A 121,896-nucleotide genomic window follows, 5' to 3' on the forward strand; every position below is an offset into this window, starting at 1 on the left:
CATTGCTGTGATGAAGCGGCGCTGAAGAAAAGGAGAGGTCGGTGATCAGTTTCCTAACAATGCTAAAAGAATGTAATTTTGCTAATCACAGGCAGGTTATTTATGGCCAAACAAATGAATTAAAAGCTGATTGAAGTCCCCAGTTGAAGGAGAGGCAGGCTCCTTTTTTTTTATTGATGATGAAACACTTTTGGGATCCAGTCATCTTTCTACGTGGGACTCATTGGAAGTACTTAATGATACCCAAGCCCTCTCAAAGGCTACAGAAGCAGCAGGACATCAAAGAGTGGTTGACAGACAGACAGACTCTGAGTTGCATGTTAAAAGCCCATTCCTCTTTAAAATGAAAATAAAGAGCACGCGCACAACCGACGGGCGTATCACCACCCCACGGAAAGATCTCATCATCCTTCCCCATCTCTCAGTGGTGAAATACTACTTCCACCTGAAGACATACACACTGCTACATCCATCTTTCTTCAAATCTTTTTTATTTAATTCTTTTTTTTTCTCTCCTCCATACTCTTCAAACGGCTCGTGCTCAGGCATAGCCAGGCATGTTTTTGCATCATTAGAGCTAGTGGGTGTATTTGAAGACAGACTAATGACAGCTCGGCTTTCCGGCTCAAACGAGAGCCATTGCTCATTTACCCGAATAGATACATAGATAAGGGGGGGGGGGGTTGTAATGATGTAGCCTTATCAAACATTCTCCAACACAAGCCCAATGACACAACATCAGACTTGAGCCATTTAGATTACAGTCACGGATTTGGTATGTGACAACTGCTAGACATGTTAATGCGTATTTTTCCGAACAGTAAATCAATTGGGCATCACCATTTACATGCTGCCGTCTCGCAGGAGGAATGGTGGTAATGATCAAGAGGAGCAATGGAGTAAAATGAAGAGTGTTGTGTGCCGTGATGTGACAAACTTACTGGCAGTTGTGATTCGCAATGGACGGCTTTAGAGAGACGATCTGTAACGTCTCTCCTTTTTATTTCTCCTCACTCTGCCTCGCTTTCTTCCTCCAAATTCCGATACGGTTCGCACACCGACGCAAACGCACTAACACACTCCCTTGAGCGCATCGATATGGACCTCTGCCAGGAATCAACACTTTCCTCTTTCTCTTCTCTGCTTCTCCCAATTCTCACCACTTTAACGTATCTACAGCTGCTTGCTGCCCTCGGGTCGCATCCTATTTGTTTTAGCCAATAAAAGTAGCTGTTAACTGTTTTGGAAGTAGACGCCACAGTGTCTGCACTGACCGGGCACCATTAAGGAATATTAACAACCAAATGCAGTGGACCCCTTTCTCTTGGCTGGCTCCAGTGGAAATCACAACTTGTTGACACTTCATAAGGTCCCCCAAAACCCTGCATCTGCAGCAGCCCAAGGCGATACAGATTAGACCGTAATATGTATTGATCCCTGCTCCCCCCCCCTTTCATCTTCACACATACCGGATGTGTGAGGGTGTGTGTGTACACTTTGTGAGCTGCTGCCTCCACATTCGCCAAACGCACAGCTTGTTTGCGCGCCCTACCCAACCTCCTTTTCTAGTTTACCCCCCCACCATTTTTATTCTGGGTCTTTCTGTGAGATTAATTCCTCTCTTCCCATCTTTGGGCTGTCAACTCAGGGTATGGAGTCATTTTTTAAAGGCCACTGTTCTCGAGGACGAGAGACTGATTGAGTTGTGGCCTTTTTCTGAGTGGGTAAAGAACAGGATTAATGCATAACTCTCGAAACCAACACGTTGGAACAAAGACAAAAAAAAAGTGTGAGAAAATGTCCTCTGGTAGCAGATTGAATAATGAAAGTTTATGAACCAGAGCATTATGTACTATATCATTGATTCTTTATGAAAGAAAAGGGTGATGTCATCGTATGAAAAGAACCATTTTTGACAAGTAGTGGAGGTGTAAAAGAACCTTCCAAAATGAACGAGTGATCAATACAATGTTTTTTCTTTTGAAGAATAAGTGCTAAATAGCATAAAACACCAAATAAAAGTTGTACAAATATATAAAACCTCCACGGATCAAAAATGCAGAACAGAAATCATAATTATCTTGCTTGCAGTTTGAGGTGTTTTGTTACCAGTTTTACAGACGACACGCTTTTTGAGCCAGAGCGGAGTTTTTGCTGCGAAACTGCAAGTGGCCAAAATTGTGAGCGAGGCTGAACGCCGTATGCAGTTCTTATTATCCACACACAAAACACGGTAGAAACCCACATGAGTAAAAGTGTGAGTAACAGAAGCAGTATTGTGTTGCTCTTGCACAGCTGCAATTGTTAGCATGGCCGGCTAAATAGCTAACTACATTAGCTTTGTGGGGTTACCAGTTATGTAAAAAAAAAAAAAACACGTTCATAACTTATGTATCCAATGGGTTTTACTGTATTTCCTCACTATGTGGAAGATTGAAGCACCAGAAAAGTCCACCCGGGTGTCGTGTTTTCATTATTGCCGATCTGAGCTGGAGCCGACAATAACGTAAATACTGCTGAGTCATAGAGCGCTGCAGGAGTGAGCCCTAATACTCAGAAATTAGTCCAAATCTTTGCTTTTTTTTTTTTGCATTTTTCCAGTTCTTTTGTCTCAGATTCATAGAAATAAGGTTCGTGGTTAAACTAGCTTAAAATAAAAAAAATTCATCAAATACCCCCAATGACTACTACGCCTTCCCAGCCTCATTGTGTGTACTCACACTCATGCAACTGTGGTGTAACTTTTTTCATGAAAGTGGTCTTCGCTTGTGAAGATGATCTTGCTGAACAAAACGTGTAAGTATTACTAACTTGTGTTTCTGCAATAATACAAAATCCAATGGTAAAAAAAAACATGTGCTTTTTGTCGAGGAGCGAGTGTGATGCTAATTTCCGGTTTGGCCTACAAACTAACATTCCATTTAATCCCTGCAGCCCTCCATTTGTCTCGGGAATTAATGCAGATTCTAACCACAAAAGCCTGTTGTTAGTGAGTGTTATTTATTTTTTGGCGAGCGGGAAAAGGGCTTAAAAGTGCTTCCTCTATATTAGATAATATGTACGTTTAACAGTCACAAATCATGACGTCACCGACCCAACAAAACGCCGGCTGCTGAGCAGCTGCTGCTCTGCTGTCTGAAGGAAAGTAAATCTGCATTCACCAAGGAATTCCTGAGAACCAATGTTCTCAGGAAAGGGAGTGAATCAGAGGTTGGGCCTGCACTTTCTCATGAACTCCTCCCAACACTCTCCCTCCGCTCCCCTCCTCCATCCTTCCCGTGGCCACTAAGAGCTGAATAGCTGATTAAGCACACATTGATTAGCGCAGGCTCATTAGCATCCTGTTTGCGTTGACCCCCCCACTCTCTCTCTCTCACACACACACACACACCCTCTTTGACTGAGCCCCCCTTGCTGCCCTGACTCAAATGGATTAACAAGCACAATATTTCTGCCAGGGACAGGAAATCACTGAACACTTGTCAGGAAGCCTGCGATCAATGGAATTCACATCATTGACCCCTTCTCGCCACATGCGCCCCCTAACCCACCCTCGGCCCCCGTGTCAGCGACCTTTCACACCCCAACTCTTTCTCAATTGTGAGCCTGCGCCGGTGCTCACCAATTTTAAATGTACATTTATACGCAGGCAGTCTTCATGTGGGGCGCCAACATAACACACACGCACACACACACACACACACACACACACACGGCAAAACATCTATTTGTCTGTGAAGTTGTACTCCTAGTTGTTAGCATATCGTTTGTTTTTCCTTCCGTCTTCTCATCTTATTCCCTGCAGAGTTTAAGCCATCATTGCCAGCTCCAGCTAAAGCACCATGGGGTGTCTCCAAGGTTAACTTAATACGATACAAGCAATAAATTGTACCATGCATTTGTACCTTTTGTGTGTCCATGGTAGCATTTTAAGTACATTTGCGTATTTCTTTTGGTTACATAAAAACTAAATCTTGAAAAACTGAAAAGCGACTTATTCCCAAAGGCACGTCTATTCAGTTCACTGAATGATGCCGGATGAAAATATCTCCGCTGGAACAGAATCAATATATACTAAAATATGTGTGTTCGGGTAGCCGTCCAATTATGACACAGTTTTGTTAAAATAAAGGACAGAGAAAATAAATGTGTTGCTGATTTCTCCATCGGCCATCTGTTGCTGGAAGATTCACACAGAGAGAGAAAGAGGAAGGGAGGGCTGCTTTGACTATTGGGCTTAATGCATTTCGCACCTGTTTCGGATTGTACAAATCTCAATTGGATTCTGAGCAAATAGCCACATTTCACTTGGGTTTTGGGAGAATTTATCTCTTACAAAAGAAAACTAGATAATGTGCTGGAAGTCCACGAGCATTTTTGCAACAGAAAGAGAACATTAGAGACTCATCTAGCGCTTAACAAATCAGACAAAAGGATACATCAAGCATCAAGATCCCATTTCCAAGTTATAAAAGGTGGTGCATTTCTTATCGGCTGAAGAGGCTACACTGTGTAAGCTCGGTGAGCTTTCTGGAGCGGGACAAATAACCCAGCAGGCCCGGAGCCCACAGCTCAGTAAGCATTCCAACAATGCCATATTACTGCATTAATATTTAAGTTCTAATGTTTCCCTAACTGGCATTCAGACAGCTGGCTAAGGGCCTCTCACTAAAAGCATGTCAGGCCGGGCCGGCGCTCAGTGGAATTTCATACATGCCCTGTTTACACCGGGCATTAACATGCGTCCTGGGTGATCCGATCACCAGTGGACAGCTCTGAGCACGTCAGTTCACACTCGGCATTAAGAATGCGTCTCGAGCGACCACTTGTGAGCCGATCTCACTTCCCCACTCTGAATGTAAACAAACACTGTTGTTGTTTTTAAACTGGCAGGAGGCAGCAATGCACTTCCTGTCCCTGCTCTGCGGGAAAAGAAGAAGAAGAAGAGATACAGATTAGGTTCATCCATTGCCGTGTTCAAGGCAAACCAATACGCCCAAGATGTTTGACACACTTTTAATATATCACTATGGGCTTTTGGACATTTTCAGACATGATGGACAAAGCCGTGTCCATGATGTGCAGAATGTAACAAGAAGGAATAGTATAATCTCCCTCTGACATAAATAAATAAACAATGAAATCAGGATGAACATAAAATATGTCATTAAATACCCCACTTGTGAATTTTGAAGCTTTTACGTGATTAAAAAAAGTGGCTAAATTAGATTAAACATCATCACGTCATCTACTTCACAGCCTCATTGTGTATACTCATTTGACTGTGGTGTAATGTGTTTAATAAAAGTGATGTTCACTTGTAAAGATGAAATTGCTGAACAAAACATGTACATATTATTAACTTATGTTCACCACAGAGCACTGCAATAATCAAAAATCCAATGGTAAAACAAAATCTTTTTGGAAGATCCAAAGGAAGGCAATTAAAAAAAAAAGTACTCATCACTTCTCACATCTACTAGCGCATTTCTCCTCCCAGAGGACAGATGAAAACATTTGAAAGCCCAGTGCATCATTTGATGATCACAAGCATTCCACGTGGCAAAAAGAAAGAAGAAGAAAGAAAAGCATCTTGTACTCTGCAAGCCTCCATCTGACCTTGACTCATCAACAGCCTTTTGACCGTGACTCTGATGTCACCTTCAAGTCATTATCGCTCTGGGTGCTGCACGTGTGTTAACACGTTTATAAGCCAGACTGATTGTGAAAACATTTATGATTCGAGAAAAAAATAAATCTCCGGGGACATGGGTTAGTCACAGGAACGCATCATCCTGCGGCATACATTACAGACCTTATGGCAACATGTTTTTCTGCTGTTTACAACGTCGCCATTTATTTTATTCCCCCCCCCTTCTGGTTTCTGCTTCCCAGTCTGTGGATCTACCTGCTCTCCACCCTCACCCCCCCCCCCCCTCCCCACAGGTGACAGCAGAGCAATTAAATCCCAGGTGCCAGGATTTGCTTCTTAGCAAAGGTTGTGGCCGTCGACAAGTGTGTGTGGGAGTATTCTAATATTATGTAGGATGACACAAACGGTCAAGCGGGAGACCTTAACAGATTTGGTGTGACAGGAAATGGAAGTGGAGGCTGCTTGGATCCAGTCAAACGGTGATGGGGAAGGAGGAACGTTGGGGGAAGAGCTGGCGGTGTACTGTAACTGAACTCAAAACTGCTTATTAGCAGGGTGGGGTGGGGAGGGGGATAGCGTCTGACGTATGTGTGTGTATGCGAACGCATGTGTATGTTCGCCTGCGTATATCTGTGTGTGTGTACAGGAACGCTTGCCATAGCTGCGATGGAAGGAACAGATGGGCGGGGGAAGTGGACTCCTGTGCCTGAGGACTACTGTGGCGCTTAGGATCAGAGTGCCGCCTACGTTCCACCCTGGGCCCCAGTTACCCACTACAGCACATGGAGCCCGTCCAGCACCAGCCCATCATAGACCAGCCCCCCACGCCATCTGTCTCCTAGGACAGACAACCCCCCTCCTTCCTCCTCCTCCTCCACCTCCTCCTCCTCCTCCTTCTCAGAGCTGTGTCCTCGCCAGGCCCGCTCCTCCGCCACGCCACCCCCATCCTGAAACCAAGAAAACAGGCCCGACAGTTACACGGACGTTACGTGTTGCTTTTTGGAGCTCCGGGAAGACAGAAGGAATTTGGAGAGATGACTCAAAGGAGGAGATGGAGAGCCAAGTGCATTTAAGCCCATGCATCAAGGAGATGGAGAGATGATTTATTTATGACAAACCTGCTTCCACATAATTATCCGTGGACAATTTGGTCACGCAGCATCTTTCGGAGAGTTGGCCCAGGAGATGGGAAGAGAAATAATTTAAACAAGTTAAAGTAATCTTGGATAAACCACTTTTCATGATCAATAACCAAAAGGTTGTTACAAAATCCGATTACATAAGATGGATGATTTCATTTCAGATGCGTGTGCAGCACACCTCACTGTTACATTGCTTCATGGTGTCACCTTATAAGCACCATCTGTTAATATGAAGGAATTCATTTAGTGTCACAGATGTCATCTGATGCAAGCAAAAGGCAAGATGACGTCAGTTTTATGATGAATTTGCATTTAAATGTGTTCATCTTTTATCAACACTGGGCAAATCAAGCCAGTGTATGTCATGTTAACCTGGAATATTTGAAATGGAAAAAAACATTTCAATGTGAATATAATGTTGAAGCAAAGCGATTTCTTCAGAGACTGGAGCTTTGAAACAAACAGAACTGACATGGTGGTCAAAGGGCTTGCAAATTGTCAAATAGAGGAGTTGCAACCACTCAAGCACCAAATCTATTTCTATCTATTTAGACTTTATTCTACCTCTTGTTTTATTGTCCTTGTTGGTGTCCTTTGTGCTTTCGGTAACAGAACTTTCAGACAACGAGCCTCATGCAAGAACCATGCGTACGAACGGGTTCATTCTTAAGTGGCTCGTACGAGAGATTTAGGAGACCTCGTCACATTAAGCAATTTTCTGGTGTTATGAATTTTCTCTATAGATACAAACACGATCTACAAATGGTAAATCGTACATCGCTTCTCTAGTCTTCCGACCACTCAAATGATGTTGATATTATCCTGTTTGACCATGCAAATTGGAAATATAGGCTAACATAACGGACGTTTTTCATATTGAACCATTTCTCCTTTATTTCAGTGACAATACAACCCTGAGGTAGAAAAGCACTCATTCCTTGAGAAGGTCCCTGAATTCTGTTTTTGCCGTTGTGCATTTTTGAAAGCAGGATTTCAATATAGGACATATGGGGAAGGATGCGGCACCTTATATGGTATTATTGAGGTATTATTTGTGCTAATTTACAATTCACATGAGCGCACCCTTATTTACGCAGATTCATGTTTATTCTGGGTATTTTACAGTTATCTGGCGTTTGGAGTGCTTGTTGAATTTTGTATTTCTCGTACGAGCTTGCCGTACAAAGAAAATAAGAGAAAGTTACAAACATGTTCTTGCATTCGGTCAAGTGTGACCTAATTTGACTTGACACAAGCAAACTAAAGAAAATAGGATATATATATTTAAAAAAAGAAGACATTGTGTTTATAAGCATAGATTGTATATAATAGTCTCATGGACTTCCACAAAATCTGACATATTTTTGCAACCGGAGGAGTCGCCCCCTGCTGGTTAGTAGAGTGAATGCAAGTTTTAAGACACTTCCTGAAGTTGCCGCAGTTTGAAGCAAAAACAACTGTTTGATCATTTATACTAATACTAAGTTGCAGATGACAAATGTATGAACAAAAGCAGAAAAGGGTGTTCAGCATGTAGTTTGGCTGCATTTCAAATAAAACCTTTGGCCTGTCTTAATCAACCGTCAGCTCTGTCAGCAGCCCTCGGCCCTCAAACCGAGGGGGAGTGTCTGCAGGCTCGTAATGCCCTGCCTCTCTGGTGTCTACGGAGATAATGAGACAATACAGCACCGAAGCCATGACACCACGCTGGGTGGGGAGGTTGGTCGGGGTGCAGTAAGAAGCGATAATGAGGGACGAGCTCTTGCAGGCATGGGGGTAGTGGCGGTGGGTGGATGGTGTTTGGAGGCAAGCGCAGCAGGAGGTTCAGCAAGAGCCGGGAGGGAGGTGGAGGAAGAGGAGACGCAGAGAAAGAAGGGAACAAAGACCTGCAACAAAATGCAGCGGACAAGTCAAAGAGAAAACACAGCTCACAACTGATTAATGGAGACACTGAACAGCTGGTGCAATTTATACTGTACGTGTGTATGTGTGTGAGTGTGTGTGTGTGTGTGTGTGTGTGCTTATTTGTGGCTGAAACTTACTCGTATACCAGAGGATTGACAGAGAAACCTCAAACTCGGTACCTCACTAACGACTCTATATAGTCTCTTCCGCTCATTTATTTGCAGGGAGTGAACCCGGCTCATTAAGAGGGAGGAAAAACAATGACATAAACACTCTTCAGGCTCTTCAACCTTCCTCCTGTAATGACATGACTATTATGATGGTAAGGGGGTGTTAATTTAGCCCAAGACAAACAAAGCTTCTCTAACTACCCCCTCTGTGTTTTATTAATATAGCTGTGAACACTCTCCCTTAGGAGACACCGGCTGAGCTCTGCGCTTCCCCACCCGCCTGTATCTCCCACACACTGCCTTCATTTGTGCTTTAACTTTTTCTACGAGACTCGTTGCTTTTTTATCTTTTACTTCAGTCATTGTTTCTCATTCATTCCGTCATTTTTCTTTCTTACTCTCCGATTAGTCTTTCAGGTGAGGGGCGATGTTTGTCCTCCTCATCACATATAGGCAGCCAGATGTGCACCTTTTTAATATCATGAGTTTCAATCGTTCAACTAAAGCAGTATTGGTGCAACGATAAACACACACGCACACACACACACAGGGCAGCAGAGTTACATTAAATCCTCGGCCCCTGGGAGAGCTGTGTATTGATTGGGCCTCGGTGCGGTTTGTCACAGGTGATCACAGTGATTGGGACACTGCTCAAGCGTGTTATCCCGCTCTGCCCTGGAGGAGAGCACTGTGAGGGCTTAAACAGCGCAAACTGACTGGCAGTAATGGAGAGGACCACTCTTATTATAGGAGTCCATTGTCTGCACAGTCAAGCGGAGCGAGAAAATGACTGACGCGCAGAGCAATAGCATATCAACTGACTGGATTTGAGGCTTGTGGACGGTGAGTAGTTGTGTCAGTTGGGGACATGTAACAGGTGAAAGCTGTGCCTTTCCGTGCACGACCTTGGCTTGAAGTCAAAGGGGAAAACATGTGCTCTCAGCATTTCGTCTGCACAATAGTAGAGCGTTGCTTTCCTTCAACACTCGCCAACATCCCGACCTTGTCCCGGCCTTTCTGACATTCTTACCCTCTCGTCCTGAGACCTGTGGGTGTGAATCCTGCTGGACTGACTAACAGCCATGACGCTGTGTGTTCCTGTTTCTCCACCACCTCCGCCAATTCAAGCACATTCTCTTAAAAGAAATGCATCCCACGTCCAGTCTCACCTCGTTCGACCGCTGTCATTGTCCACGTCGTCACCCCTCAAGACCCTGTTCCACTCCCTCAGCAGGACCATGCCGTGCTGGTGGCTTTGCATGCTCCCACATCCTTGACTATCATAATAAACCAGATTGTTTTATCGTCCTGTGGCAATGTAGCACCATGTTTAAAAAATGATTCCTGTTGGTGTGTTCAAGGACACTCCGAACATGGAAGACTTCAGAGTGAGCTGTTGAACTGTACTATAATGTATACAATTAAAAAAATATGCATTATTCTTCTCACTGCGTTTATTGTGGGTTGTTTTGTGTTTTTCTGCTGCAGGCAAGTATCCAGGGCCATATCTTTGAGGACACTTAGTTCATGTCCTACATATTTATATTGTGAATTTCTAGGGGGGGGGGGTCCTACATTTTACAATTTTGCGATATCTATATTACAACATATTTGCAATATGTTTTATAGCCTGATTCCAGTAGATTTAGACACAATATATACTGTATACATCGGGAGAACTTGGCCTCAGTTTATCGATAATGAATATACAGACAGTTTAAATAGTTAGATAAAAGTCATTGATGAATGCTATAAATAGTTATCAAAAGGTAATTGATCAACTTTTTAATTATGTCACTTAAAGTATGAATAACATTTCTAAAAAAGGTCATGGACAAATGGTTGAAATAGTTAAAGTAACTGATACATGATGAAATAGTTAAAGGTCATGGATATGTACATGCGTTACATACAGGAGCTCTGGATTAACAGCTAAAAATAACTCAAGATGCTCATCAGTTGCTAGAATGGGATGAGACTGCAGATTCTTTGCCCAGTGGTCACAATTAATGCTGAATCCTCAATATTGCCAGGCGGCCTCCAGAGATCTATTAGAATTACCATAAGCAAATTGGTCAACAACTAGACACATCCCATATGTGGGGTAAGCAGAGCGTGACCCTACCAAGTCTCCCTGCTGACTGACACTGTTCACTCTCGACCTTTGGCACAGTCAGCTGATCGAACACCACCTCAAAGCCGGAGTAAGCATTGTATAGGAGCGAGAGAGAGGGGGTAAAAACACAGCCGTCTGCATTACATCAAACATTCATAACCTGACCTGGCATAAGAGCGGAAACTCTTAAAACCTCCTGAAACTGTACTAGAGGGTAGGCATTAATGTAAGGCAGGGGTGGAAAAGCGTAGCAGCTTTAAAATATTAACCTCTTTATAACAGTTTGATGGCTTAATCGCCAATCAATACCATTGTGCAGCGGCAGTGGCTGGGTGGGAACAGGATGGCGGTGATGAAAAATGCATGAGGCTGGGGCTGAGGCGGGGGGCCAGAAAATTAAACCCTGCCCGCCACATTTGCTGAGTTGCAGCGGTGGAGCTGGGATAAGTTCGAGGAGGGAGGTTTGTGTGTGTGTGCATGTAGGGGTGTGGTTTCCCCATGGTGTGTTTTGCACCTGAGTGAAACAAATAAAAGCACTCTGGCGGTGGAAAACGTGACACACACACACACACACACGCACGCACACACACACACGCAAGTGTTCTGCAGACCACTATTGAATTCCTGCGAAATTTTAAAGGAAAGACATTTTTGACTTGACTTATCCCATAAAAATTTAAGAATACTCACTTGTCACAGGAGAAAGCGGATGATGAAACTAGGATGGGAGATGCTGTGACTCTTCTGCTCCGTTGATGAGCTGAAACTCGGTCACTGTACTGCAGGGCTCTTGCTGGCAAACACATGTTAATGTAGCTATGACCCTAAAATGCAGCCTACTTTGAGTGCTACCCTTAGCTTGTTAGGACCAGAAGGCCTCGTCTTCCCCTGAGTCATGAATGATTAAAACCCCCTTCTGTACAAATTAAACCGACAAAATCATATTTACACCCATAAAAGCAGCTTGTACCTCATGTGTGATGTCTTGTATTTAATTTACAGCACGCAGAGGAACATCAGTGAAGAAGAGAATGTAGATTTATTAATAAAAAAAAGCAGGCTAGTTTAATAATTCTAATGCACTCTGAATGACTGTCCCACACAGGCTGGTTCAAACTCATTAAATGACTCCCACTTCTTTTATGGTGTGGTTCATTCTCATGTTATGGGGGTATACCTTTAATGGAGTCATTATCTTTATTAAACCAAAATGAACTCACTTTTAAAAGTGGCTGTAGTTGTCACGACCCAATGTGAAGGGGGCTAAAACTTCAGCAGCAGGAGCAGAGGAAACGACACCAGTCCAGGTGAGGCAAAAGCAAAAAGTTCTTTACTGGTCCAAGTCACAAAACTGGTGCTGACACTTGAACACTAGCATGAAGACGATGCAAACACAGGTTACAAAGAAGACCATCTCCAAACTGTCAAGGGAAAGACAGAGACTCAGGGGATGGCAGTCAACGAGGCACAGGTGGAAACAATGAGGGCGGAGCTTTGCAATCACAGGAGGGAGGAGTCTGAAACGAGAACAGGTGAAGGGAATAAACAATCAGGAAACACTGGGACGACACACCTGTCTGAACATATAGTGGTCACATCTTCTCATTGCTATCCGACAGACACTGCAACCCATGAGATTGTCGTTAACCATCTTGCTCCACCGAGGTGCAGTGCAGAGGCAGTTCCTGCGAGGTTGAGCAGCTACAACCGCATTCCTCTTGCCTCTCTGCTGGGTGCCGTGCCCCGCCACGAGGCTGCGAACTCACCTGTCAGAGTGAATTTAGCGGCGGGTGAGCTCAGCCGGTGGCTACCTGCAGACTTACAGCCTTGTTTTACGCCCCAGTGGGCTGTCTCCTGCTGAACATGATGCTGGAAAAATGGACAATGACCCCCCCTCCCCCCCCTCTCTCTCATCCAGCACCAAGCCAATGCAGGAGAATGGGGTCAGGGGTATATAGGGAGAGGTGGAGATGAAAGAGTAGAGGAAGGGAGGGAGTGAGGGCCGCATGTAACACTTAGGGTTCCCTGGAAGTGTTTTTATAATCTGGCAGAGCAGCGGGTGGCACGTTGTAATCTGACAGTGATGTAATTGTCCCTGCTGGTAATGTGACACCGAGCATGCAAAATCTCTCAAAATGAATTCACCGTCAACACTAGGAGCCTATTCAGGGGAGGGGAGGGCGGAGTCGAGCCGAGCTGCTGAAGCTTCTGTGGCCTTGAACGGTCCATCAGCCAACCCTCTCTTTCACATTCTGCCTGAAGTAAAGTGGGCCCCTGCCCTCGACAGAAAGAATAGCTCCATCATTGATCTGAATGCCTCCTTGCAAACAGGCATAACCAAAAATAGCGTCGGCATTGATCTTGAACGGAAGACTGATCAATCTTTATTAGTTCTGAGTGCAAAGGGCTTCAAACAGGAACGCAGCAACACCAGCAGATTTTCAAGAGGCTTCCAGAAAGTCTGCTCAAACACTCCCACCACATTCGTACTGTACACACTCACAGCTCAGAGGGCCTGAGTAACCTCTTCACACACATACACATCGAGCCTGCGTCAGACAGGCAGACAGAAGCGTGCAGGGAAGTGTTTCAGTCAGCAGGAAGCGGCTGTGTTGAACAGCGGCACCTGGCTTAAAGGATAACACTTCCCCTGATCCCCTGTATCTACAGGGCCAGGCCAGCTGAATACACCATCTCATAACCACGGAGCGGGCTACCTACGGCAAGAGCAGCCGGCATCATTTCTCTGAAAGTGGATGGCACAAAAAAAAAAATACATCAATACTTTCCATGAGCTGTCCTCACTCACTGAGGGACTGGGGACCCATCTGCATCTGATTACAAGCTGTAAATCTGGTGGACCCTTTTTTTTTTCTTACAGTCTGCACATATAGCTCAGCATGTTTATTGATCTTAGCGGACATTGTGATATCTTGTACAAACACCCATAAAAAAAATGCCAGCTCTACTTTTAGCTGCTGAAGTGAAAAGGCTTCTATGAGGACTCAGAAGAGATTGTTTCTCCTCTCCGTGTTCGCCCCATACGACCCAAGGGCCAGCAGGAGAAGATACTAATTAAAAAAAAAGGAGCCTAATATATTTGTCAAGTGACTGCTGAGATGCAAAGCACAGAAACATTCCCAAACTCATGTCTCCCTCATTATACGTATAGGGAAACAATTATCTAAAAAAGCCCAAAACAAAACAAAGCAGTCTGGGAGAATGCATGACCCCCCAGGGCAAAGAGAAGAGCTGGGGAGGGACAGAGAGGCGGAGAGAGACACGGAAGGGGAGGAGGGTGCTGCATTTAGCCGGCTTCCTGTCTAATGTATGGGAAGTTTTGGCAGTAGAAATAAGTGAGAGGTAGAGAAGGAGGGAAGAGGGGAGAAAGCGAGAGGGGGAGTTTAGGGGGTAAACAGAAATGTCTTTGATCCTACTAGACAGATGTTGAAGAGTCTTTTCTGCGTAAAGGCCCACCTGAGCTGGCAGGTAGCCATTTCCAGATGGCTCTTTGTTCCAAAGCCAGCACTAATGAGCAGGTAGAGACACGGAAAAGGGGCGAAAGATTTTAGGGGTGGCATGATGGGGTGTTTTTCAGCTGGCTCGGATACACAAGTGCTACTGATGTACTCATTACGTCTAATTTACAAGTGTCCGGACCGGACAGTGGGACCCAAACACCTGTGACTTGGAGATCTCTTCCAAAGCCGCTAGCTGGGATGCGCGGTGCGCAGTGTCTTGGTGTTTTTGCATATTCATTACACGATCCCGTGCATCAATAGATCAATGGCGATGCATGCTTTCATATGCATACAAACCACGGCGGTGTACGATACATCAATCACCCTGCAGAATAATCAAATAGCACAATCCTCCCTTGAGTCAGTGAATGCTGCGGATGCGAGGCAAGGCGATGACACTGCAGGTGTTATCTACTTACATCCACTTTGATGTGCATACGTGCGTTTGCGTGTGTGTAGGGGAGTCGAGTTGAAGATATGTGAAGAAGTGCGGGTTGAAATAAAGGTATGGCTGTGTGTAGCATCACCACATATATGAATTCACATACACGCAGTTGATTTATTTCCAATGTTTTCTTGGAAGCTGTGAACATACATTGACGCAAATCTCAACGACTGAAGTGAAAAAGAAGATTTTGTATCAAAGCGAATGGCAAACATTCAGTTTTTATTTCAAACTTAGTCTGACCGCCATTTATTAAGCATCACGCTGCACCTGATGAGATCAACATCTGTTTTTCAAGAGAGATGAAGTATGAAAAAGAGTGAGGAAAAGAAGTAAAAAAAACTGTACATTCACACTTTTCACTCTTTAAATCGTCTGTGACTTTATAGTTCAGCACAAACAGATGGAGCTGCCCACATGAAGGCCCTTTTACCGAGCTTGTGTGTACCCTTGGTAAAGACGCAAGCAGGAAGCCCAGAGAGCGCATGCTGTAGTTTGACATCGGTAGTTTAAGTTAATATGAAGGCAGCTATAATGGAAGCTGTTCAAGGATTTCAGTGCAGGTCTTAAAATCAAAAACCCAGGAAGACGAACATGAAGCTATGGAAAGGATAAGATGTTGGTAGCTTGTTGCATTTCAGAGATATTGGCCAACAAGTCTTCGTCATTATGGTTTGGTTAGGTCTTGGCAAGAAAATGAAGGTATCTTGGTTTAAAGAAACCGATGTGTTTAATTCAAACAATTAGCTGACCCTTCCACCTCGACCTCCAGGTTTGAATGCACTAACAACATCATCCACCTTTGTCCCAAAGCCATAATTTACACAATATTTTCCTGTGAGGACAGTCACCCATTTCCTTATGTCAAATCAGACCAGTCTCGGGTCATGTGTCTTCACCCTCACTCGAAGAAAACATAAGCGAACTTCCCATCGTCCCCGAAACAATGTACCCAACGATAGACTGTAAGTTTCCACTGCACCAAAGTACCTCCAAACTGCAAGCATGGATCCACTTCTTGAAAACTTCTTAAAAGTATGCCAATATGCAAAGCTGCAGCTGTGAACTATCCTGATAGATATTCTGACAACCCTTGAGAGTTTCCTCTTCCTCCCTTCACCTGCAGTCTGTGGTGGGTATCAAAATGTTCCTCCCTGCTGCTCACTAACAGCTCTGCATGGTCAGTGAAACCTCCCGACACCGCTGAATATTTCTTATTTTAACTCAATCCCCCCCCCCCCCCTCCCTCAAACTGACGGTACGTTTTCATAAATCACTTCGTTTTTTGAAGTTTGATCTTAAAATACAAGTCGACTGCTTTGTCTGTCAAGCCATAACTATGGTGGAAGTGAATTAGCTGAGTCACACTGTATTGAACCACCGTTGCTTCCGCTTCAACATCTGCCTCGAGTGAAACAGACTCATTGGCTGCTTGAAACGTTTTGCGATGTTGCTAGTGTGTGCCCAATGGGTCTCGACAGAGAGACAGACAAAGAGTCAGACGGAGAGACTCCTAATCAATAGCTCCTTAATGGTCATCTTTATAGCTGGACAATTGTCCCATCAGCCTGGCGCTCCCCGGTCTCCTCTCCCGCCCTCGGGGGGGCGTGGCGATAGTCAGCCTGCCGCTCTGAAGGACGTCCGGAGAGTTTCAAAGGCGATAACAAATCAAACTGTTCCCTGAATCTAATATCAAACAGGCCTGGTGTCAGCATTTATTAGAGAAATCAGATCCCCCCCCCCCCATCCTCCCAACCCATTCGTCGTCCCTCCCTCCCCCCCCCCACCCCTCACTCTCCCACTTGCAGTATTCCAACACACAGCGGCCCTTTGAAGTCGAAAGAATGCAGGATCGCAAATTACCCAGGAGACGCAGCTGATAGTCTTTGAAGCCCTCCTTTGATAGTGTTGTTTTTTTTGTGTGCTCCCCCTGCATCTCTCTCCCTCTCACTTGCTTTTCCCTTCTTTCTACACACAATGTAGCTTGCAAACATTAATCTGCACAATGGTGGGATTACACACACATACTATACAACACTTATATCCAGTGACAAGCAAGACCTGCTAGAAATGAACAGCAGGGGTTTAAAGGAGAAAAAAAGGGAAAGGATCCTTGGAACTATACTTTGGATTTATGTATTTCATATCGCAATAAAAGAGGTGGACCACTCCCCGTAGTCTTTAGACAAGGCTCTGGTTTTGATCCACCAGCCAGCATGAGGATCTTAGCCCTGCTGTAACTCAAACTCTGGGCCTGGAGCATAGCTAGCTTCCTCTTTCCCCAAAGACTGACAGATGGAAAGTCCATGAGCATGATGTAATGTTCCCTTAGCCATAGTCTTCGCCATCCTTGTGCGCAAATATAAGCTGTCACAGAGCATTTCTGTTTACTCTGGTCTCTTCTCAGTACATCTTAGGGGTAAAGGCACTCAGAAGTTATTTCTCTCTCTCGATATCAGACAGTCTGACAGCTAATGCAAGGACGTATCTGCTTAGGAAAACTGACAACAAACGCCCACTTGTTAAATGGATGTTATTTGGTTCAGGGCTGACAGAGTGAAAGCATGATTTTTTTTTTATTTGCAACAAACGAGAAGAAGAAAAAAAACATTTTGTATAAACTGAAAAACTGAAGGGAGAATTTTGTTCAGCATGTAGCAGGTAGAATCAACTGTCTATTCTCTGATACAGGCCCAGAGGAGGCCCGAGGACATTGGTGTGAGGTTTAACGTGTGCCGAAAATACACTGACCACTTTACCCTCTAATGTCAACTTTGAAGTATGGTCCTGTTGAGTCTTTGTTCCCGTTATTCACAAGGCAGCTTCCTTGTCCACAATTATCCACATCTGTACAATGTGTCGTTGTCTGCACGGTGACAAGTATGCTCCGGGAGGTCGATATGAACGACACTAGTTCAATCAATACACAGGCAAGTATGTGAACAATTTCCTCCACAACGTAGCCGGTTGCCTACGTGAACGCGTGGTTGAAAAGCAACTCTTTGGCCTAAGACAACAATTACGGAGGAAAAACACATCAACAGCTGTTTTAGCCTTTACATGAAGGCACCGGCAGACAGCGTCCACAAAAGCATTTCACAAAGCCGGCGGGATATATTTATAGTGCAAATGAAACTGCCCACAGGTTGCTGGTTTCATGTGCAAAACAGGCCATTATTTTTTCTTATGTTATTGGCAGACTCCCTGCAGTGAGAAACAGCAGGATTAGATGCTGTCTATCAGTGCTATGTTGTAATCCAGTCGATACCTCCAAGGACTTTGACCATCTATATGTTCTAATCTCTGGATTTTTCAGTGGGCACTGCACATGACTCACTAACACGCAACATTGACTCATTATGTAAATGTGCACCGGGCTGAGGACACTTGACGTTCGTTCTTTTCTTTTTTGGTAAAATGTCAAATTCCTTTGAAGTTTTCTTCCTCTTCATGTCACAAGATCTAAAAGTTTTGTAACAGTTCTCAGCACGTATTAAAAACCTCCACTTTTTTAAACCGCCAGGGAATTCAACGCATCGTCTCTACAATCCAAGTACAGATCATTTCCTAAGAGATGATGCAACCATTTTGAATCCGAGGGTAATGACAGTCCATTGTAGTTAGGATGTAAAAACTCTTTCATAAATCTTAAATGGCCTCTGCTTCATTAAAGGCATGTTACTCAAGAGCTCCTCTGCGTGCTTTTGTGTTTGACAGGTCGGACAAACTCTGCGTTGCTTTTGAATGATGCCTTCCTGTGAGCGTGACATGCACTTGAAGGGCGTTATGCTACGCGGCGGCGGCGGTGGCGGCAGCGGCGGCGATGACGGCAACACACAAACAGGCGAGGAGTGCACCCACTCAAAGTGTGTCACACCGGTTTGAAAGCACGTATGCACCCTCCCTGATGTCGAGTGCGAGCTGCAGCGCTCTGTTGGTTTGGGAGCCTCACGTCCACTTAGATAATTAGCAGTGATCAAGGGTCGTCCTGCCTGTCGTAGTTGCCTCATGTTACTGCCTGTTCAAAAGGACTCAAACTCACTGGCCTGAGCTGAAAGGAAAGCTACACACAGGCGCATATTCACATCCAATAAGTTCAAGTGTAAATGTGAGTATAGGTTTTTGAGGTGGGGGCTGGAGTCTGACTTGTTAAATATGAACATTTGAAGATCAAGCGCCTTCCACCCACATCCACCGGAGGCTTTGAAAAGGGACCCAAATCATAAAACGCACCATCTATGCATACAGTATATCAGTCATTATAGCACTACTCACTTTAACCCTGTTGGAGATTATGAGATTTCTATATTTAGATTTTTTTTCTCAGTCTATTTGTCAGTTCTGGCATTGATTGGTTTGGTAAAAAGAAAAAAATCCCCACTGTACACATATTCAATACTTGCATGTCACACGCACACACACATTACTTAACACATTCAGACACAAATACTCAATGCAAAGAATCCAAACCACATCTTAAAAAACCGCACCAACACCAGCTGGTTATTATGGAAGTCTTCTCTCTGCCACAGGGGAAGTGCAACCCGTCAACACCATTGTGGCTTTTAGCACTTCTCCACTAATTCTCCAAGGAGAAGAAAGAAAAAAAAAAAAGTGAGGAAAGAAATATGTTCAAGAGGGCAATCCATGTTCTCCGTCAGTGTTTCCCAACCTTTTTTTGTATCTGCACCATCAGATGAGCTCAAGTATGCCTTCATCAACACCACGGAACATCTTTTAATGTGTTCTTCTGAATGGATAACAAACAGGAAGTTATTTGAAACTAATCAACACATTCAGTGGACATGGTTACAATATTTTTTCTTTCATGCAGGGGGGCTTGGAGTGGCAGTAACTGGATCCTTCATCCATCCATCTCTTTTAGCGACCTGTTTTGTCCGCTCTATAAACTTGCTAACTATAGTTTTCTGGGATTCTCGGTCACAGCACATGTGTTATGGTGTTAGAACTGTCTCACGTTGGTGGGAGGACGTCTTTTGGGGTCATTTTATCACAACGGGTAGTTTTAGGACAAATAGCAAATACCCAAAAGGACAAATGCCTCTCGCAGCTGCAGGAATGATGACTGTAGTCAATCGGGAGCAGACCAAACTTTAATAACCAGAGATGAATAAGACCAACTGTGAGTTGTAATGGCTTTGGAAGGCAATAGTGGTGTAACGTCAGAAAAGGCCTACACAATAAATTTGTCAAAGTAAAATTTATTCAAATTGAAAAAAGATTTACTCAAAAAAATCCCAATCTAAATAGAGTAAAATATACTCTTGCCTCAGAGTTAATAATTCAGAGTATGTTTTACTCTATTCAGCATTTATATTTAACTCTACGTGATGATAATTGACTAGAATTCTATAGAACTTGATTCAATTCTAGAATTCTATAGAACATTGGATTCAATTCTAGAATTCTATATAGAATTTCACTCAATTCGATATAGAATTCTATATAGAATTGGATTCAAATCCCTTTCTCTTACTCTCTTCGGTCCCATAAACTGTCAGCTCCTACCAGCGTAGCGAGAGGTTTCATGGCGGAGGAAACATCATTTAAGGATCCTTAGTGGGCGTGGTCACGCTGTTTTACTCCAATAGATTTCATTCTGAGTATTTGCTCCCACTCTACTGGCTACGACTAGTAATTACGCTCCAAAATGATGAAATATTACTACTTTAGAGGGAAATAATAGTAACTCCGAAAGAATTACTCCCCCGTTTTTCTTGTGTACATGTTGTTCTGGATGGCATTAAAACACTTTTTTTATTCAAAACTTCAATCAATTACAACCTACTAGCTTACTTCTAGCTCTTTTTTTTCGAAGCAAAACCGTACATTTTGTAATTAATACATTAAATCATTGGAACCTTTTTTAAAAGACCAGAAATAGAAATCACCAAACATGTACAATTTTTGAATAATCCATCAATATCTCAAAATGCCTAACAAAGACATTGATTATTATAAGAGTGGGATTTGATCAATTCAAAAGGTTGAATGACATTTATTGTATTGATTTGTTTTGTACTCAATCCAAAGCAATACTGGGGCCAGATCAGAACATGTCTGCATGTGTCACTCTGAATGGCAATCACAAACTATCACAAACCTGCTGACACGTGCAAAAGTTACGCTGGTTGGGAATCAGTGCTTCCTACCAGACTGGTTTGTTATATCCTCTTAAAACTACTTCCCCAGATTGTCTATTTAAGGGTAATATTTGGAGTTCGGGAGCAAATAGTTAAATGAATCACCAACTGTTGATGATTCATTAACTGTGTCATAATTCCAGCAAATGTAGCTTCTCAATTGTAAAGAGTTGCTGCTTCACTTTAAATTAACGCGATTGTTAAATGATCATCTTTGGACATTTTCAATTCTTTAATTTCAGGTAAAATGCTACTTTGGGCTTTAAGAAGTTGTAATTTGGTGGCATTTCATACACCATACAATTGATTCTTTCGGCGAGAAAATAACAGCAAGATTAATGGCTAAAGAAAATAGTTGTAGCCCTACAACTGGTATTCACCCAGGACCTCCACAGACGAGATATGTAAATGTCAAATAAAACAAGATAATGGAGGAATATGTAGATTGGTAGCAGTAATATAATCATTCACACAGACCTACACAACATGTATGAATGTCTTACACTGTTCTAAGGGAAACAAAAGTGATCTCCCCGGCTGGGCTGGAAATGCTCTCTCCCCTCCACAAAGCAAGTTAAAACAATGCCATAAGTGCCACTGTGCATGTCTCCCAAGGCTGCAGCGGAGCAGTAATGCATATTGTAAGCTCACAGAAAACAGCACACACACACACACACACACACACACACACACACACACACATGCACATTATCGGTGCGAGACTGCTAATGAGAGCCGTTGTATGTGCCGTTAACCCTGTCAGCTTCCTCCCATTGAGCCCAGTATGAAATCACTGCAGCCAGTTCTCTGCCACTGGGGGGATGTGTAAGAGATGTGTGTGCATGTGAGTGTGTAATTAGGGTTGAAGAAGAGGGATGGAGGGGTTAAACTGAACACTATGGAGAACCGTGGCATCTGGGAGAACAGATGAGGAGGAAAGGCATGGTCTCTTTGCACAGTGAAGCGCAGACGCTCAACTCTCTTTCTTTACGCCTTTCTTTCACATTTCATCATTCTTTCAGTGTTGCGGGGCCGTGGAGGGAGGAGGGCCGAGAGGAATCTAATCTTAAGATGGAGGGGGTGGAATTAATATACATTAGAAATGCGGAATAGAGGAGGAAAACAAAGAAAGTTAATTGTCTGACGACCTTGTTTGTCTTTATTTCACTTAAGCGTTTAAAGTGTTTAAAGACACACTCGGGGTGGTTCCTCTGCTCTAAAACGCACAATATGCCAACCTCTGTTGTGTGTCTGACAAGCTTTTACCCTATTCTACACTGTGAATCATTCATCATGCCACAGTTTGAGCTGTGCAGGCCAACAATACGATACTTCATCTGCAGTATGATGTCACTGAATAACGATCTGTCTCTGTTTGTTTGATGCGTTGCTGCTAATTGTATCTGCTATCAAGACTGGTTCCTAAATTGTATTCGGAGCAGTGAAAGACCTGTTTTACTTTTGTGGTTTGCACACTCAGCTTGAACTGCACGCGCCTCCCCAAAAATATTTTCAACTCATGTTTTCTCGTATTAATGTTTCTCTGTAGTTTGCCGGCTCCGCTGGAAAAGAGAGGCCTCCTTTGGTGTGTTTCTGAACTTTTGAATAAATATTCAGTCAGAAAAAAAAGATTGAAGTGAAAAGAACCAAGCTGTTAGCAGGACAGTGAGGCATTATGCAGGACCGTTGTTGTTGTCTACGCTACAGTATTTCACACAAGCACTAAAGCTTGTTATCTGAAGAAACTAGAACACACTGAACACCAAAGAGAGAGAGAGAGAGAAAAAAGAGAGGAGGTACCAAGAAGTTATTTTAGTTCAGAGTGGAAAAAAAGGCATTATCTTGTAGTATTGCAATCTAAAATCATATCCATATTAAGGCTCCATTTAGAAACATTCAGGAAAAACAACTTAAGATTTGATTTCTATGTAAACTACAAGCCCGATTATCATATGAGCAGATTATAGGAATGTATTCTGCATCTAAATTGAGGATTCATACAACAATTTTGGAAAGGCTAAATATTGGTTTCAAACTTTTTCATAAGCAAATAGTTCCAGCCTGACCAGGATTAATACTTACATTTACACATTAATGCCTGCTTGTTTGTAATGGGAAGCAACACTCAGCCTGTGAAAGGCTTCATGTCTTGTGTGGCTCTGGTTTGGTTCATGTCCTCAACGTGTGATTACAGAGTTGGTCATGTGAGCGTTGACCAGCGTTGACCCGCTGAATACAAACGGTAAAATGTACATTTGTGTTTTGTTACAGAACTCTTCAAATTCATGTTCATGAATTCATGAAATACGACTGAGGTATTTGTGTGTGTATCAAAATCTGATACACAACCCTAGACACTTCATGATCACATACTCTCTGGAACTTTTAATCCATTGTCTTTTTTTTTTTTACATGAACTTTCACAGAAATACAACAATACATAATAAGACAAACGGTTGGTCACCCATGCATTCATCCAAGTGTTGTACTGATTAAATTATGTGCCAGTTCCGACAACAATGCAAAAACATATCAAGCCGTAGATTTAGCGGACAAGTCATTCTCTCCATTTCTGCTAACTATGGCCTTTGGTTTCCAAATATGAGAACAATATTTTTTTTTCCTGATTAATAAACAACTAGAAACTTTGTTTCAAGTTGTGGTGCAAAGTACACCTTCATCCTCTGACTTCTGACCTTGCTTTTAGTTTGTTGGCCACCAAACTGAGACAAAGTGTGTGACATCAATTTAAAGAGCCGAGTCACTTAGTATTGGTGACTGACTGCTCATGCAGCTCACTGCGGGGTACGCATGCTAAAATATAAAAGTCTTCCACCAAAGAGAAATATCGCTTTAGGTTGAGACGGCCTATTGAAACTCTGAGCAGCTCAGTTCGACAAGTTGAAGAAAGATATCTTATCCAGTACAAGCATCTCACAAGGCTGCTGGACTGTGCATCCTGTTCAGAGCGGAGCAGGGGAATTGCCAACCAGAGACGATATCAAGCCCGCTGAAGATGATGCAGAAACAGTCATTCATATTTCATAAGCGGAGCCCTTTGCATATCACTCCACTCCCCCCCCAAACCCCCCAAAACCTCTCCCTCCCTCCTACCTTTAACATTTGCTTATTAAATTTGCAGCTGTCAAAGTGTACCTCAAAGCCTTAGCGCGTACACACAAGCACATGCAATTATTCTCAAAATCCTCAGTGTGCAGTAACACGCACATGCACACGCACACGCACACGCACACACACACGGTTTCTATTCCCAAAGCTGAGACAGGTACCCTGACTTTAAACTCATTACTTGAGACAAGGTTTTTAATGGAGGCTAGAGCCATGCAGGCACACCAAGGCACAGAAATGAATGAGATGGAGAGAGAGAGAGAGAAAAGGGGAGAGGTGAAAGTAAACTTGTATTTTTAAGTCACACAGTCCCCTCACCCTACCTGACCCTGGCGAGGAAGTGAAGAAACAAAACACGTGGCAAAATACGGGGTCCGAGATTTACACTTCAGACCCCTTGAAGTCCCCAATAGCAACATTTTAAAAGGGTAGATCATTATTTGTCATTGGCAAATTTCACAAAAATGTCTTATTAACGCCAATCAGTTTTCATTAATCAAACTGAAAAACATTATTCACAGATTTGATGTTGATGTGTAGTTTTGCGAGTTGCCTTATTGTTCACAGTATTAGCCGTAGAGTCTTCTCTATTGAGCCTGAAGACAACATGCTACTGGAGGAATTCAGGTAGTTCACACACACACGGACGAACTTGACCTCTATAACTCACACTCATTCTCCCCAGTTTAGACTTCCTCTCTGCAGGCCGTGGAAAATCCAAAGTTTGGCCGACCGTCCGGTGCCTCCGTAACGCAGCAGACATTTGCCACCGGGGAGTCATTGAGCGGCAACAACGCCTGGGGTGTCATAATGACAATATTGCACCAGCACAGCGCTAAATGACAGCGAGCTCACAGACACAGTGGAAGAAGTGGCGGCGATGCTCTGATCGATGAGCTGATCAATGAGCTGATCAATGTGACCCTGCCCGGTAATAAAACAAAAAAAAAGGCGGTGATTAACAGTAACCAATCGATTGCCATTGACCCCTGCATGTACCAGCAGGGCTCTTTAACATCCTTCTGTCTCTGAACACGTCACTATATTGAGTAAAACCCTCCCAAGTATAAAAAAGAAAAGTTGCTTGTCGAGTGTGTTTTCTCACATTATTCACATGCGGTCTGCCTTATTTCTGTCAGTCTGATTAAAGGGGACACAAAAAGATGTAAAGAACTCTAAAGATGTAAAGATATGAGTTAATTTGTACATAACGGAGCCATAAAGAAATAGAAACAGAATTTGAGATTCCACTGTTTCTTCTTTCACACCCTCACACTCCCATATAGGCATGCGAGCACACACCCACACACACACACACCCCACACACACACACACAGTTCGAACGTTCTCACACTCGTGGGTGTGACACAGCTACATGAAACACACTAGCCCCATATTTTCACATGCGGTTCGGCAGAATCAAGGTGTCGACGGTGAAATAGTCGCTGCTTCGTCTTCAAGGAGACGCCGAGCTCTTTTGCCGCAGATGAGAGGCAGACTCGGGTATCTCTGAACCGTTTCCTGCAATCACAGTCATCAGCGGCTCGTCTGATTTTGGGGCCGAGGACCAAAATTCACTCCGACAGCTGTTGTTAACGGGCAAAGTGATGCATGAGCGTGCTCAGACGCGAGTAATTTGTGAAAAAAAAAATAAAAAGCTGACTTTCATTGCAACTAATGAGGAATGAAAACACTTAATGGAGCTGGTCTTCTTGGTGCACTACTTACTTTGCACCAGAAGAGGGAGCTGCTAGTGGGGGCCAAGCAGCATGCAAACTCTTTAAAATAGGTCAGAGAAGTCTCTCTCTCTCCCACTCACACCTGGTTGTTTGCAGCGCTCGCTTCCTCCTCACTTCCTTTAAACCCAGAAACATATTAACACCCTGAGCTTTCTCTTCTCCCTCCTTACCCTCCACCACACCACCACTTTACCAAGCACTTTGGACGTGCTGCTCCACCCCTCCCTGCTTGCTGCTCCCTTCCTTCTCTCGCTCACACTCCATTTCCCTTCCTCCACCTCCTCCTCCTCCTCCTCTCGCCTCCCCCGCCAGCCCCTCCCGCCTTTTATTGCACGGCTCAGCACAACTCCCAAACTTCAGCCGTCACAGAACTCTGACAAATATTCTACACCACGAAGCACTCTAACACGCTGCTTACTTTGCTACTACGCTAACCTTGAGCTTGTGAAGGATGCACAAGGCAGGATGGATGCGTGTGTGTCTCCTTCTGTGTGTGTGCGAGTGTGTGTTACATCAAATGCAGATCAATATCACTGCAAGGTCACTTTAAAATTCAATTAATTTAAAAGTGAAACAACCCACGAGCCTTCGCCACCCCCAGGTGGCAAAACCCAACATGACCCAATCCCAGGGCACACAAGTGAAGCAATGGAGGAGAGATATTGATACATTCAGAGCGGTATTATTAAGCACAAAGCCTCGTTTGGAGATGGCTTTGTCTGGCATGAATGTCTCACCAACTCCATGTTTTATTAACGGTTGCTAAGCAAGCCAGCAAAGGCATATTGTGTCTTGCGCCACCATCTGTGTGTATTCTTCTTTGCATGTGTTTGTGTGCAGCCAAATTGTGTGTTTAAAGCGCGTGAGGGCCTATTCTGTCATGCGTTGGGCTCATTGAGGTCAGGTGGGTGCGTGTAACCGGACCGGTTCAGATCATGGTGATTAAGTCGGGGCGTGAAGTTCTGCTGTGCTGAATAACCAGCAATGAGCCACTTCATGCATCCACACAAGGGCTGCATTGAAATATGTATGTTGAGCCACCACTCAGTCTTAATATTTAAACCAGCCTGGAGGTGAGGCCCACTATAACACAGCTTGACAGACCGTGTGTACAAAACACTGGCTGCCTCCCATATAAACTCGCTCAGCGCACACACACAGAAAAACACATACACAAGAAAATAAACACAAGCTGGTTTAGACAGAGCCACAGATACATCCATAAAATGTGCGTCCCATATGGAAGGAACGCTTTTATTAGCCGAGTCTAAGCTACATGGGCTGCTGGGAGGTCTGCGGGAGCAGGGCCACATAGGGTGGGATCGAGGCGCTTGTTCGTAGAGAAGGCGTGGATGTGGAGTGGCGGAGAGAGAGAGAGCATGTGACCCACAGAGGCCCAGGTGATCCGAGCGTTAATTACCGTCTGCTAATTACGAGAGAGACGCATCATTAAGCAGAGTGAGCCACCGGAGGGCTTGAGGACTCCCTGTCTCTCCTCTACTCCTCTCCTCTCCTCTTCTTTCTCCCTGACCCCGATCTTCTGTCCCAATTAGCACTGCCCTGCCCCCCCACACACACACACACACACACACACACACACACACACACACACACACACACTCCCCTCCTACCTCCCATGTGTGTTTCCATCAACACTGAACACTGCAGCCGCTGTCTAAACGCAGGCAGCACTGGGCGGGACGCACCACAGGCTGTAGGCACCACACACACACACACACACACACACACACACACACACACACACACACACACACACACACACACACACACACACACACACAGCTATTAGAGTAGACAGAGCTAAAGAGACAGTGTGTAGACACCTCTGTCTTCTTGCACAATGACTAATGTGGCGTCACAAGCTGTCATCTACGCCTCGGTGAGTCTTCCTTTCCATTCTCCCTCCCTTATTGTCTCAAATTTCTATCTGTAATATGATCAGTCTGCCTTATCCTCTCCCTCCCTCTACTATTCAAGTTTTTTGTTTTGGTTACACAGCACTTGAGTGATAGCAAAGTGTGTGTGCTTGTGCTTCAAACAACTCCGAAGTGCAGGCACTTTCAAAGAACCAGCCTCAGATTGTTTGAGTATGAGATGCAGTAAATGACAGGTTTGGCTGTTACGCAATCCTCCCTCAGCCCCCCGGTCCCTCTCCTGTCCTCTGCCTCTCATCTTGCTTGAGATACATGTTCCCTCATTGAGCCCCTGGGGTTTGAGGTATAGGACAGGTTCATCTGCCGAAGGGGGTCAGCGCTGAACCTTCTGCCAGCCGGACCATCTGGAACCCCGCGACCACTATAGGTCTGGGGAAGGCGGAGAGGGAACGTAGGCAGAGAGGAAAGGATGCAGATGAGAGAGAGAGAGAGAGAGAGAGAGGAGGGAGGGGGATAATGAAGATGAGGCAGAGAGGAAAGTGAGAGAGAAAGACGGTAATAGATGAGAAATGATGGAGATGAAGGGAATAAGGGAGGAACAACTTTCTGCAAGTAGACCTTGTTGTGACATGACGGAGATGGTCTTTGACTAGGCGCCACAAACTATTGAGTGCGAGTGTGATTCTATGTAGCTCACCATTTAGTGCTCCATTATTTAGTGCTAATCTCCCTATCTCCAAGAACAATTGAGAGGAGACGTATAGCATACAACCTGAAGTGTTGGAGTGTGCGTATAAAACATTTAACAACAACCTCAATATAACACAACACAGAAACTCTCTTGGATAATTTATCAATATTGTAAAGTTATTTTAAGGCAGCCAGTGCAATGTTTTGCCTTTGTTCCTGACAACGGTTTTGACATGTTGAAGGAAACTAAATGCTACCAAACCCATAAAGCTCGGAAGCCATTAAAGTGCAGCACGAAGATGGACATTCACAGGTCTACTAAAGTCAGAGTGCTTTGTTCTTGCAGTCAAAATGTAAAATTAGAAACATTTATATCCATTGATGGATTGAAGGGCATCATAAAGACTGTGGTGGAAGAGGCATGTGGTCGTTTAGCAGCTGTTCCCCTGCTTTATTGTGAATATTTTGAGATTATTTTGTATTTTATTGTGTGTTGATTTTGTATGGCTTCTACCTCAGCCAGGTCTCGCTTGTAAAAATAGATTTTTTTTATCTCAATGGGACTTCCAAGCCAAATAAAGGTACATACAAATAAATAAATAAATAAATAAGAGCAGAACAGACAACTATAGCAATTTAAATTGACTCAATGTTAACTGCAATAGTATCCAATAAATATCAGCCGCATTCATGAGGCAGGTGACAGAAAGACATGTTTCAGCTTATTGTTTGGGTTTTACAGCCCAAAACCTGACCGTTCACTCTCATTACTTTCACCAGTGTTGTGTTCAGACGCAGCTATAAAGCTCTGAAAAGACAAACACAGTTAGCAACTGGCTGGTGAACATATTGGATCATTTACCAGCTAAAGTGTCCGACATGTCCCTCAGGAGTGGCTGGAGACCAACATGGAGCTAAAAGGAGAGTAAATGTTGGACTTACAGTCATCAAGTGGCTACAAATGAAAGCTCATGCTGCTCCCTGACGGCTGCATGTGTAAATGAAAATAACATGTCAATGTGGAGTTTACAGCTCATTTCCCTTGACCTTAAATTGCCACAAAATAAAACGAGTTAATGCAGATTTTAATGTGCAGCTTGCTTAAAAAAAGAAAGAAATCTACGTAAAAATAATTTGGTTCCAGTAACTTTGACTTGAAGTGATAACTTTTTTTTATTGGCTCCACCAAGTGCCTCCAAAAGATAAACACACACAGAGAATGTAGCAACTAGCTATGTAGCACTTAGTGGTAAGTTGTCACACTAACTGCAGTTTCAGACATCCAAAACATCTTTAAATAGCTAAACTCTAATGGAATCAATCTGGGGGTGTCGTCATATATGGCGGTTATTGATCGTAACCGGGATTTAAAAAAAATAAATATTGCTATAATGTTAATTATACACATGCTTATTAGTTTCCCTTGACAATGACTTTCTATTGTTGGCAGATGTTTGGCCTTTTTTCTGTTCATCAGCTCATCTGGTTTCACTATCCATTAGTGTTATTGTTCTTTTTGGACGCTTTTGAACAGTTATGGTTGCAGACTCCCTCCCCCTATTACATATTGTGAGTGTATTTTGTTTGCCAAAAACCAGGAAAACACACAATAACCAACATTTAAGATGAATTTCACTGATAGCATTATCATTATGTTTAACATGTTCTATAGATATCGCAATACTATCGTTATTATCATGAAAATCGGACATCATGACAGCCCAAAATTCAACATTACTCATTCATTTTTCTAACATACTAGTTTTGACAGGTTGTTTATTGCAGCTCAGTAATACTCTTTTTTGTTTTCTCCTCTGCGTAAAAAAACAACAAACATCAAATCACCATGAGAATTGAAAAGCTTCCCAGAGAGACATTACAGCACTGTGTGTGTGTGTGTGTGTGTGTGTGTGTGTGTGTGTGTGTGTGTGTGTGTGTGTGTGTGTGTGTGTGTGTGTGTGTGTGTGTGTGTGTGTGTGTGTGTGTGCGCAAGCTGCCAAAAATAAGATGAAGAACACACTGGTCAACACCATGAAAAGCTAAAATGACTTGCTGCCACACAAAGATATTGCTGCAGAAACTATGCAGTGTAGATTAATCATTGAAGAATTACTCATGGAACTTGTGTGGTGTCCATTTGTCACACTGAGGGGAGAAAGACAGAAACTGAGCAAAGTACAAAGACAGAAATAGAAGTGACTGGTGTCCCGATCACAGCTGTGACTTCTGTCAAATCTGAGCCAGAGATCTGTTGACTGTCACACACACACAAAACTCTCGCTGATACAGAATCTGTTGGAGACGAGGAGAAGTAAATTCATTTCATGAAGTCCTGTAATATGATGCGTTGCAACCTACTTAATTGTGTGCGCACACATTGTTTCATGGCTGAAACAGTCATGCAAAAAATATGTCTGAGTGACACCTGTTCATATTCGGAGAGTTTTCACACCCAAAAATCTTAAAACCGTCTCCAGTGTGTATAAATGCAAGAACCCGCCCACACATAATAATCTGGACGAGAGAAAAACTCATTTGGAAAACGATGCCCTACTCACTTCTTGTTCGATGATATTTTTTGTTCTTACAAAAAAAAAACTAAAACTGAAACCTAATGTAACCTAATGTTTCTACACGTAAACAGCGTTTTCAGATTGCTTGGTGCTGTTGGGTCTCAGATTGTGTGGCACAAGCTGTTTAGAGAAATCTGATGCCTTCTTTTTAAGCTTTAAAGCAATACTTTTAGGAAATATGCTTGTTTGCTTTTTTTTAAGATGAGAAGAATATCTCTGTCTTGTCTGTGAGGCAAATATGAAGCTTAGCTTAGCACAACGACTGGACAGGGAGAAACTGCTGAACTTTTTGTTGTGAATCTTCAATACATATCCAAGAAAAGTTACTCCTCGTTCTCATTGGAGGATGAAAATAGTTGGGAACCGTTTAGCTTTGGAATGCGGACTAATAATGTGAAAACAGAATAATTACATTATTAAAGTTGATTAAAACCTCAAACTTGATTCAGATGTCTGTGAGCATAACAAGCTGTTCCTTAAATGTTTATCCGATGACGCACACCAAAAAATATTCCAATGTTGCGCAAACTGTTCAGATGTGCACACAGGGAAGCAGATTTTTTCAAGGTCGGTCCCCTCGTAGTCCATTAGTCAACTAATTGTTAATTTTGGTCTTAGTTTCTTTCGTTGATTAATAATTTCTTTTGGTGCTTTTTCAAGCTGAATTTCTTATTTTCAAGAAACGCATCAGCACATCTCTGGAAAACTAGATTTAAACCGGTGCTTTGTGGGATTCTTTGTGGAGAAACTAAGTTTCAGAGATGTGTCGATTTAAATCAGCAAATCAATTAGTTGACACCATTGTATGAGTGAGAGTGGTCTCCGAATGCATTTGGTGGAGGACAGCCCATAGATTTTAGGTGGTGAGATACTGTATATACTTTATTGATTCCTGTGGATGAGGCCAAACTTTCAATGACAGGAGACTTTTATTAGAGAACCAAAAAAACATTGTTATATTTTGAAAATGCATGAGCATCAAATCACAATGCCATCTGCAAAAAAACATGTTTTGTCTCTGTTCTAAGTAGCAGGCGGGATGCTGCAGATGTATCCTCCTATGAAACCCTTTTACCGCAAGACGTACGGGACCGTGTTGACAGACGCTATGCTAATAGTCGTTCTGTGTAAATCGCATGCTGGTGCATAAATTAGACCGCGGCTCGCGGCGACCAGGCTGAATCTGGAGCTACGCAGGAGTGGGGCGAAGAGTTGGTCTCGTTCATACTGCAGAGGCTCCCGTCAGTACAGGTCAGTCAAGGATGGCTCGATAGCCGGCTTAATATTGCAACAGAGAACATGAATAAAACAAACCTGATACCGACAGCACCACTCCCTCCATCCATTACTTACAACGGCAGGATAGCAGAGCGGTCCTCTGGCTCGGGAAAGCGGACACCCTTGCAGTCGAGGCACTCGTTAGTCCCTGGACGTTAGGATGCATGTCGTGCAAACACAGTGACTTAATGTAGATCTAACTTAAATGGAGCTGTCAATCAGTGGCAGTCCTTGACCTCGGTCGGCTGACGAGGTATCTCCCGAGGCCCCGGCTGCCGCGGCCGTCCCGGGCTGGTTGGACAGTTGGCTGTCAAGAGTTACGCTCATTAACAATGCGGCTCCATTACAATCACAGAACAGCTGGAACATCAGGACAACGGCATTGACAGATCACTGCGAAGAGGAGTACATTTATAAGCAGCCGCAATTACATCCAGATCAACTGTCAAAACAGTCAGCGGCGACGAGGAGGAGGCTCGAGTTCTCGCAAATCTTGATCAGTGATTTTGCAGTTATCATATACTCTGTGTGAGTGTTTTTGTGTGTGTGTGTGTCGTGTGTGTGGGTAGGCGGGTGGGAGCGCACGAACGAGGCCTCATGGTATTTAAATGTTGACAGCATGCCTGGCACTCGTGTCCTCCGTCACTCTGCCTTCATCTTTTATTTCACTCCTCCGAAACACGCTTCATATGAAAATCAACGTGCATCAGGCCTACTCATGCTAAATGACACAACCGGCATTATACTTTGTGTAATTTAATTCTTGGAGAAATGCTCTCATTTGTGTAATTGCAGTGATCATCAGTACTCTATGATCATACTTTAGTGGGATGTGAATAAGTGGCTAAATAACTGATGTGTAAGACGTGCATCGGGAGCTGCTTTAAAAAAAAATAGACATCCAGTTTAAGCTCCATTACGACTAAAATCACTAACCAGAATGCTATTATTAAAGCATTATGTCACCGTCTATCCCCTCTCCCCTGAATCACTTCCTTTCAATATGCGACTCACCGATGTCCTTGTTCGTGTGTGTGAGTGAGGCGTCAGCATTTTATCAGGAATCGTTGCGCTGATGGCCTGTCACCCCGCCTTAAGGACGCGGCGTGGAGAGGCGAGGCGAGGCTCACCTTTGCCACGGCTGACATTTTAATTTGTCACCGTTGGCCGTCCTGTTTTCGTCAATCGTACATCAATGCATCAGAACAAACGCCACGGGACACGAGGGGATTTCTGCATTCAATATTATTGATACGCACTTCTGATTAAGGCTTTACCGCTGCAGAGGTATAGCCACCGCCGTATGGTGTGTCAGGAGAGCAGGAGAGAGAGCGGGAAGAGCGAGATTACAACCGATCACGCTAGAGGAGATAATAGGAAAGGTCAAATCTTCAAACGGATAAATCTCCATTAAAGTACAGGCATGTGAGGTCATTACGAGGTCAGCAAGAGAATTACAACGGTTTCCCAAAGCAATGCTTCACTGTAGTGGAACGTTTATATATTTCAGCTCTGCTTCTATGAATTCATGGGCGCATATCTTCACTGCAGAGACTCACCTGCAACCATTTAACACACCAAAAAGGCAGAGATCAAATATTTTCCTCAGACAATAGTTCTGTGTCTTCTGAGGATGAAGTTTCCAGAATTACTTTTGCTGTAAGACTAAAACATATGCCCACATAGAAGGAGCGGGTTTTGATCATTGGTCAAGAACTCTATTTCAAGTATATATTTAAGATGAGTGTTCATGCTAGCGGCTATGTGAGGCAGCTAACACCAGCACTCTTCCATTCTTACAATGAAAACGTCAACATGCAGATGTTTAGCAGGTATAAGGTCATATTCTGCTAATTAGCAGGTCAAAAGAAGATTTAGTAGTAGACGGAGAAGGCGAGATGAAAGAAAACGTTTCTTTTGCGACACGATAGACGTGGCGTTCGAAGTAGAGGGATTGATAAAAAAAAGTGATACCAAGGTTCCTGATATGTGTGGAAGAAGGAACAGTGGTACCATTGAATATGACGGGCCGCTAACCAATGGACTCTATAATTGCATCCACCCAGTTTTAGCAATGCAACCAGGGAGATTGTCTCTCACTGAGCAAAGTGTTGAGAGACTGAATTGCGAGCCTAAGCTGAGACTGATGAGGATGACATTTATTTGCAGATATTTGGTCATGAACCACAGTATTGGACCTAATGATATACAGTACGACAAATGCTAGAGGAAACACAAGACGTTCACCATGTCATGGTCATACACCGTCTGAATGTTTGAACCAAATTTCATGGCAATTCATCCAATAATTGCTCAAATATCTGGACCAAACTAAACATTTTAATCACCTAATGCTGAAACAATGACTTAGGTATTCTATTAGTCAATGTTCATGATTGGTTAAATGTCATTTATATAGCAAACATTTGCTGTTAACTGGTTCATATCCCTGTAAACATGAAAATAATGCAAAATGTGGTATCACACATTTACAGGACAAAGTGTTGTTTAAAAAAAGTCCTCAATCACTTCTCTAACTCTCTTAACATGCACCACTCTACTCCACACTGACACACACACATTTATGCACCTGCTCCCTGGCTGGGACGGTCATTAAGCCCTCACCGCGGCGTCCGTCAGTGCGGCCGAGACACCTCTCCCAGACGTCAATACAGGTTTGGCACACCTTGGCCCACGGTGCCCTCTGAGACCCCACCAGTGTCCTGCACGTGTCAGCAGAAACAGAAGCCACTGTGTCAGGCTGCTGCTCCCTGCATCCCTCCCTCCCTCCCTCCCTCCCAAGCCCTCCATCCATCCCTCCCTCGCTCCGTCCAGTCCCAGGGGCAGCAGGTCAATCCTAATTGTATGCTAATCAGGGCATTGCGCGCGTCTCTCTAACTGCTGACAATCGATGGGTGACATCAAGGTATTGTAGCCAATGCAAAAGAGAGCCTCCGGAGTAAACAAAGAGCACAGGATGTGGATGCAGAAGAAGTGCCTGTCAGTCTGCCTTTCGATGAACGGCCTTCACGCTGTACACCATATTCACGTCGTCTTTGCTTCGTTTTACATTTGCAGGAAGACGTTATAAAAGATTGCTCAGCGAAAGTGTTTTATTACAACCTGAACTTGACCTATATCATCAACAACAGAAACACCGGATAGCTTTTAAGAGCCACTTAAATAAATAAATAGACTCTTACTCATCGAGAACACAATGACTGTGGCATGATGCGGCATTTGTGAATGAATGATGCTCCAGACTCAAGGTCTCCATCCACTGCCACTGTTGTGTCTCTTCATTTGCATCTTACTTTCCTTCTGTGCACGCTACACCCCCGAAAAAGCTTCTGTCCTTTCATCTTTACCTCCCTTTCCCTTCTCATGCCTCCACCCGGGGTAATCTTTTACTCCACCATCTTTTCTATTCCTCACACATCTCTGATCCCACACAATTATCTCCCAAATCCCTCCCCAACAAACCTGTCTTCTCTCCTCTTCCCTTCCGTCTCTATTTTCTCGTCATTTATCCACCCTCCTCAACCCCGACAAGTCCCATGGTTCTCTCCCTCCTCCGCCTCCCTTTGCTGCACCTCTTTCCCCTCATCCCGTCCCAGAGGCCTCCTGATATCGGGGTCAGCGTAATCCCGCCATACGTAATCTCCAGTTTAATCCTCTCAATCTCCCACGATTAAACACAAAAAGATGTCCGAACAAGAGCTGGAAAACATTTCGACCCATTGCGCAACAGGCTCCTGCGGTTGCTTTGGGAGGAGAGTGTAAGGGGTGAGGAAGAGGGGAGGAAGGTAACAAAACAGAACGAGCTTTCATCTCGGGGGGTGTTAATTCCAAAAGATGTACATCAGTGCAGATGGTCTAACCTGCGTGTAAACACCTTATCGCTGCTCGTTTCCCCATAATTGGAGACTATTTTTGAGTATTATTGGGGTAAAAGAAGGTCAACCGAGGTAATGGTTTTGAATGAGAAGCAGCGCGTCTGTATTCCAGCGGAGGAGAACAGGGTGCCTTAAGGTTAACAATGCAGAGATCTTCACCATCACTCACAAGTCTTTCATCTCTCTATCCCTTTAACCCTCCTCCCATCTTAAGGAGGCAGCGCAAAAATCAGTTCATCATGACACACTCTGTTTAACGCTTGTATCCATCTTTGTATAAAAGACCTCTGTGTTGTAAAAACAACAATCGTGGGTGCACAAAGAGAAGGGAAATCTGGTCCTAACTCAAATGTCGCCCTTGAAGAATAAAAGCGGGAAACTTTTTGTTGCAAGTTGCGACATTAGAGCTCCCCAATGTGAGGGCCTTCTGCCATCCCCCAGGTACAAACAAGGTCATAAACTTCAGCTGCTTGAATACACACAATAATATGCACACACACTGTCGCACACATGCAGCTATCATGTTGTGTGTGCTGTGGAGATGGCAGTGGGCCAGACCACATGTGTTTTGAAGCTGGGTGGATCTGGACCCCGATGGGGAGCCGGCGCCATGTGACGTGGTCCCCTTAGGAACACCTGGATTCCCTGCTGACGGGGGCACAGCAGAACCGACCCGACAGCGCCTCTCTGGATCGATTCCCGCAAGGACAAAGCAGCTGCTTTGAAAGAGAGAGAGCAAGAGATGAAAATGGCCCAGGTGATTGGCCCACTGGTGACATCTCGCCACACTACTGGAGAGAGAGGTGACCTTTCTGGCTCTGGAAGTCTGACTCCATCCAACATAATGGAGGTGAATGGCTTAAAAAATGAGACAAGTGTGGTGCTTTCTGTTTTTCTTGTCTCCTAATAAGTCTGCGAACATAAAACACATATGCGTGACACCACTGCCATGTTTCTTTCTTATGATGAACATGAGCACTGTAGTTTATTTTGACTCAATCCCACATGCACTATACTGCTGCTTTAAAAACTCTCTAGAGCACCAAATGTGTATTTATCTCCAATGTTAAGAATGTCCCCGACAAATACATTATCTATTTTAGAATATATATATATATATATATTTTAAACTACATTTGTCCAGCTGATTTAGGATATTTCTTAGTTTAAACAATTAAAAAAACTATACATTTGTGGTCACCTGTGATAACCATTGTGATTTTAGCAAATTTTGAATTTGTATTACCAGTGGTGAGGCGTGCCAAGTATGTCATCATAACTATACTTCAACATCTTAGTTATAGATGTACATTTACTAATTATTAAAGTACAACTCAGACTGAGAGGAAAGTTATGCAAGTATATTGTCATGAATCAAAAGTATTGGACAAACTTAAATTTAGACCTGATGGTCAGGGGCTCTCCGAAGTTATTAGAAATCATCCTGAGGGGGACATGAAAATGGGTAACATGTTTCATAGCAATCAATTCAATGTATATATATATATATATATATATATATATGGACAATCCATAGAGCCATTCAGCCCCCTCTGTTCTTTCCTGCTAATGTTGAAGCATACATACATACATGTACACAGTTTGAACTGAAGGCTGATGGATATAGAAATATCCAATAATGCTTTTAGATTGGGCTTTTCTTTTGGTTACCATCCCTGTCAACATAAACAGAATAAACTGCACAACATACTTCTGAGTAATGATATGTTCCAAGGCTGGATTACGCATTATCACAAATGAGATTCAGAATGAGGCTTTTCATGTAAGTCCCAATTTCACTCTGGCTCTCTACCGAGGGCATACAAATGCATTGTCGGTGTCTTTTCAAGGTATCTTTTTTTGACAATAAGGGAACATGGAATATAAGATATTACCAGCTTTGTACTTTCCAGAAACAGTGTCCCTGTTCTTCTAGATACAACCCTCACAACTGAGTGTGAACTGTTTCTCTCAGGGTCTAGTCTCAGTGTAGATGTCCTCCAGGTTCTAGAAGATATATCTGTTTGGATTCAGAGTAATGTATTTCTCAACAGCTACAATGTTAACCAACCCTTTAAAACATGCACACGTGCGCATTATAAAAACATAGCTGTTAGATAAGGTGTAAAAATCTAATTTCTCTCACCCTCTCTGTCACCACACAGACACAAATACCCAACACCACTTTTTTTCACAAACAAATAAACATTGCTCAATTTGATGGTCACTATTTGTCACAGGTCTTCTTTATTGGGGGACGCTTGAGCCCCGGGGGTTGATGACAAACCGGAAGACTTCCGCTTCTCTTCTTTCACACGCTTATGAGAATCCGATACGACTGGAGCAGCACTGGCCCTCTTCCCTGCCTCTGCTCAGCACTCCATCCATGTGATCAGAGATACAGAGTGATGGTGAGGCAGAGAGAGAGAGAGAGAGAGAGAGAGAGAGAGAGAGAGCAACATCAAGACTAAGATAAAGAGATGGAAAAGGGTTAGTGGGTGCAGCAGAGAGCGGAAAAGGAGAAGCGTGGGGAGCCCGGGGGGCAGCATGCAGGAGCGAGGAGGGAGTCTTTTTTTGGGGGGGGGAGGGGGGAAACATGATTTAAAGTGAAAAAGATAGAAGTGTTTGAGATGAGAAGATGAGTTTAAAAGAGTGAAGGAGAGAGTGGAGGAAAGTCAGGAGGAAAAAGAAAACAGCTGGCTTAGAGGAATGCGGCGAAGAAGCAGAAAAACCCCCCTCATGTGAAGACGAACCTGCATAATTCATGTTCTGCTCCTTTTAGAAACAGCAGCTTCATCAGGACAGGGGCCGCTTGACTGTAGCAATGCAGTGTGTGCGTGTGTGTGTGTGTGAGTGAGAGAGTGTGTGTTTGAGAGAGAGAGATAAAGTGTGTGTTGCAATATATTCTGCTTGTAGTGGCATGTTTGTTAGTTGTGTGTTTTCTCTATGGTTGTACTTTTCACCGTCCTGGTGTACAATGTGTCAAAGGACACAGATGTTCACGTGCATTTGTGTGTGTGTGTGTGTGTCTGTGTGTGTGTGTTTTTAACTGGAAGTGGAGCTGGGCGCCTTCACCTTGCTCTGCTCTTCACCCTCACTCTCCCTGACTGCACTCTACAAGGCCATTAGAGCTCCCTGAGGCCCGCGGAGGCTGCTCGTCTCTGTGTCTGCTTTCATGTGTCAGTGAGTGTGCTCAAAGTGTGTGTGTGTGTGTGTGTGTGTCTGTGCGTGTGTGTGTGCGTGTGTCAACCCCACAGAGTGCATGTTAAAGTTGAATTGTTGTATGTTTTTCCAAGCCACTATGAATGGATGCATGTGGGTGTGCAGGCCATGTACAGTCCTACTTTCATGCTTCTGCTTTCATTATCAGACGGCGGACAAAGACTTTTTTCTTTTCTTCCTGTGAGAGTGTGAGAAACGTTGATGCCCAGGTGTGTGTGAGCATACAGTATAAACCCCTGCTCCTCCAGCTGCAGCCTGTGCATATAGTGCGTGCCGCTGAAAACACGCCTCGGTTGGGTAGCGAGCAGAACCCAGCAGGCAGCGCTGGTCTGATCAAAAGATTCTCGGGTCTCTAAAATACACAACTCGGGCTTTACCACTGTTGACTGCGAGATTAGCATGCCGAGAACAAACATCACCATACAAATAGACGGATAAAACAGATAAATAAAAAAAACATTTTTAAGAAGAGCTGGCACTCCCACCCACTCTCCTCACAACCAATATGTTAAAATGTGACAATGTTGTTACAGCTCTGCTCGGAGAGACAAAAGGAGAGAAAAAGAGACATCTTTCCTGCTGGAAAGAGCAGTGTATTAGTCACAGTAGTCATCTCAGATATACAACAAATATCATCAGAGGCAATCTTGGGCAAATGTTTCAAGTTTTATAAAGTTATTATTGTAGCATCCACTAATCTGCACGAGGCCCCATAACACACACTCAGAGAAATGTGTTTGTGCTGCATAAACTGTCCTGTAAATTCATCTTGGAGGAAAAGTTATTCAGTACTTCACCCTTTAACAAGGATTACTTAAGTAAACTGTTAATATATAGATGTTGGTCCATGATGCTCTGCAGCTCCTTTCCACTGAGTGACAGAGGAAACTCAAAATACTACTCCTACCTGAGTTTGTCAAAACATCACGGTCAAAATAATAGCAATGTCATTCAAATTAGCTCAGTTCGGGCATGGTCACTTTACATTGATTGTATGATGGGGATTGTTGGATGCAATGTTTTTGGAGCTTGATATATATTATGGAGTAAAAATATAGTTTGGACTCTGATGCTTCGATTTTGGCCATTGCTTAAACATCCCCAAACTTCATGGAGCTGCAATACATTATACATGCTATGAAATAATGATTAAGAGTTGTGCCAGAGGATATACACCACACAAAATAATGATTAAGAGTTATGCCAGAGGATATACACCACACAAAATAATGATTAAGAGTTATGCCAGAGGATATACACCACACAAAATAATGATTAAGAGTTATGCCAGAGGATATACACCACACAAAGCGACAAAAACATTTAACATATTATATAGGGGCACAACCCTTATATAAAGTATGCCTGAGCACCGAGTAAGACATCTTTAAAGGATATATCCACAATGTTCACCTGCCTGCTGAAAGAGTTATTGGTTGGTCACTCCACCGTATCGGCAGTGAGGAGAACCTTTTCTTGTGCCTTTCCGATGTAAAAGTCCTCGACAATTCAGCTGAAGCTAATGTGAAGCTCCAACCGTCTGAATAATCAAATCAAGAAGGTGAATTCCAAAGTTAAATATTTTAGTGAAAAATGACTTTGCTGGGCAGTGGTGATCTGCAGTGGAGGGATGGTTTATACATTCATATATATATTAGAAAAGGAATGTCATTCAAAGTCTTTTGAAATGTTGGAAGATATCCACTTGGTTTGTTTGACGAGTAAAGACCTATATAGACCTTTTCACCCATCTTTTATCATGATGTGCCCTGTCAATATATGAGCATGTGAGCACTGATCTAGTAAACCTGTTCTTTAGGTTTGATCTCCACACATAAACAACCTAACTGCTCTGCCCAGCAAGAAACTCCAATCAAATATCAGTGGGAAATTACATTTTCTTTCAAAACGCTGCCTGTCGGCAAAACCATGTGCTAAAGCTTACCCTGGAGTTTTAAATATGTACTTTGAAGGTTGTTTGGGTTTTAATGCTATTCAACAGAGTGACTTGATGAGCAGAGTGTTTGTCGGATCTCTTCCTATTACTTTGGATTACGCCGCGGCCAAATGCTCTCATTAGAGTGGACCTTTGAGTTTTGATCTAAACATGGATTAAAGGATATTTACCTCTGGTGGCCTCTGACCTGTGTAACATCCACACCTGCTTTCATGCCTTCACCAGATCAGCGGAGGTCATGGGAGAACACAGCGAGGTCCTCCTCTCAGCAAGGATGCAACACCCATAAAAATTGACTTAAGTCCGCCACTAAACAAGCAGCTTTTTGATTCTCACTAATTATGAAATGGTTAAACATTCTGCGCGTGTTTCTCTGCTGCTCTTGAGTTGAGACGCCTTACAGCCGCAGTCTTCCACCGGCCCTCAGATGAGGCTCGTCAATTAGAGCGCGGGCCGAAGCGAGGCATGTTAATTCGCGGTAAAATATTCCTCCTCCAGCACTAATTAGGTAGCTAGCTGTGGTTCGAGGAGCGCCGTCCGCCAAGCGAGAGCAGCCTGTGCTGCATAGCGGTCCCCCGGTATCGTTTGGCTGACCAAAGCAGCCGCGGTAACAAGGAATTATTTTAATTAACCGGTGCCGCCTTCTGCAGCTAATGAGCCTAGTTAAAAAGAACCCGGCAATCTTGCTGCAGCGTGCATGTTCCCGGCTCCAGAACCGCGGATTGTATACTCAAAAAACTCAAAAAACAAAATGTGCGGATAAATAAATTACTAGGTGAATAAATAAGAAGAGTGCACGCATCGATAAACAAGTAGCCTACTTTGAATACGCCGTGCACGTCGGTCACACTGGCGCTGATGCCTACGAGGCCTCAGAGTCTCGGTGGAGGGGGTCGAACAGTGTAAGTGCTGGCGTGAGAGAGTGTGAGCGAAAAGTGAAAGAGGTGTAAGGGACGATGACCCTGACGTGCGCGGAACAACGCTGTGCCGAACGGTGACAATACTCTTTCACTCCTGGAATCTTTTTCGTCCACCGCCAGAAAACAGGATGATGAATTTCCTGTGTGAACGTGGTAGAAGAACACTTCCCCCCCCCTCCTCTTTTCTCTCCTTCTGTCTGAGTCAGAGTGGGAAAAGAGGAGGCTCTGAAACTCTGCCCAGTCTCCTGCACAGAGCAGCAGAGGAGGGGGAAAGAAAAAAAAACACAACGAGTTGGCCCTGGTCGCGGTTATTACTCTTCAGTTGTGTAACGGCGACATTTGCCCCAGTCTGAAGCACATTCATCTCTCTCTCTCTCTCTCTCTCTCTCTCTCTCTCTCTCCGAACCACCTGCATCCTCAGAACTGCTGGCTTTGGATGTCTTCCCTTCACCTTCAAAAACTATCTTAGTCACACGCAGGTGACCCTCGTTTTATTAGCGGGACGTACTGCATATGGATGGGGGCGGGTTATTGTAGTGCAGGAGGCAAAGATGTTCCCAATGTTGCGACCTGCAGACTCACACTGTGACAGTGCGTTTTAGTGTCTATGTATGCATAAAGTGAGGCAGCAAAGCGGCGTCTCTTTGTAATTCCACGTCTAGGGGGGGGGGGGCGGGTTGAGGCCTCTGCCTTCTGGGAGCTGACACAGGAGACCAGGCGGTGTCACGCTGACGGAGTAATCACCATCCGAACCCGAGCGTGGAGAACAACAGCGTTGAGTAGGAGCTCCGAGACGACCCGCCCCACGCTCCGTGTCCTCTCACACCGCAGATGTGTCACCTCGAGTGAAGCGGCCCTGGACCGCGGCGTGCGGTGTGCAGCTGCTCTCATTACCTTTGCGTGGGAGCTGAACTTTAAATTAGTCAGCTTGGCACATTCATTAGCCCGCCTGAATTTACCTCGTCGAGCCCGCTAATGTGCGATTCCATACTTCATCTGCACATCACACATCTTACCATCATACTTAGCCTCTCATCAAAAACCAAGCGATGCCGGCAGCGGCGGGCAGCAGTCAAGGTCATCTGATGAGGGCTGGAGGTGTATGTGATGTGAATTTCGCTCGCCGGATTGATTCCTCCCGTACGTCCTAATGATCAAACCCTGGCGGATTTAGAGGATAGTTCAGACCCCTTCATGAGAGTGTGGAGGATACTGATGTACAGGGAAATGAGATACTGTAGGTACATACACTGTTACAGTAGAGAGGGCTGAATGAGAGAGCGCTTCATGGTTTGAACTTCAGATCATGTTCACAGTGAGAGAAGGAATAACCCAGCACATCTTATTAATATGAATTTGACAAGCCTGCAGTGGGACGTCCACTGTATCTTACAGCTTTCTGCTTTTTTTGTTTAGATGCTGTATGTGTTACGCAAGCACTTTCAGTATTAAAGGTGTCATAAGAAATTCTGTGGTGGAGTTTGCGTGTCGTCATGGTGCCGCTTTTGTACTTTGATTAGCAGGAAGGAAAAGTCTGTCACGGCTACTGGCGCAGCCTGTAACACAGAATTCAAAGAAGAAACCTTCATCAGCCCATTTTATAACACCATGAGGTCTCCACCTCCAAACCCCCCAATGAAGGAGACCAAGTAGCTGAGTCTGTTTCGAGAGACATGAACCCCCCTTTTCCCGCCAAACACAACTTACATTCCCTTTGTCCTGAGAATCAACACCTTTTATCAAACCGAGTAGCTACAGTGGGGAATAGAGAGTCTGAATAGAGAGCTTCACACACACTCTACTCAACTACAGTTTCAAGGTGGGCACCCAAGATTAGTGTCACCAATCCGGTGTCTGACTGAATGTGAAATATGGATGTAATCTGCCCTTCTGTTCTTGAGCTGTGGCATTGAATAATGGAGAGGTGTGTTTGAGGAGCATGATAATGTCACGGCGAAGTTGACCTTTGACCTTTCGGATATAAAACGTCACCTCTTCAAATTGCACACTATCTAATATGATAAGATGACGGTCATAATTGCCGTACGGATCTTGCGTTGAGTCCAAAAATGTGTTTTGTGATGTGACCTTTGACCCCAGTGACAGTGAGTCTGAGTGGACGTTTGTAGAGAACCGGACGGACGGACAACGCAAAACCATCACGCCGACGCAGAGGCATAAAAAACAACCAAGAACAATCTCCAAACATAAAAAATGGGGGTGACTCGATGGCGGTCTGTGGTATTTCTTAGGTCGCACCCCCCCATAAATCAGACTTGTGAGCCTGAAAATTTTGGATTTAAACACGTCTTTGCTGGCTATGATTGAGCAAGTGGACGCGCGTGTGCGACAGTACAACACGGCACTAATGAGATCCCAAACCAGCACCAAGCGACGCTGGAATTAGTGCCTTTCACACCGCCACCCGCTCCTCCCCCGTCCTCCACCCAGCAGCCCCCTAATTCTCCCAACACGTCGACTGGCTTTATTAAAACCTGGACATGAGGCAGAGTTGAAAAATGAGCCGAACCCAGTCTCGGCTTTAGACGGACGCGGTCCGGGTGTAGTGTGCTCTGGAGGGACGGAGCGATGTGACCTATGAAATACAGCCCTGTCTTTGAATACAACACAGCCAGTGTTACACACATGCAGAGCTACAGTTGGCTGCATACACACACACACACACACACACACACACACACACACACAGACTCATGCAATCTTGCGCAACACACATCCACATGCCAAGCCTCGGAGCAATTACGTGAACAGTATTTCATGAAAGGGATGGAAAAGAACCGGGTGCTGCTTCATAGCAAAGTCCTGGCTCGAGACAAAGCCAGAGCGCTCCGATTCACCAGATTACAACCGAGTTAAACGACGCACAGAATAATGGCGGTAAGACACAGAAACATTTTGAATGGGGTAAATCAACACAATCTCTCGCCGTCTGCGGCCAACTCACACAGAGGGCTCACCAGATGCCAGCGCTTAGAGAAGTAAAGCAAACACTGTGCTGCGACTCATCAAAGGGCTCCTGCTGCCTCTGACCGGTTTTAATGAGGAATTAGCAGGAAAAGACAAACAAACAAATTCAGATTTTACAATTCACTCTCGTCTCGCAGAGCTCCGCCGTGATCCGCCGTGATCCTCTTCCCCCCCAACCCCCCAACACACACACCCACACCCACACCGCCGCCCATCAAAGACCCGAGCAGATCTGAGTGATGGGAGATTTCCTTTTTTTCTTTTTAAAAGTGGTTACAATACTTTCCGTGTCTGAGTGACCAAACTTATTAGTCGTGGCTCGCAGAACAGCAGGGAGTATGTGTTCCTTGTCATTAAGGTGCTTTGCTGGGTCATTAGCAGAGGAGCAGGACTGCAGCGCAAGGGGGTATGATGCATGACGAGAAACACACACACAGACACACACACACTGAATACGCGTGGGATGGTCAACACTGACTTCTACCCATGGCCTTGCTCTACAGATGATTAAAGCCAGTGGGGCACAGAGAGAAACATGCGTGTGTGTGTGTGTGCAAACGCAGGAATAAAAACATATGAGTGATCTGCACCGCGGTGCCCCGACACACACACACACACATGCGAATAAACAGCTTTTGATCAGCTTTCAGGAGGAAGCTGGTGATACAAAAAACAGGCAGCAACAGTGGCAAAACATGTTGTGCTGCTCAGTAATACGGAAAGATCATTGCCGTACAACGCAGAGTTCAACTTTAAACAGATTAACATTTTAAATCGAAACTGAAGCTAATCTGCCGGCTGCTTTGTTTTCCCTTTGCCCTCTCCCTGTTTCTCTCGCTCTCTCATTAGTCGGGCACATTAGCTTTCCTGCAACTCTTAGAGCCAAAGAAAGGAAAAGAGAGCCTGCGGCAAAGTGACCTTCTGGGGATGGAGGGAGGCCAGGGGAATTCTCTGACACCACTGATCTCCACCAAGTTCAGCCCCGGCTCAGACAAAACTCTGATCTGATGCAGCCATCGGTGATTGACAAGGGGGACGGAGTGAATTTTAAGCACCGTTTCTCTGCAAGGGAGATCATTTGACTACAGACTGACACGTCGGGTGATGGCTGTTGGGCAAATTAACCCTTGAAGAAATGCCATGAGGAGAGATCTGAGGTGCAGGATGCTCTTCCGTTTGGTTAAAGCCAGAGGATGCACACGGGAAAAGGTCGCTCGCAAACTCTGCGTCGAGTTCCTCGTAGAATCAACCTGATAAATGAGCCTCTGGAAATCTTGTAAACAAAATGATGATTTTTACTGACCTTGAGACTCCACTCTTTGGGAAGTAGCCGGGGCAGCAATAATTAAAGGTTGCTGTTATTTTTTTTTGTTCTTCTTCATTCTAACCACTGCAGCTATATCAAATTATGTGGCCATAGCGCCAAGCGACACTTGAGAGACCTCCAGCGCCCGAGTATCACCGCTAGACCCTGTCACTGTCAGCGCTTCTGCACAGAGCGCTGCTCAGCATGACACATAACCTGCAGTTCACCAATTCTGTTTTGTGCAGTCTCACACATCTGCGCACCAAAAATAAATAGAGGTGGATGAATGGATGAATAGATAGAAGTAAAAAAAAAGACAAAGCACTTCTTTATTTATTAAAACCGAACATGATATACAGTATTTTCCCCTGCACACCTTAGTTATACCACCAGCATAAGGTAAAGTGAAACTTTACACATAGCAGTAGTATTATAGTAGTTAAGGTACAAATATGAGCAAATAATTACAATAAGCATGTTTTCCAAAATGTTAAATTACTCCTTTCAGCACCATCATTAATATCGTTAGCTCAGGTTCTTGTAGCAATTACAATATTAAAAGGCTTTGGAAAACTTTGACTCCTATACAATGAAAGAAAGTTCCTTGTCTGGACATACACATAAATCATTCTATACATAATGACTGATTTATGTTTCAAATATTTGGCCTCCGTGTGATAAAACAGTTTTAAACTGCATGCAGGTAAAGCTTCCATAGTCTATTTTTTGCAAGTACCAGATGCTACCGAAGCCTGACTGACCTCGCAAGACAAAAAGGCCAAAGCTGAGAGTGGGAGGTCTCCTTCAGGCAGCCCAGAAGATCATAAGATGACTGAATGGGAAGAGGACGGCATCTTCATGACACGAGTACGTGTCTCGCAGTTCAAACATCCCGCCGGTTACTGTAGATCCAAAAAAAACATATAGGAAAGTAACAGTAAAAGTGAATATGTCAAATATCAAATATATAAGTGTGCACAATAGGAGTGGTTATTGAAATAAAGTAAAACCATATTTTACAAATAGCATCCAAACAGTGTGTGGATAAAAAACTGCATTGTGGGTGTCTTGGCTGATACAATACTTAATTTCTGATAGTGCACACCTGTCACCTGTATTGTCGATAAAGGTTTATGGTTAAACTTCAATTCTTTGTCGCAGTTTTACTGGCTAAAATGTCAGCCAGGATATGGACTTTAAGTCAGTATGAAGAAATTGTGAAAAGGAAGCATCAATACAAAGAGACCTCAGGTTAAAAGAAGGTTGAACTATACCAAAATGTCCCTTTAAATATTTAGTTTTATGGGAATACTTGCGGTAAAAGTAAAACAGATATTGACATGACTTCAGCAATGAGTGGTAGAAGTCATTCGGACACAACACTTTAGAGGTTTTGGGCTCGGATAACACATCACTCAGGGGAGTTGGGTCCATTTGGATGGACTTCTGGTCTCGTGGCTCCCTTCGCCTTGACTTAAACTTGAATATTCTCCATTTTCAGAAAACTCTCCCGGCCAGCTTGAACGGAAAAAAATATAAACAAGCGTCCAGGCGGCAGCAACATCGGCGCTGAATAACATGCTATGAACCCCTTCCCCCCTAACTCCCCCTGCTTCTTACTCCAGCTCTTTCTACTCGGTATGAAGCATCCCGACAGGATTTCTGTGTTTTCATCTCGGCTTGTTTTGTTTGATTCAAACTCTCATTCCTTAAAACACACTGCCAGACTCTACAAGACAAGCCAAGGATGCAGGCACTGTGATGTGAAAGTCTGCTGCTCGGGTCCAAGGACCAGTGGCACGCAGAGCCGGGACAGCGTCGACCACAGATCTGGATGCTTGTGCATTTAAGGTGAAGCAACAGTTCGGTTCCAGCAGTGGGAGTCATGGTGATGCAGACTCCGGTCCAATATGGTGCTTTTGTTGGGCAGAGATTCAGCTTGAATACACACTGTTCATAGACCTCGGCGCGTGTGTGTGTATTTGTATATATGTGTGAAGGAGAAGGGGGAGAGGCGGATGGGTGGCGGGGCGCGGGGGTGCGCTTGATGTCTTTATTCTGTCGTCTCACTGGGGGGGTGTGGGAGGGGGGTAAAGCAGGTGCTTACACGGCTCAGCACTTCCCTACGACTGTGCCAGCGCCGGGAGCAACCACACATCCAGTGTTAATCACCATGTCCCCTGCCATTCAACTCACAAGCACGCCTGTACGCACACACACACACACACACACACACACACACACACACACACACACACACACACACACACACACACACACAATGAAAAAAACAGGCACACTTGGGGCACCCTAAATGCCTGGAGGGAAATAGGGGGCTAATCCGACAGTGATCTAGTGACTCTGGAGAGAAATCCTGTGCTCAGAGAAATGTCACCAGCTTACTGAGGGGGGAGTGTGTATGTGTGTGTGTGTGTGTGTGTGTGTGTGTGTGTGTGTGTGTGTGTGTGTGTGTGTGTGTTTGTTGGGGACAATTTTTTGACTTGAAACCAGTTGATCGGGGACATATTTCCTCAATAAGAACAAACACGGTGTCCCAAATTAAGTTTCACTGCAGGTAAAATGGATACTTATTGGGTTTATGTTATGGCACAATTAGAGCTATGTTTGATGGATGAATTAACAAGAAAATAAATGAAAATATATAGTAATTAACGAGACTGAGAGTGAACCGCCACATGGGAGGCTCTGTGTTGAACTTGGGCCCAGCGGTGGTTTTAGCTAAATGCTACCAATGTTACCACGCTGATGTTTAGCAGGGAACAACAGCAACAGCTATTTCACTGAATAACTTATCACTTCTGCTAGTGGCGTAACAGTCAGAGGATCATCAATATAATTCATCATCTGGAGACCAAATTTCATGGCATCCATCCAATAGTTGTTGAGATATATCAGCCTGTATCAAAGTGGTGGATGGATCAACCATTAGACCAATTAAATGTTCAATGGCATTAAATTCAAAGGGGCTCTATTGGCATGGGAAACACACGTGAACATCGCCAAAGCAAGTGTGAAATGAACAAATAAATTAACGTACAATAAGTAAAGCTTTACTAAAATACAGAATTTCCTCCTCAGGTTTCAGCTTCCTGCATGTTACCTAGGATGGCAGGCATGTAATAACACATATTTCAACACTCCTTCATAAACGCATCTCTGTGTGAGATGTGTGAGTGTGCCCATGCTCATTACTTTGCTGGTGTGGGTGTGTTTCTGTGCCCCCCCCACACTCACATGATTACACACAGACAACACTGTAATAACAGGAGTTGGAAGGAGAGGGGGGGGGGGGGGGGGGGGGGGGGAAAGAAGCTAAATTAAACAAAATAGAAAAATACAAAGATTATAGAGATTTACCAGATACAGAAAGATTAAGGAGGTTGGCAAGAGAGTGAAAGGGATGGCAAGAATGATGAAGCAGAATAGATGGAGAGCGTTGAAGCAAGCAAACAGTTTGGACTCTCCTGGGAAGGATCTGTTCATCCCACACATATCGAGGGATGAAGGAGAACAAATGTTCCCGGGCCCACAAGTCACATAACAAAGATCGGACCGTGCCACAGCGCCATTAGATTCCTCTGCGCGTCTATTGTTAGAGAACAATCCCCACAAGACGGCACGAGGAAGAGCACAACCTTTAGAAAATATCTCTGCCTTTTTTTTTTTATCGTGCCAACGTTCAGAGGGACACACACACACTGGGACACTGGGATTTGCAGGAAGAAGACATTTTGACTTATTTGTTCTAGAAAGCCTATGAGCCTGAATGAAGGGCCTTGGAACCGTCCAAAACGAAATGGGATGCAACCCTTTATAGAGTTAGTTAATAAGCTGATTTATTACAGCAGTGTGCTGTTAAAACAACTTTCTTTGGAATAATGATCCGTCACAGAGAACATGTTTAAAAACAAAATCAGAGTTAAAAAAAAAAAAGAATTGCATGATAGTTATGACAACACAAAAAACACACAGACGCCAAGCAGAGACCGTTTCTACAGAAATTAGTGCGCACACCATTCAGCTGATTTACATTTTCCTGTGCCACACACACACACACACACGCACACACACACAGGCAGGCAGGAAGACAACAGGTCGCACGCGGCAGGAAACAGATTCCAGGCATCGTGGAGGAGGCAACAGGCGCTCTAATTGGAGATGAGGAGCAGCTGGGGAGGCAGGCGGCAGATCACAGCTGATTAGGGACGAGTCACAGGTGTGAAGGACAGGGGAGCACACCGAGGGCATCTGGTGGACAGGTGAGGAATGTCAGCGGAGGAGAAACGCAGGCAGGATAACCAGAAGCGGCAGGAGAGAAGTCAAGAGACAGGACAGACCAGCTGTGACCATGACAATCATAGGGAGGCCACTCCTTCAACTCACTGTTCTGAGCTAATCAAACATAAAAGGATTGAATTTATTGAAGCTTCATCCAAATGTTGTTACTGTAGAACAATAGCAATAATGTTACCGAACAAAATGTATTCTTCAAAAAACAATAACTGTACTCAAAAGCTCGCAGCGGTCCCCGAACACCAAAAAGATGAAAAGATGACAGCTTCTTTCTTGTTTTAAGGACAGGCAGAGTGTTAATACTCTCATACAGAAACTGGCACACTGGATGAATAATAACCAACCTAACCTTGCTGAGAATTAAAGGTTCAGAAATGCTCCCAACCTTCAAAAAGCAGATTCTTCTCTGGGTAAAAAGCCTGTGAACTTGAGCACAGAGCCACCCGGCACGCAACAATGAAATGCTTATGAGCGTGTGAATTGCGGTCTCCCTTGACGACCAAAAACTATGCCATTAAAAATGATTTCCGGGTGAGAGGTTATCAGGACTGCATGCAGGGAAGAAGAGCCCAGCAGCTATGCCCTCCTGTCGGATCAGACGTATCAGACTCGAGACTTTTTGCCCTCACCAAGCAACCAACCAATCAAGTTGCAGTTTGCCCCCATGTCTGTCCAAAATGTCATCACTTCATTAATTTGTCCTATTAGAATTTGTGTCAGATTTATTATAATTCGCAAAGGAATTTGTGTATTCGTATTTTGTGAGCTTGACCTTTGGAAACCAAAATCTAGCCAGTTCCTGAGATATTGTGGGACGAATATATAATATAATATAACGTCTCCAGCCACGGTTTTCGCAAAAGGATAAAAACTTGGAAAATAACTTTCTTTAAAATCCGAAAATCTTCTTGGGTTTCTCTGGTTACCTCCATCATTCAGAAGACATGTTGCTATCTAAACCCAAACAACGATCTCTTCCTAAACGTTTTTTGTGAACTTAACATTTTGTTGTTTGGTTGCCGAAACCTAACCGAGTTTCCTGTGAATACAGAAGTTTATTTTGAAAAGACCGTCCAGTGCTGAGCAGAAATATGTTGCTGCTGTAAAATTAACGAAAAACAAGGAACTTTTCGAAGCCTGCATGTGAACCAACTGATCGCAACCAAGTTAGGATGACATCAATATATATATATATATATATATATATATATATATATATATATATATATATATATATATTGTATGTGCTCACAAAGTAATCATTGTTTAATTTAAAATCACAAAAGTGCTGTCGATGAAATTATGGACAGTTAATCCAAGGAACACTTTAGATTGTTTTTCTTCAAAAAGACAGACAGAATAAATGAGAGCTGGGAAAAATACTTGGCGGAGTTTAGGAAAAGATCTTGGTTTGTGTTGAAATAAGAATGTTTCTGACAACCCGGGAATGAGGATGAGCGGCTTCACAAGCTCTGTAGCTCATGATGGGAAGCTGAACAAGATTTTTCACAGCTGTCTTTGCTTAAAATTACATTGTGGGAACTCTTTAAAGGGAACGTAGCAAGGAGTGTGAAACATAGGAATGTGGGAACATGTATCCTCCCTTTTCAAGCATACTTTAGGAAGAATATAATATTCCTAAATGAATAATAATAATATTTATTTAACTATTAGAAGTTAAATAAATAAGTAAATTCCTTCTGTTATTGACATCAAAGACTTTCTTTAATGCTGTCTCCAGTATACAGTTTTCTTAAAAAAATAAAAATAAAAAGCGGGAAAGAAAAGCATCCTGCAGCCATCAGGGGAACTGGACTTCATTCTACATTGCTTGAAAATTCAGCTGTATTGGTTGCTGCTTGGGAGCCAGGCGAGCACTTAAAAGGTGTTTAAACTGAATAATTTAGATATCCAAAAATATACAATAAGGTACAGTAAGTTCATTCAAATGCAAAAGGACATGGGAATGTGATGGGTTATATAGAGAGACAGATTCCCAACTAGCCGCTCTGTAGATTCGTTCTCCCCTTTTAGTTGTGCAGGTCTCACAACAAACATATTGATCGTGTTTACATTAATGGGGACGTGAGGAGCTGCAGAGGAGAGGCCCGCCCTGCCTTTGCTGCAGTCCTGGGATCACTCAGACAGAAGGAGGGCTAATCTCTCGGCCAGACCTCCACCCACTACCTGCTCCATTCCCACCCTGGGTGGACAGCAGAGGTACTCCTGCTAACACCCACCATCTTTGCCCCATCACCCCAATTCCGCATGCGGTGGGAAAATCCCCGACACTGGAGCAAAGCCAGCCTCCGACTGATCAACGTACACAGCGCGTGCTAATATAGAAACAGCACGGGAAAAAACAAGACGTTAAAGTAAAGATGCTGTGTGAAGGAAGGACACACACACACACACACACACACAAGCCTTGACCAGTCAGACAGAGTTAAAAAGCATGAAAGAAATCATCCAGTTGTGGTGGAGAAGAACAAAATAATTGCATGAGAATCAATGTTCTTTGTCTGGGTCTAATAAGATATCAGAGAGTGGCAGAAGGAATGCTTTTACATCCTGCAAACCTTTGGTCTGCACTGAAGGCAGACATAGATACATGGAACCCCAGGAGTGTGCGCCCACTGTAGGATGCTGCGTGTGATGGTAATTAGATGTGGTTCCACCGCAGACCGTCACTGGTGGCACTGGGTCCTGATGAGATGCTGTTGATGTTGATGCTCACAGGGATGCTTAAAGGCTTTTTGATGCAAGACGGGGTAAAAAAAAACACAAGGCCACAAAACTCTGCATGTCAGGCTTGATGTTCGGCATCATTTGTGTGTGTGTGTGTGTGTGTGTGTGTGTGTGTGTGTGTGTGTGTGTGTGTGTGTGTGTGTGTGTGTATGTGTGTGTTCCCTTTAGATGTATAATAGACAGTTTTAAACTATAAATTCTATTCATGCTATTTAAAATCTTTATTTTATTACTACAACCCTATGATCACCAATTAGGACCTACATGGTTTAGGGTTGTATTATGGATTCCTGGCTTTAATTTAAATAAAGTAAATTAGTTGAGAAAAATATATATTTTTAAAGCAGTTAAAGTGCTTACTTTAAAATTGTAATTGACGTATAGTTTTTAAAATGAACCTGGATACTTTGTTGTTTGTTTTTTTGTTTTATGAAGTGTTGTTTTGTGCAGTTATGATGATAATGGCAGGCATAGATACTATTACAGGACATAATGCAAACACACACCGGACACACACACACACACACACACACACACACACACACACACACACACACAGAAATATAATATAATCTAATATAAATAGATTCCTCCAATTTCATATCCATTTCCTCTGTATCCCCGAGGTTGACCCATGAACTGTTGGATGTAGAGCTTCCAAAGACACAAGCCTCATTACCCAGGCTCCTCTCTGGCAGAGCGGGGTCTTATTCACCCCCGAGGAAGGACAGAAATAAACAAAGTCCGCCGCTGATCGAGTGATGGAAACAAAACACCGCTGCAGTGAAAGGTCAGAGTGGCCGTCTTCTTGTTCAGAGCACGCTGGCTTTCAATCACAAAAAAAACTTATAGTGATGCTCATTTGTGACATTGTCTCAGTAATGAATGAAAAGTCACCGCTTTAAACACGTCAATTATATCACACACATCCGTCTGAGCTTGGTATTACTGACTGTGAGGTTAGAGACAGGCTGCCAGTTTGGCAAAATGTGTACCTTCGAGCATTTCCAGTTATGAATATGTGCCATGAGCAACATCATTAGAGGGAAATAGATATTAGACAACGAACATTTTAGAAGTCATGAAATCTTACAGATTTTCTGAGAATGTTCTCCAAAGAAAAACGACAGCAGGCATTTCAGCAAAAGCACAACAACAACTCAAGTTTACGTCTTAAGGGACACTTTTTAAAGGGACACTATTTCCCCATGTTAAGGTCCCTCAGTGACTGGTGCGGGGACAACTATTTACAACTATTTCTTCAACAAAAAGGTTTTGTTTCTCTGCCGGGTCCTTTCAATAATACCACTACAATCTGAACCTGTCGGTGGCAAAAAAAAACAACGTACGTTGACGTGCAGAGTTGTGGTTGCATCGTTCTCCCTCAGTACGGATACTATTTTTAAAATGTTGTCCACAAAAAAATGGCCAAGGTTGAAAAATACTGATGTTACCTTGTAAGTGACAAATCATTTAGAGACTGTCGGGAGAAATAGAGGTTGTGTAACGTTATTATAGAACCACAATGTGCAATACATTTTATTTGATATTTTGTGATAACCGTGGCCGCAACATTACTCAAGTGGGTATTATTGTAACCATGACGGCAATAGTCCACGAACCTTAACGCAGTAAGAATTTGTAATAATTCTAACTCAAACCATGAACTTTTTCCCCGACCCCTAACCAAAAGTTAGTGGGAGAAGTCAGAAACAGATTTGGAAAGAACGCAGAAACAATGTTGTGTCGCCCTGAGGGGGCGTCGGATAGGAAAACGCTGACATGTGCGATTCACAAGAGCACATTTTGTCGTGGAGGACTTTTGGCTCTGTGATTTCAAGCTTTGTTGAAGAGCTGTTCACCTATTTGCTAATGTCAACTGCACACCCAGTAGATGAAACGTCCAACAATCACGTTGACTTTTTCCTTCACCTACCTTTTTAAAAACCCGACATCACGAGACCTCTAAGCGCTGCTGCCACTGTCCAATGTCACCGCCTCCAGCCGGTGAAACAGATAGGCACTATATGTAGATAGATGAATGAACGGCGTCCACAGGTGACGGAGAGGGGTCAGCGTGGCGGAAGAACCTCTGGGCGGGACGAGGGCGAGGTTGTATGAGCAAATCAATAAGATGAAAAGCTGCTATTGATCCTTCTGGATTTATCCCCCCCAATGTCAACACGGAGCATCAGTCTGCAGAAGAGACTGTGCCCTGTTTGCCCCGAGAGCAGCAGGATAAATCTCATTCTCTCCTCTACAGCTCATTTAGTGAGAGATATAATGGTGTGAGCGACTGTTAGCAGACCATTCTGGAAAAGAAACTGTAAATCTTTTATCCTCTTCCAGACCTGACTTTAATTTGCTGCTTAGCTTGAGTTATAAATCTGAAATGGCATTTATAAGTGGCCGTGCTGGCACATGGCAAATAATGTGTTCATCTTTGGTTACATGATTTTCAGATTCAATATTGCCAACGCAGTGTTGAATAGAAACGGCTGCTAGAGCAAAAGCACTTAATTTCACGCTGATGTAATGATTGTTACAACGAATCGATGAACACCACCATAAAAAGGAAGGAGTCAATGAAAGTCGAAAGTGTTAAATAAGGATGTCTCAACCCTCTCTCATCTGAAATCCCGATTTGAGATCTCCCATGACCTAGTCAGCCTATCAAAAGAAAAGGGGTCATTAAAGGAGTCAACTTGGTGCTCATGGGAAATACTAACTTTGTGAAGACAGTCTCATCTTGTCTACTGAGAGACTTTGATGGCGTTGCATCATGGGATATATAGATTCTAATGTTTTTTAGTCTTGATTCCATACGAGGTCAACGGTCAAAGATATATTGGCCTCTACCACATGTATGTTTGGACCATCTTTCCATTTCAATTCGACAGTTCACCTTTCGACTGAAGTGTTTGGAGAGCAAGAGAGTGTTCACGCAGGAAAAGTGGCAAAATAAAGTGTGCTCAAAGAAGTCAGAATGTAGAGAACTAAATTAAATCATGTTTCTTTTAAATTTATAAGCAAATGCAGCGGCGGCTCACAGCCGGAAACAAAATCAAACTAATTGTAGTAAAATCGCTCCAGGAACACAACAAAGGAAACAATAAAACAATTAAAGCATCACAAAAAAATGGTTAAAATGTAGATTTGTTTTTTGGTATACTAACTGCAAAGACCTGTTGTAGAACATAAGGGATTTGATATTGTAAAACAAAACGTCAAAGTCATTTCCAGGTATTAGCAGAGCTTTGTAAGCGGTGTTTCTTCAACAGAACTAATCGCACCTCCACCAGAATCAGAGCGTTCTTGCTCCGCTTCACCCTTTGGAACCGAGATACAACGTCCATCTCGATGTTTTTTTACGGATGCAGTGATACTGTCCAACCTAAACCAAAGCTAACGTCATGGAGCCGCTGAGGAAAGCGGGGAGGATGGCAGTAACACGCTAAGGATGAAACGATCTAGTGTCACCGTAACCGCACACTTTACCGCTGGATGTAGTTTACCACATGTTCCAGAAGATGCTATTTTTGTACTAGAGCTGGATGCTCATTGCCTATAACAGGAGGATTTGTTTGAAGAGAAGTCTATATCATATATATATATAAAATATATATAATTTGTGAATAGGGGCAGCTTGTTATGTCACATGATTCAGATCATGCTGCCCATTTTTTCTCTTTGCAGTGCTGGAAAATGTAAACCTCCAGACTCATCTCTTCTATTTGTTACTAATAATGCATTAATAAAAGACAACGGAAGTAAATTCATCAGTTCTTTTAATTATAAATTATTACAACTGTGTGGTAAAAAAAATAGCAGAAATAAATAGCAGATAGTCAGCCTTGTATCACCAGATCCCTCCAGAAACTCCAGGGAGACGACAGCACATCAGTCCACAAACAACAACTAACAGTAAACTCCACTTGGATAAATGGTCCACATGTGTAAACCATGACCTGAGTGAGTCAGTGAACAATGAGCTCACTCGCTCACTCGACACATGAACGAGTGAGTGAGTGTGTGTCTGTGCGAGCAACGGCCATGCCGTACGGCGAGTGCGACGTAGCATTTGGTGACGTGATAGATGAGCGAGTGAAGAGGAACGAGGAAGTGAACGACTTATTGATTGATCCAATGAGTAAGAGGGTGAGCGAGAGGCTGGGTTTGTTACCGTAACCTTCAGTGGCGACAGACACTTTGCGGCGAGAAGTGTGTGTGTGTGAGTGTGTGTGTGTGTCTTAGAGAGAGAGAGAGCGAGGGAGGGGGAAAGAGAGAGAGAGAGAGAGAGAGAGAAAGGCACCTCCAGAGGTTTGCATCGATCACTGGATCACACCGGGACACTGAGGAGGTTCAGTCGTGCTGCGGCCGACAAGCAGAAAAGAAGTCATGCCACACAAACACTGCACAGCACCTGGACACACACACACACACACACACACACACACACACACACACACACACACACACACACACACCAATGTGTGCACTCATGGATTCACCTTCCACACCCCGCCAACGCTGCATACACACACCAAAAAGATATATATAAACAATGCCTCTTTTGTATGCTCAAACCCTCTCTCACACAAGCACACACACACACACACACACACACACACACACACACACACACACACACACACACACACCACAGTAGATTAGTGTTTCTGCTGCTGGCCCAGTGTGGGACAGGACACCGACTGGGCCCTCCTCAGATGCAGCTAAATCTCAGAGTCGACGGCTTGTCATCCCTTCTTATAAAGCGACTGCTCTGCGATGTAGAGCGATGAGCCCTCAGGTGTTATTGCAGCTCATTACCGCTCACTTCTTTTGCAGACTTAAACCACAGTTTCCGCTTTCAAGCAATCCGACTTCTCAGGACAGCAACTCCTAGAGAGGTCAGCCTAAAGCTCTACTAACGTAGGAGGGGTTGAGCGGGTAAAAGGGTTAGATGTGGTTTGTGGGAATGAGGTGAAATGTGTGTGTGTTTCAGGGTCACTCCAAGGTTATTTCTGGTTTCCCTGGTGGGCAAACACCTGATGTAAGGGAAAAGAGCATCACTCCCAAGGTAGGACCACTAACTAGGAGTTGCTAGGAGACCATGATTGGTGTATGTGTGCATGCTTGTCTATGTCTGTCTCTCTCTCTCTCTCTCTCTCTCTCTCTCTCTCTTTGTGTGTGTGTGTGCGTCTCTATCATTTTCTGGAGGACCCATCTGGTTGTTTAAAGAACATCATATGTTCATAGTGACAGGTGTTCTGTAGTCTGGGAGGCAAACAAAAGGTTTACTGACCAAAAGAGGGAAAAGAGGCCAGAAAATGTGGGAAATGAAACCAATCTAGACTTTTAAAATATAAACCTAAAAGAAAAAGAAATTGTGATATGATGTCGAAAAACTAAAGTAGAGAGGGATTTATCTTGAAAGAGAGCTCCACCAATTTACACATTTTAACATTGTTGAACTAACAATTTACAATAAAAAAATAAATAAAATTGGTACCTTTATTACCCAAAATCCTACTCAATCGGTGGTTGCAGGGTGCACTCTTCAGACACGGCCTTATGTGACATCACTTGAGGCATTTCTTTTATATCAGATGATGCGTGGTTCCCTTTGCAGCCACAAACAATTTTATACACTTTTTTTTTCTACAAATGCTGTCGTACTCCCAAAGAGCCGTACACAGGCTTTGATGTGGAAAACCGGTGGAATTCCCCTTTAACTATATCTTCTCATGGATACCTCAGGAGTCTATCGAGACATCAGCCTGTGTGTGTGTGTGTGTGTGTGTGTGTGTGTGTGTGTGTGTGTGTGTGTGTGTGTTTGTGATTACAGGCTGGCCATCTGGTCAAAGCATTTCATGATGGATAGATGAATTATTTCTGATCATGCGCAACTTGTTTGGTGGCCTTCCCAAAGTTCCAAACTGATTTATGTGAGAGCGTGACTCCCGCACAAGTTGACTTTTGCGTCATCCTTTTTCGGGCAAATAGAGAGCGAGATGGGAGGGGAGGGGAGGGGGAGGCTCGTCCTGAACCTTGTCCAAACTCTGCAGGCTGCCACGATGAAGGGTATATTTTTTATCAAGGTCTGCCAGCCAGGCTACTCTGACAGTTCTCTCCGCTGCCAAAACACAAACACGGAGAATGCGAGAGCGAAACAGAGGGAGAGTATGGAGAAAGATGGAGAGCGATAAAAAAAAGCAAGAAGTCTCGTTATCTGATTTCTTAGTTTTCTTCTTCTTTTTTCCCCCTCCTCACTGACACTCTGCGTTTGACACAACTGTTCCAGATTTGGTGAGCGGCACTCCGGGGAGCCGAATGATTCACGGAGCACATTTCTATATCATGTTCGATAAATCACAGAAATTACATAATGTTCCCACGCAGGCCAATTCACAATTAAGCCCGATTTCAAGAAGGATGTCTAATTTTTTACGCCGCCACTTTGAACACACAGCATGGTCACTAACGTCGTTGCAGGAAATGAATACAGCAATGCCCTGTTGTGCGACATAGTGCGGTGTGTACAGGTCTATTAGCCAGGACAGGCTGCTCTATTGTTATTGATGCTCTTATTCAGTTAGACATAATTGAATTCCAAAAACACAAAATCACTCATTCATCATGTTGAGGGTTGACATTTCTATTAGGTTACTGATGCACATTCAAGTGAATTTAGCAAAATTTTATGAAAAGCATAACCAGATGTAGAAAACGTGTAGTTGGCTAAATATGATCATGTTTTTTTTTTTTTGCGTTTGAAGCACAGAGGAGTTAATCACAAAATGCAACCAGCTTCTCTGCCTACACATGTAATAATCCGCATCCATTTGTGACATAAATGTTCGGAGCTTAATCATAACGAGTCACGTTCCAGCACGGCTGACGCCATCTGACCGTTCGCTGAATCAGTGATGACCCTCTGCTTTAAAATCACTCAGACCAAGCAAGAAGAACAGCAAGAATTTTTGAAAACCTTTAAAAGCCTAATGCTGAAAGTGATATATATATATATATATATATATATATATATATATATATATATATATATATATATATATATATATATATATTTTAACTTTTTTCTCAACCAAATTCCACATAGTTGGTGTTTCATCTTTGATTCTGGCTGCTTTCCCCTTTGCCTTCGCGCAGCGTCAATTGAAGGCCTGTGTTATTCTCTATCAAGAGCCTGTTATAGCAGCGAATGCCATATTTGTGATGCTCTATTGATCCCTGAGGGGGGAATTTGTCTTTCAGTCCGGTCCTGTTAACAGTGCAGTGGAGAGAGAGAGAGAGAGAGAGAGAGAGAGAGAGAGAGAGAGAGAGAGAGAGAGAGAGAGAGGGGTGTGTCCTCTCCTCTAAAAATGCCTCAGCAGTACAACAAAAAAGGGTTACGGCTCATCTCAAAGATGCGAAAAGAGAAGGAAGGCCCTGCAAGGACAAACTATCGATCCTCTCCTGGGTGTGCTGCCAGTGTTCTATACAGAGGTCCATAATTTCCACTGAATCATACATCTCTTTCTTCCTCTCCCCCCCCCCCCCCCCCCCCCCCCCTTGTCCTTTGGCCTCTTCCGTTGCCCTAAAATGTGACCAGAGGTGTGAATAATGTGAGCCCAGGCCATTCACCTCTGAAGTGTGAATTACAGCTCCCTGGCTCATGAACTGATTATACACATCTGTTCCGGTATTTTCATCACAAAGGTGTTAGTTACTTCAGTGGTTTCCAAAATTAGGCGCAGGGACCTTTAGGGTCCTTGAGGACGTTGCAGCAGGTCCCTGGCAGAAGGAGGGATTGCTCATACTCACACAGTTATGTCATTTCCTGTTAGCCGTCATAGAGAGAGGGTTCTGGTAACTGGTTCAGTATCTACAATGGTTCCCACCACCATTGTCAACCAGCTACACCTGGAAAAAACTCAAATTTGTACATTTTCTTTAGTGATTTAGTATTTCACTTCCCTAAAGTTGAGGTACTCACAAGAGACAGATGAAAAGGTGACTTATCAGGCTGTAAAAGCTTGAAGGCGTCAAGCTCGTGTGGGCTTAAAAGTGTGCTTTGGGACACCCGTAACCTCACGGTGATACCACGGTGTACTGACACATCCTGGAGTACACTTCTATGTCACTACAGCGTGGTGAGAAGTTAAACCACTGGAGGTCACAACAACGAACTAAAGATGTTCAAAGAAAGTTGGGTTTAAAATAATAATAAAAAGAACAACAACAAAAAAGGTCACAATCGAAGCACTGAGGCCATGATATTCTGGTCTAAACTGTAGTGGGTCAAGCTACAACCTACATTTCCCATAATGCTATTCATTATTTGTATTTCATTAGACCCTCTCTCGTAAATGCTCACTTTGTTTGAACCCAACAACTATTTCTAAAGAAGAGTTTCTATTACAAATCCGATGACATCATCGGGGTCATTTTTTTCATTCTTTTGAAAACTCCCCTCCAGAGCTACAGAAGATACCATTGTACATATTTTCCAGACTTCGTAGTACCACAGAGTTACCCCAAACCCTGCATTGATTTGCAAGCCCACGGACTATTGAAGCATGGAGATCAACAACAACTGCAGAACACAGCTGAGGGGGATTAACATGAGTAACGTGGCGTCCTCTGCATGAGGAGCTAAAGGCCCTGCTCCAATTTTTAGCACCACGGTCAGCGCACCACTCTGCTGCAGGATGGGACCGTTACACAGCATTGTACCTGACATGTCCACATTTGGAACTCAGATCCTCTGGTAAGCATGTACAATAACTCTACATAGACAGGAACTATTATGTACAGGCTGAAGAAATCACAGCCAAAGTTAATATATATTTGATGTTATGGGGAATGTGGAATTTTACAGCACCATTACAGGAGATTAAAAATAAAAAAATCTCATAAGTTTTATTTTTATGCAGGGACAGCTGGGAGTTCACCTTCCACGTGAACAGAGTGCACAGTGTGTAGTTTTTTTTTTTTTACACATCTGGACGGATTAAGGGTGAGAGTACAGTAACAGCGGGCCCCTGTTTTCCCATTGGTCCTTGAAGCCGAGCAGGGTGCAGAGTGCACCGGGTCCTGGTGGGGGACAGTTCGGAGCAGCAACGGAGTGGGGAAGTTGCACCGCCCCAGTTCAGGCAGCAGGGCTAGAGCAGATAAAAGCTCAGATAGTGATTGAAAGTGATGGTAAAGGGATTTAGCCTGGGCATTAACACAGAGAGAGAGAGAGAGAGAGGAGAGAGAGAGAGAGAGAGAGAGAGAGAGAGAGAGAGAGAGGGAGGAGGAAGAGGAGGAGGAGGAGGAGGAGAAGGAGGGAGGGTGATATTTTCCATAAAGCCTTTTTTTCTCGCTTTCTTTCTGCCCTTGAGCATCCCGGGTAAACCCAAGCTTGTAAAGTGCGAAGAGGAGGAGGAGAGGGGGCTAGAAGGGAGGGCACGAGCCTTTCCTCAAAGTCAATATTTTATACTTTTGATACTCCTTGACGCTGGATTTCACTCCTCTTTTCCCAGCCGTTTTCCAGATCTAGGACGGCGATCTACAGTGCGCAGCCATCCACTGTGTGTGTGAGAGAGAGAGAGACAAAAGTATCCGGGAGAAGGCAGAAACAAACAGCGAGACGGGGCAGCCAGATAACGGGAGTACAGCGAGGACCGAGCGGGGGACGAGTTCAGCGGACCATCGGGGAAAGAGAGGGGGGGTGGGTGGGGGGTGGGGGGGGGGGAATCCTTTTTGTGTGCATGTTCCATGATGCCACGCAAAGTGATGACCGGGCTCGCGGATGCATGTTAGAAGTAAGTGTTTCATCTGAAAAAAAAAAAATTAAAAGAATCATCTCGCAACACGATGCATTTTGCCCAAAAAGCGCTTTGAAGTCTGCACCGAGAAGCTGCGGTGAGTTACAGCACAGTACCCGGGACCGCTCCAGGTGGATGGGAGTAAGGGAAAGGAGGACTTTCGTGCTTGATTCGCATCATTTCAGACCAACGCGTTTCATCTCGGAATGTGCAACACACACATGCGATGCTGCGCGGCGGTGATGGTGTGTGTGTGTGTGTGTGTGTGTGTGTGTGTGTGTGTGTGTGTGTGTGTGTGTGTGTGTGTGTGTGTGTGTGTGTGTGTGTGTGAGTGTGAGGGGGGCACTACTGTAGAAACTGACACACCCCTACAACGCACGGTCCCGTGCCGGGAAGGCGACTTCACTTGTCACCTGAAGTAAGTCCGAGTCCGCCGGGTTGTGTGGGAACAGGCTGCAGGCACCATGGCTGCTGTCGGTGCGGGGTGACAGCTCGGATTATGCTCAACGAGGGCGCGCTGCAAAAAAACAAAAAAGTGTCAACCATATGTATTCATGTATTCAGTTTAATATCGAATTACAATGAAAAGAAAGGGAATAAATCCGGCGAGAACTACTTCCTGTGCAGTTTGGACGGCGTGACGTGTGCCATTCGATTAACGCGTAAGTGAGCAGGCCAATGATCGATAAACTCAAGAAAATGAAGATGAGTTTTGCGTGTAACTCCTTTTTTTGCATACTATTCTCGTATTTTAAGAAAATATGAGGTATAGGCAATGCGATTTCTTCAGATTGATATTTCTTGCAGTGCCATTCTTTTTAAAACACACATCTGTAGCCTACTCTCTCTACGCAGCATTGGAGAGATATTACAACTCTTGTGCGTAAAAACACGTGCTGCCGCTGCCGGTGCGTGCCAATGTTACCCAAAGAAAGCGACGCGTTCACTGCGTTTCATTTTACAACTTTTCATATTACATATCTCCGTCGGTTAGAGGCGGGTTTACCAAACTTGCCCTGCTTGAAACCAACTTGCTGCTCCACACATCCGCTTAAAGCTTCTCGACAGACGGATGTGGTGTTTTCAAATTCCCAAGCTTAATTACCGCAAACGACTAGGCCTACGTAATAATTAAGGAGTTAATTAAACAACAAAATGAGAACACAACCCACCCAAATGTAGCCAATATTTCAAAGACTTGCATTACACTTTTATTCACATGACAGAGGAATACCATGCAGGATGCATCTCATCTCAAACTGTGCTCAGAAAAAAAAAGGATATCCTTGCATTTACAGTGAGATTGAGGATGTGCTGAATGCATGAGGATGCTTTACATGAATGAGGATGCTTCACACTAACTCCCTCCTTCTCTCACATTTGTCCTCATTTCGCCCCAGGACAATCAGAGGAGCTCGGCCAGTGCAAAGCGTCCAATGGATGTACCTGAAGACGCAGCAACTACTGCTTCGTCCTCTCCGACCGGCTCCACCGTTTTCCTGCAGGACAGCGCTCTCTGAGACATGGACCCGCGTTGACGTCGCCCACCCAACTCCCTGCAACACTATGGTTAAAGTGAATGCCGAGATTCATCTCTGTAACATTATCCGCCTCTCCACCCACCACTCATCTTCCCCAGGAAGTCAGCCGTCAAAACAAGACAGCGTCTCTCTCTCGGCTCCGTGGAGCCCGTCAGTATCTGTGAAGAGACACTGAGCCAAAGTTTTTCGACACAGTGTCCTCTTGTCATTCGGGGGCCTTTATAAGCCTGGAGGCGAGCTGTGTCAATCTATACCTGCACCTCTGCATTCACAGTCCAGCGGTATGGCGGTCGGGATGTCCACCACTTGCTTATGATTACCGCTCCATGCGCCTCACCTCTCCTCTGACCTCCGTGGCCCCCTCACCTTGTGCCGGACCCCGCTCCAAACACACCCCCCCCAGCCGGCCATGCTCCTCCAGGCCGTGTTTCTGCTGCTGCTGCACTGCTTGGCCTCCACTCTGGGCCAGTACGAACTGTGCAAGTCCCTGGTGAGCACGGATGAGGGCTCGGTGTGGGAGCAGTACGCGTGCCAGCCGAAAACCGCGTCCATGAGAGACCACATGCGGATCAAGGTGGATCCGCCCGGAATCACTTGCGGAAACCCGCCCGAGAGGTTCTGCACTTTGGTGAGTTCACGTCGGTGTCTCGTACGGCACATTTGACACCTTTTATAAAATAACTTCAAAGTGCATTTAAATATACATACATATATATATATATATATATATATATATATATATATATATATATATATATATATATATATATATATATATGTATATATATATATATATATATATATATGTATATTTTCAAAGAGCTTGAACAGAGCAAACACGTGCTTCACACCGTTAAATAGAGTTTTGAGTCAGTTTTAAGAAGCATACACGTGGAAAAACTAGAAAACTATTATTTTGGAAATCAACAAGGTCACGGGGTTATGCAATTAAGCTGAATAGTGGCAACAGTGAAAAGTAATGACAGAGATTCACACAGCGTAATTCACAGTGTCAGGGCTATAGGGAGCTAAAAGGTATGACATAAGTGCAATGACTTGGCATGACTCGACCTCCCTCAGAGAGCTACGGAGGTGTTGTTTACATTAGTATGGACTTGGCAGCCTGGGATCCGGTTTGATTAGGAGACCTCACATTTCCTCTGGTAAAATGCATATAGTGGGACCTTTTCAGTTCCAAGGACACTGAAGGGTGAGCTTGGGGAAAACTCGTTAAAATGTCTGCTCCAGCGATATTTAACACACTTTAGCCTGCAGGCTAGTTCTCATCCCAGCTAATGCAAGTGTAATAATTTGAAATGCGGGTTATAAAATCATTGTAATATTAAGAAGACTGCAATTAAGCTCTCCTCCCACCCCCCCACCGCCGCCTCTTCAGAGCAAAGTGTGAGAGACTGCAAGTTCATCCTCCTGATAATCACCCCGCTGCCACCGACTGTCCGCTCGCTGAGTTGGCCGGTATTGAAGGTGCCAGACTTGTCTAAACAGCCATGAGTCAAGAACTCACACGTGTTTCTGAAGAGTGTTTAAGCTCGTCTACATCACATCATGTCATGCTGTAAATGAGGTATTTGTATCCGGTATGACTGGAGATTTGTTACCTTAGAGCGGATTTAACAAACATCCCTCCGCCCCCAGTTTTCCTCCCTTCCTTCCTGCCTTGCAGGGAGACTATTAACAGTACTTGGGGTCATTTGACAGGAGCAGGAAAGGATATCGTGCTCCTTGGATACCTAATGGTTAATGATTTGTTTAATGTAGAGGTAGCGGAAACCTTGTCTTGAGAAAACGTCTCCGATGACTTTCTCCCGAGACGGGAGACGAACAGAGGCCAGGGGGAGAAGGGGGAGAAGGGAAGAGGGATGCTCGCTGCCATGGCGTATTGACGTCTGCCCCCTAATTGCCCTGGCCTGGAAACTTCTATAACTATGTTTCTGAGTGAGCAATGATGAAATATTGATGGGTTCCTTAATGGGCTTCCTTACAAGGGTTGGCCAGCGTCGCTCCATTCCAAGGATCCAGAGTGCCCGGCTAGGCCGACGAGAGAGAAAGAGGGACACAGGGCGGGACGGGAAGGAGTTTGGCCTTAGTCAGCACTTTCACGTCAGACGGGGGGACGTTACAGCGGAAAGTTCTGGTTCTTCTCAGGTCATCTGCGACTGTGGGGATTGAACCAGGACCCCTGCTGCACCGGCTGGGGATTTAGAGAGAATGAAGACGCTGTGAGATGAAAGTTTACTTAAGAAATGAGGGATGTCAGACTCAAATGCCGACATAATTAGAGAGCTGAGTAGGTTTAACACTGTCACTAGATCATTATTGGACAAATCGTTGCTACGTAGGGAAAATAAATTACTTTTCTGGCATGTAATTGCAATTTTTTAATAGACAATCTATGTATTTGGGGTTAGGACTTACTGTGTATTACCCGAGGACACTTCAGCAGGCAATCAAGGTTATAGAATAGAATAGAATACTTTAATGTCATTGTCAAAAACAACGAAAAACAGTTTAGCAGCTCTTACAGTAAAGACAAACATTAAAAACAACCATAGAAACATTCACAACACAAGTAGAAAGATAAATAAGTGGATCATCATAAAGGGCACGTGCCATTGAATATTGTTCAGTAGTCAGTGTTAGTGTCCTCAGGTTTTTTTTGGGGGGGGTTCTATAAATTTGACAGCCTGTGGATAAAAGCTGTTATTACACCTCCTCCGTCTTTCCTTTGGACAAACTGACGGAGTATTAGTTGAGGTTTATTGGTATACAGGTAATTTCTATTTATTTGAGCAGACTTTTTTTTCCTCTTGCCCCAGGATTTGGCAGCTTTACAGAAAAGCCGGTTTCTTATCTAATTGGTGTACTTTTACATTCACTCATTCAGCACCCCCACCAGTCAAGGGAATGTCGGGGCACTAAAAAAAAAAAAAAAAAAGACTGCATCACCCGATGCGCAGAGCTGCTCATCCTTAATAAGGCTTGAGACATACTGCGGAAGATGCTAAATAATATTTCCCCCTGCTCCTATCACTCTTTGAGTGCTACAGTGTGCTCCAAAAAACTATGGGAAAATTCACTTTTGGGGGGTTTTGATGTTGAGGCATTCTGTAGCTTCCTCTGCTTGCATAAGTTTACAGTAGTTTTTGGTCCCTCCATCTCCACAAGGATGCTTTTTTTCTTCTCCCCACTCTATGTATCTCTCTTGTTCCCTGGGAATGCAGCATCCTTCCTCCTCAGCCAAAAGGCCAGCATGTTGGCTTCTTCCAACATGACGGGCTTCCAGCACTTTGACAAAGATGCTACTGTCACTCGTGCCGCGTTAGGAGCTTCAGTAGTCTCTTTGTAGTTCCCCTGTACGATAGCTCGAGTCTCGGCTTGCAGTTGAGGATGATGGAGTAAGGATGTATGAGGGGGGGTGAGGCAGTGCGTTGCAGAGGGGGATAGCTAATGATGAGGGAGAGGTGAGGAAGATCCAAGCTTAGCTAAGCACAAAGATGAAATCAGACCACAGTTCCACACAGTAGTACACACAATGTCGATATATAAAAAAAAAAATGCTGCATTCAAAAAGCTCTCGTCGTACAGTTGTTTGTTATTTCGCTTTTCTGGTTTTGAACCGAAACCTTCAATCAACCGCCTCCCCTGGGGTCCCGGAGAACAGAGAGCAGCCGAATGCAAATGGGATGTGTGTGCATGTGTACGGGAATGTACAGTGTGCCGCGAAGCTGGCGGGGACCAGCAGGGGTGTGTGTGCGTGAAACGTGTGCACGAGTTGGCCGACTGCGCACGGTAGTATGTCTAAGAAAGACCACAAAAAAAAACATAAAAAAAAAAAAAACACACACACACACCTTCCTGTTCCACAACACATTTGCCCGTTTTAGAAGGTAGAAATCTGCCAGCTCTAAAAATAGACATGAGAAGGGAGAGAAGCTGCGCAGCAGCGGAAGGGGAGCATGCAGGAAGGGGAGGAAGATGGCAGCTGGTAGCGTGGATCAGTGCTTCCCAGACTGGGCCTATGGCCATGCTTCATACTTGCTGCCCAGTGTAGCCCCGCCATCCCCGGCTGGCCTGCCCTGCCCAGCAGTGGGGCCACTGAGTCCACGCGAACGGGCCGCCCACACCCCACGACGGGCCATCCCCGATGCACCTCCCTAGGGTAAAAGCCAGCCCAGGTGGCCAGTGTCCTAATAATACACCCTCGGAGGGGAAGTCGGGCGCAGCGGGAGCAGGTTTGACAGTGCAGGGCATAATTAACGGAGGGAACAGAGAGAAAGACACAGACAGCTCGCGAGAGAGTGACTGTACGAACAAGGGAGGTGGGGGAGGGTGTGGTGATGTAATGGCATGGCTCGCTTTCCCATTAGGACACAGTTAAAAGTGATCAGAGCGTGTTTAGATGTGTTGGCAGAACGGGAGGATAGTTATAAGTGAGATTTATCCCTGACTGAGGTGATACTAAGAGGGATTGGCCGCAGGGGCTTAGACAGCCTGAGGTGGACTTAGCAATCAGGATCTCAGGACCGACGGCTGTTTGGAGAGGAGAGGCCATACGTGTAGTGTAGTGTTTGGACACGTGTGAGAAATAGATGTGTGTGATTATTCAAAGGGACGTTTGTACCTGGGTGTTATTATCATATTTGTGTCCCGGTGTGACTATTCTTCATGATAAAATTTCACTTACCACCTCCTCTGTAGACGTTTGGGAAATACAGGCGAGTGAGCGTGAGCCTCTTAGCTTTCCAACAAAACTTCAGTGCAGCAGAATCCGTCTCAAAAATACAGACAGAAAGAAGTCTCCTGGAAATGCCTGGAGACAAGTATTTGAGAAGATTTCTGTTGATTTTAAATGTTTGAAGAGCTGTAGGAGACTCGCACTATTTGCCACTCTAGTACACGTTCCTCACATTTCCACAAGTAGAAATGTGGGATATATCAAGAACAACCTTATCTAAAAGGAGAAACCTTCCAATCAGACTCATAGGCGGATGTTTGAGATGATTTCTGTTGATCTAAAACGTTCTGGAAATCTATAGCAGACCCGTGCGCTGATTGGTGCGATTGGCATTGTTCGTCCTGGAGTCCACCGTTCCCAAAAACCTGTACGATCGAGTGAGTGAGTGAAATGTCGTTATACCAATATATTACGATAACAACAACTACCAGAATGCCAATTTAGCATCTCTAACACAGCACCTCAATAAAAGATGAAGCCCATAACATTACCGCGACTGCTTCACGGTAACGACGCCGCTTTAAATAACACGCCAAAAACCCAAAATGCATCACAGTGACATGTAGAAATGACGTGCTATTTATATGCACTCCCATGAGACCGGGTTGGTTTACAGGTCTCGGGAAGTACGACTGCATAATTTCTGAAATAAAGTCGAATGAATCCTTTTGTGGCTGCAGAGGGGCGCTGCGAGAAGTCTGATAAATTACCTCAAGTGGTGTCACATGAGTCGGCGTCGGTTGGGTCTGAAGGCTAAAAATAAAGGAAGTGAGGATCGTCGCTGCTTTAGGCTATCGGCTCAAGGCCACATTACCATAAAACACCCTCATCTCTGATTAAACGGTTGGTGGCCGTGTTGCATTGTGGGTAATATGGACACCATGTTTTGAGTGTAATATCTCTGGTTCTGCTGCTCAATGTTGACCCTCTTTTAAATATTACCCCTCATGAGTCATGAGAAGCGTATTGCTAAATCTGAGGCGTGCTCTTTAAGAAACACAAAAGGTTTAATATAAAGATCTCTGATGCACAATCCACGTCATTTCATCTCTTAAAACCCATTTCCAGCCAGTCTGCCTCCCTTTATCTACATTTCCTGCTTTGTGATTGGTTTAGATTTAAAAACAGACATCAATAAAATATAATAGCTTTTACCTGAATTCACCTCATCAGTGCACTCAAAAGAAAAGACAAAAAAGCAACTCTCTCTGATATTTTGTTCTTTTGCTGCACTGCATCGGCTGTGAGCATCACCTAATTCTCAGATAAGTTCCTAATATAACTCGTCCTGGTCCGACTGTGGCGATCTGAGCGGGATGAGCTTTGCTGCTGTTTTGGAGCAGCATGGTGTCCCCGCTCTGTCCTTCTTCTCTCCTCCTCCAGCACAGTCACACATGCCTACAGCAAACATTTACTTTTGCATGCACACACACACACACACACGCAGACATAAACAACACCCACCCACGCAAACACACACCTAAGACACATTTACACTGCCGTTAGACATTTAACAGCAAGCGAATAATCACCATTTCAAGTAATCAAAGTAAAAGGATTTTGAGCACATACACACTCATGGATGTGTACATTTTTAAGGGCAACACACAGACACAACACCTTCTCTCAGGGTAACAAGAGCCCGGTATGATGGAAACACCTAAAACAAAATAAAAGATTAACGTCATCAGTGAAAAAGCAATATCCCTTTCTCTTTGCCTCTGTGGCCTTTTTAATGGGAGGGTCATTTCATTCGATGTTTCTCCAAAACAAAATAAATTGTGTTCTCTGAGCGTGTCCCTACTTTTATTCCCCTTGCTAGCAATATAACTTAGAAACTCCTATAAGTGGAGGCAGGAATAAAGAGGAGAGAGAGGAGAGGGCAAGGTGACAGAAAATATTTTGGGGACAGAAATTGTCATAAAAGCGATGGAAGAGACGAGGAAGGGCACTCAGAGCACTATTCTCTTCATGCTTTATTTCCGTGGAAATACATAACAGCAGCTTTCATTACTGTACGCAATCGGTAATCTTTTATGACAGCCGTTGTGTTCAAACACGGAAACGACTCTCTTCTAAACGGATGTTTTCCTTCCTTTCGAGGAGGCCAGAGAGCTCCCTCACAATCAGTCCTTGTGGCCGATGCCAACGTGAGCACCTGAGGAGTTATTAATGTGTGTTTAGATATTGTTAATCCGCGAGTCAAAACAAAGGAGTCACTCATCGGCGAGGCATCGCGGCGGCTGTTGTCGTGGAGACAGAATCCCACGGAGGATAATTGCTGTAGGGGCTTAGCGGTGCGGGCCACCTGCCGCAGCAGTTGGCCGGGATCGGCGGGTGTGTGTGTGTGTGTGTGTGGGTGTGTATCCCGGTATAGTGGGCCGGGGTAGAGTGGGATAAGGAGGACAGGCCACACAAAGGGCTTAAACATAACCTCAAGCGTAAATCCGTCATGGGGGATGAAATCTTTCAGCCTATATTACAGTACATATCACCTCTACTGTAGATAATCCTAATGGGCCCGGAGAGGTGAGCGCACACTGATGAACAGCAACAAGCAGCTTTTTGACCCGATGCTCAAATCCCAAAAAGAAACAAGACATAATATATATATATATATATATATATATATATATATATATATATATATATATAGCATTGATCTTTGCTTCCCGTCTAGTTTTGGGAATTCGCCTGCAAACAAACACACTTTCTCAGAAGCACGAACGCGAGCACGCTCAAGCAGCTAGCGCATAGGGAGTGTGTGTCGTATCTGGGACAGTGTGACAGTGCGATCATTTTCAATAGGATTTGTAGGTCGAGGGTCATCTCCAGAACAACAGCCTACTAATCCAGTCCCGTGTGTGTAAACGTGTGTCTGGACTGAGGTCAGGGGATGCACTAATGGAGGGAACCAAAGCAGCGAGGCCGCTGCGGTACGGAGTAGCTTTCAAGCTAACAGCAGCACGCAAACGTACTCATCGTCTAATTCTTTCTTTCTTTTTTCCGGTTGCAGTTGTTTATGAGCATCGTAGATTATCATCCTGAATGCGTTCCTGCCAACAGTGATCTCTATCCGAGTCGGTGCAATGGAGATAATTGGGTTATCAGATAGAGGACAATGCTACGACATCGCTGCAGCGAGGAGAGAGATAGATTATCTGCCGGTTTCGGTGCAGAGATCCTGTATTTTCACGTGCATTATGATCCTGTACAGTGTACAGTGTCTTCCGTGCTGTACAGCTTCCCTCAGCACCGGCTCAGCGTTTGCTTATGTTTGGAGTTTTCCCACTCTGCACTGTCACCATAAATCAGATGATTTACAATCTCAGCCTCCCAGGATTGTAACTTTTGCTTTTGTTATTAGACCGCTAGAGTGGCTCTGACTGACTGCTCACTTTCCCCTCGGTGCAGTCCGACGATGTTATTCAAAAGGCGGAACTGTCTGCTGCTTCTTGGCAAGAAAGAGACAAGCGAGAGAGCAAAACGTCTGAAAAAGAAGCGGCGACACGCGATCCGCACGCGCACGGTGCGTCGATATTATGCAGTATTGCTTTCACGTTAGAGCTTACATCATACGGGAGAAACTGCAGTTCAAAGTGATACTCCATCCAAAATCTTTTGAGTATTGAACAATCAGCCTTTGTAGGCTTGAAAGGTTGCTGGAGAAAGTCGGGTCAGCTTGTTACGATGGAAAAGCATTAAAAACATCCACTGAAACCTCTGAAACTTCTTCATAAGCCACTCTCCATATGTCACAAACACTCACATCTCCTCCAAAATGGATATAAATACACAACTTGAGTCTCGATCCTCCTTTCCAAAAACCTTTATTAATCAAGGATGAAAGCACAAACTATACACAGCAAACTTTAACGCCTTTAAGGGGTGACTCTTTGATACTCAAGAGATTGATTTTTGGGGAAATATCACTAAACAGTCATTATGCAATCTAATTCTGCCGAAAGCAGATGCAGCATTACGTTATATTTATGCTCCATCAATTTATGTAATTCTCAGTGTAACTTCAGGATCTTCAGTCATAAGCCATAATTTGATAAATGTCTAAGTAGGTGAGTGAATCTTATGCATCCCTCTAATCGGAGTAAGCACAGATCTGCGTGAAACATTTCTTTCTTTATTGCCAGGATTTTTGTCCATTAAGACGCGTCTTTCTGTGAATCTTCCTCGAGTTTAATGTTTTTTTTTTTATGGTTTAGAAATCTCCAGACGTAGGGAAAGAAAAGGCACATTAATCAAGTGTATTATCATCAGGGTCTGTATTTATCTTCAATTCTTGGGAATCAAGAGAAAGATAAAAGGGACTATGTGCTTTTAAAATAAAAGGCTTTTCATCAAACCTAGGTCATTAAAAAGCTGTTAAATTCAAGAGCGCTCCAGAGGTCTTTCAAATCGGTTAACATAGCTAAGTGGCTGTAACTGAGACACACACCTTCTGTTTAGAAAAGATCTTACAAAATATAATTGGTCATGATGAGTAAGATGTTAACTGAAGCAACATGTATAATTCAGAATTCACTTTTAATGCATCTTAACCGTCTTTGTTTCCATTTATACACTATACTCTATCAATAGTTCACAAAAATATTAGATAGTTGTTAATCGCTACTGGGGATATTAAAGATTTTACATGAATAAAAATATGTTTTTGCTGAATAATATCACTATAATGCCGACTAAAATGCAAGGGGCAGGTGTAACGTAAATCCTTGTCTCCGATTGGCTGTTCCTGCTCTGAGCGTGATCAATCATGTGATCACTCGCGGGCTGCTCTTAAAGGTTACCATTACTCTTCGCTGTTAGGAGGAGTGCGTTGTTTAGGAACAGTCTTATTATTCACTTTTTTTACACCCAATTGTTTCGAGCATTCTTGAGTGTAATTCTCGACAAAGTCACTGACATACCGAACGGGATTTGTTTTAATTCATTACATCTATTGAAGTAAATCTTTTCTTTCTGCACCAAACAGAATTTGGAGATGAGCTGGTCTTAAACAGTGCAATGAGAAGCAGGAATAAAACTGAAATAAATAATGAAAGGAACTAAACAGAGAAGAAAGAGGAAGAAGAGGTGGAGGTGGAAGAAAAAAGGAGGATATTTTAAGACGTACTCTGCACTCCATCAAGAGCTTGTTAAGAATGCAGTGAAAAAGAATATTGGATTCCCAATAAATAAAAGAAGAAGGATAACATATGAAAATGTAACCAGTTAGTGTGGGAAAACAGGAGAGGGGATTTGAAGCACAGCAGAGTGGAAACTTCACAGGCATCCGCAGCTAATTCTTAACCTAAATAAAATGTACATATTGTATTTAGAGGAGAAAACAGTGACAGATTTTCAAACTGCGTCATCTTTGCCATGACTCAGTTGAACTGCGTCAAACTGTGCAATGGCAAAGATGGAAATGACAGTTTTGGGGCTTTGATTTGAAATAAGCCAGTGGCTGTGTGTTATAAAGTGAATAGTTGGACGAAGAATACAAATAGTGATTCCTTTGATGAATGACTGATTAAAAATCAGAGAAATTAATAACTACTTATCAGCGTAATTGGTACATCCTGAGGGCGGGACGAGCCTTCTGAATGTGATCAATCTAAAAAACAATCTAAACAGCGTCAGGACTGGGTTTTTTTAAAACAAATTAAGCACCAGGAGAGATGACTGTGAGGATCTCTGGGATTTCTTTGTGTAAATATGTAACTCCTGCGGTGATGTGGATGCCAGACAACTGGCTTACAACATCAGTTTGACTGAAATGTCTGGAAACGTCTCAATATGACGAGCCAGCGACGGTGTGGGAAACTTATCTAAGAGGAAGGATGTTCAATTTCACAAAGTGTGGGGACAACGCTCAACAAAGGTCACGGGAGGTAGACATGTTTTGCAACATGGAAATACGCTAATCTGAATAAGCCAATAATGAAATTAGTCCTGAGATCTCCTGACGGGGAGTGAGAGGCAATTATCTCACTCTGCCACTAGAAAGAGGTTCTGTGTGAGGAGTGCGAACAATCCTGTTGACTTCCGAGTTCTGTAAAGGGGCTTAAAAGTCTTGGCATCACTAGAAGAGGAGGATCAATTCTCTGGAGTTAAAAGTGCAGCAGCACTCTGCTGTCTATGCAAAGACAGTGACGATGCACGATCCTCTTGACCTTCACACTTCCTGTTGTGGTGTTTGCCAAGTTTACTTTTAAGCTCTCGGTCCCTCGGTGCCTTGGCGGGGAGTTGAAGGCACTCCTCATTTAGATACACGGCATCCTTTGTGGGAACAAAAATATGGACGTTTTTTGGGGGGAGACAAAGTACTGACTATGCTCATTGCTCGCATATAGGGTAAAGATCTATACTTATATTGGGTCGAGAAATTGGGATACAAATACAAAGACATCTTGTTTTCTCACAAATTGAGAGGCTGCAAAGTCAGTTTGAAGCTTGATTACCAAATGGGCAAAGCAAGCAGCCATGGACCGCAAAGGACCCATGTTTACTTTGTGCCTATTATTTTGGAGTAATTGAATTAATTTAACAAAAAATGTCGCTGTATTTTAACTGGTAGAGCAGTTAAGCGGTCCTTAATGCTTCATGTCGTCCCCTCTCCCGCCCCCCATTACTGACTAGCACTATCCAATAAAGGCATAAAAAAACAGAATTATTTGGTAGGGGAATATGCACCATCAAAGGACATAAATTACAACGAGCTAACAACATGCAAAACTGAGGACGGTTAATATTCCGGCATTGTAGCACTTTCCGGTTTCTGGAGTTGTGGGCAAAATGTAATTAAACTGCCCTGTGTAGTCTTCTGTGTGCTCTGTTAATGATGGGTACTTAACAGCAACAGGGCGCATACACAATGCACAAAGAGTCGAGGCAACTGGGAGTTCCCAAAGCTTAACTTTGTCCAACGGCCTCCTAAAAAGTGAATATACATCATATTACAATAGGATATTAATCCTCAAACCCTGACTGTATTACTGCTCCGTCATCCTCTCTTTTAGGAGAACCCATACCTGTGCAGTGATGAGTGCGACGCCTCCAACCCGGACTTGGCCCACCCGCCTCAGCTGATGCAGGACAAAGAGCGCAACAGCCTGCTCACCTACTGGCAGACCGTCACATGGAGGCGGCACCCAGAGCCCCTGCTGGCCAACATCTCCATGTCCTGGAACAAGACCCTGGAGCTCACAGACGACGTCCTGATCACCTTTGAGTACGGCCGTCCCACTATCATGGTGCTGGATAAGTCCATGGACCACGGACGCTCATGGCAGCCGTACCAGTACTACGCCGACGACTGCATGGACGCCTTCAACATTCCAGCCAAGCGCGTGCAAGACCTCTCGCCCGCCAACATCACGCGGGTCATCTGCACCGAGCAGTTCTCGCGCTGGGTCGGCTCCAAGAACGACAAGAACGTGAAGTTCGAGGTGCGGGCGCGCTTTTCTGTGTTCGCAGGACAGCGGCTACAGAACATGGACAGCCTGTACACTCGCATGGAAAGTATGAAGGGACTGAGGGACTTCTTCACCTTCACCAACCTGAGGATGAGGCTCCTCAGGCCCGCCCTCGGAGGCACCTATGTCCAGAGAGACAACCTGCTGAAGTACTTCTATGCCATCTCCAACATCGAGGTACCGGCAAGGTGAGGGTCAATGCTGTTTTGATGATTTTTCATTTTTGTTGACATTTTCATACATATATTAGGAGATTATTCAATTGCAAAGGTGATTATGGTGTGTAGCTGCATTCTTGCATCACCCACATCTTCCCTAAAGGCCCCTTTACACTGAAAACCGTTTGAGTCGATCCAAAACATCCATATCATATGATCCTTGCTCGTATACTTTTTCCCCCCATTTACATCGCATTCTTGACACGCCCCGAATTGATCTCATGCAGTCCGACACAGATTGCGACTAAAATCGCATTAGACACATTTCGCACAGTGTGACATGCAATAAACATACACTGACAGTGTCAGGAGAACGTTGCACACCTTTCGGGTCCAAAAGTGAAAGCGATTTCACGGGGACTATTTCTCCAGCAGGAAGTAGATTCAATGAAAACTATTTACAGTTTTCAAAGTGTCAATTTTCAGAGCTTTTAGAGCCACTAACAGGATTTCCGCTTCTACAATGGAATTGCATATGTATATATATATATATATATATATATATATATATGTATATATATATATATATATATATATATATATATTTATACACAGTATATATATATGTTGCCTAAAGTAATGCTCATTTAAACATGAAAGACAATTTGCAAAGCAGTATTCACGTGTATTCATCTACTGAAATGACACCACCCAATACTTATCAATAACAAAATACAGCAGATCACACATATGAATCCTCACCCAACCTGCATATTGTTGAATGTCTTTTCTCACACACACATGACGTACAAAAGGAAAGCCACCTGGTGCTGAACAACCCGTCTGGTCCGACACTCACGCAAACACACTGGCACACAGCCTCTCTGATCTGAGGGCGTTAAAAGCGACCCTATCTCTCTCTCAACATGAATCCCGGTCCGCCTGTCACCGGCCCGAGAGGACAATGATTAATGACAGAAACATATGGCCTCGGTGGTCTAACGTAAACCGCCATCCACATTCTGCCAGCGGAGCCCGGGAAGCCTTACATGGCAACTTTGTGACAGTGAAGGATGCTCGGGGCCGTCACGCGCCTGCTTAGCATCAACAAGCCATCTCTCCTACCTTTAAGAATTATCATTCCAATCAATACGGGAGGCTGACATTTGAATGGTATTTAACATCCGTGTTGGGATGGCCTGGAACGGAAGGAAGGAATGTGTGTGTGTATATGTGTGTGTGTGTGTGATGGGGATGGTGGGTGAAAAGGGGGAAAAGTGAAAATGGGCGACTTTTTGAGGGGCGTTTGCTGATGTGGGCGTCTTGTTTGTATGTGTGTGTGTGTGAAGTCGAGGTATGGGGGTTGTTTGATGAAGTCCTGAGTGGATGCTGACACAGCACACACACACACACACACACACACACACACACACACACACACACACACACACATATCCCTCTCGCACTGTGAAACGGGCATGCAGGTATTGATCACAGCCACTTTTCAGGCTCAGCACAGAATCAGAGAGGAGGGGGTTCATCGCCACGCCAGAACCTCCACTGCAACTATCACATTTAATAATCAACCATGCCTGAATAGAAATATGTGTGCTTATTTCTTTATTTAGCAGTCCACAAGTGCGCCACATCTAAGAATGTATCATCCATCTCTAATTCCCTGCTGTGCCGCTTTGCTTGAAACTCTCCCCCTTACATACACTGTTAAGCTCCCAAAAATTCCTCTTCATTTTTTTTTTTACACTTCCAGAGAGAACTTTCTTGATTCCTCTCCTCATCCAGAGAGCAGAGCTAATGGCTGGTGGCAGCTGAAGATAGTGTCAGTAGGTGCTGGATCTGGTAACAGAGGATCCAAATTTAGCCCCGTGGAGATGACTGAGGCCAGTCCGTCTTCCGCCCCGGCCACCCACACCTCCCGTAACATAATCACTAATCAATAAGTTATTCTGGGCAGCCAGCAGGAGTATTAGGTGATAGTGGTGGGGGGTCTTCAACAGTACAGTACAATCAAGAGTGTCTGACGCTTACGGCTGGGAAATTGATTTTAGGGAGCGAGACGATTAGTCAATGTTCCCTGGACAAAAGGCTAAGCTATTTCATCTCATCTCATCTGGCCTTAGTAACATATTGGGATTTCCAATGCTTAAAATTTGAATAATGAATATTCCGCTCCGCTGGTGCTCCGGCGGGGACGGCACGCTGAAATGGGTTTTATATGATCAAGACCGAATGGCAGTGTACCGCAGGTCGCCACGGTAATGAGATATGCTGGTGTTATCGATGGAGAGAGGGTTGTAGTCACTTCCTGGCCGTATTGTATGTCCCCGGGCCTCGAGCGGCGGCTCTCTTGCCGAACCCGGTTAAAAGTAATTATTATTAGTTTACTCTTCTTAATGACCTGCGTTGAGCCTGGATAGAGACAGCGTCCTTTTCTCATCAACCAGTGTAAGATGTTACCTCTGTGAGACGCGTCTCTTTTCTCCGACGCTGCATTGTCGCTGGGCTGTAAAGAGCTGGCGCAGGTATGTGAGGAGGCAGGCGCTCAGGGCTAAATAGTGCTGCTTTATCAATAAAAACGTAACCCGATAGGCCATTAAGTGCGAACGCAGGGCCGCTCAGTTTGATAGGAGGGAGGTTGTAAATTTAGATTTGTGGACGCGATGGAAACACTCAGCAAACTGGTTCTTGAGAGAGTTGCGGGAGGACATTCAGAGCGGAGGGCAGCCAAAGGTCAAACGGAGGGGAAGGAGGCAAAGTCAGATTGGATAGAGTCGATGGAATGGTATTATACGATTCAGCGTCACTCACTTTGTGCTGCAAAGTTCTCCCGGGGTTAACTGTAATGAGCTACAGTACCGGCTACAATATCACCTCCAAGCCAAGGTGTTTGGGGTCCTGAAAGCCTTTGGCTCAATGCTCATATTACAGGCTATATTCAACCCTCAGATGTGGCCATTTCCATATCACGGACAGATGGGCCACGGGAAAGCCATCTCTCCAACAATCAAAGATAGAGTAGCAAAGCCTCAACTCTATCATCATTTACATCAGTGAAATCCTATTCACCGGGAAGCTCGACTCATAAGCGGAGCTCTCAGATTCCCCCTCATTCATTGGACCTCCATCTCTCCATCCCTGTTCCCTCTGTCCCATCTGTCAGCCGCCCCGCTGGACTGCGGAGTGGGCTATAGGCCCGCCGTAGTCTGCATTATGGATTAGTCATGGGGTCATGGATTGGGCCATTTTAATGAAATAAGCAGCAGGTCGTACGATGGGTCTTTATAATGGAATAAAGGAAAGGCTGTAAGCTCAGGAAGAGCCAACTAAGTGGATTAGGGCCAAGATGGGGAGAAGGAGATGGAGCAGAGTGAGGGGGAAGACAAAGTCTGCATCGTTTTTCTCCCCTGGCTGGTAATCGCTGCAGCATCAGGCCTTCTTCTCCCCGACGGCTCAATTTGATTTGATTGGCTGACGGAGTAAAAATGACATTTAAGTATGCGGAGTGTCTCTTACTCAGAGCAAGGAATGTATTATTATTATTAGCAGCACATGTACATTATATACTGTTGATGTCACCGACAATGATCATTTCTCAATTGACATTCGCATTAGAGCGATAATAAAAAGTACGTTAGATCTTGTCACGTTTTATTAGAAAAGCCACTGTTAGCGATTGAGGCGATCAATATTTTTCAAATATCAGTGTGAGTATATTGATTTTTTTGAAAATTGTTTTTTTCCTAATTGGCTTAAACTACTGAACAAACTGTGGAGGTGGAAAGAAAATCGGTTTCCCAGCCGAGCCACGGTCGGAATAAAAATGTATCAGGGTAACAACGAAGTAGTAGAGCCAGTGTGGATTCATTTCTCAGCAAACTGACGGGAAGTTATGTGATTAATAGTGTCACTTTTTTGCTGAAGTTCTGTTGCAATTTCTAACAAGAATTTCATCACAATCCAATCTTTTTTTTGCCAATCCAACATTATTTAAAGTGGTGGACCAGATGACATCACCGCTGCAGCCGTTAGCCTGCTAAAAAGTGTATTACAAATATTAACGCCTCCATTAATACTAATGCTACAAGCAACACACAGCAACACAGTGATTTAGTTTACTTTCCCACCAAATTACATTTGATAGGCCCGTCTTGTCTAAAGGCCTTACCTTTTATCAACAACTAATTGTTTTCCAGTAGTGAAAATGAGTTAAGGGCAGATCTGCCAGAAAAGGAGCCACAAAAATACTAATGACACTCAGAGTGTTTTTACATGGTCGTGTTGTTTCATGCCTGCTCGACTCATTAATCTGTTCCTCTCAGTGCCATCCCGGCCCACCTGCTGGCAGAGCTAATGTGCTGAGAGGTTTAAGCTCTCCATCAGACTGGCACCGAAAACTTTACTGCTGTTCAGAAGCATGTTGCAGAGAACGGACAGTCAAAGCGGATTTTTAGCCCTTCTTTTTTTTAATATTTCAGTAGGTGTTCTTATTTGTCTGTTTGTATCATGACAGCCAGAGCAGCAGAAATCCTTTGTAAGATTTAAACAAACACAATGTGCAACTCTAGTCATGAGTATTATGTTTTTAATAAAAATTAAAAAGATTTATTTCAGCATTTAGCAAAAAAGTTCGGTATCACTTAATGACTAAATGCTATTTAGCATTAGTAAAGCATGAGTAAACACTTAACTCATCATTTATAAAGCATTGTTCCAACATGAACACTCATTAGTAACTCAGTATTATGCAATTCATAAACAGTTATAAACTAATTAGTTACTAGTGAGTGTTAATGTTGAAACAATGCTTTATAAATGATGAATTAAGTGTTTACTCATGCTTTACTATTGCTAAATAGTGTGTAGATATTATTAAGTGTTAACAAAAGTTAATTTGTAAAAGAAAATTGAAAGCAAAAGGTATTCAAATATTCAAGACAGCCTTTCCGTACGTCTCTGGAATCTTTCCGTTCAGCCGACGTTGCACATTTCCGTGTGATCTGTAGGTCCCGTTTCCACCTGGTATTAACATGTGATCATACCTGCACATTCCATCTGGATAATGACCTCTGAAGGGCTTCTGCACACCTGGGATAAATAAGTGTTATCTTTATCTCAATTCTGCCTGCATTGTGATTAGATCTAATTATGTAAATTATTAAGGCTCAGCTGGCGGACTCGCCCACAAATATGTCTCAGGTCAAGTCAAGCCATGCAACGGACATTAATTTTTTAGATGACTTTTGGCGAGGGACTACTAAAGCTGCTGCTGCTCATGCAGCTTCTACTGGGTTTGTTTAACTCACCAGGAAGACAGTTGTTTCTATTTTTGGAATGTGTAACGTGAGAATTTACTTTTCAGTGAATACATCACCGTGCGGTTGGGCCACACATTTTTAACACATCTATCATCATTTTTCATTACACTGCTCGTGTGTTTCGCATGTAAAATATCTAGAAATCATAATAATATAAGCTTGAAAACAATTTTTTTCTGATTTTCAAAGTGACCAGAAGACGCCAGTCAGGCCACATTTACACCTGATATTAACATGTTAGCTGTATCTGGATACATTATGTGGGTTATGACCCAGAAGCCTTGGCATTTAGAAATTATACTAATAAAAGTGATCAGTTTCTCGATTCTGCCCATATTGTGATCGGCTATGATTGAATACTGATGAAAATCCAGATGTGGTCTGGCCAATCCGATAGCAGCAGATTACAACCTGTCCTGAGTGCATTTACACTTTGCATTGAAATGTGTTTTTTTTTTTAGATAGGATCTCCAGAAACAGATGTAAACCGGATAAAAGGGTAACTTATACATGCCCCATGTGGAGCCCCATCTGGATCCGTTTTATTGAGATTAAATAAAACCATAACCTGCTCTGCAAATATCTTGATTGTGAACCAGAGACAGTGGTTCCCAACGTGGGGGTCAGGACCTCAACGAACCGTAAGAAAACAACTCTACGAGGTTACAAGACGATTAGAAGGGAAATCTATTTTACACATCGTCCTAAAATCCTGTCACTGAATATTACAAGCTGTTGTTTGTGTTTTGCCGCTGAGCCTTTAAACGCATTAATCAGTTACTCCAGCTGGACTTCAAGGATCTTAAACACGCTCACCAACGCAGCAGCCCCCTGCTCTATTTTCAACTCGGTTTGAATCCCCACTTAAGAGTTGCATTGTGGGTATGTCGGCGCCAGGCTTTGACAAGGTAGAAGAAGAATATCTGATTTTCATACTTGAAAAAAGAAAATGTCCATTGTGTGAGTAGTCAAATAAAATAGGGCAGAAAAAAAAAATAATCAGAGCAGTTGCTACAAGAAACTAAACACTCAAATAATCATGTGCTAAAAAACTATAACTATAATTCAAATTGTAACAGCAGCGTGCTCATTTAAAGTTTGAAATGGGAAACCTTCAGTAACCCCGATCCATACTTTTGCAGTCACGCCGCCTCCTGAAGGATGGACTAATTAGACTCTGAGTTGTGGCCGGTTTCAAAGGTTTATTGTGGTTCTGGAAGCATTAATCTGTGTGGCCTGGAGGCTTGTCCATCATCTCCACCGGAGAACAAGGAAGAACAGATGCCTCTCCTCTGCTCCCTTTATGGAGCCTCCAGTCTTTTTGTGTGCTTGGTTATCCATGTAGGGTGACTTTGACTTTGGAGACTGTCACCACTATTTTTTTTTTTTTAAACTACACCAAAGTTTTCTTGCGTGTCCTTTACCCGAGTGAAGGTGAGAGGATGGAAGGTATAAGCCTGGATCAGGGGGAGAGGGAGAGGAAGAAAAGAGGGAGGCAGATGATGGATTAACTCCTAGTTTCATGGGACTAGCTGGGGTGTGTGATTTTGTGATGAATGATGTGAGGTGTGATGCTCTGTAAATATTATTCTCCAGTTCACACAGCCGCCACAGAGCAGAGTAACAGTCTCCGTCTTTTCCACCCTCGGTTGAAAACTTCCCCCGTCTATTCTGTTTCAAGAGAAAACCGCTTTGCACTTGAATACTGCCAGCTTCTCCCTCATGAATGAAATGTACGCTGCACACTTGATGTGTGATGATGTGTGTGTGTGTGTGTGTGTGTGTGTGTGTTCTCGCCAAAGACAGGAAACCTTCATGCGTGGTCCCTCCCACCCCGTTCAGACTCCTCCCCTCCGAGCTCCTCTTCCTCCAAGGCAGCCGAGGCTCGGAAACAGATCACTTTTTAAATCATTCATGAGCACTCCCCAGAAAAGAAAGGCATGCAGAAAGCTGAGGGACCGCAATGAGGAATGTGTCATTGTTCCTCTCATATGCCATGATTTATGACACAATGGTTGTAACTGATTTCATAATCACAGTTTATTTCCCTTCAGAAGGGAAGGAAAGTTAAAGTCAGCAATTTCGCCTGTTTTCCTTTCATTCCTCGTCTTTTGTTTCACAGATGAATGTCTCTTTTTTCATCCCCTCCCTCTTCGATATATATTTCTATTTTCTCCCTCCACCTTCCCGCCCCTCGTCTTAGTCATCCCATAAATATCCTTTTAAATTCACAAATACAATAAGGAATTCTCCGCACCGGCGCCTGCACTGTGCCTTGCCCAGCATCTGGTGAAAGGGGAATCTCTTGATACCGCGAGTGCGCTTTAAAGCTGAAAAGCATGCTGGGAATTGTAAGTGGGAGAACATGAGGTAGAGGGAGGGTGTCCTTGGAAAGATGGTTTGTTCTCAGTCAGCCACATTAATTAGCATAGCATTATTACGGGCATGGCGTGCCTTTAAACTGTCGCTGTCATTACGAGCATGCGGATACACAGCTCCTCCATGTGAGGGACGGAAAACAAGCCCGAGTGTTTGCCAGCTCACACTGTGATCAGTTTCTGATGTCATAGACGTCATTTTTACCAGTGTCGCCCCATCCTGTCTGCAAGTTTTCAGTCCGGCGAAACAAGACAGCAGGTGATGGTGAACATTGTTCAGTCTGGAACCGCACGACAGAATAAGTTGGGAATAAAAAAGTTATTGAATAACCTACAAGTATAGAGATAAGTACTACGAGTGAATATGCTATTGCTCGTTCCAGAGCTGTCGATGACGTCATTGGTGGAGTTTGCTCAGTTGTCGTTGAACTTCTCATCAATGCTGTTGTAAAGAAAGTTGAGCTGTTAAGCCGTTTCATCTGCTGAAGAAGACCATGTGGTATGGTCAAAAGCTCTGTCATCAGCGGGCAGGTGGAGCTTGGGTGTTAGCGACCGTTTCCAGGGTCAAGAATGAAATGTCAAGGTCATACTGGGATATCTGTAGTTTCTGTGGATCTACTTGCTGAACGTTTTCTCAATTAATCATGATTTGCTCCTAATCAGCTGCTAAGTTGCAGTGAACCAATAAGCAGTCAATACTTCCTCATTATGCACGTTAAAGGCACTATTTTGCGTTCGCTTAAGTAAAAGTGGTCCAGTATACTCAGGGAACATGCATCATTATTCATGGTAATCTCAGTCGAGCTACTTTGTATAGTTTATTGTGTTTCTTGATTAATCAGCAATCTGATACTAAATCTCAAATTTAAAAAAATCAATAAAGTTGAATGCAGTGTATCAGATGTATACCTTCCACAGCAGATTGTAGTTGGCAGGAAACTACAAGTAAATTCAAAATATGCATACAATTGGATTAAATAACATAATAATACTGGAATCAGGGTGAGAAAGCTACTGTTTTGTGTTTAATTAACAACTGAAACGATTCGTCAATGAATCCATTAGTCGATCTACAACTGTTGTAAAATGAGAAAAACAATTTCCAATTTTATAGATAATGAAAATAATCAGTTGTAGTTGCGAGTCATTCCATAACTACACACCAGAGGTCAATTACGTAATAATGCCGGACTTTTGCTTCACACGAGTATCATTATGTGTTCAGTTCGGATAGGAATCCAATTTCTAAACCACCACAAGTAATTAATGGATACAGAGATTATTAAGCAAAATTTCACAATTACTGAATAAAGCTCAGCAGTTTTTTTTTTTTTGCTCCAGCTCAGAGCACAAGTAAACACCGTCCTCTCTGGGTTTTATGCATAAAGACCCCCAAGTTTTCTCACTAATTGTCTTGCTAACTGCACGGGTGTGTTTTGAGGGTCTCCTTCCCCTCCTCTGTTCCTCACTCCTCACCTCCTCTCCTCCTCTGCCCCGCGGCTCGGGCAGCTCTCTCCTCTCGATGACTAATGATGTTCTTTCAGTCTCAAGGTTTTAGCGGGATAATTATATTAACCCCTGTCCTCTGGCTGATCCCAGCACGGCTCGTCTTCCCCGGGCATCCTCCCCTCCACGGTCTCACCGGAATTAGACTAGTAATATACACATTGGCTGTATGGGAACGTGCACCGCGGGTGTGTTTTCTATCTGTCTGCAAGTGTGTGCGTGCACGTTTTAGTGACTTTTAGGGTAAATTAAATGAGAGGACATGCAGCGAAGAAAAAGGGCAAAAGTATATAAAGTATGTTATTGTATTTGTGTGGAAAAAAACTGTGTGAAGGACTGGGGATTATGGGTTTGAGTGTGTTGTTGGGCGTATTTACAACAACATGCATTTACACATTAGCGGTTCAACAGTGTGTTTCTACAGTTCGTGTGGCGGGCATTCGGTCTCAGAGAGAAGGCCTTGAGAGTATTCTGTTCTCCACTTCCAAAGTTTTTCTTTCTGATACACACACACACACACACACACACACACACACACACACACACACACACACACACACACACACACACAAAACAGACATGAAGATCCTACAAAGATCCTTATCGCCCCAGGAGGTCCGAGGACTCTGCGGGGGCCTGCACAACAGGAAGAACCTCCCACCAAACCCCATGTCGTCCCAGAGTTTCTGTCTCATCATCACATTTCCATTCCCCCCAACTCCCTTTACTTCTTCTTTCTCATTCATATCTTAAATAAGATGAGGATGTATAATAACCCCCACCCCCCTCCCACACACACACACACACACACACACACACACACACCACCCCCACCCAACTTCCTCTCTCCCCAGGTGTTACTCATTGCTGGAGTGTTCATTAAAACACATTCAGCAGCAGTAAGGACTCTGCAGGGAGGCTACGCGCTAATATGCAGCACTGCTACGCAGTGATCTCAGGACCATCCGGGCCGGACGGAGCGAGAGCGATCTTTCTTTAGTGGAAGACACCTTAAGATGCAGTGACATGGCTGCTCCAGGAAGAGCGGCGTCAGCCATTCTGCATCATTCATGCTGCATCATGCTGCATGAATATTACAATGCCGGCGTGCAGAGTCTTAAATTACCACCCGCCAGGTGCCAAATGCCAGTAAAATATGTCTTGTGTGGTTGAATTAATAAGGGTCGCCCAACACAGTGGTCAGTGAGAGTGTGTGTATTCATGGGTGATAACATTCAGTTTTTGTTATTTATAGGACAATAACTTTTTATTAGTGTCACGCAGAGACAAGCAGAGAAAACTAGGTGAAATTGCTGACGTGGGGCTTTCACATAGTATTTCATTTACGTCTGCATACTAAGCAGACGTATACTTCATTACTGGAATATTTATATTTGGTGCAAGAAATAACGGCAGTCCAATATTTTTGACTAACAATCAAACAGAAAATGATATTTAAATTGTGGATTTTATTCAGTAGAATACAAATTGGACCAATAAAAAGCAGTTGCTTCCCAAAAGACTAAACAAGAAAAAAAACGAAAAAAAACGTTACCCGTATTTTTGTTTGCATTTCTCCAGTAAAAGAAAAGTTTGACTTTCAGCCGTTTCGGTATCAATATTTTGAGCGATGATCAGTAGTTATGGGAACTTGAGTACTTTTTCTCCCCATACGCTTTAGATCTCACAGTTAGTTCTGATGGACACATTTTAATGATTTAGGGGTTGTTCAGATCAAAAGAAGCTCTGCTAAAAAACATTCGGGTTAAACTGGCGGCGGCTTGTTTATTCGGGTACAGACGAGGCGATGAAACACGATCCAGGAAGTTCAGTTTTGAGTGTGTCCAAAACATTGCACACTCATAATACACTGAGACGCTAGGAAATTGTCGTCACGGCAATCATTGTAACTTTTTTTTGCGACAGTCAAAAAGTAAATAGAGGAAATATCTTTCTCCGTGTGAGCGCGCATGTATTTCATTGGCCGACGTCTTCCTGCATGATGTAACTGTGCGGCAAATTGAGCAGGTTCAACATTTTTGCTGGACGACCTTGCATTTTGTTGTTGTTGTTGCAGTGAATGAACGGCCTGCGTTTCTCATCCAGTGCTGAAGTTGGTCTGAACAGGCCCGAAAAAGAAGGGAAAAAAAGTGACAACAGTAGCAAGTCATTCTCCATGATGATACGCTCCAGTGTCCATAGCTGCTATGATAGAAATGTTCAGTCTGGAATCATTTGTACTGCACATTGCCACTGTTCACGAATGTGCAATGAGTATTTTTTAAAGATAGGTCAAATAAACTGTACACTAAATCAGGCAAGAAAGGCACATACATCAACATACACTCCAGAGTCAGTGTGGTTACTAATATTAATAAAAGGGACCCTGCATCTGAATCAATTCATATCATTGAGACGCTTTTAAAAAAAAAGGGTTTACCCACTGTTGAAGTGAACAAGAAAGTTATTTACAAATTGTGTCCTATCATCTTACACAAAGTCTTACTGGAAACAGCCAGGGTGACAAAATCCTTTGAAAGCTACATATTAATTACCCCTGCAGTTTGAAAGACCAGCAAAAACAGCACATTTTAAACAGCTGGTATGTAACCCACACCTGAACTGTTCCAGTATCTCTCTCTCTCTCTCTCTCTCACACACACACACACACACACACACACACAGCCTTTGCTGTGCTCATGAGAACGGTCCTCTGAGGTCCGGACTGGAGAACAGGATGTGCCCGGGCTCCATTATTTAGTTATTTGGTGCTGTGCATACAGTACATACTTCAGAGAGCGAGTAGCTCAAAGTGGACCCAACTCTGCCAACTGCCCAACTGCTCTTTACACGACTCAAACCGACCAATCAGAGCGAGGCTCTCAGGACGGTGCACGCACGCAATAGTCAGTTACTGTAGTCTGTGTAAATAATTTACTCGTACGCTTAGTCTCACACACTCTCTCACTCTCTCTCTCACCATCCATCCCTCTATCTAGTCCATCACAAACTAAAAGACTTAACTCAGAGCAAACTGTGCTAATATAATGAATCATCCCACGTACACACCAGGGAGGTCACACATCCCCATACACTGCATAGTAGACACACACACACACACACACACACACGCACACAGGGTGTGGATTGCAAAGACAATCAAGGTCATTCCTGCATTTTGAATAATTTAAGATGTATTTTTGCTGGACAATTTCACTCAGCTTTTCCCTGCAGAGGCCCAAAAACACCCAGTGGCCGTTCAACATTGAACATAGATATAGGGAGAGCCTGTATCTATGTGCTTGTGCGTGTTGAGGAGACGCCACACATACACTCTTGATACCCATGCTTCAGTATCAAGGGTGTTCCCCGTTAGATGGCTTTTGTGATGCACCCCACAAAAATAGTTTTTGTTTTAAAAACCAGAGAAACTAGAAAAAGATGGAGGGAGATTTAACATGACAGGCAGGAAATGTGTGAAAAACATTTGTAGTCTTTTTGCAGTCCGCATCTTTCATTAGACACTGACGGATAATGAGCTTGAGTGGGATGATTTGTTGCGATGACAAAAAAAAAGCCACAAGTTTGGTTATTAATGAATGAGGGGTGACGGGTTAATAGAAACGTGTGAAATAATTATTGTGGTTATGAACACGAGGCACAGCGTAATCCCTGCTCACCACATGATTGCAGGGGAGGTCAATTATAGATTACCTGTTTAGTCTGGAGGGAGAGAGAAGGAGCAAGCATGTGAGAGTAAGGATGGATTGTGGGGGGGGAGGGGGGTTGAGGGAGGAGAAGGAGCGTTTGAAGAGACTCACGCTGCTCTCCTGCTACGGGAGGTTGCACTCGAGGAAAATCGATCCTCTCCCTTCAGAGAAAGAAATTTATGAAGCTGGAACATAAACGCAGTCATGTCCAATTAGCTGCTCGGGATTTACGAGGCAAGGCGAGGGAGGAAGTGGGAGGGGACGTGGTGATAAAGACCTCGGCAGAAGCCAATAAGGCGTGCAGCTGATCAATGATCCGAGCTTCACGCAACACCCACTCTCCGCCCGGCCGCTCGCCGTCGTGCTCGGGATGCACGATGTTTGGGGGCGGGGGGCGGCCTTCCCGCAGGCCGCGCCTTCCACCAATCAGATTTGAATTTATGGACATACTTTAAAGATCACCTCCAGGCATGTTTTATGTCTGATATGGTTCATCCTATAAAGAAGTTCAACTGCCTAGTTAAAATGACATCTTAGACTTAAAGCATTTGAATGTCCCCAAAGGGGCAATTTGTGGCACAGCCCAGTGAACCATAAATAATAAAGACACAATTAAAACAACAGAGACAACAACAAAAGTCCATGATCATGATCTTTCAATAAATAAGACCAATCCCCATCTACTCCTTCTCCCTCAATGAAGAATACAGAAGCAATGAATATGTAAATATTGTTCTTTTCTCTTCAAATACTGGGCCCAAGATGTATTCTCATTTCCTATTTCAATCACCGCCTTTGCATTTGCACGCACACCTCCGTGCCATCAGTCAGCCCTGGTTTGGATGTTGAGTCTCTCACAAAAGCGCCGACCCTCATTGCCCATTAGGCTCTCACTCCGCTGTAGCTCCGGCAGGCTGTGTAGCCTGGTTGTGGTATCAGGGGAGGGAGTTGTTGCACATAGCGAGTGGGCCTTCTCAGTGACGGCTGATCGAACACAGAGTGGAAGGAGGAGGGAGCTATCCTGCTGGGTCAGAGCCGCATCGATGCGGTCTGTCATCACAGGTTAGAGCACGTCAACGCGGACCCTCCTCCTGCTCCTCCTCCGAGTCTCACCGCTGTGGTCGGGGAGGCAGGCGGACTGTCAGGGCTTTGACACGACTCCCCCGCTGCACTGACTGCTCAGCCCCCCGCATCGTCTATACACACCTCACCCTCCCTCCCCTGTTCTCTCCTCCACCTACTCCTCTACAACACAAGTCCACAACCCAATTTACTCAATGCACTCCTCAGTTACGGGCAGAAGTGAAGAAGAAGAAAAAAACATTTAAAAAGGAGTCAGGGCAGCATAGACAGACAGACAGAAATAGATGGAGGGGGGAAAAAATGGATGAACAAAGAGGAGGTTGCGTGAAGAAAAACTGGAGGACTGGAACGGTTGCAGTAGATGGAATTTGGGAGCAAAAGTTAAAAAAAAAAAAAAGAAGAAAAATAATAGTGGGAGGAGAGTGCAAAACCGAAAGTAAGAAAGCGGGAGTGATAGCAATGTCCCCGGAGAGAAATAGAGGAATAGGCATCGACTACAGTAAAGAGACAGATAAAGCCCCATTAACTGCTGCTTCCAGCTGCTTTCTCAGGCTCTGCCACCACATGACTCCCCCTTGATGTTTGTTTATCTTTCTTATTATTTATTCTCCTAATTGCTGCGTCTCTGCTGTCTAAAACAGGCAGTCCTCGCATCATTAAATAAACAGCGCTGACATGACTTCAGAGAGACAGACTGCGGGGAGAACGGACAGAGAAGCACACGGGCACAGAAAGGCCGACAACTAATCGGTCCATTAGGTAATAAGTACAGATCATTGAGAAAAAAAACATAGTGTGAGCATGTAGACATGGATCATACAAGACACATGCACCAGTTATTTCTCTGATTGCATTTAACCTGCTAAATGGTTTTGTTCTTTTTTGGAGGAAACGTAATTGCCGTCTGAATTATTTTCAGTGGCAACATTTTTTATCTTTGTACCACGCAGACACTGCAGGGAAGCGGTAAGGGGAACATAGTCCAGTACTTTGTGCTCATGCTTAGGTGTAGGTTTCAAAAACACTTTGATAGGGAAAGATAATGATTTAGGTTAAATATAGAAAAAGAAACGTAGACATATCCCATCTACAGTCATGGTTTTTGAGTCGCAATTTTTGAAAAGCTTAACCGAGACCACAGTCTCTCTAACCTAAACACAACCATACACATGCTTCTTATGTAGCCGAGGAAGTGAATACTGTAATGCAAGAGCGAGATGGAAGTGAACGTTCTGCAGAGACATTCAGTTTAAAATGTTATCAATATTTCTTTTGATATTTTCATGAAAAGCGTTCTGTTGATGAAAAAAAAAAGTTAATTCCGCGTAACATTTCTTTTCAAGCATACCCTTTTGCAATTAGTTGTATTGTTTGGATGCTAATCTAAAGCATTTATGGAGTAACAACATATTTATGTTGGACCATTTTAGTTGAGGTAACACCAAAACACTAAAACTAAATATTGATTCCCTTTTAATCAGGAATGACTCATTAATAAACTGGTTAGTGAGCGGAACGATACTTATTAGTAGTGAACAGTCTTTACAGCAAATAAGTCAAGTAACTCATTTACTATATAGTCTTTGATTTCTTTTTCGTATTCACATTTTTGGCCTTTCATTTCTGGCTGGCTTTTTTCCTTTTTTTGGCATTCATTTTTAGTCCATGCCACCCCAATATAACAAATATGTAGCTCTTTGTGACAGTATGTCTGTTTCAATAGTAAAACCGTGTTTTGATCTTACGCCACAATGGTTGAAGGTTTGGTTAGGTTTAAGCATAAAAACAACGTGGTTGGTGTTGTGGAAAGATCCTGTGTTGGGTTGGTGAAGGCATTAAAATAAATCAACGCTGGATGTCTGCAGGAAATGAGGAGCAAACTGCGGTCTCCAGAGTTTAAGCATGACGCTTTGTTGACCCATCCATCCACCGCGACCTCCTTCCTCTGCAGACTTTGTGGCTCTACAGTAACATCACCCGACTTCCTCCTTTGCTCCCAATGGACAAGACTCATAATTCCAACGGCTGCTGGAGGCTTTGTCCTTTAAAACGTAAAATATAAGTTGTTTTTGCCCATCTGCTGAAACAAATGATACGCTTATTTTTCTCGAGACGGACAGTCTCCAACAGACTGATAAACAGAAGTATTGACCCGTAATTACACCTGCTAATTAAACCACCACCTTGTGTGTGTGGTTTCTAATGCAGACTGGAATACATTTGAATCACTTACTTCCTTCTGCTCCTAAACTCCCTTTCTTACCCAGCTTTCTCTTCTTGTCCTTCTTTGTCTTTTCCTCCCCTCACCTTCTCTAATTTCATCCCTCTCTCTCTCTCTCTGAGTAAATAGACAGGGTTGGGATGGATCCAGCTGTCCTGTCTTAACTTCCTCCAGCTCAGAGCTGCTTCTCCTACTTTGATGACTTTGCAGTGAAGGCAGACATCTTGCACATTAACATATGATTGTGTCCATGTATTATTTGTATGTTGAGGGACCAAAGAGGGGAGGAGGGATCGGGAGAAATCCCAGTGCAAGCTGTCATCCGAGAGAGAGAGAGCTAAAGAGACTCGGCACATAAAAAGTTGGAGTGTCACATCATTCATGTGGAAGGAGTGCAAGGCGAGAAGTACTCCTGGCCTTCCTTGACTGTACTATGTGGCAGGAGTCAGAAAAGCAGGTCAAGGGGACGCTTCCGTGATATATTGACATAGCAGAGGTTTTGGTTATTGTTAGGACTCCAGTCGCATTTCGTGAAGGTGCATTTATGAATCCAGACTCATCTGCCCATGCACGCTTTAACCTCTATACGTCGACTGTCCAGCTAACTGACAAGCGGGAGGACATTTCCTCGAGTAGGCTGCAGTCATTAGGCCTGCAAAGACACAAACTGCACAGCAGCGTATACCTCGAAAATCACTTTGTTGTCCAGTATTGATTTTAAACTACAACTTCTAGATCCTGCACTCAGCGGCGCTTCCTCTTTTAAGAAGAGACGGATGAGATTTATCACCGAAAATGCAGGAGATGAGAAGCGGTGATATGTTCGGCGCTGTCAGTCACTCAATCCAGACATTAGTCACCGCGCCTCTGCCTCTCAGATCTGTTGGCTGTCATCGCCGCTCTCGGTTAAATGCTTCACGATCACTGGAGGCAGAAACAGGAGCGCGCGCGCACACACACACACACACCTGTCCCACTTCACACACACTCGCTCTCTCTCCATTTCCTCCATGAAAAAGAGATGTTCAATTTCCCTCTCCGCTAAGTGGACAGCTCGTGTCCTTCAAGGCATGCAGGAAACAAGGCCTTGTCGACGGATGGATTTTCCCCGGCACGTCCTGTCAGCTCGTCCAGGTGATCAGAGAGAAACATGGGTAATTTATAGGACTGCAAGCAACAATGTGATGTGAGGCAACGCGCCATGATCGACTGCCTCCATTTTGTTTCCCTGTGAAGTTTCCTGTGCGTTTCTAAGTTTCAGTCATCGTTATTCTGTATGTAAAGTTAACTAGGATCGAGGTTGGTAGGCCGACAGCATAAACCACAGAAAAAAAGAAGAAAAAAACTGATGAGAAAGCGCAGATTAGTGTGAGGAAGGAAGATTGAAGCAGTCATCCTGCCAGAATACAGGGGCCATTCTTTGAATATTTGATGCAGACGGATAGCTGTTCACTCCTCTGGAACAAACTGGATTGGAGTCCAGTCGCTCATCTGGAAAAGGCTGTAATTTAAAGTCGTAGCTGCCCAATGTCCTTAAGATCCTCATTTCCTTCCCAGCCGAGCTTCAACCTCTGGATCAGCCCACCTGGACCCTGCCCTCTGCCGAGGTCGCTCTGTGCACATTACGGTCATGCGAGCACACACACACTCAGACACTTGCATTTCACAGGCAGTAATTGTAAACAACAATTTGCTCCAAAATGGCGGGCTTGGAGAGAGAGTGGGGAAATACATTACCAACAATCTTGGACCGACCTGCTCGATGTTTCCCTGTGCTGCAGATTTATTCAGAAAAAGGAGACGCAAGAAGCGATAGTTTTATTCTGTATGAAAATTCAATTTAATACACTTCCACACAAAATCACACCAAAACGACATACATATTGGGTCTTTATTGGGTCTTTTTTTTTTTTTACGACGTGATAACATTCAATTAGGGCTGCAACTAGTTATTTGAATGATCAATTAAATGATTATTTGTTAATTACTCCATAAATTGCTTCTTAGGTAAATGAAAAGTGACCACATTTCCTTTTTTATCCAATTAACAAAACTCAAAGATATCTGGTTTATTATCCTCACACTTGAGAAGCTGATCCCTAAGAATCTTTGGGGTCTTTGCTTGAAAAATAATCACTTTCTTGAATCGACTACTTTTTATTTATCTATCCTGTATTTTACCCGAAAGGTCTGATTGAGATACAACATGTCTTCTGACAGGAAGTGCTGTTCAAGATGTGCAGCAAGTAAACCTGTCTTCTTTTTTCTCTCTCTGTCAGATGTGCAGTGTAATTTACGGTGGCTGCTCAGTAAACAACAGACTACGTAGAACCTTACGTACCTTAATCCTATGATCTTGATCTTGTTTAATCTTGTTCTACTATAATGTAATTCCCCCACAATAGATTTGTGTTCCATGTCTGCATCAGACATTTAACGCTCACTATTTGCACTACTCATTACTAACATCATTAACACTCACCACCAGCGTGTGATTACAACTTTCGCTTTCTCATGTCATCTCATCTGTGAAATCTCCTTCTTTTTTCTTTTTTTTTAAAGGTGTAAGTGTAACCTCCACGCCTCCCAGTGCCTGCTGCAGGATGGGAACCTCCAGTGCCAGTGTGAACACAACACCACGGGCCAGGACTGTCAGCGCTGCAAGAAAGGCTTCAAAGCCAAGTCCTGGAAGGCTGGTTCCTACCTGCCAGCACCCAATGGAACCCCCAACACCTGTACGTACCTAACACATGCTCATCTGTTCATCAACTCACCAATCTGACACACAGCTAGATACAATACTGCTGACTCTACATTTGCCTTGGCTTTTACTATTAATTGATCAAAGTTGCAACACTTAAATATGTTTCCCGAGAAGAAGATTTAAGATGATTTATTCTGCATTTAAAAGAAAAGTTCGATGAGAAGATTGATATTACTAAGCTTAGTTTAACATAAAGACTAGAAACACGGGGGGGAAAATTTGCCTGCGTCTGTCGGGAGGGAACTAAATTCTCTAACAAGCACCTGCAAAGCTCAGCAAGTAACATATTACAACTCATTTGAAATAGTCAAGCACATAACCCCGGGTAAAACGTGAATTGACGTCTTTGCACTTTGTTTTTTGTACAGATTATACAAATGAGACAAAACATATTAATTCATGAGCTTTTGTTGTCATCAGGAAGAGCCTGTCTTGATGCTAAGCTAAGCTAACTCACGGTAGACTCTTATTCACCCTACAAACATGAGATGTGAAAGCATGTCTCTTCTAACTCTATCTCTTGGTATGAAAGAGAGACGCCGTGCTTGCTAGTTGCTCCATTAGCTGATGTTGAAGTCTTAGCTCAACTTATTTTATGTTACCTTAGTGCTCCGTCAGCAGTTATTGGCAGTAGTTTAGCCCCGCTAATGCTTATGCTAATGCTAGCTTTGAGTCCCATTAGTTGATTGTGGGTCACTGATAGCTCCTGCACAGAAAACATTTGAAATATTGCCCAGTGCCTGTTAGAGAGCAAATAATGGGAATAAAGTCTACTTTGGCCTCTCACAATGACGATAATATGGTTTGAATTGTTATTTATTTTGTTTATTTTCTTATATTGTTCTATTTTAGTCCGATTTTTGCTGCTATAATAATCCCAGTTTCTCCTGTGGCTCAAAGCCATTCATTTCAATCTTTCTAATCATAGACGATGGCTCATAAGATTACATTTTCTATTTCAAAATGAATATTCATGCAGTGATTTCCAGCACACTTGACTGATGGATTTATGGATGTTGTCATCTCCGAGGTTCTGAATGAAAGAGAGGATCAAGGGTAGAAGTTGAAAAGAAAGGAGAAGTTCAGAGAAGACGATGTAGAGATGGAGATCTCTGAAATGTCGTTTTCCTCAATGCAGAGAGCAGATCAGTTCTGTGTGACAACGTGGGAGTGCGTGGGGGGAAATCCTCTTGGAGAGTGTAGCCAGCTACAGTAGCTATGATATAAAAATATATCTAGGGCAGCCCCTCCCTAGTTTTCTCCTTTCAAACAAACACAGACACACACTCACATACACCTGTTCCTGCACACACTGCATAGAATGGATCTATTGTCAGCCCTTTTTTTTATTTTTATAAATCATGCTGTTGCTTCCAACCCAGTTTTAATGCTGACACACAACTTCAGAAGCCATCACCGCCCTTTTAAACTCCTGAATCCCATTAGTGGAATTTAAAAATTCAAACTTGCTCGGTCGAAATCGTACACAAAATGGCCATGGCTCACGAAACAGTTTGGTCTCCACAGACTGCATTATGCATGCCAAGCTACCCCAACTATAAATACAATTTTGGGAAACATGCAAGAAAAAAGGTTTTGATTCAAGCCATGCAAAGTGGCAGAGCTCTCCTGAAACATACATATGTGATGAGGACCTCTGAATGTGAGCATTTTGGGGGAAGAGTAACGGGGCAAATTAGGGCGGCTGGGGGAGGCGGTGCAAGCCCAGTAATTACTCCCGGACATTGAGAGGTGGTCTACAACAAACCGTTATTTTGCAGAACAGCTCTTAAGCTCTCTCTGCCACCTGAGTCTGATGAATGATCCAGAGTCAAGTCTTTAGGCAAATTGAATGCATAAATAAACAAATTCTCATCTCCTCTCCCTCTTCTTATTCTCTTTCAGGTACAATTGCTGGTTCCCCCTCCGGTTCTAGTAAGTAATAATGCAACGCAGAGGAGGTGGAATTCCACTCTCTTTCTCTCTCTCTCTCTCTCTCTCTCTCTCTCTTTCTCTTCCTGCATTGTCTCTCCCCCTTTTTGTTGCATTGTTTTTCGAAATGTAAGTTTTAACCCCATACCTCGCTTTCAGCACGTCTCCTAAACTCTCCCTCTCTCCTGTGATGTTCAGCTGGCGCTACACTCAGTCATTTCTCTTTTCCTGCATCTCCTCTCACAGTGCTGCAGCTTGGGCCCTGTGTGCTTCATTATTAATAGGCCTCTCTGTCGCCATGTCCTTTCATCACAGCACATCACACTAACCTGCACAGGAGGAATTCTTCCACAGTTCTGCTTTTCTTATTTAGACTAAAGCTGCTGCGGATGGATTGAAGAAAGAGAAGGGGTGGGGGGGGCTGAGAGAGAAAAGACAGACAGAGAAAATGCTGGAGAAGGATGTGGGCATATAGTGTTGTAATGCAGTGTGATTCCGGGTGAGGAGCTCCGGGAGGCAGGAATAAAAGGGAATTTGATTAGGGATTCTCTCTTTGGAGAGGCTCTCAGCCTCCGAGCTGTTAGACAGAAACGATCGGCAAAGTGGCAACATCAACCCTGACAGCACTGGGCTGTTCTCCACATGGCCGGACAGTAAAAGGCTGATGCATGGATAGACTGAGCAATTGGACTGCACTGCAGAAGTCTCCTTTTAAAAGGTCTCCTCTCACAATTAGATACAAAATAATGGCTATGATTTATCAAAGAGACAAATGATGCTTGCTAATGGGCTGATAATGAGTTTAGTGGTTCAGTTTCAGGTTCCCAGAGATTCAGTTTCTGTTTGTTAATACCCCATTTCTACCTGTGTTGCTGAGCATTTACTGCCACTGAAGGTGAAGATGAGACAGAGGGTGAAGCTAAAGCTGAAGCGGAGGGTGTAAAACTGAAGGAGAAGTTGAAGCTGAAGGTGAAACAGAGCGTGTACCTGAAGGTGAATGAATCAAAGAGTGCCACAACAGTCTCAGAAGCTGAATGGTCCCCGGCTATTACCCATGAGCCCTTTGGAGCCCCTCGGGAAGGTGCGGAAAAGTGCATTAGCCGTAGCCAGAGGTACTTGACAGTTAGTAGCTACTATACTTTGTAGATAAACACATGCCACCCTGCACACACTGCAGAAAGATCTGCCATTGCAAAGACGTCATTTGAATGGAGGCCAATTGGTTTCAGGACATTTCGAGAATAAGGCAACATTTTCCTCTTATCCGTCTTCCTTCCAGATAGTTTGACAATGAAGGAAATGCCTTTGTTCGCTTTGCTACTGAGAGTTTGATAAGAAGATTGATACCACTCAGCCTGTCTGTGGGTCCGATATGAAGCGACAGCCTGCAGCGGTTTAGTTTAGCTTCGCAGAAACAACAGAGACTTCTCATTTGACGGGCAGATACCTCGAAAACCAGAAAGCGTATTTTCTAAAATACAAAAAGTTGTATATTTTGTTTGCGCCGGTGTATTTGTACAGTGCAGTATTGTTACTTTAACTTAAGTAAAGGATCTGAATACGTATTCCACCACTGGCCACAGCTGTTCACATGATACAGCAGGCATGCTCACTTGTGACAAAGCAAATGTGTGTGTCTGTGCGTATAGACGCTGACATGCAGTGTGTTTGTGTCTGTGTGTCTATCATACATAATTCACCCTGCAACCTACTGGAGGTCTTCAGCTGTACATTTCCCTGGTCGTCTATATCTTCTGACCTTAATGCCAGACTTGTCCCGTCTTGGGAGCGTGGGTGTCAAACTGTATGGACATCTAGACTTTATTTGTTCTGACTGACTGATTTCAAGCAGCCCGGGATGGACGTGAACATATTCTGTCAGCCGCTTGAATGTACAGTAAAGTGGACCTCGAAGCCCAGCTCGCCCTCGTCATGCTAAATTTAAACCTGCCATCTTGGTCGGCAGCGGAACTCTTATGTTCCTCCAGAAAAGCACTTAGGACGTGGGAGGAGCTGGGATTTCGGCATCGCTGTGATGTCGTCAGACTTTCTTCTTCTTCTTTTTTTGTCAGAAGGAAATCCATTAGGAGCGTTTGTTGAACAGCACAGCACTTTTGTTGCATGGCTGACATCGGTGGGGAAGTCAAAGAATTCACTGATGAGCTGTGAGTTAGAAGGGTCTGACAGAAGCTTTGACGTTGTACAAAGTTACAGTCCTTTGAAGCTTTTTAAAGCTCGCTGAAGGACACGGAACATCACATGTACTTTTATTTTACATTCACAGGCATAATGTGATTGTTTGAGCTATATTTTACCTCGATAACAGGGCTAATATGTAAAGATTATTTCGATTTTTTTTTTTGAAAATCATCATAAATTGTAAATAAGAAAAAAATAGCATTTGAGGAGCTAATACGTGGGTTTTTTTGTGCCATTTTTGCATATTAATATGTATTATTTATTTTCTTATTTAATTTAATCCACCTAAATAATTGGCATTCAAATATATATAAGATATATTTAAATCAATTCACTTTCTTCTAAATTATGAATACACTAAATATATATAAACAAAAACAAATTAACATCATTTCCAATATATTACATTTTAAACTAAAATACTCAGTTGTCCTTTTGGGACATCAGAGAGGAAGATTGTACCATTGTATTCGTGTCTCTTTTATCCCAGGTTTAGAGAAGTGTATTTGGCTTGAACCTGACCCTGATGTGAGCAAAGCCTTGTTTTCTGTGTGTGTGTTTGTGTGTGTGTGTGTGTGTGTGTGTGTGTGTGTGTGTGTGTGTGTGTGTGTGTGTGTGTGTGTGTGTGTGTGTGTGTGTGTGTGTGTGTGTGTGTCTTTGTACATGTGGAGTTCTGGCGCGCATATGGTGCAGTTCAGTGAAACCCATAAATCATCTTCATCCCCTCCTTTTCCTCACGGGGATCTGAGGTCTTAGGTTCTCTTCTCTCAAAGCGGCCGCCATTGCTGTTTGTACACGCACACACACACACACACACACACACACACACACACACACACACACACACACACACACACACACACGCACACACACACACACACACAGCCACACACACGTTTTATCGTATTGTGAGGCTGAAGGACTTGTGACGTTAAAAACTAGATCAGATAACAACTTCTGTACTTAGTTATCGTCTCTGGTTCTCAACTGCATTTAAACACGCATTCAAAGCTTATACTTTAAAATAGTAATAACAACAATATGTGTTGAGAAAACTATTTAGTAAAGCCGTTAAAGCAGCCTGGGAGTTCATTTTCAAAATGTTCCTCTACATAAAAGTTTGTTATATGAATCATATGTTCAGTATTATTACTTTTCCCAGGAATTTGAAAACGCAAATCCCAATTTAGGTATGTATTGTGGGATTTTACAGTAAAGTCAAATAATACGACAGACTGTAGTCTGTGCTGCGAACGCATCCTTGTGCACATTACAGCAGGACTTATGGGTTGGACAGCATGTCATAGTCGTTGCCCCCTTTGTCATGTCCCTGTCCCAGTTAAGTCACTGAGCATGCTCAGATGAGGATTAGCGATCTATTGGCAAGAGAGTCTGATCCACGGAGCCCGCAGCCCATTGGTCCGCTGACAGATGGGCGTTGGGCGAAGGGGGAGGGGAGGTCAGACAAACCAAATCCTAAAGCCCGGTCAGCCACCATGACCCCGCATGACTTCATCGTCCCAGAGCTGTAGAATAGCCTAAATAAAGGACTAGCAGACAAGTGTATGCACACTCACAGGCTCTAGAGATGTACTGCACTCCATCAGACGCTCTCCTGTCTGTCCACCATCCTCTTCTCAATCCCGTCTATTGAAATCCTTGCATTTTTATAAAGATTGAACTTGCCCTTAGATTGAGAGGGATTGGATCATGTCTGGAAGATCATGTGACATATTACAAAGATACATGCTCTCACTCCGACTGCCACCATTAGGTGTTCTGGGGAGAAAAAACGTTAACTGATCCTGAATCACAATGGCTTCATTAGTGCGAAGCTAAATCAATGTCCAGCACTCCGGTAATAAATGATGAGAATGCTGAGACTGACAAGTGGCATTAAACATTATTGTTATCATTTATCTGGCTAGATTAATACAAGTGACAAATGATCTCATTATATGCAAATGCATTTGTGCGGAAGACACCTACAAATGTGTCCGAGCAGGTGAGCAGGGACTGGACACTGCTTGCCGAAATGTGTGTGTGTGTGTGTGTGCGTGCCAGAGTGTGTGTCGTGGAGTCCATCTGTACAGACAGACAGGCACATGTCCCAGGATGATGTAATGAATCGGCTTAGATTATTGATGCATTGCGTGAGAGAGTGATGGCGCTGTTGTATGGCTGAAAATGACACTAAGACCTTGGCCTTGCTGCAAACATTTTTTTCTCACTTTGTACTTTTACACGCAGAGTCCATTGCCTCCAGCGGCTCCGTTTCTCGGGTTGGAAACGTACATTTCATCTCTCTAAACTCTCATCATTCTGATCCAGGTGGAGGTAGGGACTCACACACTAGGTAGTATGAGACTAGTCATGATTGTAGTGCGGTAAAAGTGAACTCATGCTTTCATGAATGATGATGAGCATTCAAATCCCCTACTAGCCTGAAATGAAAGTCTTCCAGATCCCTCTTTATTGTGCCAGATTAATGCCTTCTCTATATACGTTTTTCCACTGTCTAGTTTACATACTTTATTATGGTGGGAAACACGCTGTTCTCCAGGCAACAGAATGATTTAAACAAAAAATGTATGTAGTCATTTGGATGTGGAAAGAGAAAAAAAAAGGTGTCATAACACCGCCGGTGTGTTGCACACTTTGATTTACTTGGTCTTGTTCACATCATATTTTTTTCAGTAACAATTGGGGATCAGTGACCAAAATAAATCAAATTAGAGCTCAGATCCAAAGTCTTTACTATCAAGTACTATCATACCAGTAAATGGAGTATTTCTAGGATATTTATATTCTATTTACAACAAACATACAACATACCATGTATCAACAAAACGGTGCAGCCAACAAGTCTGAAAAATCTACCATCACAATTATACTCTCTCAGTAACTTGAATAAACTTGTGGCCACTAAATAATTTAAGATTCACATTAGTGGAAAATAGCATGCTGATCAGTCAGGACATCGCAACAGCTTAAACACAGCAACTTGTACCAGTAGTTTAATGTATTCATATTCTGTCATAGTTAATATATTGTACCGCCACAGTACTGTATTTATAGCTCAGGAGTTAATTAGTTACTGTTGTGAAGGTGAGAGATTAACATTCTATTATATTTCATCTCTCAGATTTGGAGATGACAAAACTGAGTGTGTGCAAACACATATGCACACATCCGTACACAACACTGGAAGTGTAAAACAGAGTAATACACTTTGACAAACACTGTATGTTTTCATTTTACAGCCATATTAACAATAGTCACACCTTTTAACAGTCACTGTGTTTTGCACACACACACAAAAAAAGACAATTTCCAGCACTGAAAGGGTTGTGGAACAGCTTTTGAGTTTAGCCTATCTCAGCAGTGTGAAATCACACCATCATTGTGTGTTCTCACTTCTGTGTGTGTTTGAACGTGCCCGTGTGTGTGTGTGTATGTGCACGTTTGAAGAGGAAAAAGGGAAAGCTAGGCTTTCTTTGGATAAACAATCTGATGCTGCATCTCTAATGCTAATGCCTGAGCCTACTCATTCCTCATTGCATTTCCATTCTCTGTCCTCATGCAACTGATGCAACAGGCCCGAGAGCTCCACCAGCACAAACCAGAGCTACAGACAGCTCAGCCCCAGTAACAGACAGTGTGTCACACACCCGACATTTGTCTGAGCCTCCACTGGCGCCCGTCGGAGAATCTGACACACTTCCTGCTACGGCAGAGGTTCGCCTTCCTTCAGAGCAGCACCGAGTTTCGGAGTCCGCGCACCATTCGGTTGTTAATCATCCTCATCACCGCCATCCAATCACAATAGGGTCCGTCCTGTCTCATCTTCACGGCCATACAGGCCTGCACGACACTGAGGAAATGCACTCAGAGCCAAGGCCTAGTGAGAGAGGAGGTAAGCACCCATAGCTCTAGTTGACAGTAGATATAGAGCAGAGTACAGGCTGCCAGAAAATAGAATAATCTCATTTACAATCAGGAGATAATTTTGCTTTCCAGCCAACGTGAGTTGTTTTTTCCGGTGTGGAACCTTTCTGAAATGGACAATTTTCACGAGGTGAAAGTCCCTAACGTGCTCGCATACACAAGCTTCCATAATCCTATGTTCAGCATTACATCGCATGTCAGAAACGCTTATTCAATTTAGGTAGTGGCAGTGAAATCTTGTTAACATGGGTGAGTGAGTGAATGAGTGAGTGAGTGAGTGTTGGAGCGCTGGCGGTGGAAGGTTTGCGAAAAGTCTGAGTTCAGTTGACATTGTCTTTGCCTCATTCAGAGACATTGAGAAGATTGCGGAGCATCAGCTGCAGAATCAGAGTGACGGAAAGATATGAAGAGGTAGCAGGAGAGAGAGAGAGAAATAATCAGGACTAAGCCCAAAACATCCCCCTTGACATTAACCTCAATTTACTGCAGGAGATAGCAAAATCCTATGTCATGGAGCGGCATTATTCTATTGAGTGTCAAGATATAAATACAACAATCACAGATTCCTTCTGTCAGTCAGTGTTGAGCCAGCAGGAACCCTAAATACTCGGTGTACCATTCAGACGGTCCGGGCTGAGCTGACTGAGATTAATGCCAACAACACTCCTACCTCCAAGGCAGCATAGGTTACTAAGAGTAAATGCATTTATGCTCCCAAAAGAGGTTTTTTTTTTCATTTTGCGTGTATGCACGTGTGTGTGCAGCTGTGACAGATGTGTGAGAGAGCAGGTCCAGTGGGGCCCAGAGTCGGACATGAGCAGAGGTAGGCAGGGGTTACTTTGACGAGATGTAGTGATGGCATGATGCCAGTTGTGTGATATGGTCCAGGGTGCTGTGAGAACAGCTGTTGGCGTCCTGTCTCACTGGAGCCCCAGGGATGGGAAGGGATGAAGGGGAGCGAGTGGGCGGGAGATAGCCTGAAGGGGGGACGCTCCGCAGGGGAGCAGAATGCTTGCAGGATACCCCCCTCTGAAGAAGAACAACTGGAGATGTACATCGCCTGTACAAAAAAACCCTCAAGGGGAAACACAGATGGATGCATGAAGCATTGTATTCTCTTGTGGTCTGTTGATCATTAGTCCCTAAATGACGTACATGGTGTGGTCGCTTCATTTGATTGGTTATTTATGTGAGGAGGACTGTGGTGATTTAACGGATTGTGCCTGTGTTGCAGTAAATGGAAAGGTAAAGGGAAGAGAGAGCTTAATCCTTTAACTGAACTAGTTTCACATTTCTATTCTTTCATTTGTAGCCCTAAAATCTTGAAGCAAAGGATCCTGGGAACGGCATAAAGCCCTCTGGGAAAGTGAAACACAGAGAAAAAGAGAAAACTTGAGCGAGAGACAATTAAAAATGCAGTAAAAATGGGATGTGTGTTCTAGGTTGTCTCTCGTATTGATTTGAGATATTGTGTGAGTGCACCACAGAGAACATTAAATCTCAACATAAGGAGCTGCACCCATGAGAAGATGTTACTGTATATAGCATTCTACAAATATTCATATCAAATACAGGAGCAGAAATAAGAACAGAACAGATCTTGTTCTATTATGAAAGGAAACAAACGAAGAGTTAGATGGACTAGTCAGAAAATGTCATGGCATTCAGATAAAGGGAAGTGCATGTCATTTTTTTCAAAACCAGAATGAAAGTGTAGGGATGAAGGAGTTTCTCAAGCCTCTCTGACTCTCAAAGCTTTTTCCCAAGCCCTGGGCTGAGGTCCCCGATGGGGCAATCCACTATCTGACACAGAGAGAAAGAAAGAAAGAGAAAAGGAAAACAAGGTCTCGAAGGAAGACGAGAAGGGAGAGAAAGGCAGACGATGTCAGTAATCTTTACCCACTGCAGTATCAGCCTCATTATACAGCTTGTATTGTTCAGTTTGCTTAGGAAAGAACATGTAATAATACCTCATGCAATGTCTTGTTGTCTCAATAATGATTGTGGTGTGTCAGTATCCCATAAAACAACATCCTCATCCGAGCACAGGGAGGAAGGGAAGGAGGAGAAAGAAAGAAAAACTGAAATGACAGGTATTACTCTATTATATGTAGTAGTGGCAATATTATTGTAGATTTATATACTGTAGTTTACTTTTGGCGCGGTAAATACACTTTTATCATGAGTTAAATTTGACAGCTCACAGTGAACAACAACTAGGGCCCTAAAAATTGCAAACGGCAAATTCATCTCTTCACTGACATGGTAGTCTGTCACTCAACATCAGCGATAGAGCTGAATCATAATTTTGGCACCAATAGTGGTGTCATATTATTTATCCGGCTGACAGGATGAAATGCAAAATGGATAAAGAATGTATTTCTTGTTCAAGGTCTGTTGCTGAGTAAAGAGCATAAAAAATGTGTAACACTGGATGTTTTTGCTTGTTATGTCACTGACTATTGTTGCGTGTCAGTCCCCCCCAAGTCTGAGGAACACATACATAAGACCCATGGCCATGAAACAACCTCATCTGAGCACGGGGAAGAAAAAAAAGGTGAAAGGAAAAGTATCTCTTTTCTGTGTAGTGGTAGCAATGTTCTTATAGTGTTATAGATTGTAGTGTAACTGAATTGATGGAAATGTGCAGTAGATAAACGTAAACCATGAGTTAAATTAGGCAGCTCACAGCAAAACATGGTCACCTAAAAGATTTTGAACAGTAGAAATATAGCTTTTTGCATGTAGGTTTCATAACAATTGTGGTTTGAATGAAATAAGAAAAGAAAGGTATCTCTTTTATGTTCGAAGTTATCTTTGCGTGCAGAAAACACACAGTTGTTAAATCTTTACCGCAAGTTAACTCAACCACTAGAAACAACAGAAAATAGAGCAAAATGTGCCTCTTGAGTGCCATGATAGCCATTTGGTGAACTTTAAATATTAGATAGACCTGTATACCTTACATGAACATCTACATGTATTATGGAGTGACTGAAGCAGAACAGCAAGAAGAGGAAAAGACAGGAGTAATATGTTTCCAAAATGAATGTGGTTTATTGGCCATTTAGGCAAAGATGTTTTACTTGTTATTTCAATAATTGCGGTGTTTCAGTTTCCCACACATCTGAGGGACACGTACAAGAGACTCATGGCCATGTTCAAGAGACTCATGGCCATGCACAAGAAACTCATGGCCATGCACAAGAAACTCATGGCAATGCACAAGAGACTCATGGCCACGTACAAGAGACGAAAGGCCACGCACAAGAGACTCATGGCCACGTACAAGAGACGAAAGGCCACGCACAAGAGACTCATGGCCACGCACAAGAGACTAGTGGCCAGGTAAGAGAGACCCATGGCCACGCACAAGAGACTAAAGGCCACGCACAAGAGACTCATGGCCACGCACAAGAGACTCATGGCCACGCACAAGAGACTCATGGCCACGCACAAGAGACTCATGGCCAGGTAAGAGAGACCCATGGCCATGCACACGAGACTCGTGGCCACATACAAGAGACTCATGGCCACATACAAGAGACTCATGGCCACATACAAGAGACTCATGGCAACGTACAAGAGACTAAAGGCCACGTACAAGAGACTCAAGGCCACGCACAAGAGACTCATGGCCAGGTAAGAGAGACCCATGGCCATGCACACGAGACTCATGGCCACTTACAAGAGACTCATGGTCACGCACAAGAGACTCATGGCCAGGTAAGAGAGACGCATGGTCTCGCACAAGAGACTCATGGCCAGTTACATGAGACGCATGGCCACGTTCAAGAGACCCATGGCCATGCACAAGAGATTCACGGCAAGGTACAAGAGACTTATGGCCACGTACAAGAGACTCATGGCCACGCACAAGAAACTCATGGCCAAGTACAAGAGACTCATGGCCACGTACAAGAGACTCATGGCCAAGTACAAGAGACTCATGGCCACGCACAAGAGACTCTTGGCCACGCACAAGAGATTCTTGGCCACGCACAAGAGACTCACGGCCACGCACAAGAGACTCACGGCCACGCACAAGAGACTCATGGTCAGGTAAGAGAGACCCATGGCCACGTACAAGAGACCCATGGCCATGTACAAGAGACCCATGGTCACGCACAAGAGACTCCTGGCCACATACAAGAGACTCATGGCCAGGTAAGAGAGACCCATGGCCACGTTCAAGAGACCCATGGTCACGCACAAGAGACTCCTGGCCACATACAAGAGACGCATGGCCAGGTAAGAGAGACCCATGGCCACGTTCAAGAAGCTCATGGCCACGTACAAGAGACCCATGGCCACGTTCAAGAGGCTCATGGCCACGTACAAGAGACCCATGGCCACACACAAGAGACTCCTGGCCACATACAAGAGACTCATGGCCACATGCAAGAGAATCATGGCCATGTTCAAGAGACTCATGGCCACGTACAAGAGAATCATGAACACGTGCAAGAGAATCATGGCCACAAAACAAGAACCTCATCTGGACACGGTGAAGAAAGGGAAGCACAGGAGCATAAGACCAGAAAAGCTGAAACAACAGGTATTTTTGTATGTAGTGGTAGCAAGTATACTGTAGTTTGCTTGTAGTGATAGTACTATGCAGTAAATAGGCTAAACTTTGACCAGAAGTTAGGCTACTGTTTTGAATCTTAATCTTAATAGCATTATAGTGTAATTGTTAAGGTTTCTGAACAAAGGAAACATACAATTTCCCTCATGAGATGGTCTTGGTTGTTATGTCAATTACCTCCTACAAGTCTGAGGAATACATACATGAAACTCATGTCCACGAAACCACCTAATTTGAACACGATGAAGGTATATTTTTGTATGAACTGCAGTGGTTGTAACTAACTAGTAAATTGTAGAAGTGAAAATGTAGAGTAGATAAACTTGCACCAAAAAAAACAAAAACAACAATCAAAATGTGTCTATGCAATGACATGATAATCAGTTATACTGCTAAATTATTAAATAAGTATTTTAAAAGATAGATATGATTTATTGGTTTAGAAGAAAAGAAGAAAGCATTACAAATGTACCGTTTGATGTGTTTTTGCTTCTTATTTTAATCCCAATTGTGGTGTTTCAGTTTCCCACACATCTGAAGGATACGAACACGAGACTCATGGCCATATACGAGATACTCATGGTCACAAACAAGAGACTCATGGCCACGTTCAAGAGACTCATGGCCATGTACAAGAGACTCATGGCCCTGTACAAGAGACGCATGGCCCTGTACAAGAGACGCATGGCCACGTACAAGAGACGCATGGACACGTTCAAGAGACTCATGGCCACGTACAAGAGACTCATTTCCAAGTACAAGAGACTCATGGCCCTGTACAAGAGGCTCATGGCCACGTTCAAGTGACTCATGGCCGGGTACAAGAGACTCATGGCCAGGTAAGAGAGACTCATGGCCAAGTTCAAGAGACTCATGGCCAGGTAAGAGAGAGTCATGGCCACAAACAAGAGACTCATGGCCACGAACAAAAGACTCATGGCCACAAACAAGAGACTCATGGCCACGAACAAAAGACTCACGGCCACGAACAAGTGACTCATGGCCACGCACAAGTGACTCACAGCCATGTACAAGAGACTCATGGCCACGTTCAAGAGACTCATGGCCATGTTCAAGAGACTCATGGCCATGTTCAAGAGGCTCATGGCCATGTACAAGAGACTCATGGCCACGTACAAGAGACGTATGGCCACAAAACAACCATTTCATCTGGGCATGGGAAGAAAAGGGAGGACAAGCATAAAGGTATATCCTTTTACTGTTGTTGACCCGGAGTAGTATACTATAAATATGCAGTGGGTACAAGCTAAATTTGGCCAATCCAAGTGATTAAATGGGCCACTGAACAGCAGAATAGGATTTAAATATCATGTATTTGTGTCTATTCTGCAACACAGTAGTATGTTGGTAAACATAGATACATATCACAGCTTAATTTGGCAAGATATTTCATCTCAGACTCAAGATCAGAGCAAGCAAATAAAAGGACAGGAGAAAAAACACAAATATGCATTGCTTATTTAGGTTGCTGAAAAAAAGAGCTTATAAAATCTTCCTTATATGATGCTTTTGCTTGCTATGTTTACGATAATTGTGGTGTGACAGTTTCCCACATGTCTGAGGGACACGGACATGAGACTGATGGCCACAAAACAACAACCTCATCTGGTCACCGGGAAGGTATCTTTCATATGTAGTGGTAGCAATAGTCTTGTAGTTTTATATACCGCAGTGTATTTGTAGTGAAGGAAATGTGCAGTAAACAAACTTTTGCCACAATTTCACCACAAGCATAAATAAAGAGTGGTATCTCTTTTATATCTAGTGGTGGCAATGTTCCTGTAGATTATTTGTGGTGCAGCAAATATGCATAAACTCTCGTCTTGAATTAAACGTGATAGCTCACAGTGAAAACAGAAACTGGGAACAACAAATGTATCTAAATGTATCTCTAGCTTCGTGATACCCTGTCAGTCAACATACGCTATGAGGCAAAATCTTTATTTGGTACCAACTGTAGCAGGAAGGAAGATGAATTTGACATTGAAAATGCTCTTGAAAGACACAATGTTCTTTCTGCATTCAAAATAATTAGTTTTAAATATCCTGAAGTCTGTTAAGCTGAGTATAGATTGTAAGGGCAATTGTTTGATACTTTTAAAAGAAAAGAGAACATTGTATTCTGCTAAATACCCATAAGAATACTTAATCCTTTTGTCAATTACTTTATGTGTGAATAGGATCTATATTATCAACAGTTTCTCACAAATCAGTGGATGTTGTTGTCTTTTCAGTAGTCGTCGTTCTTTCTAGTTAGGTAAAACAGCCTGAGATAATCTGCACCACATCAATATAGATTGATTTGCAAGTTGTTGCTCCTTTGTAGTGCACCACAAACCTGAGTGGGAAAGAGGGAGGCATGAGACCCAGAAACACACTTCTGGGAGAGAAGATGACGACAGAGAAGAGAGAGAAAGAGAAAGTGCGAAAAGGAAAGGTAGAATTGTTTTTGAGATGGCACATTGATTCATAACTGTTTGCCAATTTGGGATCCAACATTTATCCTGATGAGATTAATAGGTGACACAATATTGCATTTATAGCTCCATTAAATGTGGTGATTTTAATCATTTGAGCCCAAAGTTAATCATGATTTTCTTGGTTTAATCTACAAACTGACATTTTTATGAATAGTAGTCACTTTAGGCTGTAAAGTTTAATAGGTCTCTATGATTTTCCACAAAAAAAAAGATATAAATAAGAGTATCTTCAAGACAAACCGTGCCAAACATTTCTTATGAGTTTTTTATTTCAGTTTGAAGAGTTTGAAGTTTGCCCATCTGTCATGGAAGTGTAGATGTTAAAACTGATTTTTTTTGTAGTCCATGTCGTGGTAAAAGTTTGAGAGTTCATCCATGACATTGGAAACACGAGGTTGGCGAAGCAAATCGAAGGAAAGCCCCAGAACAGCTACTTTTCTCACCACAAAAGTTTGTGTTGGGGAGTTTCCAACGTCAGGACATTAACTTACAAGTCAATCTTTTTGGAGCATTTTGAAAATGTGTTCTTTTCAACACAACAGTAGTTCCTTGTATCCAAACTCTAATAAAATCTTCAGGATGACTTTTGGGTTCGGTGCTTCCAGTTAAGAAACACTGCACTAGGTGAAGATTATATCAGCTTTATAGAACAAAGCAACCCCCTCCTTTGAAGTAGAATCTAGTGGGAATCCCATCCACCTAATCCATAGGACCTCTCTGTAGTACTGATGCCCACCTATACCTGCCCCGGCTGTGTGAAGGTATAGTGCTGTAGCACCGTAGATGATGTGGAGATAACTCTTAAACAAAGATTCCTTCATCCCTCAAGGGCTCCTGAAACTCTTGATCTCAGGAGAGCCCCAGGCCAGACAGTTGTATGGGATCATATACGATGATTTCAGAGGTAAGAGACCTTGTCTGAAAATACAGACCGGGAGACTCGCGCTCGGTTAAATCCTCTGGTTCTTTGGTTCAGATCAGCGATTGTAAACTCTCATTTTACTTAAGTGTGGATGCTGTTTTTCAAGCAGCAACCTGTGGGAAATTCCTTTCATTGCATGCCTTGTGTTTTTCATCTTGCTCACTCTCTTCCCTATGCAACTCCCTCTTGGTTGAAATTTTTTGCTTTTTGTGCATGATCAAGGTAAGTGTTTCAACTTTAAATTCATATAAAACCATCAAACATTCGCAGTCATTGACATTGTTGACCTGTTTATTGATTTTAAAGAGGATGCTTGTTATCAAAATGTGCCATTATTCCTTCAACTTCAAAGACTCATTGATGCAGGCAGCTCTCTTACTTTCTCTCAATTTAACCATCTTTCACCACGAACAAGTCACAATTGATAAACAGAAATTAAGCAGCATCTTGACTCCTAACGTGCTTTGTGGAACAATGTCCCATTGCATCTCTAGTCTGTGGAGTAATTGGCCATTTATATTTAATTAGGATGTTCTTCCTCCACCGCTAGCATGCTTTCCTCAGTGCTGAGAGAGGCACTTTATGGCGCTGCAGTCGCTGGTTTCCTTTTAAACCAGCTCATTAATATTTCAGCTGGCATCATCAACCAAACAATAATAAAATAATAATGTGACGGCTGATTAAACAGCTAAACTCCGACTTTTTAATGTGCATTTAAATGTGTATTTGCATAAACATGCCTGGTAAACGCCTCTTTAGAGGACAGTGATGCCTTGCAGCACACTATTGCAGGCAACTTCTAAAGCTTAATAAAACCTTAATTAGGTACCAGCCTCAGCCAAGATAATCATAGTGAGAATGTAGAGCAACACTTGCTGCAGCCCTCTGCACAATGCAGATCCTACAGTAAATTATATCAGGCTTTCATTTCTCCCTCTGTGGGAAAATTATACAAACGGTCTTACACTATTTTCTGCAGCGTCTTTTTTTACTTTAGTTTTAGGTTGTGAAATATGGATAAAGTCTTAATTTACCAAGCGTATGAGCATGAAGAGTAAAACCTGCAATCAAATCCTCTCAGATAATTCATGAATTTCAAAGAGAAAATTTAATGAAGAGCTCCGATTGTGCAGCGCCTTGTGGAAGCGAGTTTAGGACTGTGGAAATGAAGAACAAACAGTGAAAGAGAGGAGAGGCAGTGGAGGTTTTCTATCAGGTTAAGTGGTGTCATACTGATTCCATGGTGTCAGGTGCAGTCTGAAAACACCTAGTGTACTGTATCACTCACCTCAAACTCCCTTGGTTGTGATTCTGTAGCTTATAATCTACTCATCGGATAATGCAATTAAATTCCCAGACACATTTAACACACCTGTACTCAGACGCCTGCACACATATACACAAACAAGCACGTACACACACGCACACACACAGGATCGTGGAATTCCCATCAGTAATCAGTGCAGCCCAGTGAAGCAGACTCAGCAAACCTGTGAGTGTAGTAATGGAGAGGGAGTGGTCTGTCTTTATTGAACCAATATAGAGTCAGAAAGACGAGTCATAAAACACACTCAGAGTCATTCATTTGTGCACAGACGTCTAAAACCAAAGCCGGCAGACACATCTGTTAATGCAAGTCATTTATCACTTCCAACGGTTACGGAAGAATCCCATGAGCATGCTTACAAAATATGCGACCCCAGGAAAGTATTGACTTTGACATCATGAGCATGTATAATCATCTTCCTCCAGGAAAGAAACTTAAAACATGTCTCCTCCTTTCAGACTGTGAGTGCTACGGCCACTCCAACCGCTGCAGCTACATCGACTACCTGAACATCGTCACATGCGTCAGCTGCAAGCACAACACCAGGGGCCAGAACTGCCAACACTGCAGACTGGGATACTTCCGCAACGCCTCTGCCGAACTGGATGATGAGAGCGTCTGCATCGGTCAGTCCGCAGGGGGGAGGAAGGAGTGTGTGTGTGTGTGTGTGTGTGTGTGTGTGTGTGTGTGTGCGCGTGTGTGTGTGTGTGATTGACAGAGAAGGTGTTGTTGCTTTAAAATACAAAACCTACTTAATAGAAGTGAAGATTACCACAACAGCGTACTCTGTTAGGGACTTTTCCATAGATGCAAACAGTACATTTTTTTTTAAATATTATCAAAGATATTTTCAACCATACAGCTGTTTTCCAGAAACTTTTATGAAACACATTTTTTTGCGTTGGCTCTGTAACAGATGTAAAGATACACTTACTATGGGATTAAAGATATGTCAGATTCAAGATGAGTGTCAGCTGAGAAGTGAAAAAAAACGTCACTTTTTTTGGTTCACTCTCACCTTTCTCGGCGGCATAGTTTCCAGACTCAGCAGGCAGCTGTTTTCAGGAATGAAGCTCTAAAAACCCACTGTACACCATCTGGTCAGCAGCAGACAGCAGACAGACACGGTTAGCGGTGGGATGGTGGACATAGTGGTGCATGAAGCAGCTAAAAAACTGATGTTTCATGTTGGTGGAGACTAAACTAGAGATCAGTGGAAAGAAACATGATTCGCTAATTTTGAGAGCAACTTTTTAAAGGTGATAATAGTTCAGTGTGGTGTTTACACTTTATTGCACTGCAAGTTCGTGGCCCAAAAATGTATAACCCATCCCAGCATTTAGAGAGTTTATGCTCACTTCCCTGCAGCATTGTCCTTCATCTGGAGGTGCTGTACTGTGTAGAAATGGTTTACAAATCCAACATTGTTCGACGAATACTGATGCCAACGCCTGCAAGCACCCTTCAAGCTGAAAGTCAACATTTAAAACCTCATTTTGAATCCAATGAGCTCAGGAGCAAAGCCCAAAAATAAAACTAACAATAAAACATGTATCACTGTACTGCAAACAAATACATCTATTACATCTTTGCAGACAGTGATATACACGTTCACTCTTTTTAAGTCTCAGTCTTATTAAGGCCATGTCCTAATAGATGGTCAGTTTGTGCGCATGGCTGTGGAGAGACACTCTGGTGCAGGTGTAATCCATCTGCAGGTGGACTGCAGGGGGTTGTGAGTGTAAACTTGTGGCGGTTTGGTCGCAATCAGGCCTTGGAGTCAGCACAAATAAGGCCCCATTAGCTCTTCTGCCAGCACACTGGCAACAGAAATCAGTTCACACCCGGCATCTAGAAACAACGGCCTCCTCAAGCATTAATACGTTTGCACAGACATTTTAGCACAGCTACGCATTCCCTCAGTGGCGCACATACAATTCCAATATTAATGCACATGACCCACAAACACACGGCTACCAACCGCATGGCGTTTGGTTGCGTAATGGGTTTCATTTCTATGAATATTTTATAATTTATTATAAATGAGTTAATTTGATCGTGGGTTTAGCTTAAGCTACTGGCTTACATCAGATCATGAGAGAAACTCTGGTCAACCGACTGACAGATGCAAAGCAAATACGCAGCTGTGCAGTTTTTTTTATCATCTCTGATCTGCAACCACTGATCGGGACGTCAGTCAGCTTCTATAAATATATGCATTTGTAATGATAACCACTTATTATGGAATTTATGCGAGGGGGGTAAAAGGACAACTCCGCTGTCATCTTGTGTTAACGCGATGGTTGGTAATCTTCTTCAAAAACATTTTTTTAAACTTTCTGGGACAACAATCAATAAATCAACTGCTCTGTGAAAATAAAAAATACATATTTGTGGCTGCCACAGATTTGTAATAAGACCATCAAATCAGTTCAGTCTATAGAAAATAATGTTTATGTTTATTATGAAATGTTTACTTTCATAATAAACATTTGCAGGGAGGTGTGACAACTTTCTTGCTCGATTTAGAAACTTCTGGAGCTCAGGCTGCCAGCTGCTTTCATTGGAAAACAGTTGGCAACACTGACCTGGGTTTTTCTATTGGATAATTTATTCAAATATAGCGTTCTATAGCTAGTTTCCCATGATTACTAACCCTGGCTTAAAATCTGTCTCAGACATATTTGACATAAATCTCAATAAGTAGTTTGCATTGCAGTACAAGTTGCTGTGATTGGTCGGGAGGAGAGCTCATGGTGTTTCTGAAAGTAAATATTAGTTTGTGGGGATTTATAGGCCATTTGAATCATGCGAATTTCAACTAACAAAACCTAAATTTGTTTTATTATTATTATTACAAAGCCGTCCGCATCTCCCTCACCTGTTCAAAATGCCACAATGTACACGCATTCCACCTGGCTTTGAAATGAGATATTCTGTGATAAAAAATAACTTGCAGTCCCATTGAGATATTATTAGTTTCCCAAACTGATACTGATACAATCTGATGTAGGACATCTGTCTTCCCAGTATGGCAGGCTTTGTGATAGGTGCTGCTTTTAAGAAGCCAACACCAATTTTGAACCTCTTAGAATCCTTGGGACAGTTTGTTCACGGTCTGTGGGACGTGTTTTATTACATCACAGTAGTTTTTAGTCCCGACACCATTACATGTACCACATTATCTGTGAGTTTTATAGAAAAACACATATTTTTCACCAAGTGGTGCATGGTGGGCAAAACATGAATAATTATGTCTGGAAAGAGCTTACATTTCAGGTCTGAATCTCTGCAGCATCTTGGGCTCAAACTCCACCTTTCACAGTACTGCAGCTCTGAAAAGCATCAATACCGAAAACAGATCCGTGGTCTGAATACAAATGCGCACATATCTGGCTGAACTTCTTTCAACTCTTGGTCAAATCCCTATTCTAAATGCCTCCATCTCTTTGTTTTTCTCTCTCTCCAGAGTGTAACTGCAACCAGATGGGCTCGGTTCATGACCGATGTAACGGCACAGGCTACTGCCAGTGCAAAGACGGTGCCACGGGGGCCAAGTGTGACGACTGCCTGCCAGGATACTACTGGAAACAAGGCTGCTACTGTGAGTATAAGGAGGCAGATTCTTCTGCGGATTCATATCTGACAAATCCAGCCATGAACAAATGTTGTATGTTTCCAGGACCTTTGCGGGTGCACCGTGCCGCTGACTCTATGTAGCCCAGTGATTGTCAACCACTGTGCCGCGGCACACCAGTGTGCCGTGACAGATCGTCAGGTGTGCCGTGAGAAAATTTCCAATTTCACTTAATTGGTCCAAAAAAATATTATTTAGCTGCCGCAAATAATTTTCCATTGTTGAGCGTCTGAGCCTGCAATATAGTGGCTGGCCTAGTAGTTTCCTATAGAACAGGTCTGCACCTTGTTCTGCTATTAAACAAACTAAACGGCCGTATGTTATTGATCGTACACGACAGCTTGTAATTTCTGGGTCGCGTCTACAACTCTTTCCGCCCCGATGCGATGCACACAGGAGAGCACACAGTGGACAGAGAGAGCGGCGAAAAATATGTCGCGTGCTTTTCACAATGGGATTTGCTGCTTTAAGCTATCACTATTTTAAGCTATGAGCTCTCATGTTTAAAGCCCAACAGTTAAGGTATTTGTAGGTCAAGACAAACATCCAACAGGCTGCAGCCTGGCGCTCCATCATTGACGTTTCTGACGTTTCTGAGGCTCTGGAAATATTCTTCCAAAAGCCCGAAAAACACACTCAAGTGACAAAGCCTGCTCACTTTGTGGTCATCATTAAAATAAATGAACACTATGTTTCCTTTAAGTCAGTATTTATCAAACTGGGGCGTATTACAGGTGGGGCGCAAGAGGAAATGCTGATTTTACCGTATGCCGTTAATAGGTCACATGCGCATGTACGACTCGCCGATTCTTGTCATTTCGCCAAAAGCCGATCTTTATGAGATCTCCGTGAGGTTGTCTTTTCTGCTGTTGCGTCGCTCAACATGGAGCATGAATTGAGAACGGCTGTATCAAATCTACCTCGTTTTAAAAAGAGTTGTAGAGGAAAGCAGCTCACTGCAGCCACTATTAATGATACAACGTTATGCTCACACATCTGCACTCATTCTGTTTTGCAAAAAAACAGCTTGTTGTTTTCCACAATAAGCTATTTAGTTGTAACTAAATATTAGTTATTTTTTGCACGGATGTAACTTTATTTTCATTTTTCTAACAAAGTGATAACACATTTGTTTTTGTCTGATGGAGCAATCTGGTTTAATTGAAAGTGATTTCAATGTTCTATTATTTATAAAAGCACAGATGGAGTCACTAGTACTGTGAAGTATTACTTTGTAGTACTGTGAGGTGCCACGATGTAGTATATCCGTCAGTCGCCCCCCCCTAAAGCTGTAAACCTAGGGGAAACACTGAATACTGTGACGTTCTGTAACTTTTTGGGTTGTTGGTGTGCCGCGGGATTTTTTTATTGTAGAAAATGTGCCGCGGCTCAAAAAAGGTTGAAAAACACTGATGTAGCCTGTGCATCTCCCGACGTGCTCTTTACTCCGGGGGGGAATAGATCATGTAGCTCATTAGCAGCATCAGCTACTCCTTTAAGTGATGACCCTGTCACTCCTTAACCCCATTACAGGGAATCACCTTCCTCCACCAGCTACCATAGTAAAGGGGCCTCAGTATCACACACACACACACACACACACACACACACACACACACACACACTATACCTCCACAGACATACATGTATTTTGACTGTGAGTTTATTTACTACAATGTGGGACACATTACTCCACGTTCTAGTTGGCGTCTTACTCCAAATACTCCGATGCTACCGAGCCAATTATCGTCGGTGTAATAAAACACGTTAGCTCGTGTAATTATTTCCTGTCATGGAAGGCTGATCCTCCCCTTTATTTTCTCTCAGTACATTTGTAGGCCAAGTGTCTTTCGCTGTACAACTACCTCTGTGGTTTTCCTAATGCCTTTTATAGTGCTTTAACGATGCCATTTGTTCCTCCAATCATTACTTAACAAATATCACAAATGCAGTGGGTTTTTCCGCTGTGTTTGAGACAGTGATTCTAACTTGACCAAGAGAAAGTGCAGGCGCTAGTAAAACGAAAAGGAACTGCACAAAAAAAAAGACGGCAGGTGTTACCTGTTGTTGTCCCCGAGGCAAAGACTGGAGAATTTATCTTTCCTTTCCTTCCTTCTGCTTTCTTTTCTACTTTGTTCCTTCTGCCCTGAATTCTTCTCCTCTACCCCTGTGTCTCTGTTTCCCATCATGCTTTTTCTAACATTGCTCTTCCTTATCTTCCCTCACCTGTCTTTCTCTTTACCATACATCTTTTTTTCTTCTCTATGCCTTTTTTTTTACTCCCCCTCTATCCTCGTACTGCCTCTCCATCTGTCACTTTGCCGTGCCCTCTTTACTCCCAACTCCTCTCTCTCTCATTCTCCTCTCCTCTGTGATTCCTTCCCTCTCCCTCTTTTCTTCCACTTCTCCCTCTGCTGCGCTTTCTGTCTGCCTTCGTCTCCGCTCACAGCCAACGTTTGCGACGAGGAGATGCTCCTGTGCCAGAACGGAGGAACATGCTACCAGAGCCAGAAGTGCATCTGTCCTCCCGAGTTTAAAGGGGCACTGTGCCAACAATCCCGCTGCGAGTCGGGCAAGGATTGCAACGCCGCCTCTTCCCTGCACCTTACCACGGCCACCCTGCTGCTCTGCACTCTGCTAGCCCACCTGCTGGCCACGTTAACTACACACTGAGCCACAAAAAACCCCCTCAGACTAAGGAGAGTGTGTGTATATGTGTGTGTACGCGAGGCGAGGGGTTGACCCAGAATGGGTAGGGCCGCCCCAGTCGTGGACCCACACACCCTAGCACTCGCAAAAGCACACACACACTCACTCACACGACACTAACTAGCTCCAGTCTTCTTACAAACACACATGTATACACACACGCACACACACACACACGCCTCACAGGACTGTTATGATACTGGGTGTGTGCTCAGGTGTGAGAAGGACGTACAGCGAAGAAAGGGGAGTGGCCTCCGAGAAAAAAGATGCAGACGAAGGGGGGTGGAAGAAAAAAAAATAATCATACCAACCACTGTTCCCTTTATTCCTGAGCTGGAGCAATGTGCATCAAACCAAAAAGCATAAACAAAACACTTAAGTCACCAATGTTTCACTTCAAAAGGGAATGGCTGTACCTACAAGGACCTTTTTTCTTTTTTCTTTTTCTTGGTCGAGTTAAGGATCTCACCTCCGTTTGACTGACGGCCAACATGCGTGTGTGTGTGTATGTGTGTGCGTGTGTGTGTGTGCGTGTGTGTGTGGTCAGACTCGTGAGAGTACGCAACACGACGGACGGGTCAGGAGGCGAGATGTGCGTTCGATCCTTCAGCTGAGGCCTACATAGTATATTAACCAGGTTTCATTTCTTCTCAAAAGATGATACTTGATTTTACATTTATTCTATTCCTGCTGCATTTTTATTTTAAAATTATATCTTCAGTCATTGTATCTAATGTGCCCACTGACAGTCGCTGAGATTATACATATTATATAATATCCAGGGGGTTACAAATAATAAAAATTTAGTCACTATTATGGTTGTTATAGGAATGAGTGATTGTTGCCACACTTAGCGAGATTTAATCTTCACACAGTATTCAGGAAGCAGAATTTAACAGAATTTAACTTGTCAGATGTTTAAAAGAGAGAGAAATGATATCGACCACGTATCAATATTATATGACATTATTTGAGTATTTTTTGTAGAAATTATTTTTGTTTGGAGTTACAATAAATCATAAAAAAATTACATTTACAACTATTCCAAATGAGCATTTTATTACACTGAGTGTAAACCTTGCAGTAAATATGACTGTTATTTGCCTTGTTGTTTGTAAGTTTGTCATTCAATCAAGTATCTGAGTTTACATGCTGTTCACATCTTTTTTTTTTCCAGTGGGGTGAAAACAATGATAGAAAAAAATCATCCATTTGAACCATTTAATTCACATTTGACATGGTATTGAATGCTCTTAATTACAGGCTATCCCAGCAGTCTGTCTGACAATCACAAAGAACTGCTTTATGTCCAGAGAATATAAATAATTTTATTCTGATAAAAGTTGCAAAGAACTTTTTATATCTGAAAAAAAGTGATGCGCTAATTACAAATATTTTCCATTGCACAAACGCCGGCGATGAACCGATTCCCGACGGCCCCCGAGAGAAAGAACGACTGACCCTGAGGACGGATTTTCACACCTTCACTCTCCTCCAGGCTGTTCCAGTGACAGCTTGTGTTTAGCAAAAATGCCTTCAATTTCTATTTTTCTTATTTGCAAAACTACACCATAATTTCACTGAGGAGTGTTCAATTGCTGAGTCAGCCCAGGTACACAGTGGAT

The 121,896-nt window shown here is 43.4% G+C and overlaps 1 protein-coding gene across 1 annotated transcript; it reads left to right on the top strand.

Moving 5' to 3' along the window:
• Positions 1-65,533: 65,533 nt before the first annotated feature.
• On the top strand, positions 65,534-120,235 carry ntng2b (netrin g2b; the record flags this gene model as incomplete). Its single annotated transcript, XM_079235326.1, has 7 exons — positions 65,534-65,752; positions 76,900-77,543; positions 96,307-96,479; positions 98,414-98,443; positions 114,384-114,551; positions 117,395-117,529; positions 120,012-120,235. The coding sequence occupies 7 exons, from the start codon at positions 65,534-65,536 to the stop codon at positions 120,233-120,235; spliced, it is 1,593 nt and encodes a 530-aa protein (XP_079091452.1).
• Between the last annotated feature and the right edge of the window lie 1,661 nt (positions 120,236-121,896).

Source organism: Taurulus bubalis (genome assembly GCF_910589615.1).
Source record: "Taurulus bubalis genome assembly, chromosome: 19".
NCBI lineage: Eukaryota > Metazoa > Chordata > Actinopteri > Perciformes > Cottidae > Taurulus > Taurulus bubalis.